The sequence below is a fragment of the Lytechinus pictus genome, chromosome 1 (genome assembly GCF_037042905.1).
Source record: "Lytechinus pictus isolate F3 Inbred chromosome 1, Lp3.0, whole genome shotgun sequence".
Taxonomy (NCBI): domain Eukaryota; kingdom Metazoa; phylum Echinodermata; class Echinoidea; order Temnopleuroida; family Toxopneustidae; genus Lytechinus; species Lytechinus pictus.
This window is the reverse complement of record NC_087245.1, coordinates 6,122,127-6,230,951: the sequence shown is the minus strand read 5'-3', so window position 1 is coordinate 6,230,951 and position 108,825 is coordinate 6,122,127. Positions and strand designations below refer to the sequence as shown.

General features: G+C 36.1%; 4 protein-coding genes and 1 long non-coding RNA gene across 6 annotated transcripts; 3 read left to right on the top strand and 2 right to left on the bottom strand.

The window, feature by feature from the left end:
• Nucleotides 1-1,059: 1,059 nt before the first annotated feature.
• Nucleotides 1,060-40,558, top strand: LOC129256438 (NACHT domain- and WD repeat-containing protein 1-like). Its single transcript, XM_064112752.1, has 14 exons — nt 1,060-1,166; nt 17,370-17,542; nt 18,517-18,719; nt 19,290-19,650; nt 21,839-21,986; nt 22,560-22,877; nt 24,167-24,401; nt 24,926-27,119; nt 27,456-27,718; nt 28,627-29,023; nt 30,427-30,600; nt 31,128-31,338; nt 32,833-33,102; nt 34,028-40,558. Exons 2-14 carry the CDS (start codon nt 17,377-17,379, stop codon nt 34,212-34,214), a joined length of 5,127 nt encoding a protein of 1,708 aa, XP_063968822.1. The 5' UTR covers nt 1,060-1,166; nt 17,370-17,376; the 3' UTR covers nt 34,215-40,558.
• Nucleotides 38,131-56,007, bottom strand: LOC129256450 (NACHT domain- and WD repeat-containing protein 1-like). 2 transcript variants are annotated; one of them, XM_054894651.2, is made up of 13 exons: nt 55,917-56,007; nt 54,062-54,207; nt 52,070-52,272; nt 51,188-51,548; nt 50,031-50,178; nt 49,400-49,717; nt 48,773-49,010; nt 46,176-48,369; nt 45,677-45,939; nt 45,186-45,579; nt 44,436-44,609; nt 42,751-42,973; nt 38,131-42,407 (listed from the first exon to the last, which is right to left on the bottom strand). In XM_054894651.2, the coding sequence occupies exons 2-13, from the start codon at nt 54,186-54,188 to the stop codon at nt 42,116-42,118; spliced, it is 4,935 nt and encodes a 1,644-aa protein (XP_054750626.2). In that variant the 5' UTR covers nt 54,189-54,207; nt 55,917-56,007; the 3' UTR covers nt 38,131-42,115. The 2 variants fall into 2 exon arrangements, with proteins under 2 accessions (XP_054750626.2, XP_063968998.1); XM_064112928.1 differs by having other exon boundaries at nt 38,131-42,336.
• Nucleotides 56,008-62,566: 6,559 nt separating this feature from the next.
• Nucleotides 62,567-64,421, top strand: LOC129254829 (histamine H3 receptor-like). The gene is made up of 2 exons (XM_064095022.1): nt 62,567-63,562; nt 64,341-64,421. Exons 1-2 carry the CDS (start codon nt 62,567-62,569, stop codon nt 64,419-64,421), a joined length of 1,077 nt encoding a protein of 358 aa, XP_063951092.1.
• A 9,104-nt stretch (nt 64,422-73,525) lies between these two features.
• Nucleotides 73,526-75,183, top strand: LOC129254635 (uncharacterized). The gene is made up of 2 exons (XM_054893173.2): nt 73,526-73,610; nt 73,979-75,183. Exon 2 carries the CDS (start codon nt 74,094-74,096, stop codon nt 75,120-75,122), a length of 1,029 nt encoding a protein of 342 aa, XP_054749148.2. The 5' UTR covers nt 73,526-73,610; nt 73,979-74,093; the 3' UTR covers nt 75,123-75,183.
• A 2,748-nt stretch (nt 75,184-77,931) lies between these two features.
• Nucleotides 77,932-94,201, bottom strand: LOC129265813 (uncharacterized). The gene is made up of 4 exons (XR_010296359.1): nt 93,903-94,201; nt 85,714-85,880; nt 84,842-84,959; nt 77,932-83,892 (listed from the first exon to the last, which is right to left on the bottom strand). It is a non-coding gene; the product is annotated as an uncharacterized LOC129265813 (long non-coding RNA).
• Nucleotides 94,202-108,825: the final 14,624 nt, after the last annotated feature.

Below are 108,825 nucleotides of genomic sequence, written 5' to 3'. Positions count from 1 at the left end.
CAGATTGGACCTTGTTGTTTGGAAGTGCCTTTTCCCAAAGCTAACATAGAGGGCACATGTCTCCCAATCTCTAATCAGCGCCAATCCACTCATCTTCCTGGACCTTGTTGTTTGGAAGTGCCTTTTCCCAAAGCTAACATAGAGGGCACATGTCTCCCAATCTCTAATCAGCGCCAATCCACTCATCTTCCCTCCCCACCAAGGTCCAGTACAAGTACAAGTGGGGAGGGAAGATGAGTGGATTGGCGCTGATTAGAGATTGGGAGACATGTGCCCTCTATGTTAGCTTTGGGAAAAGGCACTTCCAAACAACAAGGTCCAATCTGGACTAATTGACGAGTGGATACCATGCGCGAACATGGGGTCTCGAAAGGCACACTAAACACGTATTTTCCATATGCACCCCTTAATAATTAGTATTGGAAAAAAAACGATATACTCTTTGAAAGTATTCCTGAAATGAACCCCTAAACATGCAAGTACAGCGATATTTTATTATGTCGTCGCGGTCGTCGACGGTTTTACCTCACACAACATTTGGTTTATTAGTACGGCCCCGGCCTTCAACACCTCGCGCAACAGACTCTAAACACGTTAGTGTTGGGGCAAATATCCTTTAATTTATAAAACATTTGAATCTTGTTTTATCATCCCCGCAAATTTGACCCTAAACACGTAACTAGCTTTCCTGTAAACAGATCGATAGGGCCCTTTTTTCATTATTGTTGTGTTTTTGTACGTAACGTGCCCTATCTTGAAAATGACATCATTTTTACGTGTTTTTTTTTTGGTCGCACAATTGGTATCCACTCGTCAATGTAAGTGCCCCCCCCCCCCCGGGGAGGGGGCAGGCGCCCAAATCCTTTGTTTCTAGGGGCCGTAGTTAAAAAGCCACGAGGGAGCGAAACGAGAATGCAAAATATTTTTACCCTCATTTAGTCTTTGGAAAATAATGACATTCAATATTTTCACCCCTTTTCCTTTCCTTATTTCTTTCTTTTCCCCCGACGACAGCTAGCTGGGAAATAACAGTACCGTACCGGGAGTACGGGTACGGTACCATATCATACCGCCCCAGCTAAATTGCTATGGATACAGTTGGAAGAAGTGACGCTTGTCATGAATGTAATGACGCATATTTGATTTCCAATACCCTAACATGAGATGTAAGTATTATAATCTGGATGATGTACTGATTATTTAGCTGTCGATGGAAAGCTCAAAGTGTTTTAATTCATTTTTTAAATTAGAATTGAGATCTTTCTCAGTCAATAAACAAGTGTCAGTGATCACCCTCGTTCGTAAATCGTAGACGTAGGAACTAGGATGAGTGCTCGCCACTAACCCAGGGAGCGCCGTAGACCAAAAGCTTCGGTCTCTGTTATGTTGGTTGTTCAGCTGAACTCCGTTGGCTTCACTCACCAAATACAGAGACCGAAGTTCTAGCGCGATCTGTACAGGGGACTCAATGGCCATATGTTTATGTACTTAAGATCGGATAAAACGGGGAAGTGAATTTGCGCGACAGCCGAGGTAAGTCACTGTTTTTGTTCCTTTTAACTCGATTTTTCGCCGTTTCTTGGCAATTAATGCCAAGAGGGAATATCAATTTGCATTTTGGTCGCATTAATTTTCAAAATGTTTATTGATTAAAGACAAAAATTGAAGAGCCCCGACGGGGGGATTTTGCATTGCAAGTCCCCTAATGGTGGCTGCACGCTAGCGAGCCGTCTGTGTATGAGGAGAACTTAAAAAAAAAATGTTAAAAAACTCCTCAAAACAGACGGCTGCCAGCTGTCTAGGAGCGCCGGTGTCATAGGAAATTAGGACCGGCCCGTCGATCGGGGCCGGAGGTATGGTAGTGGATCGTATTACCGAACACTTTTCATGAATTCAATCATATCAAACACATTATTCTCATAAAATTCACCAAACTTTCACCATAAATACACAATTACCTACAAAATATAAATATGTAAAAATTTTGCCGAAATCTTTTTTATTTTTTACGATATTAGCTTCCAATCGGACCCCTCTTCGCATGTGAAATATTTTGGTCACTTAAAAAGATATCGTATTACCGAACGTGTGTTTTCTATGGGAAAAGTTGAGAAAACAGCAAAATCACTTATGAGCTATTTTGACCATATTTAATTATTTTTAGAATATTAAGACTTTGAAAATGTGTTTTTTACAATTTTCATCATCTTTCTATTCATGTTCTCTTTGGAAGGATGTTGCAAAATTTTGAGCGTATAAAATTATTTTCTGATGCATATGATGCGCGCGTTCGGTAATACAAGGCCGGTCGGTAATACAATCACTCACTATACTAATCGACGGCTCTATTACCCGTTGGTTGGTTGGTTGAGTTTAGTGTGAAGTGGCGCTATCCATCGATATCCGATGATTTCCGCCAGGCTAAGCGAGAGGGATTCCACCCTCCCCTGTACAGCTCTAGTCATTCGATTTTGCTATTAATTGCACTGTGTGTGAGATATAGATTCACCGAGGAAAGGCGTTTTGTTAGTATTCAAATCTTATGAGTTTTTTGTTTAACACCGTTTGTTAGATTTAACAGTTAGTACTCGTGCTTGTGTTTCCTTTCATGGATGTGGGTGTTAGTTTATAAGTTTTAATAATGTGTCTTTCAAAAGCATTTATAAGCGCTCCTTACTCAATATCTTTGGTTCATTAAAAATGTAGAAACAGAAGTAGAAAGAAAATTGTATCTATATGGAATTTCCAATAGAATCTCAAGATATAAATGTTTTGTTGTCTTTTTTAAATTCTCTTTTTTTCCTCCCTATTTATATATATACAGTATAATGTGACATACTACTACAAAATCGGCCTAAAAATAAGCCTGAATATATACACACAACAACAAATTAGTAACCAGCCTCATATATAGGTATTCACATGTATTAGTACATGCACATATATGTATGTTCATATATTCTCTACAGTTGGTTATATTTTCCGCTGCCTTTTATAAAGGCTAAAATGGCCGGAAAATTTTCTTCTTTGGCTAATAATGTCTTTAGGTTCGGGTTCGTAACTTTCAATTTGCGATAAAGTCGATCCCTTTGTCTGGCATATAAAGGACAAAATAACATGAAATGCTCAATGGTTTCATGTGTTTGACAATTATTACAAAGTCCTGTATCGTGTTTTTTCATTATATAATTATAATAATTTAATCTGCATTTACCATGACGGAATTGATGCAATATTCGTTCATCTTTCCTGCAAAAACCTTTTATAATACATTTATATTTCACCTCTGGTTGTATGTTAAAAAGGTGGCTACCTTTTTCCGTGTTTTCCCATGAACTCTGCCATTCATTTTTATAAAAATCTGACCTTTCACTCAAGTATTCTTGTTTATTTTTGTTAATGTAAACATCAATGTTATTTTTTGAAGCCGCATGTTTTGCTAAAGCGTCTGCTTCCTCATTGCCTGCTAGGCCACAGTGTGCTGGTACCCATTCGAAATTCACTTCTATTCCAAATCTGTTTATTATCATTAATTTTTCATATATTTCAACTATCATACTACTTTCCTGGAAATTTTTTATGGCTTCTAAAGCAGAACATGAGTCAGATAAAATTACTACTGCTATTGGAAGATATTCCTCTACCCATTCTAAGTCCATAATAATCGCTGACAGTTCAGCTCTCATAATGTTGACTTTACATAATCTGAACTTTTTTCTTACTTGTAACTTCGGTATGTAAAAAGCTGAACCTGTTCGTCCGTCTTGTAACCTGGAAGCATCTGTATAGATTCTGAGGACATGGGACCATTTCTTCGTAATTATTTCATTAGCATATGATTTAGACTCTAACGGTGATGTAAATTTCTTATTAATATGTTCTTTGATAATCGTAGAAACATTTGGTGTTTTGTAGTGCCAAAAAGGTCTTCTTGGAGCACAGTCTACCTGTTTTTGAATATCATCCTTTATTTGATTTCTTATCCTTTTGACAAACGGACCTTCTCCTGTTTTTCCTGTAATTATTTCGTACTGCCAACATGGCAATAATATTCTTTTTGTGGGATGCGTTTCTTTTGCCGCCTTTAGGTAATATTTATCTACAAACATACTTCTTCGTGCCTGTAGTGAAATTTCGTTGCATTCCACTTGTAAAGCATTTAAAGATGTTTGGTGTGCTGCTCCCGTGATGATTTTTAAGGCTTGATATTGAATAGAGTCTAATTTCTTTTTCAGATTACCACAAGCTCCGTCATAGGCCTCGCAACCGTAGTCCAATACTGATCTAATTAAACCTTTATACACCAAAAATAAGATGTCAGATTTTTGGCCCCAATCGGTGCCAGCTATACAATTTAAGAGATTGAGTCTTTTTTTACATTTTACTACTACTTCGTTTATGTGTTTTGACCAAGTCAGTTTCGAGTCAAACCATACTCCTAAGAACTTGTCTTCTTTATTTATTGGAATTTTTTCATTTTTGATTCTTAGGTCAAATTTGAAGTCTTTTTTCCTACCAAAAGAAACTGCTACAGATTTGGAGGAGGAAATATGCATCCCCCATGTTTTACACCATTCCTGGATTAAAACAATTGCTGTCTCCAGTTTCTTTATAATGAAAGAGGGGTTCCTGTGGGAAAACCATAAACATATATCGTCTGCAAAAACTGAAATCTCTACTACGTCTTGTATTTTATGCAGATCATTAATCATAAAGTTGAATAATAAAGGACTTATTACACTCCCTTGCATTATTCCCATCTCAACGTTTTGCTGTACCGAAAGGTGGTCATGGATCTTTACTTGACACATTCTTTTAGATAAAAAAGCATTTATCCAACGCAAAATTCTTCCATCAAAGCCCAATTCATATATTTTGCTTACTATACCCTGTCTCCGTACTAAATCATAGGCCTTCTGTAGGTCTAAGAAAATAACGACTGTATATTCTCTATTAACCATTGCCTTGTTAATATCCGTTTCCAACCTTATGATATGATCTGTAGTACTTCTTTCTTTCCTGAATCCAGATTGGATAAGGGTGATGATATTGTTTTTCTCTATATACCAATTCATTCTGTTTTTTATTAATCTTTCCATCAATTTACATAATAATGGTGTAAGGGAAATTGGACGAGAAGATGCTGGATTGGAAGCATCCTTTCCTTTTTTAAGGATTGGAATTTGTATAGCTTCTGACCATTGATATGGCAATAAGCTCTTATCCCATATTTCATTAAATAAATCTAACATAATGTCAATTATCTTACCTGGAAGGTTCCATATCATTTTTGCTTGGACATCATCCTTACCTGGCGCAGTGTCCTTGATTTCATTAATAGCACCTTGTAATTCACTCATGTTAAAATTGTCATTTAGTACATTTTCTCGATTAGTACTTACCTTTTCAATATTGTTCATGATTATGTTCTCAATCTTTTTTCTCCTGTTTACTTCTGACTTGTCTAGGTTTGAATCAATACGGTTAAAACATTGAAGAAAAATGAGTGCTTTTTCTTCTGCCGATTTAGCAATAGTTTTTCCGTTATTTAGGATCAAATCCGGTATCTTAGATTTACAACCTTCTTTTATACCTTTTATCCTTTTCCAAACAGAACCTATACTTACCATTCTATTAAGTTTGGCACAGTAATTTTTCCAATATTCTCTTTTTGCTTTTCTGAAAACTGCCTGTGCCTCCCTTTTTTTAATCAAGTATTTTTCAAAATCCTCAAAAAGAAATGTTTTATACATGAATCTGTTTTTAGCTTTATTTCTTTCTTTTGATGCTCTAAAACATTCTCTGTTCCACCAAGGTACCGGTGATTTATCGAAATGTTTTTTTATAGTCTTTTTTCTTTGTTTATCAAAAGAGGCAAGCATTAAGTCTACAAGTAAATCATATTTACCTTGTATATCTAACTCCGAGTATTTGTCTTTTATATTCTCAAATCTGGATTCCATTTCCATCTTATACCACTTCCAATTTATTTTTGCCTGTTTTCTACTCTGGGAAACACTGTATGTATACTTTATTTCAAACATGTCCTTAATACCTCTATTGATACTAAAATTGATGACAAAGTGGTCACTTCCAAAGTTATGTCCAGAGACCGCCCAGTGAGTATAACCGCTGGTTTCCTTGGATATAAAAGTAAGATCCAAAGAGGATTTTCCCCCACTTCTTGGGTCCAACCTGGTTGGGGAACCATCATTAAGAAGGACAAGATCATATTTATTCATGAAGTCTTCGACAGTCTTACCATTAACGTCCAAAGTGGTGCTCCCCCACAGTGGATTATGGGAGTTAAAATCTCCACACACTATAACCTGTTCTTTACAATTTTTCATTATTTCATCAAGCAGAGTGTGACTGATTTTTTTACAAGGGTTGTAAAAATTTACGAGAGAAAACGTATTGTTTTGTAAATATATATCCACAATAATATATTCACTGATCTCTGGGGTATTTATAACCCGGAATGCTATAGATTCGTGCAGATATATAGCAAGACCTCCACGTTTGTCGTGTCTATTCTTCTTTACTAAATGATAATGAGGAAAATGTAACATATTATATTCATCGTACCATGTTTCCTGAATACATACTATCCCAGGTTTCTCTTGGATAGAGACATTCTGTATTATACTTTCATAAAAATTAAAGCCATGAGCATTCATGGATTGGGCGTTCCATTGAAATATATTAACCATAAATAATAAAATGACGATCACTGCTGTAGATGAAAAAAGTCGAAGAAATGTGGAAAAGAATTTGGAAAGGAGAATGAGAAAACTGAAGAATGGGGAAAAGTAATAAGAGGAAAAGAGTGGAAAGCTGAGAGAGAGAGAGAAATGAGGGAGTGAAGGAATTCCACCTGTCATAGCCATCATTCATTGGAAGTTGCTAGTCTTTCGTGGATCATTTGGGGAAGGATATTTGTGATTCCCAGGCAAGATTTGGCAGCTTCTACAACAAGGCGTATTCTGTTAGAATGGGTGTGTTCGTGCTCCAAATTATTGATTATAAAAACAATAAATGCTAGAAAGTCTAAACTTTTCATGGCAAAGGTTGTTTTCAGACTATTATACTTGACGTGGCTATTTCTAGATTCCTCCCCGGACTGTACCGGTGAAACTGTAGAATACATCTCATCCCTAGATGCCATTGGAGTACTAGTTTGGTCTTTACCAAAAATAAAAGGAGAAGCATTTCCATTTTTTTGTTTATGGCTTATCCTTTGGGGTTTTGGTTTGTCTGCTCTACGTTGAGAGGGAATATTTCCTTCCTCTTTTTGCGAGGGTGCTTGAACGGTCGCTTGCGCAGAAATGGGTTCTGCTTTAGTGTGGAATTTCTTGGTAGCTTCAGCATAGGAAATTTTTTCGTTCTGCTTGATTGAGTTTATTTTAACAGCCTCTTTGTATGAGGTACATCCAAGATATGCTGCCGAGTGGTTTTGTTTGCACCTACAACATTTACGAGTCTCTTTGTTTGGACAATCATCGTAACTATGACCCTCTCCACATCGCACACAACGTACTTTGTTTTTGCAACTGTCTGCCACGTGTCCAAACATTTGGCATTTGAAACATCGAGGTGGCGGAGGAACATAGTCAAACACTTCATAACGTTCATATGCAAAATAAAGTTCTTTGGGCACTTCTCTTCTCTCAAAGGTCAAAAGAACCGATGGGGTGTTTTGCAACTCCCCTTCGATTCTTTTCTTGAACCTTTTGACCCCAATGACCTTGTCCTTCTTCAATACTTCTAATAATTCTTCATCTGCAATATCAGTACTTACCTTTATTTATAACTCCTTTTCTTTTCTTCTTATCTGGGTCGTACCAATCTGCCTTTATTGCAATTCCTACAAATTCTGTCATTGACCTCAATTTTTCTGCTTGTTGTTGGTTTTTGCACATTATCTTTAAATTATTTCTTCCTCTTTCAATCTTCTGCACTTGCCCTACATTTTCATTTAGAAATTTTGCCCTTTTGATCGGGTTAATTTTAACTACGTTTGATTCTATACCTTCTATGATAATGGTCAGCCCTTGCTGTTTTACAGGCGAGTCATTAATGGTGCTGATCCTTGCTCTTTTTGGCTTTCTTTGACTACTTCTAACCTTCTTTGGTATAGTATACCATTCTCCTTCTTCTTCTGTTGTATTTTCTCGAGCTTCGGTAATAGTGTGATCACTAAATACCTCACGGTCAGCCACCATAGGCGATGGTGGGCGTATTCTCTCTTGCGATTGATAATAAATCGCGCTAGCATAATCTTCATACGCCTCCTCGCCTGAGGAGGCAGAAGTAGCCATTTTGATAAATCACAGACACATTTGTTATTTGATTTGTTATGGTGGTTAGTGTTATCTATAGGTGCTAATGAGTAAATGAATATAAACGCCAAATAGGTAAAATCTTATCTTATAATGTGCAAAATATTAACAAATCAGAAAACTTTAGAGCTCACAGTTTGTGTTTGAGTAATGCTGAGTCAGATTTCCAATAAAATTTGAAGCTTAAGATGGCTGTTAAGAAGACTTGTCCAGTTGGTCCTGGCGTCCACGTGGGTTGTATAGCCCTTTCGAATTTCCCGCCACTTCCCACCGGGTTAGCTTCGGCGTGTGCACTCTCGTACGCTCGCTCTAATTTTCTCGCTACTGCTACAATCCCTTTGTCATTGAATTGCTGCGTGTTTGTCAGAGGAGATCCGAACCGTGCGCTGTCCAAGCCAAGCGCTTTACTTATCCCGTCGATTAGTACCGGGTTTTGTTGTGTGATGCGATCGTCATAGTCGATTTTTTCCGACCAGGCGATTTGTTCCGATACGCTGTTCATGCACCATTATCACCCCTACAGCAAGAATGTGATATTCCAGTCGTCCTTTTCAACCAATTGTCTCATCCAAGTCAAACACACCCACAGAACAGATACAGTTGCCGATTTGAGAATCTCAAGTTATTTAAAGAGTCGTATGCATTTATAGTACTCTTCCAATTACATGTAATTAAACATCCGGGGACGGCTGCTTTGTGCGCCATGACGCCCTAAATTAACATTGCGTGCTCCCTTTGTGCGCCTGGGCTATTCGGGGTGTGAACTTATATCCACCAATATGGCTGGTTTGTCTATAACCAAGCAAGAAATAGGATGAGATTGGCGACTATGGTGATGGGGGGGGGGGGGGGGGTAAACGCTGATGCATACTCTTCGAACCCCCAAAGTAATCAAGTAGAAATCAAAATGAATGTATCAATACAAGAAAACTAAGTCCAACAATATATGAGGCTGCCAAAAACACAGGGAACTCTCAGTGACACCTCAATGAGACACACACTATGCGCATATATATATATATATTTTTTTTTTTTTTTGAGGGGGGTTGGGGCACGGGACCCGGGTAGTAAAAAAAGGAGGAAATATATGAAAATAAAAGGGGGAGAAAAAAACGTAGGAAGAAGAGATCGCAAAAAATGGCCGAAACGTAGCCTGTATGAGAAAAGGAAAGAAGGAAGAGGGAATAAGGGGGGAGGAAAATGAAGGGGGGAAAGAGGGGGAGATGAAATAATAATAAAAGAGCGTGCATGGGCGCGCCACCAAACTGACCTTAAGCTCGAGGGAGGGGGTGCTTTGGCGCGGATCCAGGGGGGAGGGCACACCCGGCTCATGCCTCCCCCTTTTGAGAGCCAAAAAAAGTCGAAAGTACCGTATATGTGCAAGTGCTAACCCTTTTTAAAATTTTTGCCTGTCAATTTTTTTCTGGACTAAAATGCCCCCAGGAAATTCCTGGATCCGCACCTGGCTGGCATTTAATAACACACATGTAGGCCCTATATATATATATATATATTATTTAGAAGTGAATGAATGACTCAAAATTGGTCGTATAGCTTCTCATTGGCGGCGGAAGCCAAAAAAAAATTAGGGGGGGGTCTACCTGGAAGCAAAAAAAAAGGTGAACAAAATTTTAGGGGGACCATAACGATTTTAAACAATTTTAGGGCGGTCCACCTGAATTTAGGGGGGACGCAGGAACGAAATTGACAAGCAAAAAAAAAAAAAAAACACTCAAATTTAGGGGGACAGGACCCTCGCTCCCCCATCCCCCCCCCCCATCCCCGCTTCCGTCGCCTATGTAGCTTCTTAATATCACTTTAATTGCACTAAGCTTTCGATCAAAGCTTGGCACAAGAAAGAAGCTACAAGATTTGTATTGTCATTTCACTGATCATTGAAGTATAAAACACCAGCGACGTTCTGTCCGCAAGTCATTTCTCACGCTATATATTTTACCAAAAATATAGAAATATGAAGACAGAGGAAAAAATCAGGAGCGGCGGGGCAAATCTTAAAGTGGGAGAGGGACACAGGGGAAAAAGGCAAAAAGCGCACTTAAAATATGAAGAACAATTTTAAAAAAATAGTATACTATCTACCCCAGTGGCGCAATGAGGCAAAAGTTTGGGCCAGACATGGCGTACAACGCATTTTTTTTAAGCTGCGAGCAAAATTTTGACTGTTCAATTAAAAAATATATAATTGTGATGTATAGATTTTGACGTAATACTCAGACCAGGGATGTGTTAGGAGGATAGGAATCTCTTCGCTTTAGTACCAGCCTGCTTTAACCCCATCTGACGAGCCGACGACTGGATATTGTCTTTTAAACATGTGAATGTCTTTTCAGGTGTTTCAACAATACAGGCATTTTCATTTGCCGACAGTTTCTCTTAGCAACAAGAGAGATTCGGATTTTTATTTGGCTGGTGCAGTTTTTGATAATGCATTAGTACGTATAATTGGTATCAGCGAACAGAAATCACCATAATTTGAGTAATATTTAAAGCTAATTATCTCGGAAACACACATGACTACGGATAAATTGTAATACAAAATATGTTCATAATCATATATTTTTCACAATGAGTGAGCTCTAAAATAGCACAAATTGTCGGAAAATGCTGAAATTTGTCAATTTTGGAAGTAGTTATAAAATTAAATTTGTCTTTTTTTTTCACGATTCTTTTATATCATGTTGGCATGAAAACATCACAAGGGCTTTTTATTTGCTGTCTTCAACTAATTTGAAATTTTCAAAAGAGATTGATGAAAAACGATGCTTTTAGAGAAAAAAAGCGTAAATGATATTTCGCTCCGTCATAATCCATTCTGATCCGAAAGGTTAATATCGGCACGCCACATTGAATATCAAACACCCGTGAGTTTCATATCCTTCCTATTCCTAACACATCCCTGTTCAGACTAATATATGAAGAATTTTATTGCAAAAGGAGCTATATCTATATAAAGCGATCTTCAGTAAATCAAGGGTTTTTATTTACTTTTAATATTTAATTTAATTTTAATATTCCCTTGTCCCCTGCTACTTAATATCTGATTTTGATATATACTATTTTGATATATATGATGATGCTATCACAATACTAGATAAATTAAATCATGTTTATAAAATCTAGCGACTAATTTCAATTTTTCAGGAATTTTGATGGTTTAAATTTTCATGGATTTAGCTCCTTTTGGAATAAAATTTTAGTCGAATGTGCCTTTTTGCACATTTAAACATGTCTAGCAATTTTTCAGATTTTTATTCATTGAAAATTGGGGGAAATTTTTTGAAATCTCCGAAGACGGTGATATTTCGATGTTTTATTCCAAAAGGAGCTAAATCCAAAAATATTCATAAAAATAGTAAAATTCTGTTATGTATATCAAAATTTGCAGACGATGTAGACTCATATGTACAACAGGTACATAACAAACATTTAAACCATAACTTTAGCTAATGTTGTTAAATCAAGAAATCCTCAGTGAACATAGTGGATTTAGCTCCTTTTGGAATAAAACTGTTTTGGATTTAGCTCCTTCTGTTAAAAAAACCTCAATTTGTGTTCAATTTTTGCCAAACTTCCAAAAATTTTGGAATGCGATATGGTGCACTTGATTCCCGTGTCAAAGATAAACAAATTTATATTTTAAAATATATTTGGTCAAAAGTGGATTTAGCCTTTTTTTTTAAATTAAGCTCTTCAATTGTCAAAAGGGGTTGGGTGAAAACAGATTATTTTCAACACCTTGCCTACCCCAGGGCACCCTAAGGTAAAAAGTCTAATGCTCCTTGACACAAAGGGGGGGGGGGGGTGCCCCCTTTTCCCAGTTCAGGTGCCCCTGCATAAGAGTGCGCTAATAGCAAATACTTTACATTAACAAACTGCACATTTTGAACAATCTAGAAAAGAAAAGAGGCATTTATTAGAATAACGACATATTCAAATGGGGCGCTTGATCAAAGGTAAAAAGGGGCACTCTGCAGATGAAAAAGGGCAAGTGATGGGGGCATAACATTTTGAAATTATTTTTAAGAAATAAAAGTTCTCAGAACAGTAAGAGGAAATCGGGCACTGGTCGGGCATTTAAGAAGGGCAACTTAAGGGATAGGCACTCGTTAACACAGTACAGCGCGGTACCGGGCTGCGTCGTATCGTGTCAATCAACTGTCCAAGCAGTGCAGCGCTGCGCGTGCGCAAAAATGTTACCGGTACCTAACGTACGAGGCTGAAATACCTCTTATCTAGATGTACCAATATTTTTAATTAAAGACCGAATTATGTAAATAATTGGGATGAAATTACATTAAAAATCACATCAATATATATATTGAAACATTTCACCAAAGCAGATATTTATAGAATATATTTACTACATTTGCTACATTCTGACGAATACGGAACCAAACGGCGGCTCTCCTGTCGTTTCGGCAAAAATTTCAACCAGTCATTTGGATCCGGGGGGCCCGATCGACTAGTCGTTTTGTACTGGCGGCCCTAATCAACTAGTCGTTTTGGACCGCCGGTACCCGGGCCAAAAAACCTAGGACACCGGCCCGCTTGGGCCGTCGCCTAGGAGCTCACCTGCTCACCGTCTATTTACCCATACTCACGGGACTAGGGTAGATTATGGTCAAAATATCTAGCAAAATAAATTGTGAAAACAGAAATTATGCACTTACCACGATTATATGGATGAAGCCATGAAGGTCTATCGTGTGGCAGTATCCTGACATCGAGGCACAGAATTGATTGAACCTAAAAGTAAAATAAAAAACAAAAAGTTCTCTCCTACCCCAGTCTCGATCTAACGTTACTTAGTCAGTCTTGAGGACTCCATGATGATGTCTTTTAGAAAAATTTGACATTATGCTTCTTCATCATGGAGTCTTGAATCCCCTCCCATATATAAGAGATACTTGTATTTGTAAACTAGGAAATCCATCTTTTTTATTAAAAATCACAAAAATGATCATGATTTTATTATTCTCTAACTTTCCTACGCCTAAAGCATAAGAAGGTTTAAAAAAATATTGAATCAAAATATGTAAAAATAAAGGTTTCTTACCAGACCGATGTCATGTAGATCCCTCGATCCAAATGTACACAACGCAAATACAATGCCTTGAATCGCTTATGTATGACGTACATCCGGTTAGCGATGCCATTTTGAAGAACAATTTAGATACAAATTCTTATTTTACAAATAATGAAATTTATTATGTGATTATAAATAATTAGTATGATAGCAGGAAGGACAGAAGGATGAAGAAAGAAGGATAAAAAGCAAAGAAAATGAAAGAAAGAAAAAACTTTTAACCCCAAAAATCTTTATATTTTTGGTTTTTTAAATATAATCAAAAAATTGTTGGAAAACTAAATTTTTTTAGAAATGAATAAAAATTCAAGGTGAAACATGGTCAAACTTAAAAATTAGATCAAACATCGCGGCATCACACACAGGCTTCTCTCATCCCATTACAAGATCACAAGACTCAAAAACGAATTTCTGGACATTTATGGTTTATTATCTTGTGCGAGTTATAGTAGTTTTCAAAATCAGCACTGCTGCTATATTGAATCGCGTGATGCAGGTGAGACGGCCAGAGGCATTCCACTTGTTCTGTGTACAAACCTATGGAATCACGACGCTTCTTACACAACATGACGTCACGGTCTCGAGGCAGGTGAAAAGCACAATAAAGCCTATTTTCTAAGCCGGGTTCGAAGCCTGATAATTGGAATATTCTTAAGCAAAATACTCAGCTGGGAAGTGGTGAAAATGCATAAAGCATACATTGCTCTATTTAGTAACTTATAAGCTTTCGATTGGTATATAATTTAGAGAGTCAAAAGGGGCCTAAGCTTTCGATCCTAGCAGAATCTTCGTCGGAGGCAAAATGACCTATATAATTTGTCAATTTCATTTTTGGGTCCGGTCTGGGTCTTTAAATTGATAGTTACCCTAGATATTACTTTGAATGGCTGAAAAGGACCAAGTAAAAGCCAAGATAATTTATTCAGTCTCCTTTTCTTGACGAGCTCTTTTCTCATGTCCTTACGAACAAACGCATATTGACTCATTGGGTTCCAAATTTCGCCTCAAACTTGGATCTCAATGTTTCACGGAGTTGCATACTTCTACAGTATAGTATAGTATAGTCTAATTCCTAGACCACTATTAGAGCATCGTTAATGTTTGGTTTGTCTTTATGTTTTTATTTTGACAGAGTAAGAGGGAGGAGAGAGAGAGAGAGGAAGAGATAAATGATATGTGTGTGTGTGAGAGAGAGAGAGAGAGATGACAAAGAGACGGAGAGGGGGAGCGAGCGAAAAAGATGAACAATTCACTCCTTCAAAATGTCTACAAGAGTTGTTGATGTGGTTTCTGTTCGTAGGAGGATTAGTGCCCTGAGGGACTTGTTTACTTTCTTTGATAGGGCTGGAATTTTTCTTGTTCCCATCTCAATGTTTCAATTTTTAAACAGGATATCCTCATGAAAAGGAACGAGATTGTGTCACTTTATTGAATTGAACTTGCACCAAAAGGACCTTTTTTGTATACATATTTCAGTTTTTCTGATTTTTGTCTCACCTGCATAGCAGAGTGAGACTATAGGCGCCGCTTTTCCGACGACGGCGGCGGCGTCAACACCAAATCTTAACCTAAGGTTAAGTTTTTTAAATGACAGCATAACTTAGAAAGTATATGGACCTAGTTCATGAAACTTGGCCATAAGGTAAATCTAGTATTACTAGATTTCATCCTGCCTGAGTTTCATGTCACATGACCAATGTCAAAGGTCATTTATGGTCAATGAACTTAGACCATGTTGGGAGAATCATGGACCTATTACGAATGGACATTCAACGAGAGTATTTTATGACCACCACCTGTTTCCAGCTGTCAAAATCGCTGTTTAACCCTTAACTTTCTCTTTACGCGGTTTTTACGACCACCGCCCGGGGCGATTGTTTACACAAGCTCCTTTCGCCCATTGATCGTCACCGATCGATCACTGGCCCTCTTTCGACCAAAGGCGGTCATGTTTTAGCCCCGATTGCCAAAAGGGAAAGTCCCTACATTACCTAGAATGCAATGCGCAATTCATATCCGGTTTTTCAGTACATTATTTTAGGCTGTCTATAATGTGCGATTGTCGTCTGTCCATCAAAAGAAATCCTGTTAAATTTCATCAATCCTGTGGAATTTTATGCCCAAATGAAAATCAACTTCTGACCGAAGGTAAGCGCTACTATCGACATCAATACTGTCCGAAAAAGATGAAATTTTAACGTTTTTTCGTCGAATTTCAAGTGCTTTTTTGCCATAGATATACGGATCTGCAAGGTGATGTCAATGCATTTCATTTTCGGTTGTGAGCGATGTACGTAAAAAATATGTTTATGCACGCCTGTTTTCTTGTTTCTGCTATCATTTTCATAGCGCTAACGTTCGCTGCTGTGCGTTGCTGTTGATAAAGTGAACGAACAACATCGCAATGGGTAGGAGCAGCGTACAATTGATTTCCGCTGTCCATCAGTGAGAGCATGGTGAGAGCGTTTATTACGACCGGCTTGATGGGTGTCAGCTGCCAGCGCTCTGTTTATAAAAGGATTAGCGGCGACGGTCTTTGTGCCAAAGGAGGGGATTCGTTGAATGTCCATTCCTAATGGGTCCATGGGAGAATCAACATCAAAATCTTAACCTAAGGTTGAAATGTCATCATAACTTAAAAAATATATGGACCTAGTTCATGAAACCTGGACATAAGGTTAATCAAGTATCACTGAACATCCTGCATGAGTTTCACGTCACATGGCCAAGGTCAAAGGTCATTTAGGGTCAATGAACTTTAGCCAAATTGGGGGTATTTTTTGAATTACCATCATAACTTTGAAAGTATATTGGTCTAGTTCATAAAACTTGGATATAAGAGTAATCAAGTATCACTGAACATCCTGTGCGCATTTTAGTTCACATGACCAAGGTCAAAGGTCAATGAACTTTGGCCATAATGGGGGTATCTGTTGAATTACCATCATAACTTTGAAAGTTTATGGATCTGACTCGTGAAACTTGGACATTAGAGTAATCAAGTATCACTGAACATCCTGTGCGTGTTTCAGGTCACATGATCAAGGTCAAAGGTAATTTAGGGTCAATGAACTTTCACCAAATTGGGGGTATTTGTTGAATTATCATCATAACTTTGAAAGTATGTTGGTCTAGTTCATAAAACTTGGATATAAGAGTAATCAAGTGTCACTGAACATCCTGTGCGCATTTTAGTTCACATGACCAAGGTCAAAGGTCAATGAACTTTGGCCATAATGGGGGTATCTGTTGAATTACCATCATAACTTTGAAAGTTTATGGATCTGACTCGTGAAACTTGGACATTAGAGTAATCAAGTATCACTGAACATCGTGTGCGTGTTTTAGGTCACATGATCAATGTCAAAGGTCATTTAGGGTCAATGAACTTTGGCCAAATTGGGGGTATTTGTTGAATTACCATCATAACTTTGAAAATATGTTGGTCTAGTTCATAAAACTTGGATATAAGAGTAATCAAGTATCACTGAACATCCTGTGCGCATTTTAGTTCACATGACCAAGGTCAAACGTCAATGAACTTTGGCCATAATGGGGGTATCTGTTGAATTACCATCATAACTTTGAAAGTTTATGGATCTGACTCGTGAAACTTGGACATAAGAGTAATCAAGTATCACTGAACATCCTGTGCGTGTTTCAGGTCACATGATCAAGGTCAAAGGTCATGTAAGGTCAATGAACTTTGGCCACATTGGGGGTATTTGTTGAATTACCATCATATCTCTGTAAGTGTATTGGTCTAGTTCATAAAACGTGGAAATAAGTGTAACCAAGTATCACTGAACATCTTGTGTGAGTTATAGTAGTTTTCAAAGTCAGCACTGCTGCTATATTGAATCGCGTGATGCAGGTGAGACCGCCAGAGGCATTCCACTTGTTTTTCTTTCATCCATTAGAGCAAAGATGGATTCTAAGCTGAACTGCGATCCCCTTGGTTTCAGGGACAAGATGGAATCTAAGCAGGACTGTGATCCAGTTGGTTTTAGGGACCTAGTGTTAGGTGAGACTGAGTCCCTTCCAGATCAAGAATCAAACACAGTGAGGATATTCCTTAGTTCAACTTTCACAGGTAAGATAAATAATCTGAAAAAGAATGTAGAATGCACAAGAATTTTAATTGCCATTTGTATGTAAGTAACTTACAAATTAATGATGTGATGGTTTTAGTAATTTTGAGTCACCAAGTCTGAATTTTAATGGCTTTGCTGAAAGGTTATGATGTAAATGCTAAGAAAGACATACATTTAGTATGGCAGTAAGGACTAAGGTAGGAATGAAATGCAGTTGTAAGTGACACTATAATGAGATTATTTCAAACCTGTTTTTGTAATCATTAAAGTCTAATTTTTTTTTTTTTTTTTTTTTTTTTTTTTATATTTTTTTTTTTATTATTTTTTTATTTTTATTTTTTTATTTAAACAAGTGCACACCTAGTTACCAATAATGCATATAGCATTTCCATTTATTTGAAAGCAGGATAAAATAGCATTGTAGATTAAATGCCTTGCTCACGGGCATAGGTGTCGCGGCCGAGGATCGAACCCCGGACTTTCCATGTATAGCCAGGCGCCTTAGACCACTCGGCCACGGCACCTCCACGGCACCTCTAATGTTAACCATTTATCGATATGTTACATTTACTGGCTATCAGTATTCGTGTACTGGAGATATTTTGACCCTTTGGGATAGGTTTATACTGTACATATAGGTGGTTTTCATGATCAAAGTCAAATCATGAGACCAGGTCTCTGTTGCTTTAGTAACTTTACTGTCCAATGGTATAATTCATGAATTCCTTGATTTTGATTGGCTGTTGAGCCTTCTTACTTTGTTAGTTACGTTTTAGTATTACTTTAATGCAACAGGGCCCAGCCCCAGAAGCACATAAAATCAAGTAAAATAATGAAGTACATGAATGTAAATAAAACTTAGTAAGTAAAATTACAATTTGAAACATGTAGGCCAATATGTAAGACCAGAGTCTGAAACGTGTGTGCAGACTGTTCATGGCATCACTTTGTGCAATGATCTTTCTCCCTTTAGACATGAAGGAGGAAAGGAATAAGTTAATCAGGGAGGTGTTTCCAGAGCTTGGTAGATACTGCCATGAAAAGATGCTTGAGTTTGAAGTGGTTGATATGAGATGGGGTGTACGAGATAGTGCCACAGCAGATCACCTGACATCATTCCTGTGCCTTAATGAAATTGACAGGTGTAAACGTATGTCTCAGGGACCTTACTTCGTGGTAAGAAGTTTCATTTGATATAATTCAAATACATGTACATGTACATGTGTTTTCTAAATATTTTACGTTGTTTATTGATGAAAAGATGAAAATCTTTATTTTATTGTTTGAAATAGACATGAAATGAAATACTCTGAAAATTTCCTTTGCCCAATTGATTGTGGGCCCAGCAGCCACTCTTCAGCACCAGACAGACAAGGCTCTACCGTATCCCTTTAATCATTGAACGCCAGACAGGGTAGCAGCAACTCCCATCTTTTAACGTATTTTGGTCTGACGCGGCCGGGGTTTGAACTCCTAACCTCCCGGTTGTGAGACGGACGCTCTACCAACTGAGCTAACACACCGGTTATGCTATGATGTTGATCTTTTTTAGTATTCCCATTTTTTGTGAATAATTCTGCATCCTTCTTTCATTATTATAATTGAAGTCTTTGTAGGATATTGCAATATTTTCATCCACACCCAAAGAAGTACTATGATAATAATGATTTAAATTATTTACTTGAATCTTCAATCCCTGTTGAAAGAGTAATTGTTCTGATCTGAGATATATGTCTTTATTTGTAGGGTATCTTGGGTGATAAGTATGGCTACCGGCCACTCAATGCCACCATTTCGTCAGGCATGTTTGAAAAGCTCATGGATACTGTCTCAAAAGATGACAGCATCTCGGCAGAAGATGTAGATCTCATACGGAAGTGGTATGTAGAAGACACCAATGCTATTCCACCTGTCTACGTACTGCAGCCTATCACTGTCCACCTTCCTGACTACTATGATTCTAGTGATTCACAGAAGCAGAGTGAGACAAGACAGAAGTGGTGGGTGGTCTTTGATAAGATGAGGAAGGTGTTTGATTTGGCTGCCACCTTGGCTAGACAAGAAGGTGTCTTCACTGAGGAGGAAATGCATGAACTTGTTATGTCTGGTGAGTCATGGTTATCATTCTGTCTATCAACTGAATAGTTGTAGAGGTATGTAAAATAGAAACACTTATATCATAGAGCATTGTGGCCTAGTGGATAAGTCTCCTGACTTTGAAATAGAGGGTCATGGTTTCAGATCCCGCCAATTTTCTTCAGCAAGAAATTGATCTCCATTGTGCTGCACTCTACCCAGGTGAGTACATGGCATGAATGTATTCCTTGAAATGCTTCCGTGTTATTAGAGACTGTGTTCTAAAACCAGTGTAATAATATATGTATTTTGGAAGCGCATATGGATGTTGATATGATATGCATTATACATGAATGGTGTTATCATAATTATAAATATATGAATTTCTTGTAAGCTTTTATTTTTATTTAAATAAAGATCATCATGTTTGAATGACATCTCAAGATTAATGAGAAAGCTAGATAGTTTTGAACTTTCAAATCACTTGAAAATTGTCTATGTTCTGTAACATGAACCAAATGTCAGAGTTTGACTTGTACGTAGATTTTAATTTCTAATTTAATTCATACAACTGAGAGGGGAGAAAAATAACCTGAAATGAAAGAAAAACTTTTTTTTATTTTTAGAAACATAAAGTTGTCCCAATCAACTGTCAATATTGGAAAGACCACTGAATCTCAGGGACCTCATTGTTCGTGCTGAATTGCCCTCCCTCACTAACCATTCTTCTCCCATACAGCATGGCACCTTCAAATGCACCAGCAACAGGTGTATTATATGTGAAATACACATTCACGAGGGCGACACTCACCAGCAACTCTACCAGCCTTTCTCACCAAACCAAGGGCAACATCACATGCACTACCACTAATGTTGTATATCTCATCACTTGCAGAGTTTGTAGGGTACAATACGTAGGGGAAACCAAGACCACACTCAAGAAACGATTCTACGGGCACAGATCCACCGTCAACACAGCAAAGCTGGACACTCCAGTTGGCCGCCATTTTAACCTTCCCAACCACTCCATCACTGACATGATGCTACAGGGCATCGAATCTTTAGGTACCCGTCCCGACTCAGTCCGTACCAGCAGAGAGAAGTTCTGGATGAGACGACTTCGCACCATCCAACCTCATGGCCTGAACATTCAAGAGGGAAACGACTGATTTATCCACTTTCCATTTGTGTACACATATAATTTTTCCCCTCAGCTCTTTTAGATTAGTTACATTATACTTTCTGCCTCCACTTTCCTCCCATATCTCATACTAGCTCAGCTCCAATTTTCCTTCCCTTATTCAGACGTTATTATAATTATTATTATTATATATATATTTTTTTTCTCTCTCCACTCACTTACCTCTTATTTATTTTGCTTATTTTCATGTTTACTATGTTTTTTTTTCCTTAATACACCCCCTCTCTCATACAGCATCAGCTTCTTAATTTGCTTTTACCCTTTTAGGCAATTTGCTTCCCTTCCATTTTTTTTAATTATTTTTTTATATATATATAGTCTTCTGTTTTTTTCCCCTCACACCCAGCGGGTTACTATATCAGTTACACCCTTTGTATATATATTTATATATATTTTCTTTTCATATACATTCCTTTTTGGAAATATTTACATACTTTTACTCTTACAGGTTTATTTTTACACTCACTTACTTCTCTTAGTTTATTACTCCATCATACATACTTATGTATTTTGCACCATATCAGTTGTTCCCCATTCTTTCCCTTTTCCCCACTCTTATGCACCAGTTTATTATGCCTTTCTTTGTTACCTGTTTGACCCACCTCTCACTAATTCTCTTGTTATTCATCTCTTCCTCATACCCTCTATCACTGTTTTGTTCCAGATCCTGTTTGATGTTGCCTGCCTCACATTTTAATCCCTCTTGGCTTGATGTCTTTCTTTGGCCTACACCCACTTCTCTTTGTGTCTGCCCACTCCTTTTCTTTCATCCCCTTCATTAACCTGATTGGTCATCTCTTCTCACTAATGCCCCTTTTGTCTCCTCGTTTCTAGTGTTGCTGTTGAATGTTTGTGGTCTATATTATGGTTGTTCCACTTTATATGTTTGTCATTTTGCCTCCGACGAAGATTCTGCTAGGATCGAAAGCTTAGGCCCCTTTTGACTCTCTAATATTGGAAAGAATGTACATGTAGCTGAAGTACTGTTCAAAAGTCTTCTGTTTAATAATTTTTACAGTGACTGAAGAGGAAATTCGTCATGGATTGAAAGACAATACCAATGTTGAAGATACTTGTATCTTCTTCACCAGAGACTTCAAAGATATGGAACCATCTTATAAGCAGAAAGATGCTTTGTCTAAGTTTACTGACATTCAAACTGATGAGTAAGTAAGGCCCTAGCCTGGGGTTTATAGTGGGTCTTATGTTTGTCCCTCACTCATGTATTTACTGTAAAAAAATTGTCTTACATATTTAGTATCTCCTTCTTAATGGAGTTAATTTTGATGAATTTTCTATTTTTATATTAAGTTCATCCTGCCCTGGGATAGATATACATAGAAAAAAAATGAATATATTAAATATTATCTAACATGCCTTTAAAATGGAAGCCTGGCAACCTATGTTCACTTTTTCATGTGTAAATGAGACTTTGAACTACAGAGGTATATCAAGTAGAGTTTGTTTGTTGTGATATATATTCAGTAAATATTCATGGTACTGTATTGGGTGATATTAATGAAGAGATATGACTACCAAAGAGCTGTATTTTGGGATCACTGCAAACAAATCTCTTTTTATAAATTATTTAAAAAAACAGACAATGTTTTCATGTGTTGCAATGAAATAGTGTAAAAGTGGAAATTTTAGTGATGTTGTAGTTTTCAAGTAAGTGAAAATTAGACAATCACTATTATAACTTTAGCTTATACAGTATTATGTACACTTCCATTTTGCAGTGACAATCAAACTCTAGAGTTTGTTGAGCAGTCGCAGACGTTACTCACAAGGCTGAAGAAAGAATACATTCCCGGTGTGGTACCATCCCAAGCACTTCATACCTTCACTGTACCATGGTGTGATAAAGGAATTGACCCAATTGGTTGCCCAGGGCATGCAGAATACCTTGAGCAGATGTGTGAGATCTTTGAACACAGAATGAAGGCCATGATAGACAAGAAGTGGGAAGCTCAAAGGTCAAAGGTTGTGAATCCAGTCAAAAGTCAGCTCCAGAGAGAACTGCTACATCATGCATTCTTTTGTAAAACAAAATGCAGGTATGGATATTCATGCAATATAAATTGGAAGGAAAAATAAAATAAAATTGCATTTCTTATGACAAAGGAAAATAGAAAAAAAATGTGTATGTTAATAAATACTTGCCCACTTCTTCTGGGAATATACATGAAAGTGAAGTTATTTTGTTAAGGGTAAGGACAAGGTGACACTTTGTCCTTATTAAAAAAAATACATTTATGATCTGTGTTATCATGTCTGAATGTAGTTTAGTTTTATGGTTGTGTGACATGTCATCAGGTCTGAAATTTGTATCTTTTAAAGGCAAGGTCATTCTTCTCCTATTCTTCTTCTATTTAGCAAGAATGGGGGAAAACATAAAAAACACAAAACATCATTGTCAGTGAGTGGGTCATGGAGGGGGAATCAGAAGACCTTTGACTAATTGAAGCGGTGCATCAACCCCTTCCCCCATGCTCTCTACATATTATTTGATAGGAACAAGCTTTTGCTCATGCTGGACCGACCCTGATTTTTTTTCATCCATATGTGTGAGAGATTTCTCTTGATCATTTTGTCTTCCTCTCTTGCTTCTTAAAGTCCCTTGAGCATTTACCCAAGTGGAAATAATGCTATAAAAATACCATGGATTATTAAAAATTTGATAAATAGGGGGATGTATCACAAAGAATAAAGTTTGACTAAAACACTTAAATTCGTAGTTGTGCGTGGTATATAATGATTTAGCAAATTGCTCAGATAACGCCCACGGGATACACAGTACCAGATAGAATTTTTATCATTTAGCTTGAAATATATATGTGCAAGTGAAGCAAATGAAGCATGAATTCTTAACAAACTGAACTCTTTATAAGCCCCCCCCCCCAAGTCTGTACTTGTGATTTAATATATAGTAGTACCTTCCTTTATCATGTATGCTGTTTGCCTTGTGCTCTTATACATAATTTGATAGATCAAGGGCCCGTTTCATAAAGGACTTGCAACTGTTTTAACTTTGCCATTACGGCAACTACCATGGTAACAGGACTCAGCAGCCAATCATAATCAGGGTTTCCATGGTAGTTGCCGTAATGGCAAAGTAACAACAGTTGCAAGTCCTTATGAAACGGAGCCCCTGATGTACATTTCATGAGTTACAACTATGGCAACTTTGTTATTTTGACAACTTCCATGGTAACAAGGCTCAGCAGCCATGGTAATGGCAATGTTGACATAGTTAGTTTTTTTTAATGAAATGGGCCCCTTACCTTTACAAGTGATATGATTTAGTGCTTTCCTTTGCCCCTTATGCTTTTTATGTATTATACAGTGCCTTTCAAGGAAGGGAAGATATCCTATCATCCATCAGGTCCTACCTCTCTTCAAACATGTCCAAGCCCCTAGTTGTCCATGGTATATCGGGATCTGGGAAGACATCGGTCATGGCTATGGTTGCAAGGCACTCAAGAGAATGGATTGAAGGATGTGTGACTGTACTCAGGTTTCTAGGGACATCAGCCAACAGCTCTACCATCCATGCCACATTGCAGAGCATGTGTAAACAGGTATACATTATATTAAAGGCAGGTTCAACAATAATATAATCAGCAAAAGACTAAAATACAATTCCAATGCTTTGGAATTAAGTTGACCATCTGAATATGTATTTTGATAATCGAATCTGCACTTTGGAAGCATGTGACAAACAATGAACAGTTAGGTAATCAATTATTTTGCCATCTCAAGATTGACATTAATAATGCGCAATATTATAAAAAATTATCCTCAAGAAGCGCAAAGATTTCTGCACTTTCGTAAACTGAGAGGGTCTAATAATGTCCCCTGCTAATGAGAAATTTCATCTTACCAGGTACCTATAGCAATCATGGGATGATTGCATAACATGACACCTATGGATTGGAAGGAGACAGGCATTATACTTATTATAATAATGGAGATCCAAGTTTGATATTCATTTAATCAGTTTTGTAACTTCTCCAGATTTAGGACATGATATGGAAAGTTTCAGAAAGTAAGTAAGCCTGCAAGTGAATGTGACTGACTTTGATACAATTTTTGTTTTCAACAGATTTGCTATGCTTATGGTGCACCACCGCTCCTATCCAACCACTCAAGAGATTTCTCAGAACTGGTTCAGCTCTTCAATAAGTTGATTGAAATGCTTCCAACCAAAGATAAACCACTCCTGCTGCTGTTTGACAGTATTGACCAGCTCAGTTCCAATAACAACGCCCATAAGATGAACTGGCTTCTAAAAACACTCCCAGAACATGTCCATGTTGTTGTGTCTATGCTGCCTCATGAACACAACATTCTGGACAACATCAAGAAGACCCTGACAGATCCTAGGTGCTATATTTGCATGGAAGTTGTTGGTGAAGAGAATGGAATTGCCATCATGAATGGCTGGTTGAAAGAAAGAAAACGGAGGTTAAATGATCAACAAGTAAAAGTGGTAACTGATGCTTTCAGTAAGAGCCCTCAGCCACTCTTTCTTAAGCTACTGTTTGAGGAGTTCGTAACATGGCCATCGTACAAGTCAGTAGAAGATGTTAAACTTCCTACCACTGTAGTGGATGCTATCAATGTGATGTTTCAGGATCTTGAAGATCGTCATGGGCTTATCTTTGTAGCTCATGCACTGGGTTACCTCACTGCAGGAAAGAGTGGTCTAACTGAAGCAGAGATAGAGGATGTCCTATCTTGTGATGATAAAGTTCTCAATGATGTCTATCAGTACTGGGATCCTCCAGTGGAAGGGGTTGTTCGTATTCCGCCTTCAGTCTGGAAGAGGTTGCATCAAGACATCGGGGAATTCATTACAGAACGACAGGCTGGTGGAAAAACAGTGATTGCTTGGTATCATAGACAGTTCATTGAAACTGCAGAAAGGCGTTACCTTGGTGACCCACAGTCCAAAATGGACAGACACAAAGTTCTTGCAGATATGTTTCTTGGAGAATACAGCAGAGGGAAAATCAGGCCAATTCGACTTGAGAGGCGCAAAAAGGATTTCCCAAATGCAGACCGTCTTGTCTCACCTCAACCCCTTATGTTTGGGGAGAATGTCTTCAATCTCAGAAAACTGCATGAGCTACCTTTCCATCTGATGCAGTGTGAAATGGTGAATGGGATCCCTGAGGGTATGGTGCAGCATATCATGTACAACTTTGAGTGGATTCTGACCAAGATAAGAGCGTTTAGCTTTCTAGAACTTGTGAATGATTTCTCCACATTCGATGAAGAAAGTGGCATTCTTCTTGAGGCCTTGTACTTGTCTGGTAGTAATCTGAAAGAAGACCCTTTCTGTTTAGCAGGCCAGCTTCTTGGGAGGATGTATGACCTGATGGACAAGTACCCCAATATAAAAAAATTACTTGAAGGAGCTAAGTCCTGGGTAAGGACTACCCAGCATCCTTTAATCATTCCTAGAGGAGCATGTCTGATCCCTCCTGGAGGACAGTTGAAGACATCTTTGGCAGGTCACCCATCAAGAGTAGAGGCTATTGCTTGCACTGGCAAAGGAGATGTAATAGTAACAGCGTGCAAAGATGCCAATGACTATCCCATGGCTAATGTTTGGGATGAAGAAAATGCAGAGCTCATACATACTCTGCAAATCAGGGCAGGAAGCAAGGCATCTGGAGCATTATCCCTTACCATCAGTCGTGATGATAGATTTGTTATCTTTGGTTGTCAGCTGTTGGGAATGTTTGAACTCACAAGCGGTGAGTGCATGTGGAAACTTGAGACTGGTGATAACCATGCTGTCAGTTCTCTTCAGATCAATGAAACTGGTTCACTGGCCATTGGTGGATCAGACAAAGGGTCAAATGTCTATATCTGGGACCTCAATAATGGACAGCTCTTGACTAAGCTTGAACACCCTAAAACTGCCAACTTTTCCTTCTTTGAAAGTGATGATGAAGTACTGACCGGTTGCCAGGATGGTTTCTTCAGACATTGGTCCATCACCTCTAAAGAGTGTCTTCATTCATTCCAAGCTCATAAGAACAATGACATGAAAGTGGTTGCCCATGCAAGGTCTGTGCAGACTCTTGCTTCTGGTGATAGCAATGGATCCATCAAGCTCTCTAGATATGCATGCAAACCAAGTGGCCCTGATATGGTCCTGGAAGGTCACAGGAAAGCTGTTACTTGTCTCTTAGTGTTATCAGATGATTTACTTGCTTCTGGGTCAGCTGATTTTACTGTTCGTGTCTGGAATATGACTGAGGGCTCAGCTTTGTTGAAATGTCAAGGTAGGGGTTTAATATTCAGATTATTATTTGGTATGTTAATAATATTTTAGCTACATTTACTTCATTGTAGATTTCTCAGAGTAAAATTAAATCTTATGGGACACTTGCTATCAAAACTCAAACACATTCATTATGACATGACAGAACTAAATTTTAACCAACAAATGCATAAATGTGTAGAAAATGGAATGGGAATAAATTATACACCAAAGTTGTATGAACAATGCACACTTATATGAACCGTTCGTATTTACACATGTATGTTCTGTCTTCAACAAAACAATTCTGTTTGGCATTTGATTTTGATCTTGTGTGAATCATTTTGTATGTTTACAGGTCATGATGGTATGGTTACTTGCCTTTGGCACTGGCCAGCAGACCCCAAGGAAACAGGGTCCAAGTCTATCTTAGTATCATGTTCTAAAGATGACTTTCTGAAGGTTTGGGACCTGGCGCCAAAGGATGATAAGTGTCCTCTCATCACTACACTGGAAGGACATTCTTCATGGATCTCAGATGTTACTGGAACAAAGATGAGAGTGCTTTACTCTGCATCGAATGATAAAAGCGCTAAGATGTGGGTCTATACCAAGGAAACGGTAATAGTCTTAATGAACTTCAATGAACAAAGTACAGAAACTGAAAATAGATGAAGTGAAGAGCTTCTGCAATGATGTGCAACATATAAAGTTAGCTGATCAAAAAGAAGATATGTCCCAAATTTACATAGAAAATAAAATTAATTTTGTTCCATTTTTTAGCCCTTTGGTTTGTTGTTTGGAAAAAAAGTGCATGCAGACTAGGAATGTAATCCAATTACACATATTGTTTAAATCCATCATGGGCAATTAATATACAAATAATGAATGTTTATGAGTGCAATGGACAGAATCCTTCATTAGGTAAAAGATGAAATGATTCATTCAACAAGGCGTAGCTGAGTTGAATGGATCATTTCATTTCATCTTTCTCCGAATGAAGTATTCTGTCCATTGCACGAATGAAGGAACATTTTTTTGGTTTATATGACACTTAAAACTAGATTATTTTTCATAGGAAATTTATTAGTTTCGATGCAAAATGTGATCATGCATTGCGAGCTTGGTCTGTTGATTGTTGCGTGTGCAATGGACAAAATCATATGGATCCAAAATTGCATGATGAATGGATCCTAAATTGCACGGCCGATGACGTCATTGTAAAATGGTCCGAATGATCGATATCAAACAACCAATCAAATGCCAAGGATCTATCTAGGTGTCATATAAGCTCACCTTTCACTGATGGTTAACAGTCCAGTTTATGCATCAGGCCAGTAATAATAGAGATTGTGTCAAAATCTTCTTGTAGATATATATTGAAAAGCTGCAATCACAGTTGGTTGATTGATTGATAGATTGATTAAATAGTTTGTTAAACTTTTCAGAACACATTTTTTCCAGTCTTTAGTTTCGGAAATTTTTCAAAAGTTTGATCATCTCGTAATTCATTGTCTACCTTCTTGCAGATGATTAAGAGGGAGAGACACAGTGGACATGCAGTTGTTGTCAAGTTTACTCCGGATGACTCCACAGTTATAACCAGTGGACAAGAGGGATCCGTTAAGTTCTCTAGTTTCTATGACTGCCATGTGACCCGTCGTGAAGCAGGATTTACCTCCAAGCTGATCTTCAGCAGAGACGGCAAGAATTTGATTGGTGGATTTAAAGAGGAGGGCAGGCTTCGTGTTTGGAAATTAGACCAATCAACAGAGGAAGGTGGAGATGTGTTTGATCTTGAAGGTCATGAGAAAGGCATCCTATGGTTGGCAGTTGGACAAGATAATGAGGTTGTCTCTGCATCGCAGGATAAGATGATAAAGGTCTGGGATTTGGATACCAAGTCATGCAGACTTACTTTGAAAGGTACGACCTTTGGTTGAATGATTTTGTTATAAATGTTATCTGCTATTAATCACCCTGCATGTAAGCCACTTTATTAATCATTGAGACCTATAATAAAGAGTAAAGACACTTTAGATTTAAAGACCAGCAGCTATGACTATTACAGATGTCATCATTTAGGTTCCTCTAATCCTCCAGTGGTTTAAATAGGCAATACTGACTTTCTTCAAATGTCAAATAGTACTATCCTTAGCCTCAACAATCTGATTAAAATTATTGGCAAAGTTGACTCTTACAATAGTTGTATTCACTGATGGGTTCCACCCAAAGTGTTACTGGAAATTTGAATTTGGGTAGAAAATATTTATATTTTTTTTATCTTTGAACCACTTTTGTCTGCCATTTTTGTCTCGCCTGCATAGCAGAGCGAGACTATAGGCGCCGCTTTTTCAACGTCGTCGTCGTCAACATTGAAATCTTAACCAAAGTTACGATTTTGAAATGTCATCATAACTTAGAAGAAAGTATATGGACCTAGTTCATGAAACTTGGACATAATGGTAATCAAGTATTACTGAATATCCTGCCTGAGTTTCAGGTCACATGGCCAAGGTCAAAGGTCATTTAGGGTCAATGAACTTAGACCATGTTTGGGAAATCAATATCAAAATCTTAACCAAGGTCAAGTTTTTGAAATGTTGTCATAACTTAGAAAGTATATGGACCTAGTTCATAAAACCTAGACATAAAGGTAATGGTATATCACTGAAGATTCTGCCTGAGTTTCAGGTCACATGATGACCAAGGTCAAAGGTCACTTGGGGTCAACAAACTTTGGCTATGTTGGGGGTATTTGTGGAATTGTCATCGTAACTTTAAAAGTTTATGGATCTAGTTCATGAAACTTGAACACAAGAGCAACCATGTATCCCTGAATATCCTGTGCACATTTCAGGGACATGACCAAGATCAAAGGTCATTTAAGGTCAATGAACTCTGGCCGTGTAGGGGGTATTTGCTGAATTGGCATCATAATTTATAAAGTTTATGGATCTAGTTCATGTAACATAGACATAAGAGTAATTAAGTCAGAATGATTGTTTTGCACACGTCTTAGGTCACATGATCATGGTCGAAGGTCATTTTGGGTCAATGGACATATTTTATTATCATATGAATGTTTTCTTGTGTGAATAATTATTCAATAGCTGTTCTCAAAGTCAGTACTGCTGCTATATCGAATCGCATAATGCAGGCGAGACTGCCAGAGGTGCTCCACTTGTTTTATGTTCATATTTGTCTCATTTTGAGATTCAACTCCTGATGACCAATGTTGTCATGAACATCATAATTATTGTGTAACAAATGCTTGGGTTGACTCATATCAATTTTGTATTCATTTATATTTTGATGTGTGTGCACAGAACATGAAGCTCCAGTAGGACATGTAAAGACAGTGACACGAGAGAAAGATAGTTTCATAATATCAACAGATGCCAAAGGAGTCCTCAAGTTCTGGAAATATGACACAGGAGAATGTCTTCTATCTGCCAAAGAGCACAATGCATCTATACGATGTCTTGCTGTCTCTAGTGATGGTATGCTTACGTGTTATATAAACACTTCTTTTCTATGTGATCTCAACAGCAGTACCAATTTGTTTTCCTCTTTCATTGATGATATTGTTACATTGTTCTGAGTTTCTTAAAAATAGAATTTAGGAAGTCCAGGGTCCCGTAACACAAAGGTTAACAATTAATTGTACACTTGATTTTCACGATTGATTGTACATTGTAGTCAATGCAATCAATCATAAAAAATGTTCTACGATCATCGCTAACCTTTGTGTTATGGGCCCCTGATTTCTAATGATTAAGTTGTTATATTGGGCATTTGGTGTTCTTCTTTATTGTATTCTACTGTATGCTTTGTCATGTTCATTCATTTGTTCATAGTTCAATTTTCAAAATTGTTTCATTCTTGATACATTTTTTTTTGAGGGAGAGGGGCGGGTCAGGACCAGGTCTTTCTTAATTCATGAATCCCTGAAAATATGAATAAGAGCATTCTACCTCTTTACCTCCTGTTGAAAACTTGTCTTTGTTTTCTTTCTTGGCTGCTGTAGGTCGGTATGCAGTGACGGGTGCCAATGACAAGCAGATGATCCTTTGGTCATTGTCTCCAAACTCCTTTGGTCAAGTGGTCAAGCGTATGGCAGTTCATGTGTCAGAGGTGATCTGTTGTGCATTTACTCACGACAGTTCTAAGATTGTCTGGGGAACCCATGCTGGTGTGGAGCAGCTTCATGTCTGGGATTTTTTGGCTGATGATGACCAGTAAGTAAACAACTGTTATTTATTCAAATTAAGCTCTATTTTGTATTCCTTCCAAAAGTTGTCTACTCCAAAAGCATCATATCTGTGATAAATAATATTGAGTGCTTCTGTTCTTTAGAAAGGGATAGCAATAATAACAGGTTATAAATATATGATTGATGTTTCAATCCAGTTGAGTGTTTGATAAAGCTGTTCGTTAGTTAAAGGGATGGTCCGGGCTGAAAATATTTGTATCTTAATACATAGAGTAGAATTCACTGAGCAAAATGCCGAAAATTTCATCAAAATCAGATAACAAATAATAAAGTTATTGAAGTTTAAAGTTAAGCAATATTTTGTGAAAACAGTCATCATGAATATTCATTAGGCGGGCTGATGATGTCACTTCTCCACTTTCCGTTTTCTTATGTTATTACATAAATTTTTTTTTTTTCATTATTTCATACGTGTGTGAATAATATGTCTCCCTTATAATGAAATAAGTTGCAGCAATAAATATGTAATGCACTAAATCAGTTGTCAATCCAATTTTTCTAGTTCTTGGAGGAAAAAAATTGAATAAACCTAATTTCATATAATAAAATACAAAAGAACAAGTGGGGATGTGACATCATCAGTCCACCTAATGAATATTCATGACGACTGTTTTTACAAAATATTGCTAAATTCTAAGATTCAATAACTTTGTTATTTGTTATCCGATTTTAATGAAATTTTTGCCATTTTGCTCAGTGGATTCTACTCTATTTATTAAGCTATAAATACTTTCAGCCCAGACCATCCCTTTAAAAGCGAATTTAAGAATGACTGATGAACCTTTCTTACATGCTAGATAATCACCAATAAACATTATTTACCTCAAGAAAGGATCACCAGTTGTTCTTAAAGTCACTCTTAACTTACGAACAGCTTTATGAAATGGCCCCCAGATAAGTAAACATAAATTTGATATTATCATTCACAGCATAAGCTGCCTCCTTTAAATTATTGCTTTAATTCAAATCATTTATTGGCGTTGATTGCCTGACAGTGGAGCTCTTATTTATTTGATTTGAATATAGTATTTGTATGAGACAAAGATGGTTAAGTTTATCCTTGAGATTGACTGCAAAGCGCTATGGAGATTATTACAGGAGATGAAGTTCTCTTAGTGAATTTGATTAGAATTCAGTTGATTACTTATCTTAGAAGAGTGGTATTGAAAATCTAGTGATTGCTTTGGTGGCCTTCCATGACAATACGAAAGAGACATGATTGGATGTTTAATGCACATTAAGGAGTTTGCATAGTGCAGGGTAAAAATGTTTGTAAAAGTCAATGTAGCTTGCCCACCAGGGTAACGGCCGTGCACAGTTCCTGTGAGGAAACATTTGTTAGAGTAGAGAATATGAATACATCATGGATCTAGTGATCTGCAAAAATCAATAACGAGCATTGTTGATGTTTGAAATTTTGTATGAAAGTCAATATTCTTTATGATTTGTGCACTTTTAGACTGCTGGTTGGTCACAACCATGCCATCATGGATATGTGTATATCATCAGATGACCAGTATTTGGTGACTGCATCCCGTGATTGTACCTTGAAAGCTTGGCATCTTCCTACCATGGAGATGTTGGCATCGTTTGATTGCAAATCTCAGATCAAGAATATAGACCTTGTCTATGGCAGTGAGGACCGTTATCGATTGGCAGCAGAGAATAAATCTGGAACGGTTCTCATTCTTGATATGCTACTAGAGAAAGCAGATAGATCTGACATCAGGTTTGTTTGTTTTATTCATTAGTTGACAGACAATACAACCCCAAGAAAAAGTTGATTTGAATAACGAGAAAAATCCAACAAGCATAACACTTTGATTTCATCAAACATCAAAATCAGATGTAAAATAAGAAAGTTATGACATTTTGAAGTTTCACTTAATTTCACAGACTAGTTATATACACATCCTGGTCTGTATGCAAATTAGGGGACCGATGAAATCATTCACTCACTATTTCTTTTGGATTTTATTACAGGTATCTGAAATATGAAATTTGTAATTTTCTCCTTATTGTCCTGTGAAACAAAGTCCCCCCCACATGTGGATTTGCCATTGTTTAGACAATTTATGGTTCAGTCAAGTTGGTCCTTATTGTCAAATCTGTAAAAATTGAAATATCATCGACCCTCTCATTTGCATGTCAATGTATTGTGCATATAACGGTTTTGTGAAAAATAAGCAAAACTTTAAAATGTCATAACTTTCTTATTTACAATTTGATGAAGTTTTCAACAATATGCTTGTTTCATTTATCTCTATTGATTTATCCATTGAAAGTTATTTTGCCTTGAAAATTCCTCTCATTTATCTAAGCCATCTTCATGCCCTTAAAACACAAATCCTGCACCAACCTTGATTCTTCGGAAATAAAGTCCACTCTCACTAAATGTAGGTGAATATTAAGTGATAAATAAATCTTCAAGACTGTCAAGGAATTATTTTTACGTGATCTTGAGTAATCATTGGTGTATAAAAAATACCACCCTATTTTATGGCAGGAGGGTACATAGATTTGATTCATCTCTAAAAATTCAAGCATCAAACATGATGTTCTTGTTCATTCATTAAACTCATCTTAGCATCTTGAATATTTTTCTTTTTTACTCTTATAAAAATAATTTTTTGACTCCCTCTCTCTTTTAATAGCTTTGATCACCATACCCAGCTCAATGAGACACACCACATACTAACCTCAAGTGACCAGAACAATGGAAAGCACCAGTCATCACATACAAACCAGCAAGACAGTGGATCAGATAGTGCATCTTCTAAGAAGTCCAGCAGTAACTCAGGAGGGAAGAAGAGTAGATCAGCCATTTGTATGCTCTACTGAAAACATTTGATCCAGTTATTACATCAATGCTCTGAGTCTGACAGTACAGCTTAAGCAAAGTTTAGCAGTTACTTGGAAGAGAAGAAGACTAGATCGGCTATCTGTATGCTCTACTGAGAACATTTGATCCAGTTATTATATCAATGCTGTGAGTCTAAAAGTACAGCTTGAGCGAATTCTAGCAGTTACTCGAAAGAGAAGAAGACTAGATCGGCTATCTGTATGCTCTACTGAGAACATTTGATCGAATTATTAAATCAGTGCTCTGAGTCTTGACAGTACAGCTTAAGCGAAGTTTAGCAGTTACTCGGAAGAGAAGAAGACTAGATCGGCTATCTGTATGCTCTACTGAGAACATTTGATCCAGTTATTACATCAATGCTCTGAGTCTGACAGTACAGCTTAAGCAAAGTTTAGCAGTTACTTGGAAGAGAAGAAGACTAGATCGGCTATCTGTATGCTCTACTGAGAACATTTGATCCAGTTATTATATCAATGCTGTGAGTCTAAAAGTACAGCTTGAGCGAATTCTAGCAGTTACTCGAAAGAGAAGAAGACTAGATCGGCTATCTGTATGCTCTACTGAGAACATTTGATCGAATTATTAAATCAGTGCTCTGAGTCTTGACAGTACAGCTTAAGCGAAGTTTAGCAGTTACTCGGAAGAGAAGAAGACTAGATCGGCTATCTGTATGCTCTACTGAGAACATTTGATCCAGTTATTACATCAATGCTCTGAGTCTGACAGTACAGCTTAAGCAAAGTTTAGCAGTTACTTGGAAGAGAAGAAGACTAGATCGGCTATCTGTATGCTCTACTGAGAACATTTGATCCAGTTATTATATCAATGCTGTGAGTCTAAAAGTACAGCTTGAGCGAATTCTAGCAGTTACTCGAAAGAGAAGAAGACTAGATCGGCTATCTGTATGCTCTACTGAGAACATTTGATCGAATTATTAAATCAGTGCTCTGAGTCTTGACAGTACAGCTTAAGCGAAGTTTAGCAGTTACTCAGAAGAGAAGAAGACTAGATCGGCTATCTGTATGCTCTACTGAGAACATTTGATCCAGTTATTACATCAGTGCTCTGAGTCTGACAGTACAGCTTAAGCAAAGTTTAGCAGTTACTTGGAAGAGAAGAAGACTAGATCAGCTATCTGTATGCTCTACTGAGAACATTTGATCGAATTATTAAATCAGTGCTCTGAGTCTTGACAGTACAGCTTAAGCGAAGTTTAGCAGTTACTCAGAAGAGAAGAAGACTAGATCGGCTATCTGTATGCTCTACTGAGAACATTTGATCCAGTTATTACATCAGTGCTCTGAGTCTGACAGTACAGCTTAAGCAAAGTTTAGCAGTTACTTGGAAGAGAAGAAGACTAGATCAGCTATCTGTATGCTCTACTGAGAACATTTGATCGAATTATTAAATCAGTGCTCTGAGTCTTGACAGTACAGCTTAAGCGAAGTTTAGCAGTTACTCGGAAGAGAAGAAGACTAGATCGGCTATCTGTATGCTCTACTGAGAACATTTGATCCAGTTATTACATCAATGCTCTGAGTCTGACAGTACAGCTTAAGCAAAGTTTAGCAGTTACTTGGAAGAGAAGAAGACTAGATCAGCTATCTGAATGCTCTATTGAGAACATTTGATCCAGTTATTACATCAGTGCTCTGAGTCTAAAAGTACAGCTTAAGCATAGTCTAGCAGTTACTCGGAAGAGAAGAAGACTAGGTTGGCTATCTGTATGCTCTATTGAGAACATTTGATCCAGTTATTACATCAGTGCTCTGAGTCTGACAGTACAGCTTAACCCTCAATCTCCTGGGGTATTCTGATTCTTGTCATTCCCGGGGGGGGGGGGGGGGGGGCCATTATGGCCCCCCCTTAAGATCTCAGCCGTGGATAGCGCGATCACAACGAAAATTTGCATGATGGTAGAGAATGACGTAATCTACGCAGTTGCATTGGTAAATTTCACTGAATTCATATATTTTTATTTTATATGAATTAATTATGCTAATTTATTCATGAAATCATACTTTTTGCTCTGATTCACTAAATAAAGCTCCTAGAATGCTATTTTTTTGTGAAAATATTCTTTATAGCATTCCTAACAATTGTGAATGAAAAAAATTCTGGTACCAAGACCGATTTCTTATGTATTTTATTGTTTTTTAAATTTCTTATGTATTTCTTTGTTTTTTAAATTTTTGTTTTTTATTGTTTTTTCAATGGAAATCGTTCCAGACTTAATTCTAATCATAAACTAGGCAAAATTAATTAAGTTTGATCATTAAAAGTAGAAATAATGATACATTTATGAGTTTTGGCCAAATACACAATTTGCATTGGATTTGTACATGAAATCACATTTATGAGCAATTTTGGGTCTGACATGCACTTACATAATGTTGCGTAATGTCGTAACCGCGTACCCGGGCGTCACAAATTTGGTCTCAAAATTTGCGCAAGACTTGAAAGTAAAAAGTCAGTGAGCGGCGAGGTCAAAAAATTTTGCGCAGCAGATATATCACAAAAATTGTAGAGGGGGGGCCATAATGGCCCCCCCCCCCCCCGGAGAATTAGGGTTAAGCAAAGTTTAGCAGTTACTCGGAAGAGAAGAAGACTAGGTCGGTTATCTGTATGCTCTATTGAGAACATTTGATCCAGTCACTACGTCAATGCTATTGTCCTGACAATATAACTTCGAAGTCTAAAAGTAATTCAGAGGGGGAGAAGAGTAGGTCAGCCATAATCATGCTCTACTAAAAACATTTAATCCAGTCATTCTGTTGGACGCAGCAAGAGAAAGGGTCTAACAGCCTAGCATCAAAGAAATCCAACAGGAGCTGAAATGAGAAGAAATGAAGATATGTCATGTAGCCTTCTCCATGAAGGTTTTGTGCGAGAATTCAATGGTATTTATGAATATGAATTCGTCTTCGTCATTTCTTCATTCATTTTGCTGCAGGTCAAACAATTTAGCAAAGAAAGGTAAGTCATTTGTGGTGGGCCTTATGCCATATTCCTTTATCATTGAAAAGAAAGGGATCAAAGAATTGTACTTTTGGGGTTGTATTTTGTACCAATATGCATGATTCATTGGATGTGTGCAATGAACTATGCATTTAAATCATTTCATTTGAACCGTATGAGGAATCTTCTTGAATGTAAATCATACTTGTACGAGATAGGGATATATATGAAGAGATTGCTGCAATAATATTCTAGTAGTGTTCCATTATATTGTGAGTGAAATATGCTTGAGATCCGTCCAAAACTTCTTGAATATCTTAATGCATGTGTTTGAAAGAATGCCAAAACGATGCTTCATGTTTCGATGTGCTTAGTACTGCAATTTTCATTTTTATTATCAATTTCACTGTCTTTCACATCTAAAGTTTTGTGCATTTGTTATGAAAATGTTTCTCTTTCTCTTTGTCACATTCTATGATTGCATAATGTATTCAAATGATTTTATGATAAAGTTTCCATTTATACAGGGTGAACATTCGTACCAGTTCAGTCTTGTACTGCAGGAAGTATGATTACATGTATAGTGGTTGTGTGTGTAATATAAATGAACAGTGTATTCTTAGAAATGAACCAGAGATACATGTATAATATGTTGTAATGTCATTGATGCATGTTTTATTTATTTTTAATCCATACATGGTCATGTATAAATGATGCCAGACACACATAAAGAATAATAATAATATCATTATTATTATTATCATTATTAAAAATTTAAAAACACAATAATATCAAGATACATTTACATGTGTTTGTACATTTGTAAATAAACAAATCAAAAAGAAAATGTCAATTTCTTTGATTTTGAGAAATGTTGTAAAATAACAGACGTCTACATTGACATATTTAGAAATGTATTGTTTTTGGAATACTACCTTAGCAATTAAATAATCCAGTGAAGAATTACTTTTGAATATGAACATATCAAATCATTCTATCTTCTCAAAATAGAAGATTGGTATGAATATGTAGGTGGAGTGCCACCCTTGAGTTTTCCACATCTCTTGTACAACGAATAGTTTCGTTATTCTCCTGTACTTGGGACTTGTATCTGATATCATGTTCAAGGACCTATGTTATCTCTGTGATATTTCCTACTTACATGTAACATGCACCCCTATAACAACAAAAACATAGCAAGTGACAAGTGACATTTTTTCTAAAAGTTCAGAATGTGTCTTTTGTCTATACTGATATCATTTAAATACCTCATCTTGACCAGCATATCTCTTCTCTGGAAGAGTATCAGTGGATTAATTTTTGCCCAGAAGAAAAGCACATTAAGTAGAATATCAAAAATATGGATACTTGTACATAGTTTAATTGACTTAAGCTTGTCACTTGTTTCCTTTTGTACTTAAAGGGCATTATGAAACAAGACAAATACAATGTACGCAGTTTCAGTTGTCTTTCTGGTAATGATGAGTCATACATACAGAGCATTTCATTGTACAAAAATGTATCACTGTATATAATAATTGCAGTGTAAAGAGCTCTGAAAACAAAGTATTAAGTGCTATATATTTGTAAATAGAGTTTGATTGACGTGACACTTGTTTCCTTTTATCGTTAAAGGGCATTATGAAAAAGGGAAAGCACAATGTAGGCAGTATCAGTTGTCTTCCTGGTAATGATGAGTCATATGTACAGTGCATGTCATTGTACATACTAATGTTTATTCACAGTATGTATGAATGTATTGTAGATTTATAGAAATTGAACAAGTGCACTCATAAATATCTCTATAATCACAAGTTGGATTTCATCACTTGCATTCTATAATGGATTTTATTGTGATATAATGTGATCTTTAAAAACCTTGCAATCATTTACCTACCTTGCTTTCAAGTACATGTAGTTTTCTACTTAAATATTTCATAGATTTTTTATTCTCTTATATATTTTGAACATTTCCTTTCATGAACTTAATGGAAAATATTTCTTGTGCAATAGTAGTGATAATATCAAGCTCTGTCAAAATTAGATAAGATTAAGTCTTTTCTTGTAAATTTTTGCCTTGTATCTTGGAAAATATATAATTTAACAGGGAATATGTATATTTTTATACATATGTCAGAATGAACAAACAACTACAAATTTGGCTTTACAATGAGTCAAAGGCTAAAATCTTCTTGAAATTGTAAATTCTTGTAAATCTCATGTATTATAATAATACATGTACATGTAATTATGAAAATGAAAAGGACAGGGGTGCAGTACAAAGCAGCCACAAATGCAGTAAAAGATAATTTCTGTAATGCAGTTGTGTTTTAATGTTGAAAAATTACAAAGATGCAAAGGAAAGGGTCACACTCAAACATGACACTTTGTACATAATCAGTTCTAAAGCTAATTATTTTACATGTACAAGATATTTTATTTTGTCTTCATAAACATGATTACAAAGATTTTTTTTCCCACTGGTATAATTATAGTAATATAACATGCATGAACAAAACAAAACAAAGAAACAAATTACTCAGGTATGAATATATCATGCAGATATAACAAATCATCTAAACAAAATTGAGTCCAGAATACTTAATTATTATTCAAATCATTATTGAAGACACATCTTTGTTGGGAAGCAATTAAGTACATCATCATTTTAAGTGTTTAGTGTAAGCAAAGTGCAGTAGAAATATACAGTGGCTTTGCTATACAAATTCATCATCATCTTTGTCACAACACATTTTTATTGATGCTTAGAATTAATCAATCAGGATTATAATCTGTATATATGTAGACATAGATAACAGACAAATTGATATTTGTAGTTATTTATCATGTATTTTCTTATTTCAATATACTATGATATTGTGTGAACAATTGTATTTGTATTCAAAATATTCATTTGTGGTTTTGACTGAATAAAAAACAATGATTGGTGTAGGTGTTTGATGTCATATTACATTCCATTCTTTTATTTATAAATCATCAATTTAATCCTAGTGTTATCACATCATCATATTGAATATCAATTGAGAATAATAAATTGACTAGATGATTAATGACTTTCATGGTTTCATTGTGGGTTCTGTGACATTTGCTTTTATGACAATACCTCCCATTGATAATTCACACATTAAGCCAAACATTAACCTACTTGACCTTAACCTTAATCCCAATCCTCACATAATTCTAAACTGCAAACCCTATAACAACCCTCACCTAATATCTCCAGAGATATTAGAGGAGGAGCAAGAGTCAGAAGATCAAATGATGTGTTACCTTCATTGTGATATTGTAAACCAAATCTATTCTAATATTTTGTGAAATGAATTAAATTCAGAAGTGAAATTGATATCTGTTGTATTTCTTTTATTTTCTAGACTTGACCCATATATGAGTGACATCAAGAAAGGTATACTACAAGTATATTAATAATTCATGTTTACAACGAACAATAATATTTGTATGACTAAATATTACCTTGCTACAACTGAATTTTATTCAGGCTAATACTTTTTGTCATATGCAAGGTTTTTGAAAAAAAAAATCTTTTTGTTTCTAACTACCTATGTATATTGTACTCATATCCTTATATCATAGATAAAAAAAGCTAAGATGTAATTGCTTTTCATAAATATGTAATTAAAGCTGCTTTTCAGCTGAAAAGAGCTGGTTTCATAAGACCTCCACTTTGAATCCTATTCAGTTATGTAATATGTAGAAAACCCTGGATGTAATGGCACTTTTTTTCATTCAAATTTTGCCACCATTTTGGTATCAGAGCGGGTGTAAGTTTTAATTAAGCTTCATGTTTGAACACATTGATTCTGGATTTTTTTAAAAAGTGGTGCATTAAAGCTTCTAACATTCATACTCTGACTTCTGACTGAAGAGAAAGATGAAATTATCATGCACCATTTTATCTTAGGACGACCCATGAACAAGATTGTCATCAGTTCACTATCCATTTTATCAACCATCTCTCTTTTCAATCCTGGAGTGTTTACATGCATAAGAGTCCTGTTTCACAACTTCTCTGTTCACTTCCTCTACTAAAGCCACATCATTTGATTATTTTTGACACAGACTTCTTGCGATTGTTGTTGATAACATGTTTTCTAAATTTGGATCCAGTAACCCTTTATTGTTTGCATTTAATTTACAGGAATACAGTATATGAATAGATGATCAAGATGTTCTTGTTCCATCAATCATTAAAGGGGTGGTCCGGGCTGAAAATATTTTTATCTTAATACATAGAGTAGAATTCACTGAGCAAAATGCCGAAAATTTCATCAAAATCGGCTAACAAATAATAAAGTTATTGAAGTTTAAAGTTTAGCAATATTTTGTGAAAACAGTCGTCATGAATATTCATTAGGTGGGCTGATGACGTCACATCTCCACTTTCCGTTTTCTTATGTTATTACATAAAATCATAATTTTTTCATTATTTCATACTTGTGTGAATAATATGTCTCCCTTATAATGAAATAAGTTGCAGCAATAAATGTCTAATGCACTAAATCAGTTGTCAATCCAATTTTTCTAGTTCTTGGAGGAAAAAATTTGAATATACCTAATTTCATATAATAAAATACAAAAGAACAAGTGGAGATGTGACATCATCAGTCCACCTACTGAATATTCATGACGACTGTTTTCACAAAATATTGTTAAACTTTAAAATTCAATAACTTTGTTATTTGTTATCCAATTTCGATGAAATTTTCAGCATTTTGCTCAGTGAATTCTACTCTATTTATTAAGCTATAAATACTTTCAGCCCGGACCATCCCTTTAATTAAATTTGTTGTAATGTATCACAGAAATCTAAAAGCATAATATGCTTTTAGATATTATATATGTATACAAATATTAATATAAGGTGGTCTATGAACATATTTCATTACATTACTTGTGATTGATAGTAGGCTTCAGACCTGTCTGCTTTTGGGAGAAACAGATCCAGTAGGAGAATAGTTCCAGTTTTGTTTTCTCCTGCTATACGGTAGTGATCTTCATTGATGTAAACCACATCTATGTGCTTTATCGCTGATTTGCAGTCAAAGGACGCCATCAACTGTCGGGATGGAAGATGCCAAGCCTTGACGGTGCAGTCACGGGATGCTGTAACCAAGTAACAATCGTTTGCTGATATATGCATATCTAGGATTGCGTGGGAATGTCCATAGATGAAACTAACAAGATCGAGAGTAAAACAAAGATCTGTCATTGTTAACTGAAAGTTGAGACCACTTGGCATTGTAATTGACTTTAATGTCACTGAAGTTGAGCTCTATAATTATAGCTAATCACTAGGCACCAATTTAAAGTGGCCAACTCCCACTCTGTACACACGACACCATGAATATCTTTTTTTTCATTTCCCCTCTAGATTAAGAAACGCCCATATTTGACATTGATATATATTTGTTTGGGGAATTTGATTAAATGAAAAAAGTGAATGTAGGGTTGGACACTCGAAGGAAGAAGAATAAAGGATGAAGTTTGTAGTTTAAGAAAGAAAGACAGATTACTTACTGTTGGTCTGTTTCATCTCCTGATATATTCCACATATAGAGCTGTTTACTTCCTGAATGTGAAGCTGTGATAATCCTTCTACCATCGTGCATGAAGATAGCACACGTTACCTCTGATGTATGTACTGCCAAACGTTGTAGCACCTTACCAAAAGAACCGTCAGACGAATCCAATGACCAGAGTAGGGCCTTCTTGTCATTTCCTCCTGTGACCGCATATTTACCTGCGGAGATGATATCCAAGTATACTCTTTAAAATACATATACAACTCATTATAAAGCTATAAAGCTCTGACTTTTCTCCACTCTTGTGAAATTGAATATGGGGCTTAGCTAGGAAGACAATCGTACATGCAGATATATTTAAAGTTTTATTAAAGGGAAATTATATTGTAACATGTAGTTTGTTTCTTTAGAGGTAGCATATATCATAAAATGTTGATAAATATCCTGATAATTGGTTGATTTTTAACCATGTGACCAGTCATATATTTCAGCTGACATGAAAATTTGCCTATGACTGGTACCAATGACCTTTGTTTCACAAATATTTAAGTATGACTTAAATCGCACTTAAATGCCGACACATATCTGAAATGCAACGCGCAATCTTCTTGATCAATACGCAGTAGTGTGTGTCCTCTTCGCATGATCTGACCAATGCGGTAATGCCTTTGAAGCACGCAATTATGCATTTAAGTGCGACTCTAAGTCATACTTAAATCTTTGTGAAACACTCCCAGGTCTATTGACTATTCATGGTTTGAGATAAGGATGATTTGTCAGATAATAGGGATCCAAACCACTTTATTTTTAAACATATAATAAACATCACTTTTCTCAAGCATTAGAAAATTACAAATACTTGTTAAATTTCAAGCAGTACTAATTTCCTCAGCTATGTTAGAACAATGAGTATAAAATTATAATGTTCCATATTTCATAAAGTTATTATGAAATATAAAGAAAAAAAAAGTTAGTGATGTCATAAGTCCCCTCATTTGCATACCGTCCAAAGCCCCATTGCATAATAAATACCATTATGATAACTTCGCCGTCTAGTGGTAACTTTCATAAAATCCTTGATTCTGATTGGCTGTTGGGGCATGTTACCATGTTAGTTACCATTGGATCGCAAAGTTACTATAGTAGTAACTTTTATGCAACAGGTCCCAGGATGTACAACTGTTTTGTGAAATTAAACAAAACTTCAAATGTTATTACTTTCTTATTTTACATCCAATTTTGATGAAATGCTCAGTGTTATGCTTGTTGGATTTTTTCTTTTTATTCAAATCAACTTGTAGTTGGGGTGGACTTGTCCTTTAAGGACTTGGAGTCCGGATACCTCTACTGAATGTTAGCTTTGGGAAAGAGAGCCTTTACACATCAAATTCCAATCTGGACTACTTAGAAATATTCTAAAGGTACCTTGCACATGTAAATATGTATAATGCTCTCAATATGTATTATTTGCATAATATTTGTTGTGTCATTTTTTTCTTTCTAGGGTACTGCTAATAATGTTTTGTCACAATACAAACAAGTATTAAATGTACCTCAGAAGTAAATTTAGTAACACCCCCCAAACCCCTAAACAAACAGAGCAATGTTAGAGACTGCTCTAATGACATGAAAGGAAAAATATATAATACCAGAGTATGAACAAATAGAAACACTTCTTACCATCATCGGATACAGAAAGACATCGTATTGATGTCCTGTGCTCTTTAGCTGATAGCAGACATTCTCCTGTCTTATATTCCCAGATATTCAGCATACCCTTACTATCTGCTGATAGGATCAGAGTGTCTGCTTCTTGCTTCGTCACTTTCACAATTTCAACAGAACCTTTGTGCCCTTAATTAAGAAATGAAACATAAATCATATTTAGGAAATTTTGGAAATTGTCAAGAAATAAAAGTAATTAAATCCTTAATTAAACTCATTAAACTACAACATTAATCTTCTGTTCGATTTATATCCAGGGAAGCAGGTTTATGTCAGTAAAATAGATGCCTCAAATTGACTTCTGATTAATTTTTAAAATCGTCCATTTTAACAAAACTCAAAATTCGTTTCAATAAAAATTTCAAATGGTCATATTTTTCAAAGTTATGGTATTAATATTTTTTCTTTTATAAGGGAATATAACAAGAATCTGTTTATGTTGTACAACCGCCCCGGTGGAAAGGTGCTTAGGAGAAAACCACATATTGCTGATGAATTAGGACACGACAAATGGGGGAGTTGTCCCAACCACATGACACAATCTGCACCCAAATTTAGACTTACAAAGCCTTTGTGCCCTCAGTTTTCAAATAGGCATACCTTTAAAAAATCCTTTCACTGATATGCTTTCACATATCTTCTTTCATGCAGATTATTTGTAACTAAGGTTGGATTTCCCTTACATTTTTAGACACACATACTTACCTTCGAGTGTTTTCAGACATGACTTTGATTCCAGTGACCACAGTTTAACCGTTGTATCCAGTGACCCTGTGATGATCTCGTCATCATGACCTTGGATAATACACAGAACATCCTTGTCATGACCCTCAAGATCGAATGAACTATTCCTGTCCTCTGATTGAACAACATCCCATACACGGACCACGCCTTCATCGACCATTCCACCTATGAGCTTCTTGCCATCACTGCTTATCAAGAGAGTGTATGCAAACCCAGATTCTTGGCGGATCACCTGGCAGTCGGAGAATCTTGAGAACTTGACAGTACCTTCTTGTCCACTCGTAATGACTGTTGATTTGTCAGGTCCAAAGACAAGTCCAAATGCATGCTCTTTGTGCCTCTCCCTTTTTATCACCTGTGATGTGAAAGAGAAATGATCGACAATGCCTGAGATTAGATGTGATATTTTCTTTTTTTAGTGTAAAGCTAATCAACTTCCAGGCCATGCTCACCGTATTTCGTTTGTAGTCCCATACTTTAGCACTTTTATCATTAGATGCAGAGTATATTTTCTGACTGCTTGATCCTGTTACATCTGTAATCCATGATGAATGTCCTTCTAAGGAGGTGATGAGAGAATTCTCAGTGTGGTCAGTGTTCAGACTCCACACATTCAGGCAATCATCCTTTGATCCAGTTACCAGAATCTCTCGTGAGTCAGCAACACTCTGGTCAGCTTCACCAAACCATAGAGATGTGATCATCCCAACATGACCTACATGTATAAAATAAAGAGGATATATCTCCAGTCTTGAGGAAAACCTCTAAACGTACTCCTTAATAATAATTTAATTTCCATATAACATTTTGCATGTTATAAAGTAGATGCACCTACTTTAACATAATATTTATTTCAATGTACCTACTGTAACAGAAGATTTATCTCAAAACGCAGAAATCTAAAGGTTTACAGCTTTCTGAGAGACCATTGACTACAAAATTACGACTAACCTTTGAAGGACAATATCGCCATTCCTGTCACCATATCCCAGATGTAAACAACAGAGTCTCCAGAACCAGAAGCAAGTCGGTTTTCTGACAAAATCAAGAGGCATGATATGGCTTTCTTGTGTGCTTTGAGTGTTATGCTTGAATTGTGTTCTTCATGGAGATAGCTTGATATCTTGATAGTTCCATCGTAACTTCCCGTGATCATGGTCTTATTCATTGCTGAGCGAGTTGCTTCCCTGATATCACCAGCCCTATGGACCTCAAAACAGTGAATGCAGTCCTTGGTATCGATTGACCATCGTCTGATACGGCCATCTTGACAGACGGACAGAATCTCAGAATTGCCTTCGAAAAAGGTAAAATGAACAGCTGCAGGATGATTCAAGCTCATCAGGAGTTGCCCATTTCTCAAATCCCACAAGTACACATTTGTGCCCTTTTCTGCACCAGCTACAGCATGACACCCATCTTCTTGTATCGTGCATGAGCTGATAGCATGGTTCTTTCCAGTTTCCAACTTGCAAACCAGTGACCCACTAGAAAGTGCGAACACACCAAGCACTTGACAACCAAAGACAACATGTTTCTCATCAGGGCTCAGAACGAGTGTCAATTTACCTGAAGCTTTTTGCTTAGCTTTTATCTCGAGGGTGTGAATGAGTTCTATCTTTGGTTCATCCCATACATTTGCCATTGGTTGTCCATCATTATCGTTACAGATGGTTACAAGCATGCCTACAGAACATGCATATCGAATGGCCTCGACTCTATTTGGATGACCTGCAAGAGATGCTTTTAACTGCCCTCCAGGAGGGATAAGACATGCACCTCTGGGAATTATGAGAGACAGAGTAGTTGTTTGCATCCAGGACTTGGCTTCTTGAAGAAGTCTTCCAATATTTGGATATACATCCACGAAGTCAGTCAATCGACCAATTAACTGGCCTGCCAATGCAAACGGGTCCTCCTTGATATTGCTCCCCGAGAGGTAAAGTGCATCTATCAGAAGAGCGCTCTCGTCATCATACTGCATGAAGTCATCTACAAGCTCTATGAAACTTAAAGCTCTCAACTTGGCTAAAATCCATTCATAGTTGTACATCACGTACTTAATCAAACCATTTGGAAAGCAATCTACAGGTGTACATTGCATGAGGTGATATGGAAGTTCTTGCAACTTGCGCAAATTGAAAACATCGTCTCCGAACATTAGTGGTTGAGCTGCTGCTTGGCGATCAGCCTTTCTGAATTCCTTCTTACGACCATGTAGTGTAATTGGTTTGATAGCACCATCACTATACTCTCCCCTAAACATGTCAGCAAGTAGCTGGTGCCTAACTACATTGGTATAAGGGTCGCCAAGATACATTTTCTGAGCAGTTTCAATGAACTGTCGGTGATACCAAGCAAGCACAGTCTTTCCACCTGCTTGACGTTCAGTAATGAATTCGTCGATGTCCAGACGTAACCTCTTCCACAGAGATGGAGGAATTCGAACAATGTCTTCATCAGGAGGATCCCAGTACTGATAGACATCATTGAGGACTTTGTCATCACACGAAAGGACGTCTTCTATCTCTGCTTCTGTCAGACCACTCTTTCCTGCTGTCAGATAACCAAGAGCATGGGCTACAAAGAGTCTTCCATGTCGATCTTCTAGATCTTTGAACAAGGACAAGATAGCTTCAGAAATATTACCAGGAAGATTTATCTCTTCTATCTTCTTGAAAGATGGCCAGCTCACAAATTCTTCAAACAACAGTTTCAAGAACAAGGGCTGAGGACATTTTATGAAGGCATCTGTCACAATGTCGACTTGCTCACGCGTCAGTGTTCTGTCTCTGCTCTTTAGCAAACTCTTCATGATTGCAAGACCATTATCTTTTTCCAAAGGGTCCATTTTAATGTAGCATCTGTTATCCTTCAAAGCCACTTTGATATTTTTAAGGCATTGGTGCTCTTCTTCAAGCATGGAGACAACAATATGGGTGTTTTCATGGAGGTGTTTGGGTAACCAGTTCATCATATGAGCATTATTATTGGAAGCCAGTTGGTCAATGCTATCTAGGAGTAATAGAAGAGACCTTTCTTTGGATGGAACTGTTCTGATCAAGTTGTTGAATGTCTGAACTGTTTCTGAGAAATCATCCAGGTGATCATCTGCAGGTTGCTCCACTCCATATGCAATGCAGATCTAGATAAAATAAATAAGAAGAATCCATGAAATATCCACTGGGTATATTAATCAACTATCACACTAATTACAGTTGCTCTGGATGGATTCGAATATTTTATTCTTTGTATAAGATTGTGTGAGTTATACACTGGATCTTTCCCATGCTATTTATGAAAAGACTTTGTTCTGGTGGTTCAGAGAGGTTTTCAGTGCGATTGAAGTAAATGAAAAATAATTATATGGTTATGAAATCCATGCCCTTAAGAATACAAGAAATACTTCGGACATAATTATCAATATTATAGAAGCAAATGTGAATACTTCGTGGGTTGAATGACTCCAATGCTTTAAGTAGCTTTCAATGAGTAACGGAAATGAAAAAAAAGCTTGTTAAACGTTTAATTTCAGATGAGTCAGCTACCTGTCTACATATGCTTTGAAGGGTCATGTGTATTGAAGATGTCTGTACTGACGTTCCAAGGAATCGTAGAACTGTCACGCAATTTCTTCCAAAGAATTCTTTGCTGTGTTTGGCTACCATTGCCATGATAGAGGTCTTTCCTGATCCGGACACACCATGAATAACCAATGGCCTTCCAAGATTAGCTGTAAGGCAAGCCTGGATTGAACCCATCAAATCCTCTCGTCCTTGAAATGTGCTGCAGTATATAAAAGGTAATGAAAATCAGCCCATCATTTGCATGTCATTCTCCAGACACGAGCTAGCTACGCGTGGAAGTTGCAAACTTGTTGAGAGGTCTGAAGTTCGAGCCCCGATTCATGTTTCATTTTTTTCGGACCCTGTCTGGTCGGTCAAGCTAGGCCTGTCCCAGATATTAATATATAAATGTTGAATTTGTGTAAATACCCAATTACTTTTACCCATACCAACATGTACCCTTACATAATATGTTGCAACATTTCTGAACACAGTCTTAATTCAATACCAAATACTTTCTGATTGAATTATTATATGCACTCAGAATTTCTATGTTTAATTAGTTACATATGCTTTCAGCTAAAGAGCAAGGGCCGGGGCTATACCAACCTGTATTTGATTTTACAGAAGGATGAATGGTGTAGAAGTTCTTTGTACATGTTTATCTGGAGTAAATCTCTAGTAAACATCTTTCGATCCTGCAGGCTCTTCTCTATCATATCCTTCATCCGCTTTTCAAAGACTTTGCACATGTCGTTCAGATACTCTATATGCTCCTTACAATCTGTTGGGTTTAAACCCTTCTCGGTCCAGGGTATATTGTACTTCATGACTGAATCAGATGGGACTACACTTGGAATGTATTTTGCCTTCAATGTGGAGAGTTTATCTTGAGGAAACCTGTTGAATTGGACATCACCTCCATCCCTTGAAGACGAAAAAAAAAAATTGAATGAATTTTATCCAGGACAAAACTTTCCCTACGTTCTCGAGAAAGGATTGAAGTTTTAGACCAGAAAGCCATCCCAAATAAAGGAGAAACTTATATTCAAACTCTAGCAGATTTAAGCAAGTATTCAAATACACATGGAAAAAGTAATCACTTATTCATGTTGTTTAGAATTATTCCGTTGATTTAAATTTGTCCTTGGACTCCCCCTCTAAACCAGAATATGTTGTACACATTGGTACTTTAGAAGAATGAATGACTTAATACAAAATGTAGATGAGCGATACTCACTTTATCATTTCCACGTCAGCATAGTCTGCAACTAAACCTCTATTTTCTCTAGAAGGAACAAGATTCTGAAAATCTCGTATAAAGAACAAACATGTATCTTGAATGTTTGTGTTGTCTTTCAGGGCATGTCTTATTTCCTCTTCCGTAACTGAACATAATCACAAATGGAAAAATGAAGTAGACATTTTAATTCAAAGAGGGATTACGGGCATTAACACGAAAGGAGTAGACCAGAATAGAATAATTTTTTATGCTTCAGAAGAAGGTAATTTGTACTCATATTGAATGATGGTTTCATAATCAATGAGATAAACATCAAATTGAATTTTTGGTTATTCTTTTAAATTTTGTTTTATTAGATCCACTGGAAAGCAATGCATTAAATAGTGACTGCTGTTTAACTTATGAAATCATAATCATTTGATATATTCATACATGTGTATATGATATGTCTCCCTTATATTAAAGTAAGTTACAGCAATGAATATGCATTGGAGGAAATAAATTGAATAAACATCTTTTCATATAATAAAATAAAAAATAGCAAGTGGGATATGACATCATCGATTTGCTCATTTAATTTTTTTTAGACATACATAGAACTGCTTCACCAAAATAATACAAAGTTTTATATTGTCACACTTTGTTATTCCTTGTCCGATTTTTATAAAATTGTCAGTGTTTTATTTGTCTCATTGTTATTTATCTCTTCAAACCATAGAATTTTCAGCCTATCGATATGGCGCTACACAGCTAGTGACTGCCGGTCCCACTATCAAATGGGCAAAACGAGTATTTGGAGTATTTCTATTTTATATTTCTTTTTAGAACTATAAAATATAGATTTTAATTTTCAAAGTAAAAATGCAACAAATACCCCCTTAAATGATGTTCGTTTATGTGCTACTTTAGTCACCTGGTCTATGTAATTTCTGCATCCTGCTATGTCATACTTGTTTACGTAATATCTTGAGAAAACTTGTTCATGACATTCTAAACTGGTCTATAAAGGTATGCTTAGGAGATGGATCATGAGGTCTTCATAGACATATCAAGTAGGACATGGTAACTAAAGGTATGTGAATTGTTTCAAAGTACATATACCACATTTCAAAACCCCAACATCAATACGTGTATTTTTTAGAACCTGAAATTACCTGACATGACGAAGGAATGGATTTCCTGTTCGCTGTAAACTTCCCTCGCTGCTGACGATCTGGCAAATTCGTCAAAGACATTCCTCATCTTGGTATACATTTCCCACCAGGTTCTCCTTGCCTGCCCCTCTTTGTCTGGTTCACTCTTGTTGTGGAAATGTGGAAGAAGTGCTGTGATAGGTCGAAGTGCGTATACAGGAGGAATGGCGTTTGCATCCTCTGCATACCACATCTTCAGAAGATTGATGTCGTCTTGGGTTATGCGATCGTTTTGTGATATGATTGTCATGAGCTTCTTAAAGATCCGTGATTGAATGGTTGATTTCAATGGTCGGTAGCCATACTTGTTTCCAAGAAAACCCTGTGCAAATTCGACAAGTTTTTGAGAATTAACGATATTTCTCCAGAACTTTCATGAATATGCTCAATTTTAAGGAAATGGTTATGGTTATATCAAGGTAAACCTTCGAGAAGAGAGAAATGGAGAAAGGGGATTTGAAGCGGTAGCGCTTTGCCTCCTTGTTTTGTCAATGTAATCGGTTATCATAGGTCCTATACCACCTTCGTTGCATAGTGGATGTATGATGAGTTAAGTTTATCAAAGTGAATAATTGATTACCAAAGACAAAGTAATTCCGCGCTTTTTAAAGCTGAATTGATTAACTTAGACCAAGAACATAATATTTGCCTTATTTTGCGTGATTTGATATATAGTATTGAATATTTCATTGACTTCTATGAATTATGTTCGAAAATCAGTTGTATTAAAACCTTGAAATTTTCTCAAGTGATTGTATCATTGTGTGAAATTAAAAACTGCAATAGATCTGTTTGTCCATAGTCCTGGGTTAGCCTAGCACATGAGCCAATAACCAATCTTACCACGAAGTAAGGTCCCTGAGACATACGTTTACACCTGTCAATTTCATTAAGGCATAGGAACGATGTCAGGTGATCTGCTGTGGCACTATCTCGTACACCCCATCTCATATCAACCACTTCAAACTCAAGCTGCCTCTGTTGACAATACCGTCGAAGCTCTGGAAATACTTCCTGCATCAATTTGTTTCTTTCTTCTTTCATATCTGCAAGACAAACGGTAATAACATCCTATCTTATGAAGTCTCGGCAGTACTTAAAATGGAATGCGTTACCGGAATATAACGCATTCCGAGAAAGATTTTATGTCGATGAAAAATATTTCAATGTTGTAGTTTTTCCTCTTATATCTACCTTATTCTGTTAAAATTGATCCATCCATCCATCCATCCATCCATCTATCTATCTATCTATCTATCTATCTATCTATCTATCTATCTATCTATCTAACTAACTATCTATCTTTCCATCTGTATATATACAAATATGTCTGTCTATTTATCTTTCTATCGATGAACATGGCCCTGGCAAGCTACGTGACATTTTTCATAGGCAGCACCCTCTGGAGTTCTGGTAAGCGTTGCAAAATGGAGAAATGTAACCAGAAAGACCTATATTTCTTTAGTGAAACCATTTTTTACTTACATTTTGTGGTGAACCCTCCTTTTTCATTTGTTTTAATTGCTTGTCGAATTTCTGGGGACCCAAATAACCTTTATTTAGTAGTGACACCTCCTTTTTTCTTGCTTGTCTAACTATCTTCTCCAGTTTTGCATGCTGATTGCAACATCTCTTCATTTAAAAACATCTTTCTCTACTCTGGTACATTCCTGTAATTTTAGTGCAATAATGATGATGTAAAAACTTACAGTGAATACTATACAGAAAATGTGTAACGGTTCTAAATCAAGTAAATTTTTAGCTGTGGTTCAGGGAGAGGATTTTCCTCTTGATTATAGAGATACCATTTGCTCCGGTCTTGATATCTTAAAGGGAATAGGGTAAGAGTTAGGAGTGTAATATACTTTTTAGTTCAGAATTAAGTAAAGATTTAGGATTAGGGTTTATTTATTTTCGGAGGTTAGGTTTTATGTTTGGCTTAACATGCTTAACGTGGAGATTTCACATCGGAACAATTGTTGCCGGAGCAAATGTCATGGAACCAGGGTTTTTTTTAAATAGCTTTATATCTATTTCCGCAATCGATGAGTTGTGTGAGTCTATATAGAGCCCCTAAGTACTCTTTGCCTGTTGTCACAAAAGCTTTTAATTATAGGTCTATCAATAAAGACATGCATGGGATAGTGTACCTGTTGGGTCTATCACGAGTGATCTTTCAAGCTTTAGAGTTCTTTCAGCGACATGTGTATGACGATATACCAGTAAAATAATAATCTCTTTTACTTGACCTTTACTTGAATTTTGACCCAGACTTTATCCATGTTTAACATAATATTTGAAATGAATAATTATTCGGAAATGATGATCGGAATTATAGTAAAAGCCTGAAAAGAAATGAGACCGAAAACTGAGCTACAATCAGGCCTATTGAATTGGAGTTATTAAAAAAAGAGAGTAATCATATATAGCACCAAGAGGGGAATGCTTACAAACACGCACGCACACACCCACACACACACACACGCATATATATATATATATATATATATATATATATATATGGAGAGAGAGAGAAGGGAGTGGGTTATTGTATTATCAAAGGAATTCAAAGGAATGTGTCATTGTACATGGGAGCACAATGAAGGTATAGAGGGGTTATTGCACAACTTGGACTTTGAATACCCGGAAATTGGTTCACTGTAAATTTTACCTACTAGTAGGTCCATGATTTACACACAAAAAACATCTGACCTTAATTACTCTGACTCAATATAACATTTGGTGAGGTGTTAAGACACTAAAAGTGTTATTCTTTTTAAAGAAATATGATATAAGACATAGATATGTCAAGTCTTTTGATTTATATTGCAGTACCTGTAAAAGTAGAACTCAGGAAGATCCTCACGGTGTTCGATTCTTGATCGGGTAGGTTTTCAGTCTCACCGTTCACCAGAGACTGGAAGAACGCTGATCTAGCTGACATTGTAGGCTCGTCCGCCATGTCTGTACCTGATGGTACCCTGTTACAAATATACATGATCATATCCGTCATAATAATAATCTAGACAGATGATTGGTCTAAACCCCGTCATGTGACCAAAGATAGTTCCAACCAATGTCACGAAATTGGCAAAAATGCCATGAATCCCGACATCTGACATCACAACAGTGAATAGTACCCCGAGCCGTGACGTCAGACGTAAATATTTCAAATACTATTTACGGGTGGGCGGGGCTTAACCCAAACTCATGCGCACGTACAAAGCGCGTATGTGATAGCCATGCAGGGGCCACATGAAAGCTAATAAAAGTATTAATTAGTCGTCTCTTCAAGATTGCTATTCATTCTACATTACTATCTGATGTATTTAATTCCGATGACGGATATAAATCAAATATATACGGTCTTCGATCGGAGGTTTGGTGAAACTATGATCCCATATATATATATATATATATATATATATATATATATATATATATATATATATATATATATATATATATTGTGTGAAAGAAATGGATGAAGAGAACAATGGTAGGCGTAGCTTAAATCAAGGTTCCCCAGAGCTATCTACCCTTTTTGGAAAAATTGGTGATGCCGAAAAAATGTATCTGCCGGGAATCGAACCCGGGCCCCCAGCTTTGAACGCCGGTGCCTTAACCACTAGACCACAGAGACGGGTTAGTGGCTAGGGCGACCCCGATCCAATTGACCGTCAGATAGACAGATTTTCGACACCATACCAATTATAATTTCCTTTGTCGGGTGAAGGTGGGTTTTGAACAATGACAAGCCGCCATGCCTCAGCTGGATCAAAGCTATTGCTTTGATACAGTACACGTATGGGAGAAAGTATACAAATGTGTGAAGTTATACATGTACTACAGCTTTGGCAACTCTTTTATATTTAAATATTGTGTGAAAGAAATGGATGAAGAGAACAATGGTAGGCGTAGCTTAAATCAAGGTTCCCCAGAGCTATCTACCCTTTTTGGAAAAATTGGTGATGCCGAAAAAATGTCTCTGCCGGGAATCGAACCCGGGCCCCCAGCTTTGAACGCCGGTGCCTTAACCACTAGACCACAGAGACGGGTTAGTGGCTAGGGCGACCCCGATCCAATTGACCGTCAGATAGACAGATTTTCGACACCATACCAATTATAATTTCCTTTGTCGGGTGAAGGTGGGTTTTGAACAATGACAAGCCGCCATGCCTCAGCTGGATCAAAGCTATTGCTTTGATACAGTACACGTATGGGAGAAAGTATACAAATGTGTGAAGTTATACATGTACTACAGCTTTGGCAACTCTTTTATATTTAAATATTGTGTGAAAGAAATGGATGAAGAGAACAATGGTAGGCGTAGCTTAAATCAAGGTTCCCCAGAGCTATATATATATATATATATATATATATATATGCACACGTTGGTTGAAATCAACTATTAAACTTTTTAGTTTGCAGCATCATCACCATGAGGTTCGATCTTTGGTGAGTTGCTGAGTTTTAGAAAGTGATTTCCGCTGGTGACAGTATTCGACGGGACATACCTACAAATTATCCCGTTCATCGGGCCTACCTGCTACTGTATTTTGTGAATGAATTGCGGATAATAAAAAAACATCATTCGATTGTTTTAGGTCCGAATTCACCGGGTATTAAATGAAATCTGTGAAACCAACATTCTTTCAAACGTTAGAGTCTTTTGTTGCAAAGGACTTACCCCTTTCTCGTATTCCTATGGCATAGAGAAATTCCAACAGAGAATAAAAGGAGTTACTTCGTTACTTAATGCACTGTAATGATGTAAGTTAGTGAAAATGAACTGGCACGTCACCCTATAAGCATTTAGACTAGCTCCCGGATGTCACAGCATAGGGCTAAGGCTGAGTGCATGTGCATGAGGAAGCGGGAGTTAACTAGTCTTCCGTTCCTTAAATCAATCTAGAACTATTGACCTAGTATGCAGTGCTCTCCAGATAAATGGATGGAAGGGGGTGCACACTTTTCTTACCTGTAACGGGTAATCCAGCTGCATCAAAAAGTAGGGAGTTCAGTAGGCTTTATGTCAAACTTTTACAACTCCCCAATTACTGTTATACTGTACATGTTTCACCTAAGTTGTCATTTTTGTCAATTAAGTCTATCTATAGATCAGATATATATTTTAATGGGATGAATATAACATATAAGATACATCATGGAAAAGAGTTTTTTAATATCATTAGAATGAGCAATAATATATGTTTTGGGGTATATTTTCAATGTACAAAAGGGAGAGTTGACCTGTGACATCACAAATCTTGGTCGCGTTGCCAATTGGAGGATCTCCATAGCGTTACCGTTTTCGACATTCAAATGCGCATAACTTTCTTATTGTTTGTCCAATTGTTCTCATTGATCTTATCCTCCGATTTTCTGTTTAATACAACCTAACTTGTTCCGAGGGTTTCATTCTCCTTTAATTTCTTATTGCGAGTATGACAAACATGAAAAAGGCAAAAATTGCTGAAGCAGATATAAGGGGAAAAAAGAGGTAGGCCTATATAAAGGGGAAGGGATTACCCATCTATACACAACCAGGGGGAGTGAGAGAGAAATGTGAGAAAGTAGACGGGGAGAGAGAGGGAGGCTTGTGCCACTGCTGATATCTGTATTCGGGGTGAATGTTGAATGTTCAATGAGTGTGTGACTCAGGCGCGTAGCCAGGGGGGGGGGGGCGGTGGGGGCGGTCGCCCCCCCCCCCAAAACGTCCCCAAAAAGAAAAAAAAGAAGGGAAAAAAGAGAGGAAAAAAAGGAAAGGGAAGGGAGGAAAGGGAAGAAAGGTAGCTTTGTCGGGTTTTTTTTCTTTTTATTCTTTATTTTTTTTCTCAAAAGAAAAACTCCTTCACTCTTGCTCATAATTTATATATGAATTTTGCTTCCGCGCTGCGCGCGGTTAAATGACAGTATTGAAGTTCTCCATTGTTTCCCCCACCCTTTCTCTAACCCTGCTTTCCACCTCAGCTATATGTTTTTCTTGCCAGTTAAAGTTCAAATGTATACATTAGGGCATGGAATTAGAGTAAGGTTAGGCCGAAGTATAATGAAGTTGTCTTTTCTTTTTTGGATCGCGCAACTTCTGGTCGGGTCGGCTCCGGGCGGGTAAAATCTTTATATCAATTTCTGCCGTCACCTCCATAAAGTCAACTTCTCCCGCTTTTCAGCTCATTACTAAACAACCATAATTTGGGGCAAACAGGTTCCTGATTTAAAAACAGTAATGTATAAAATTCGTGTCGTATTGAATAAAAAAGTACAATATTTTTTTTCAAATTCTATTAATCTTCATGTTATTTCCCTGCACATTCATCTCCTGTCCTGTTTTTCGCCCTCAGTTTGAAATTTTGAATGACACTTAGGTTTCTTCATAATTCAAAATGAAGCGCTTCAGGATAAGTCAAAGAAATTAGGCATCCTTTTTTTTTCTATAATTTCAATAAATCACTGAAGTTTCAACTTTTTGCGCACTATTTTCCTTGTAATGAAGTTCAATAATCTTAGGAAATCAATTGAATTAGAGCCGATGGGGTATTAGAGATATCTGCATTTGATGAAACGTCCGCCCTTTGAAATTTCAGAGTTTTATTGCTCTGCGCGGGGAGGAATTTCTTCCTCCCGGCATATACACTTCTTCTTCTCTGTTTTGCGAGTTAAAGATGTATGCACTGTCGCTAAATTGTTTGTATTCAAATATGATCTTTCCAAGGGAAGTATTCAATATATCTTTGAGAATACCCTTTTCTCGGGACCCTTTTCATGGCAAAAAAATTGATAAAACGCTTTAGCTTCCGCGCTTCGCGCGGGGTTATGATTTTAATTTCCTCCATTGTATTCCTTTTTGTGCGTTCACAATCACTTTTGAAAACAAGGTTCAAAATCACAATATAGTCAACTGAATTGGAGCTGATATAGGAACTATAGTCAAGAGAGACGGCTCCTTTTCATTTTAATATATGAAACACCAAAAGCTTCGCGCTTCGCAAGGGAGGGGGAAACTCCCCCTCCCTGCACCCACCCCCTATGGAGCACGCTTCGCGCGCTCTGTAAGTGTTGGCACGCTTCGCGTGCATTTACCGCCCCCTCCAAAATGAAATCCTGGCTACGCGGTTGGTGTGTGTATGTGTGTGTGTGTGTGGGGGGGGGGGGGGGAGCTGCGTAGCCAAGATAATGAAATCGAGTTTGCGGTTTACCACTCCATTGCGAGTAATGCATATATGAATTTGGTATCAAATTGCATCAATCATGATACGTAATTGCTCAGTTCAGATCCACTGAATAATAAACTCACCGACCACGATCAATTTTGCTCCACTTACATGTAAAGTTTTTATTTGTAACCACTCAATCGAATTTGGTCTACTTTTATTATCAAGTTCTTTTTTGACCACTTATTATTTTAATCTTTTTATCATTTTAACTTGTCATTTCAGTCAATGATAGCTATTTCTATGTTTCTTTAGACAAAACCATTTTGGAAAAATTGCAGATCCACCCTACTCCAAATAAACTGATAAAATCATTTTAGCCACTTAGTGCTTTTGATCACGTCGTCAGCAATCTTATCACAGTTGTCTTATTTTCGTTCTCCACAAATGCAATTGAACACAATTTGAGGAGGAAAAGAAATTTATGAAACCATCAGAAATTGGTATGTCTTCATTGGTTTTAGATTATTTTAGAATGGAGCTCTACTTCCTCAAAATGCTTTTCAAATGTCATAATAAAAAACCGACTTGGTTGTTCATATACGGTTATTTTTCGAATCAGTTCTATAAATCGTACTGACAACTATTTATCAGTTGTCGTTATGAAAGATGAATGCATACGATGGGCCTATTCGCCTAATATTTTGATCAAACTATTATATAAAGCCATATTGCACATATGTAGATCAAGGTCTTGTAATCGGATGTCTACAATGGAACAACAAAACGAAATTGAATGTATATATTGACAGCTCTTTTACCAGAGAGTATTCAGTTTTGTATCTTTGTTTGGTAAAGCGAACATAGAGGTTTGATGCTGTCAATTACAAAGCTCTGGAACTCTCTAAAAATGAAATGTTAAATCAACATTTGAAAGGTTGGAGAGGAAACCTTTTCCTAATGTCATATCAAACCTTATGTAAAGCTGAAATCTAATATGATCGAACTATTTAAAGTGGTAAATGCAACATTTCGAAAATGTCACTCCTCCAACCTTTCAAATGTTTTATTGACATATCATTTTTTTAAAGTTAGGGAGACATCTCTCTAGAGATTTGCTCCAATTTGAAATTCAGGTAAGCTACAATGTTTGCCCTGATTTGTTTAAATTCCGAATATTAAGCAACCTTCATCCCCATGCTCTTTACATTTTGATCCATGTTTTTTCCTATGTAGCTGCTCTGATAACATACTAACACAACAAAATTGTTTTATGTAATTTTTGCAATATTTGCATTTCCATCCTAACCTTCGATATGTATTCATCTTTAATTATACATGTATAGAGAACGAAAAGAAAATGAAAATGATGTTTCAAATAATATACATAAACATTTACTAGTAACGAAACACATATTTGATCACAAGATGTTCTCACAAATACCAACCCACTCAAGCACACCATCCATCTTTCCCTCCCTCTCTCAAACACACACGCACATTTTTCAATATCAAATATAGCTGAAAACGCCACCCCGAATGAAGTAAAACTAATCACTAAAATAAAAGTAATATAATGTATAACATTCCTGACGTATACGCTCCTTCCTGCCGCCCTGCCTGAGCCCCACAATAAGAATAATACCTTGACATTGCTTTTCTTCCCCCTTTCCTTTTCAACTCCCGCAATAAACTTCATCTAAATGAAACGAGAGGGTAAATAAAGAATGCACCCTTAAATTACAATTTAATCAAAATTTAATGTATTTTTCGCGTTATTTCCATCTCAACAATAAGTGAAGGTATCTTGCTTGAGCTCTAGAATAAAAAATGCATGTTTGACAGAAATCATATACCGGTAGAATTCACGTTTTTTTTAATTTGAATTTGCACATACAGACACTCCCACACGCTGCCTTTCTCACACAAATATACACACCCACCCACGTTCCACAAACATCCTCATCCACACATAACCGACATCCACATCCTCAAATATTCTTATTCGAATAAGTAAATAATATATACATCAAACATTCCAATTAAAATGAGACTACTTTAATCAAATTTCTCGGGAGTCGGGATCATAGAAATATGTTCTAATTTTAACTAAACGATTAAACACATTTCGAAAGGTCGCCTTCTGCATCTCATCTGGGTATAATTAATTCCCGTTCAATTCGACTTTGCTTATTTTGACTCCATATGAAATTAGTAAAATCAAATATAGGGCAATTCCATAAAATATGTACGTCCGACCCCCTATATGTGGGACCTTCATGAAATTTTCTGTCTCTGATTTCTTGTTCTTTTTACAGTCTGTAAAGCTCTCAAATGATCATGACTTGATCAGTTTATGAAGTGAAGTAAAACTTGAGAAAAATGGTGGTCGGACGTACAAAAAGGTTGATTGTTTTATGGAATTGCCCTATAAATAAAATATTCAAATAAATATTAAATGATTTAGATAAGAAATTTTGCTGCCTTATAAAACTCTTTGAGGATTTGTCTGGACAGCCACCGCAAAATTTAACAAAGTGATATAAAGAAGTAAATGAAGGGACTAGTTGAGAAGAGATCATAAATCATGATCATGATGATTGTTCGATTTTACGATAACAGATAGCAAAATAGACAAAGCATATGAATAATGACAAAATCCTAGACAAATGAACGAAAACGCTGTGATATATCAATTGCAATGTTTATAATCTTTAATCAATGAAAATAGGCTAAAATTTAAGTTTTCGTTTAACTTGATTGATTTGAATGGGTGGTACATCTCGTGGGAGGGAACTAGGAATTTAAATTTAGAATGTATTAGTCAACAGTGAAGAAGTAATAAATCCAACAGTTTCACATATCAACATTCGTTTAAGGGTTGCTGACATGGGTGGCGGAGCACAGGATTATATTTTGTGTTTAGGGGGGGGGGGCACAACATTAGATGTCCCCACCCCCCATGAACAACGGATAATCCTCTGCTCCGAAGCCTATGATATCTAGCAAAATAAAACAAAACTATGCATTCATACCAATTGGTCCAGTAGTGTACACTTCCAGATATGAAAGATAAAGTCAACATTTTGAATGTCGGATTGAAAAATCGATACATGGCTCCTATGAATATCATCTATTAATCCCATATCACAAGTATATTACGAATGAGAAGCTGTTTTTCGACAATGGAAATCAAGGATTCATGGCATATACTGATAATAACACCATCTAAATTTCCCTATTAACATCATGTAAATTATTATCAACAAATCAAATATAGCTGTCCTGTCATGAGATATATCCATTTCTTCTGACTTTCGATCAATAATACCACTCACCTTTATCTAAATCTGGGTTTTAACTGGCTTTTCTTGTCATCAAAGTAAATATGACTGCTTGCACGCAGTATTATGATGAGTTAACGATCTGTCACTAAACAAGTTTTCATCCTTTGAAATATATTTACCTAATTGACTTATTGTCATATGTCATTTATCATTACATGTCATCAAAGTATTTATTTTCAGCGACTTTCAATAATGCTATGGAGGCTCATCCCCGGGCTTATCCGCATCCCTACTCCCACAAGCTCCCTCACACGCATACACACGACGACATTGGTGAACGAACAGTAATTGACACATAAGGCTTTCCCCTCCCCCTAAAATTCAAGTTATGAGTATTCCTTTACCATGGCGCAACCTAACTCTGTGTCCACACTATTGATTTTTTGTTATGTTTGTTGGTATCAAGAAATGTGCAAATCATATCTCGGTACCAGTCAAGGCTATTTAAGTTTATGTAACCCTGCACGTACCAATTAGCAATATTGGTATTAGACGGCTACACCCTTGTTGTGATAAGGAATGGAATTGGGTGCGCGATATACGATTGAACTTGTGCAGCTTGTTCTGTCAGAGCGGGTGTGGCAATTGGTGGTAAAAGTGGTCATCATTAATATTTCATTTCCTCTCACCTAGCAATGGTATTCGTTCATACTTCATGTCTTTGTGACTGTCAACGACTCTGTCTGAATATTTCGTGTGGACTTTCTTCTGCCAACGTCAAGTCGTCAACGAAACTTTGTACAAGCATAATTTATGAAGACATATCTTTAACAACTGCATAAGACATATATTTTCTTCTGCATCTGGGTTTGGGGATTACTTCCATCATGGCACGAAATATGAATGATTATTCATCCGAGAGCACTTCTTATTCTTATGAATACAGCTATGAAAAACCTAACTCAAATGTTTGGTTGGCAACAGTTCCTTTGATTATTTCTATCATAGCATGCGTGACAGTATTGGGGAATACCATGGTGATTGCTGCTTATATCCGAAGTAATCGTATCCGTGCTAATGTGGCTAATATCTTCATTTTAAATCTATCCGTAACTGATTTTATCGTAGGAGCTTTCATGTGGCCAATTAATCTTACATGGCTCATCAAAGGTTACTGGTCATTTGGTGAAGTCCTTTGCAAGGTTTGGTTGATTACGGACTATACGGTGAGTGTGGTGTCTGTTTTGACCATGGTACTCATTAGTTGGGACCGGTACTGTCTATTGACAATGGGGGTCCAGTATCAGACGTATCAGACCAATAAAAGGGTGACACTAATTGTACTTGGCATCTGGATAGTTGTTTTTACATGGTATACTGTACTTGCATTTGCGTGGAGTCCAGTAACTGGGATGTCTTCTGTAAATTATGCTTATAACTGTGAAATGGAATTTACATACAGCCTTGGTGGAACAGTTCTCGTGAATGTTCTAGAGTTCTTCATCCCGCTTACAGCCTTGCTAATCATGAACATAGCCGTATATGTCAATATCAAACGGCGATCGAAGGGTATTGTGGGACCGAGCCCCCTTACAAACCAACTGACTCTATCCATTTCTAGAAATCAGGAACAATCCACCCATTTTTCAGAGAACAGAAATGTCGTTCAATCTGGAAATGTTTTGAATAATCAAAACGAGGAAGATCGGATCGCCACCTCATCTAATCTAGTCGCTGACACTATCGAAGGAAGGGCAAATGAACGGACATCAGGTAACAATGCAATAGGCAACATTTCGGAAACAAAGGAAAGAACATTGGCAAGACATCGTAAAGCCGCTGTTGTCCTTGCCATTCTTGTAGGAGGTTTCCTGATCTGTTGGTTGCCTATCCAAGTAACCACCATCATGTATGCCATTTGTGGTGACAGCTGTGTGTCTACGCTCAGTTGGGAGATCACAAATTCTCTCGTGTGGTGCATTTCATTTATTAACCCGTTCATATATGCCGCCACTAATGTGCACTTTCGGCGAAAATTTCGACATTTTCTGCTTTTTGATCGTTGGGCTTGTAATATGAAGTGTTGTAAACTATGAAGGGTACCGAGATTATATGAAGAAATCAGATCCTGAAATTCACATTGTATTGAATGAGTTTTTTTTCATTGTATGCATTACAAGATTACATTACATAAATAGACTAACTTCTGCCAAACTAAAAAAAAAACCGAACCCGACATTTTGCTCGTTCTGAATACCGTATACATCGCTTATAGTCAGGCAGCATAATCTGTTATCTACTTCGACAAATTGGCTAAGACCGATTTTTCACTTTTATGTGATTGGTGACATCACAAGGAACAACTTTCAACTTGGTGACAAATATCTCATGGTCATCTTGACCATGTGAGGGGTCAAAATGGGGTCAATTTTTGGAATTGCCCCGAATGTGTCCAGTCATACATCAAATTGTTTGTATGGTTATATTGAACAAAAAAAGTGTACATAACCCTATACTCTTGACCTCCCGTTAAAGAAGTTATGACCGGAAATGTCAAAAGGTCAGCGAACTTTCGTTATATGGCAAATTACACTAAAGGTGTTAAGAAAACTAATATTTTTTTTTCTTTTCTTTTTTGCATGAGTGTACTTTGTTATTTTCGATTTTAATAAGTTCATCTTCAGAGGTCCTTATCCAGAAGATATTAAGGGTCAAGACAAGGTCAGAGAAAGGTCAACAAACTTTCATTGGTAGCCAAAATACACTAAAAGCGGTTAGAATCTTAGAAGTAGGTTCTTTATTCTGAAAAGTCTCTAAGAAGACATTATCCATTAGATAAAAAGGGTGTCAAATGTGCTCATTTAGGAACAAAATAGATAACCAGAGATAGACGTCGAATACATTCACTGGACCAACCTCCAGGGCCGAGTGGAGCATGTCAGGCCAGAAGAGATGATGGGGGCTCGAGTCAACTATTTATTGTTGAGTTAAGTTATATTTTGTTATCAATATTCATATATATTTCCATGTACAATTATTGTAAAACAAATAAAAAGAAAGCAAAACAATGATTGAAGTGATTTGATTAAATCTTTTAATAACGGTATTTATCAGTTTTACGTATTCCTTATTTGTTGTTAATTAGTAGCAGTAGGTAAATAATAAAAAAAAAAAAAATAAAAGCTAAATCGATCCGATCTAAGTCGCGACGGATTAAGGTCCTCTACGAGGGACCTGGTAATGAAGATGCAATCCTCACATAAGGGCACTAGCACACCAAGTGGGAATCGAACCCAGGTCACCAGCTCTACCGACTGAGCTATCTCGCCTCTTATTTTTAGATCCTAACATATGATATAATTCGTCAACTCTTTGATCAGATTTATGGTTTACAATTCATGTATATTTCGGCGAAGATTCAGAACAATTTTCGAATAAATTTGAAGGTGTTAAGTGGAGGTCGGGGTTAGTTGGAACATTTTTGACAAAAATGGCTGTAAAATCCAAATAGATTTTAATTGAGAAACAATACATCAGCTTGAAGCATATATAAGGGGGTCAAATGTACCCCATAAATTTGTTAACTCTATGAATGATGGTTCCTGAAAAAAATCCATCTCAAACAAGACCATCGCAAGCGTTCCAACTTACCCCATATACGGGGTAAGTTGGAACATGGTATGGGGTAAGTTGGAACACTGCATGTTCAATTAAGAATTATACTGAAACTACTTACAATTGTATATTATTACATGGTTTTAGCCTATTTGCTTTATTTTTTCAAATTCAAAATATTAAAAGTGGATTTGTTGAACTTTATGTTTTCTATTATACAGGCACTCACGCAAGCTGACTGTGTAGTATAATTCTGCGTATTTGTGTGCGTTTGATTTTATGCAATTAAGTATACTATCAGCAATTTCATGTACTTCTGCATCAAATCTACATGACACAAATTACTTGTTTATATTTTTTAATTATGCAAATAAGCATATGAAATGTGCCCTAAATGTGTTTTGTTTTGTATGTTTTTGCCTTTATCTCTATTTATTAAACTAGTAGAATGCTAATTTTTGGTGAGAATATCAATCATTTATAACAAATACCCACAAAAAATTTCAAAAAATATAATTTCTTATATATTTTTTGTTTTTAAATTTGTATTTCTTTGTTTTTTTGTCAAACCTTTTGTTGGAACATGTTCCAACTAACCCCTTCAATTTTGTTCTAACTAACCCCAGATGCCCATTTGACATTTATAAGCTTACAGCACAAAAAGGGACTTCACCATGGTATATTAATAACCTTATTTTGTAGCTTGGTACAAGTGTCTATTATACCCCAAACTGGCCAATTTTGATCTATAAACTTCTCTGAGATAATAAAACATTTCTGAAAGAGAAAAAAATTACTCAAAAGGTGAAAATATAAAAATACCTTTCTATCTTCACCAGGTTTGTTGCACATGTGTTGTCTGTAATATGGTGGATTGCTGTTGATAATGGCAATAAATTGAGGTCAGTATTGCATAAATTTATTTAAAGGTGTTAAAGAAAATTACAATGTTTCAACTTATCCCGCGTTCCAACTAACCCCAATCTCCCCTATCTATCTATTCAACTGCTGCTAACTATTTAAGTACTCAATGGGCAAGACATTTTTGTCTAGCTTCATTTTTATGGAATTACATTACTTTGCAAAATTAAGGATGCTATAGTTTTGAGAATGACCATTTAGGAATATAAATATCTGCCAGTGTTATATTTCCAATATTCGTCTGCGTTTCTGGCCGTATTTATTCATTATTGGGTTTATGTGCTATCAATTTTTGATAATCCCGTGATAAACTTTGGCATTGTAGACCAACTCCATTGTTTCCACTTGTAAACGAAAGAAAAAGATTATTCTCATAAATTTAATTGCTTTTCCCTTTTTCATTAAATGACATACCATATCAATATCCTTTAGTTTGTCACCCTCACACACATCCAAACTCTCATTTACACATTGGTAAATTGCCACTTGTTCTAGTATACTAACACTTGGTCTACTTTCCGTTTGGTCTCATCCCACGTGATCAATGTCAAATTATAATATTTTTAATAGTCCATATGTCATCTTGTCCAATATCCAGCATGTCAAGTTAGGGTATGCCAATTTCGTCTCAAATCCCATTGGTCTAAACGCCACTTCGTCTTTATGATTAGATAAACTGTTTTTGTGCAACTTTCCCTAGACGAAATGCAAAGGCAGACGAAATAGAAATAAAATCATCGGGGCATTAGACAAAACGGCAATTAGACTTGGTGGTTATTAGATGAGGTTTAGTGAAACCAAACGGAAATTAGATCAAATAGGTGTAGCCCACGTGGTATATGACTATCATAGAAGAAGACCAGCTGCTTGCAGACCAAATGAATACCCCCCCCCTAAATTCCCCACAAATGTACAATTCACTTTCTTATGACAAATTATTTCTATGATTACTAAAAAGCATGACCCATTGCAAAGTGTTTTCGAAACCCCCGGATCGTCCCCGAATATTATAGAAATAAATTTAGTTTAATATTTCAATGTTTAAAAACACAGAACTTCTTCCTTAAATTGATAGAGAGGATCAGCTGAATGGAAAGAGATTGACATCATCAATATCTTACTCAATTAATTCAGACATAATCATCCACAATCCATTTATACCCGTATCCATATATCTATTAACCATTACTACATTTTGCCTGCCCCATGATGAGGATGCCAGGTTACGCCATCGATCATCGATAGTGTCTAGTTGTGCACATCCGTATATCATGTATATGGTTATTGAGTATAGTATCGATATTGGATCTCAGCCACCAGCAATAATCATTACTTTGACACAACGAAGTCTTCTAAATCGAGTTTATAAATGAATGGCTCTGCATGGGAAACATGGCATCGAGAAAATACTTGGGTATAATAATCTTTGGAATCTTGCAATTGCCATGGGAAAATTCAAATGGTATGTAACAATTGTTGTATATAAAAATTGTAAGAGAAATTTCAATCATTCATCCATTCCTTTTTTCTCTCTCTAAGGATATTCATTGCATGTGATTAAAGAATATTCCAAGAAGTCTCAGTTAAGCTTTGGTATGTAGGCATGAGACAGAATGATGATAAGTATTTTTGTAACGCAAAAAGATTCATATGATTAGCTATATTTTGTTAAAAATTTTGTTCATTTCACTGAGGTCATTCAAGAGTCTTCTAGAACTGGACTATTCAGGAAAGAAGGAGAATTTCTTTTTTTTAAAGACAATACTAGAATACTAGGAGTTATTTTGAAAGAGGAATTATCAGTTCTCATCTGGATCATAAACCTGTTCTGAAAATCATTTGTCAACTCATAGATTGCTGAAACCGATTGTTTATCATCATCATCATCATCAATTTCGTCTTCACGGACATTTCAACTTGTTACAGTGACTCTACTAATTATCCATCGCGTTTCAACATCAATTTCATCATCGCCAGCATTTTGGACTTTAGGAACACCTTGTCAGCCAATTCGGATTATTTGGATTTTCATAATTTTGGATTTTTCCGAACTGACTCTTCAAAATATGTTATTTTTTGCCTTGTTTAGTGTATGATCTATTTACCTCTAAATAGAAAAGGCAAACAATTTCTCTATTACTTATTTGTCCAATATCGCAACACAATGAAAATTCATTTGATTCCGAAAAATGATTGTGACTAATTTTTTTTTTTAAGGAAGTGTTTCCAATTCATTTCAAATGGAATATGCTATCGTCACGGAAGTGTCGATGTTTACTGATTGAATGTATGTTATATAATTGTGCTATTAAATTACATTGTATGATTTCTGTATCGTTAACAGGAGAAATGATGAGGTTAACTTGTAATGACTCTTCAGCTTCAAATCTGACATCTCCTGGATATCCCAATAATTATGGCTACAACCTAAACATCATGTGGAATATCACGGCACCGTCAAATAAAGAGATCGCAATTCTCTTTCAGGATTTCAATACTGAAAAACTTGATGACGTGTTGGGCATACATGACCCTGAAAGGGCCTTCAATAGCCGCAACTATTCTGGAACAGGCCTAAATGTTCCTCCCTTTCTATCAACAGGGTCGTCTCTTCGCGTCACTTTTCAATCAGACCGTAATGAAGGCTGTTCAGGATTCCATCTAGCACTTCATTGTTTTGATAAATCAGGTTTGTGCTTTACCAAATTGTTCAGTTTGTGGTCGTTTGTTAAAAAAGAGAAAACTAGAAATGAAAATCCATGATATACGGTAGAAAAGCCTCATTCGTGAAATGTTTCGCATGCTCAAGAAGAACATATAGGAGAAACCGATAGGTCTATTAAAAACTATACTTTAGATGATTTTTTTTTATCAGAGCTGGATATGATTTATTGGTTATGACTGATTATTGTCATGATTGTAGAAGATAAGCATGAACTGATCCTTCTTCCTTTACGTTTTGGGCTTTCCTCGTAATATTTTAGAATCAGAATTAATTACACCGTTTCGAATCCGGGGGATTTAACCATCATAAGTAAAACAAATAGACCAACTTTAGAAAGTTCTCTGCCACCGTACTGCCCTTTGTGGGTAAAGTCTGTTTTTAACAGTTAAACACGATTAAAATGAATTCTGGACGGAATAAATTAATATCTTATACCTATCAGGCTGATGGTAATCATGTTGGCCTACTCCACGAAGGTGTACTCACTGCCATCGTTTGCATGGTATCAAGATACTGTATGTTTGGCAATTAAACAATATCAGCAATAACACTGGAAACTACGTTAGACACATACATGATTGCATCGAGCGCAGCTTTTCGGAAACGAACACTCATGCAAGTTTTGACAAATGGGCTTGTTACGTATGTTGATAGTGAAAATGATAAATAAGTATGATAATTTTGTTCCCTCCCTATTTAAACAGATGTGTTCGAAAGAAGAATTGGACAATATTGATGATGCCAAAATAGGGTCAAAATCAAAATTTTGACATGCAAACCCTTTCCCCATGTTCTCCTTTGCACTGTTCAATCGATTTTGTTTTCTCGTTAAGCACCCAGAAGCCCACTTACAGTAGGTATCATTGTATAGTTTGTAAAAGGAAAGATTTTTCTTCTCAAAATTTGGTTAGGAAGTTTAAAGGTTAAATATCTGTCTCATCATTCAGAAAGAACAAAAAACGTAAGACTCAATAGCAGTATGAAGGCTAATGAGGGAATCTTGGAGGTCTTTAGACATGTTAGAGGTCCTCGTCTTCAGGGCCAATGGATTCCAGTTTGCACAGAAAGCTTAAACTCGTATCCTGCTGAGCTCACCTGCAGACAGCTAGGCTTCCCTGGGGTCTATCAATTTACAAATGAAACAAACATTCAATACAACGACTCTACTTGTGCCAGCATCGTATGTGATAAATGTAAGTAAAAGTGTTATAACTGGCACCTGGTCCTTTGTTATAGAGCTTTAACACGTTTTAATCTTGATCAGTAAAGAGTTGCTTGCCAAAAAAAAAAATCGTTATTTATTTACATTATAGTGGTAGACTTACGATCAGTATAATGCATCATATATCTACTGTGTTTGATCAATGAAGGTTCGTAAAAATTATTAAAATCAGTTATCAAATTTCCGACTGTTCTTCTTTCTTTTGTATTATGTTCATTCTTTGTCATGTTTATATTTTGCTTTCTTCATTCTTACACGTTTTGATATATACGTATAATTTTAGCGATATATACACTCAGACTCCCTCAACCCCCCCCCCCACACACAATGTGTGTGTTTGTGTCAGGTAAAATGGTTGACATTATTAGGAATTTGACTTAAAATGCAAATACTGTAGGATTGTCCTGACGTTGTTATGAATGACAATTAAAATTTTACTTGACAGTAGCAGTTGAAAAGGCTTCATTATGATGTTAAATTCTTGCAACTTTCTTCGGATAATCCGATTATCAGCATGCAGAGAATCTAAGCTGAATATTGATATTTGGTGACAGCTTGTTTGTCCTATCAGATTTTTTTTTCCACTACGGTTTTTTTTTCAGCAAACTTTTTACTTCAACAGTGTGTTTGGAATATGACACAACAAGAGCCATCCAAAGCTAGCAGGTTACAATGTTTCAGTAAGTATTTTTTGCTAATTTAGATACTTCGTCATTAGCCTTACTTTTCACTCTGGAATCATTCAAATTACGATATTTTTTACCGTGTGAAAGGGCGGATAGATACTTTCGCATCGCAAACATCATTCGTGTTTTTATGGTTATTTTCATATTGTTTTATGAAATTATCAATTGTTTTTGTGAACCACTCAAATAGTATATTAATATTTCTTACGATCCGCAGATTTTGCATATCGTGGGTGCTATTCACTTGCTACTAACTACAAACTCTACCTGAGATCCAATGACACTGACGTAGATGAATGCATACACACGTGCTCTATGACATCCTCAGAACTAGCAGCGATCACGGGAGACGGATGCTACTGTTTCGATGTTTCTCAATCCTCGATCCACACTGAATATCCAGACGATAGCATGTGTGCTCGAACAGGATACAACATTCATGTAGGAGACGGCATTAAGATATGGGCCTTTCATTACAATGGTATGAATTATTACAGGTTAAGTCTAAAGATAGAGACGGTCTAGCTGTCTTCTTTCAAATTAGGCCTCGTCTGCGCTTGAATAAAAATAAAGTGTAGTCATGATTACCTCAGATTTATCATGTTTTTTTTCTACATAGCGGGATTAAAATGAGTGTTTTGATGACAAATCAGGGGTCTGTTTTTTAAACATGATGTAATAATAATTGTGCAATGATACTTTAAAGCTACCACTCAATTTGAATGACTAATAGTTATTGAAATGGTACATTTGTTACATGCCTGAAACGGAACCCTAATTAATAATTGTTTCGGAATATATGATAATCCAAACTAAGTCTAACTTGCTCTAGAACTTGTATGCGGGATTTTTTTATGAAAAAAGAAAGAATTGCAATTATTTGACATTACAAGTGCAGAAACCTGGTTATAACTCTCAGACTAGTTTTATTGTGATGATTAGATCACTGGCTGATCAATTAAAGTCTGAAAGTAAATGACATGAATCACATTGATTTCTTTTCTGTTAAAATGTTAAGATCAGAACAAATAAATACAAATTGATAAATTTGTAAAGTGTTGTGAATTCTCGTGTTAATTTTCTAATTTTTTCTATTTTCCACGTTCAGCTACTATCGGGTTCTGTGAACACCCTGGTGATGTTGATCATGGATGGTGGTCATCAAACTACACACATCTAGGCTCTACACTCAAATTATCATGTGAAACTGGTTACGTCATTAATGGAAGTGAATTCATCGAATGCAAACCAAATGTAGTCTCCACGAAGATGGGCCAAGATTGGGACAAGACGATTCCAGATTGTCAGAGGGCAACAGAACCCCAAGAACCAACACAAAGTGCGTGATATATTCAGTTGAGATCATTTGATTATAGTACCATTTAAAATAAAAATCGATACATGCAGCGCAGGCGCAACATTTAACCAATTGATAAACGGGCCCCGATACAGTATAAACATGATCACCATAAAGAACATACGATATACATAAGACAAAAAACTATTTCAGTGTATAAAAAACTTTCAGGTATATTACATGTTCATTTGTTCTAAATAGCGATGGAACAAAATAGCTTGGTTTAGATGATTTTGAAAATATAAAGCCCCCCTTTTTTAGTTATACGAATTATTGTTACAACTTACCAATACTGTATTCCCGGCACAGTCCCGGGATAGATTTCATGTATCCATTCACACTGCAGCAGGTGATTTTTACCCTCCGTAACAAAACACGTGTAGGCTGGTGACCCCGTAAGTGACCGACTCTAATAAACCAAAAATACTTGAGGCGGGGAATCGAACCCATGTCATTCAAATTTAAAGACGAGAGTCATAACCACTAGACCACGACACCCCCACATTTATAGTAAACATATCACAGGTACATTCTCGGGACAGTTCCGGTACTGTAGCGGTGTTTGTGGCCAGTACGTGTGAAGACGGTATTTCACTTTTCACATTAGGTCAAAATCGCATACAACGGAAAGTGGTAAGGAGGCGGTGTTTTAATCCCCTTTTCAAACAAATCAACAGCACTAGTTACTATACTAGTAACATGAGTAATAGAAGGTAAACCGGACAGTCTCATTCGGTAGTTTCACAGTACGTCCAACTCAAGATTACATAAATAAATGAAGAGGAGTTATAACAATACAATACATTTATGAAATCTACAAAGAATAAACCATAAATATGAGTTTATCATGACGTAATATAAATGATAACGACACCGATGATTAAGCATCGTTTTACTTGTGAAGAAACATTTCAATTAATTTTTCCCCTGCAAATTACAATAACTACTATGCTGCAACCCTTGGTGTATTTTCATATTAAAAGATCGTTTGTTTTATTAGTCGATTGTGTAATAGGGGACCATATACTTCTCGACAATACCGTTCATTCAGTCATGTCAGTAGAAAGTAACTTTTCTATTCTTACTCCAGCTTTCAAACTAAAATGATATCATATTTTTTTATGAGCATTTGTTTCAAAAGTGAAACATAAAGCGTTTTGGTTTCAGGTATATAGAATGAACATGTATATATAGCTACATGTAGATCACAATCAAATTGATTGGTCCTATCATTTCCATCGATATTAATAGTTTTCTTACTCTATGAATTATATCGAGATTAGGCAATAGTAAATTTGATCTGATATTTACTTTATTCCTTCTTAGAACCCAACAGGGAAGGTCCTCTTCAGCTACGGTTACGGATTACTATCAGTGTTTCTCTTTCATTAATCGTTGCTGTGATTTTGTATCTAAGGTATGAAATTATTTATTGTGTCTGCTACAACTGAACCAGTTCAGTCTATATTATGACATCTGCCTGTTTCTTAACTGCAAACTAAGATTTCTCTATTGCACAATAATTATTTCTGCATGGGAATACCGTTGGGGGAGAAAAGGCTTTACACAGTTTTGGAATCATATCTTGCGTTTTCAATTATACCATCATACTTGATCACTATTTTAACCTAATGTTTTCTTAAAAACATAATTGCTCAATTCCAATCAATTCTCAAAATCTTAAACTTTTTATATAAATATATAATGATGCAAGTTGTAACTTTTGAAGGATAAACAGGACGAAAAGGAAAATATGATAATCATTCTTTTAAAACTATTATGCAGATACAGATGCCGCAAGTCAAAGAATTGTCGAAAAATATGTTTGGGATTTACCAAGACATTTCCAAGAAAAAGACAAGCGACTCGTCATGGCGATGATATATCACTCAGCTCCAACATGTCTACTTCTGAAAAACATCTACATGTCAACTCATCACAGGTAAGCCTAATTCCACCTGAACCCAACAGACAAGACGAACAACAGAGTAGGGTTAAAGGAGAAGATACTTCTGTAGCAATGCTCTCAGCGGTTGAATGCGCTACGGTCAACAAGGATAATCACGACACTCGAGATTCGTCTACAGACCTCATCAGATGCGGATCACGGACAGATTATTTTTACACTGACATACCCACCAAGTTGACTCAGATCCCACCGTGTGTTAAATCACACACCATGAAGAACCGACCACTCCCGGACTGTCCAAAGGGTGGATTAATCAAACCTCCTGTACCTCCACGCAAGGCTCATACCTTAACACGCACTGATCAGCTGAGAAATTCTGACACGTACCACAAGCCTTGTACGCCAAATAATATTCACTATTCGCCTACCTCTATTCGGGGGAAGACACAGACAACCAAGAAGGCACCCGGTGGGTCTACGCCTTACGTGAAGCCCAAAAAAAGCAAGCGTTATCAGAATAATGGCTTCCCGAAAAACAAAGATGAAAATAACCTTGAAGAAGGTACCAGTACTGAATCATGGCAACACCCGGGTGGCAACCAACTACCTCGAAGTTCTTCAGATGTGTCACCATCAGAAAATATCTCTGACGTAACCAGAAGTCAAACCAACCTAGACCAAGATAAACCTAGGTTTTGTGGAGAAGGTATGAATTTTGAATCTGATTCTTCTCCTCAAATCGCCCCTATTGTTCAAGACGTAGTATACTGTGATATTGAGGAAAGATGTCGGCCGAATACAGACCAGGTGTCCAAGGGAATCCTTGAAACTGAAGGATTCAATGAAAATGAGAAATCATCTAACATTCATCAATCTTGCAACATGTATCACACATTGGAGTCGACAAACTCCAATGAGAGTCCAGTTGCTTGTCCAGAATATGAATGTATTGATAACATGGGTAGAACCGATAAATCTGATCTTGCGTATGATCATTTTAACTTTTTTAACGTCAAATAATTAGCAATGTAACTTCACGCTTCAAAAGCATACGCAATGAAGGTTAACCTCTCACTGCATAAATATGGTTGTTTAATAATAATAATAATAATAATTGTACATTTATATTGCGCAACTTCTGTTCTCAACTGCGCATTGCAATAATCTTTGATAATGGATACAATACAAATTTATCATAACATTAATATTTGTTATATATGATATGGACTTTTGATAGAAATGCGTATATTTGAATGCGTGACATTGATTTTTTATCTTGCAATAAGTATCATCATCATTCCATTATGTGCAAATGTCGTGACTCGTGCCAAAATGCATCAATAAAACAAACAACAATCCATTATGATTAATAATAATATATCACATGTCCACGTTGATATTGCTTGCTCTTTATCGTTATCTACGTGCATAGTTTATCACACAGCATATATAGCGATAAAGAAACTCAGCTTGCTAGCGGATGTAGCGTTTCAGTGGGTCTAAATAGATCATCTAATTTATGTTGTAGAGTTGATCTTAACTGTAAAGTAATTGTCCCCAGATTATCACCATCATCATCACCATCATCATCATCATCATCTACACGGGATTGTAGGTAGTCCTGTAATAACATGAATAGGCCTAATAACGAGAAATGTTATATAGTCACTGTATAGAATCGCGAATAGCGTACAGTTATATTTATAATACAAAAATGCTAATATTGCCCTAAATCTTGTATAATTTGTGATTAATAAAACCATTCCTGAACGTAAAAATCGTTCATAATCTGCAAATGTTCTGATAAGAAAATGAAAAGGTATCTATTCACAAAGAAATGTATACATTCACACAAACTGCACATTCAAGCTGTAAGAGATAAATATTTTTTTTTTTTGAAGAGAGAAAAAGAGACGTCCTCAAATGACGTAAATACGTTTGTTGAAGAGAAAACGAAATAATATTCTTTCCACTGTATCGTTTCTGTATTTATGTGAAAAAAGTACATTTTCTTATCATTAGTTATTTTAATGTGTCTGATTATGTCACAAGTGTTTGTCTGGAAATAAAAATAACCAGCAATCTTCTGGATTAAATAAAAAATGCGTATAGACGAATGCGAATAACGATTGGCGGAAGTTTATATGACAATGAATGTATTGATAATTCTTGAAATACCTGATAGTTATCGATCGTTAAATGGGTCGGTCTACCAAGCATGGTGCTGAGGTAAGGATGGTTTCAGGGGAGTGTTACATGAAGCTAATGCTTAGCGCTTTTCACTGACTTTTCATCTTGAGGCAATCAGAGTTCAGTAACTTATAACAGTTGTCAATGAAAATCACCGGGCTTTATCGTTTTCCTATAACAGTATGTACTGAAAAATCACCGCAAACACCTAGTAGTATAGTACTTGGGCTGACTTATATATTTGTGTGTATATAGATTTCATGTTCTAATTGTTATATTCTTCTTACCCTCGATCACAAGCCTTTGCTTTGACATGGTGCCTGAATTATGTTTCTGTTGATGTATATAGTTGAATGAATTGAAATTGAACTTGAAATACTGTGATGATGAATATTTAATAGATTGATGTATTGAAAAATGAATGTTGGTTACTTTCTTTTGGTCATTTCAACTTTGATCACTGAATACTTTTCACTTTGATGGAATAAAATACTGATCTTTCCAAAATTAAAGTCTGTGATGGATTCGACATGATATCAAAAAAATGGTATCGTATTTCACATTTTCCCTTTACTTGTTTGACTTGGTTGTGGAACCTTGTATTTTTCCTTTTTTTTCTTATCTCTATCTCTTATTTATGTTTTGTTGTAAGGGGCATCCTCCAAATTTTTGTCTAGATATGTCAGTGTGCTTTATGTCTGTTTGTGTGTGTCAATATTACGTAAAACACCAAGTACATAAATAATTTATATAGAAGTTTGATTATACATTTATACATTTATTTCTATTTTACGTATTTCTATGTCGGCACCAGCCAATGTGGAGAACCTCTCGACAGAATTTTCAATTCTTATAGGTGATCCCAAGGCATTGGCTAGTGCTCAACTTTATATTTCTCTTGTTATGTTTATATTGTATGTGCATGTAATTCGACATTGTATTGTTACATTTCGATCACTCTATCTATTTTGTATTGTTAATTTGATATGTATGATTTTAAATTTCATTTCTTTTACATAGCATGTAGTTTTTCGTTTTGATTAATTCTGTTTTATTACTTTTATTGTTCATCACTGTATCATGATTGTTATATGTATTTTTACGTGTGCAGGGCTCTCTCGAAAAGCAGTTTTTATACTGAAGAGACCACACTCTCTAAAGAAAACAGATATAAATAAATAAATAAATAAATAAATTGTATATTTCATGTTTGTTTCTATCTTGCCTAGAAGTGAAATATATAACTGAATAAATAAATAAATGCACACACATATATATACATATGTGAGTGTATACGTGCACATATAAGATTAGATATATATTCGTTTTCCTTTCTGCTTATACATTTTGTCTTACAAGTGTGATTTCACACTCTACAAATGCAAATCAATTAATCATAAACCATTGTTACCATGGTTACAGTAGAAAAAGGAACACAGAAAATAACTAATTATGTATTGAACGAAAGACAAGGAGAACCCCTGAAATAGCAGGGCTTGTAAGGCTAGGGTCTCCTTTGTGTCAAGTACATGACTGAATAGTATTCAGTGTATACATGTAATATCTTTTTAAAAAAAAATACAAAAACTAAAACTAAACAATGACAAAAAATACAATACATTGCTTGAATGTACAATCATTAAGTCTTGTAAACTAACAATAATATAATTAAGTGAAATATTATGGAAGAAGAAATAAGTTTGGATTACATGACATTATAAAGGGAAGAACGTTAGAATCAATAAATTAAAAATAAGACATGACAAAGGTAAAAGAAACACCAGAATAGAATACAAAAGGGGGAAAATGGGCTGACCCTCTGCAAAAGAATCCAGTTAGACAAGATACAAGATAAATAGATATTGATATATCATAACATTATTCAGTTTCTATATACTTTTTATAGGCTCCAAAAGTAAAATAAAATAGTATATAAAAGCATATCTTAACCTAGAGCAACTCACAAATAAGAATTACGAAGATAAGTAAACGCTGAAAAGTATAAATGCTTACCGATTTTTTTTAATATTTGAATTGAGAGAGTTCCAGAACCTAGGTCCAGTACTTACAACTGTCCTAAAAGCAAAGCTTGTACGTGTAATGCAGAAGCATTTCGTGTATAATGGTTGTGTATGTCACTATTTTTCATGAACATTGTAACCAGAGCTGGTGGCATGATGCCTTCATTGTATGCATGCACTAGAGTACCAAAGTGAAATACGTAGATATCTTGTAATTTTAGAATTCTATGCTCATAAAAACGTGGGGTAGTATGCAAACGATAGTAAACGTTACAAACAATTCTTAAAACCCTTTTCTGAATCAATACACCCTTTCAACATTGGTTTTAAGAGAATTACCCCATGCAAGAACGGGAGAATTAATGTTGAATACATCATACAAAGAATATCAGTAGAGAAAAAAAAATCAATTTGTATATTACATCACCATTTTTTGATAATGTTTTACAGAAATTATTTATATGGGTTTTCCCAATCAGTTTTTCATCCATGTGCAACCCCAGAAACCCTGTCGTCTTTACTCTATCTATTAACACATCATCAAATATAACATCAACTGTAACTTCTCTAATCGTGTTGCTAAAGAGCATATAATTTGTTTTCTGCAAATTTAGAGATAATTTATTTGCTTGAATCCACAAAATGACTATCCTCATTTCACTATTAACCGTTTTAAAAAGGGTCTCAGGATTTCTGTGTGAATAATACAAACTTGAATCATCAGCAAATAAAGTGAACGATAAAATATCAGACGAATGATACAAATCATTAATATACACAATAAATAATAACGAACCAAGGAGAGAACCCTGGGGAATACCACAAGTGACTAGTGACTCTCCCCCTTTATCGAGACAAATTGTTTCCTGTCAGCTAAGTAACTCTTGAACCAGTCAAATGTTGTACCCCTGATACCATAATTTGATAACTTGCCAATCAAAATATGATCTACTGTGTCGAACTCTTTCGAATAATCAAGAAATATACCAATTATATGCATCTTTTTGTAAATGGATTGTGATATTTTATGTAGCAAGGCATGGGTGGTGGTATGTTTCTCGCGAAAGCCAAACTTAAATATAGAAAATATATTACTCTTGTTGAAAAATTCAAAGTTCTAACATAAATCACTTTCTCAAGAATATTTGATAATGCAGTCAATAGAGAAATAGGTCTGTAATTAGTAAGGCATTAATTGGGGGTCTCCTTTCTTAAAAATGGGTACGACCTTAGCAATTTTCATGTCAGCAGGAACTTCCCCAAGTGATATTGATAGATTGACCACATGAAGTAGGGGTTGAATAATTTCTAAGAAAATTTCTTTAATTAAGTTGTTAGTAACCCCATCATAACCAGGACTTTTCCCGGTTTTTAAGAGATTTCACAATGGTAAGCAATTCTTCCCGAACTACTGGTAAGAAAAATAAACTTTTACCATTTTGCTCTTTCATAAAATCTCTGTAAGTCTTGAAGTAAGCGTATTTTTATAATTTACATATCGTTTACGTGAAGATTCAGTACCACGCACTTTATACGAATAATACAACTTGTTTTTCTTGTTAATGCATCTTAACAAAGAAGCACTTACCCAAGGCATAAGAGGAACGTTTTTACGATTTCTTCTACTACGCTTTACAACTGGTACATTTTTATTATACAGAGACATGAATTTTTGTGAGAAGTTGTTGAACGATATGTTCACATCATTTTCTTCAAGAACTTCACTCCAGTCAGTTTCTATTAACTGATTAAGGCTTCCCGTAGCTCTGCAATATTATCGGAAGTGTTTTTCCGAATTGATTTGGATTCTTGTTTACAGACTCTATCCAAGTTAAGAAGAGCGAAGATCGGGAAATGATCTGAAATATCTGATACAATAATCCCTGAGGATGGAAAAGGTTGTCTATTAAAAAAAATGTTATCTATGAGCGTAGATGAAGCTTCTATTACCATGGTTACCCTTGTTGGTTTAATAATTAATAGCATTCAGGAAAAAGACAGCATCATATTAAGAAACTCATCATAATGATCATTTTCATCACACTGACGGAGGTTTATATTACAATCACCCATTATGAAAATTGTTTTGTTTACGAAAAGTGGGTTTAAAAGAATACTATGCATTTCGTCCACAAAACTATTTAGGTTTCTTTGATACACAACTCCAAATATAAAATTTCTTTTACCCGGAATGAAGCACTTCACGAAGATTGATTCCATGTGCTCAGTCATCATATCGAACTCATACCTTAATTGAAAGTCCAATGAATCTGGGATATGTAAAGCGAACCCACCTCCCTTTTTAGCATATCTATGATTAGACACAAGACTATGACCAGGAATATGATAAAGATTTAAGTCGTTTACACTCGAGAACCAGGTCTCATGCAGTGACTCCAATCACAGTATAACTATCTTTACATTTTTCAATTAGTGTACTAAAAGCATCATAGTTCCTAGGCATACTACTCATATTTAAATGCAAGACAGTAGCAGTTTCAATTTTGTCTTGAAAACTATTAATAAACTGGTTTTCTGAACAGTATTGACAGTTAATTGCATAAGTATTCTTGAATTATTTTCTAATAAGCTACAAATGGCTTCTATATACTAATCATTTGGATGTTGAGTATACAATTCAAGTGAAATCTAACTTTTTGCACCATAAAGAACATGTCAGCATGAAAAGGAAGATTGTCAAGATGCACACACAATATAAAAGAGAAAAACGTGCAACAATGTATGTAAAATAAGATGAACATATTATATAACTTACAGAAGCAAATAAAAAAAAGATTATAAGGGATTGTAATAGAAATAATAATGAAACAAACGGAAATTAATAGGGAAAGATGAATGAAAAAAAAGAAGAAGCAACTTTAGGTTATCAATCATGGGATTTGACCTGCAAGGAAATGACCCTTTCTTTTCAAAGTGGGCATATAGGTCAGTATGATATCCTACAATAGACATTGATTACGATTCAAGGCTTCAAAATATCATCATCACATGTGATGAGTTTTTCGTAAGTCCGATTTCCCGTGTTCTTAAGTCCAGCGAAGATTTTTCCATCGTTGCTCCAAGATCGCTCAACTTTCGGTGAGTGGCGAACATTGAAAAGTAGCTTTTGCCTTGTGGGAGTCAGATCATCGTTTACAAAGATTTAGCTCTTCAACTTTGATCTGGCTCCCATACGCGAGCTCGGGTGCGGAGGCAGGACAACTCTACTAAAGAGCTTTGGACGAGGTAAATTTCTTCTTGCTCCTTTGTCTACTAAAGGACCCAGTCGATGACATCGTACAATGTCGGTTGAAGTCACGTTGACCCCATCCTCCTACAAATGTCAATCACAGGCTCCTCTGGATCTTCAGCTTTCAATTCAGGCACTCCTTGGATCCGGATGTTGCGCGATCTAGATTTTTGCTCCAGGTCATCTATTTTTTTTTGCTCCAAGACTGCCATCTTTTCAACGGATTTCTTTTCCTCGCCTCCTTACGTAGTTGTATCTCCGACTCTTGGGCCTTTATCTCCCCCTCCAGCTCCATGATCCGGCCCCCTGCATCTCTCGCCGGATGACAATTGAAGACATTGCCTCCGTAACTGCATATTGCACAAGCTTTTTTAATTGACAATTTTTTTCTAGCTCGTCAATGACAAGCTGGCCGATGTCATCCGATTCCCTTTTTGTTGGCATTGTTACATTTAAATATGAGTTTATGAGAAAAAAGTGGGAATAATCCAAAACAAATTGTTGAAATTAATGTGAGTGAAGGCTGCAGAGAAGGAAAAGACCCAAATGAGAGGACAGGTTTATGTGAACAAGAGCATTGATAGAGTAGTACTCTGTTTTGAAGAGAAGACTATGTTTACAGGCATGGGATGTTAATTAGGACATTTCCCCACGTTGATCCACTTTCACTTTCACTAACATTTTTAGCTCCAAGTATCACAAAAAGTCCAAGGTGTGGGACTGTAGTAAAAAGTTCCTTGCAAGTCCCATGAAGTATCCGACCAAAAAATAGGTGGTGCTGCACCATCCCGAGTTTGCTCAATCTCGAGATTTTAGCCCGATCGGCCCACTTCGCGATTAATCTCGAGATTCAAGAAACCCCGTCTCCACCATCGCAAGAAGAGCGATTCCTGCTCGAGCGAGGCAACAAGCCCGATGTTACGAGCATGCGCACTTTCGGATCTTGGAGTTTCAACGGCCCGCGCTTTTGAATAACTTCCCGCGATATATATGCAAGCAATGTACTCCTTTCACTAGCACTTTCGCCGAATTCGACCGGTGTTATGCAACAATCCTCTCAGCTCAGCGAGTGAAGAAGTGATGTATTCTTCGTTAAATATGATGGCGGAGTAGGAGGCAACGACAGAGAGAGAGAGAGAGGGAGAGAAGGGGGAAAGAAATGCTATTTGCTCACATTTTGCGAAGGAATAAGACAACACTGCATTGAATATGACCATCGTCGATGAGCGCCTCCCCCTTCGGTCTGGTCTCTCCCAAAATCCATTCACTGGTGGGACACCATCGTTGCTTATTAGGCAATTGATGAACGCTATTCGCATGTATAAAGTTGACTTTCGCACGTGTTTATGTTTTGACCGAGGCGGAAGTGGAACGCGAATTGCATTATGGACTGACGTCATGAATAAATTACCCCGAGTCCAATCTCGAGTGCGTCTGCACCGACGAATTAGCGGGATAATTCGTAAAATAGCGCGCTATTTTGCAAATAAACCCGAGTTGACTTGGGATTGCAATCTCGAGATTAATCCTACGAACTAGCGCGATAATTGCGTCTCCACCGCCAACTATCTCGAGATTTTTCAGATCGGGGGGGCGTTTCATCAAACAATTAGTCGGTGGTTTTCTCCGACTAATTGTGATTTTCACCGACTAATTTCATTTTCACCGACAATTTTGCCATCACCGACTAAATTCCATTTCATGAAAATTTGTCGGTGATTTTCTCCGACAAATTATTGGAAACCACCGACTAATTTTGTCGGTGGCCTTCACCTACCGACAAAACTTATTTTCACCGACTAATCAGCCTTTTATGGACTTTAGCAGCTAAAATCGATAAATTTCAGTTGATTTTGAGTATAACATTTTAATAAATTGCTTATTTTTCATTTCATTAAGAAAATTCAAAGAAAATGTATTTATTCTTAGTCAATGACAAATAAAAAGTAGACATTTCAAGCATCATATTTTTATCTTTAAAACTATATTTTCATAAATTAATCAATACAATTTGATAGGAAACACCTTCAAATGTACACACTTTTTCAAACATTCATGTTATTTTCTTCAACCCGAATAAATCATTGTGCATTTTTTAATCAATAATGTCTGAAAACTGTGACCTCATTGACTTTTGTACAAGTTTTTCAATATTCATTAGTGTTGTTGGTGTTGCTGCTGCTGTTGTCATCGTGGTTGCTGGAATTTCTGTTGTTTTTGCTGCTGCTCTTGTTGTTGTGGGTGTGGTTGTTGCATCTCTTACTGCAGTTGTGGTTTCGGCTGCTGATGATGTTGTTGCTCCTGCTGCTGTTCATGTTTATTGAAGTAACTGAAATGGAATTGATTTAAAGAGCATGTGATATTTTACTAATAAACATATTAATTTACATCATTATTTATATCAAAGTAATTAATTCCTAATTTAATTGTCATTGTTAAAACTTACATTTTTTTAAATGTTTCAAATAATAACTTTAAATTCTAAATGGTTAAAGTATCGTCACCAAAGCCTTATTAAACAACGAAAACAAAAAAGTTAAACAAAGAGATGCATAAGAAAATGATTAAAATGTACATGTATACACAATTGATTTTAATTAATGACTTGGGTTTTTCTCATTGGTTTACCAAAGAAAGGGAGTCAAAATCCAAAATTATCACATTTGGTCTTTATTTCTTGATTTAGAGCAAAATGCTGATTTCATGCAAGAGTCATGTTATCATAAATAAAAAACCAACATCAGGAGCAGCAGCATACCTGCTGATTTCTGAAGTGAGTGCACAATCAACAGGCAAGATCCTGAGGCACGCCCCCCCCCCTACCAAGATCATTTGAATTAGTGAGGTTTAATGACTGCTTCTGTAGTCATTACATTTATCTGATTTACACAGGCCTACAAGAGATATTAAAAAAAATTGTGTTCTTTTTGGGGTAATCTTCTGGTGTTCCTCCCTGACAAAGCAGATGGTGATGGTGTGTGAGTGTGGGGGGGGGGGTCTAATAGGAATGCAGAACAATGGAACATTCATTTACTACTTTGGCAATAGAAAGCAAGTCACACCATCTAGCATTGATTGATATTGGCTGTTTTACAACTGTCCAAGAAATATCACCATTAATAATTTAAGCATCTAAGCACTTATAGATGTCATTGTTTTCAAATATTGACTGGTAGAAGACCAAATAAAGAAGAGAACAGTACCGGTAATTAAATATTTTTTTAATGTGACTTTACTTTCTTTGCCAAAATGAGGCAGTAATAATTAGGAGTGTTTACCTTACAAGTGACATCACATTTCCTGCCTTCTTGTCTGGCTCTCCTAAACCTTCAACCATTTATACTTGGGTAACTTTGTATCTCATGTCTGTCTGAAAAGTTTGGGTAAAGCCTCCACCTGAAGGAAAAATAGCATTGAAATAACTAATTAAAATATTTGCCATAATCTTGTATTTCTTCTCACATGTATATGTACATGTCTAAAACAGGAAATAAAACATCTTTTGATAACCATACAGAAGGGGGCAAATAAAGGGTTCAAGTTTTTATTATGTTAATCAAAAATAAAAACAATAATAAATGACATGCTCTGGCTGAGAAACTTAAATAGAGAAATTATTCCTCACAATGTAGCTTGTATGTACATACACATGAGAAAGTAGTGATAAATAGATTGAGGGGTGAGAGCAGGGGCTGCGGAAACAGGGGGGGGGGGTTGCATGTTAGCTGCAGGGTCAGCGGAACATTTTCTAAAGTGAGCGAGCTGACCATGCAAAATATAACCAGATGGTCATTTTCCATTTTTCACCCCCCGCATTGTTTTCCAAAACCATGTACAAAAAATTCAAAATTGACCATCTGCTAATGATTTTTTGCATGGTCAGTCCCCCCCCCCACTTTCGGCTAAGCCCCCTCACTTTCAAAACCGTTCCGCTGACCCTGCAGCTAACATGCAAAACATATCGATTCTTTTATATGTCTTTCATGTTTATGTAATGTTTGCATTACAAACTGACTTTAAATAGAAAATCTGATCAAAGTCTGATTTCATTGTCATTGATGTGGGTTTTAATGATTTAACATTCTGCAACCCAAAAAATGTCCTTCATTATTTTGTAATCATTATCGCATTTTACTAGTCTACATGTTACCTGTGGTTGCATTTCAATCTCAGTATTTCTTCACCCACTGCCAAATCTTCTGCCACATGTTCATCAGATTGGCCGCTGGCACATTCCTTGCTGTAATAGACCAGTCAGAGCCTAGCTTTCTAGTTCCAGACCCGTCTCCTTCTGCATATTGTTAAAATGTCCATAGTCTGAAATTAAAATATTAATAATATCACATTGATATACATGTAGCAAAGAAATTATGTAGATTTACACAGTGATCATTGAAAAATACTGCACTTTCAATGAATATTGTTGACATTTCATAAAGGGGAATGATCAAATATACCAATCATTTTTCTTATTTTATTATCCTGAAATTTATAGAATATACCAAAAAACGGTCAACAATTTATCCTTTTTAATTCATATAATTTTCAATTGATTATAAACAAGACGGTCATTAACACATTAACCATACAAATAGTAAAACATTTTTTTCAATATGGATGCTAAATAGTAATTTGTTTTTAAAAATGACTAAGATAAATAAAAGCAAAACAAACTTCATAATCGCACACAAATGAGGAGCATTATATCATCTCCCCCAATTTGGACAATCAATCTTTTTTAAAAGGGAGCTATGCAATGGCTCATTTCACGTGGGTGTGCAAAGTCAAAGAAAATTTAAGATAGATCTAGGTCTATAGGCTATACCAGTATGGCCACGGGCTGGGTGCACCATTTAAAACTTGGATCTAATTTTTTTTAATAAGTCCTAGATTTCAATTCTTATTGGGTGTGAACGCACCTCTGCCACAATCGCATCACCCCCCCCCCCTGAATCCTTGCCAGCTGTCGAGAGCCTTCACTTCATTCGACTTGTGACTTGCTAAGCCTATGCTATATGATAAATAAGTTGAGAACATCCAATTTACCAAATTACCACTCAAGCTATTACCATGTGATTTAGCTCCTGTTCAATTCCAATATCTGTAACACAGAATTAGGATGGCCCCATTGGATATGTGTACATTAACAATTACACACGCTGGTTTGCCTGGTGATAGGCACGGCCGTAGTCACTAGATGGCGCTGTCGCGGAAGTGCTCAAAATTTGTACGCAAGCTTCGTTCGCATGTCAATCATTGCAATCGCATAGCGATGCGATATCGTCAAAATTAAGCCCCTGTTAGCGCGGATGATTATGATATTTTCTCTTTGTGATTGTCCTCCCGTGCGATGAAAAATATGTCATTGCATTGCACAGGACTTTCGCGAGCTACTGATGCCATTTTCGTGCCCCAAATTCCATGAAATCTTCCGAAAATAACGATGAAAGTGTCGGTAAGTCGAAAATGTCTTGAGTTGCTCTCAATTCTTACCTTATTTAGTTGTATTTCTTGTAAAATGGGTCTCGAAGGGTTCCGGATTTTCCGTTGATTGTGAAACTTGAGTTGATTTCCTTTCTGTGTATTGCAGTGAAATTGCAGCGCGGGGAATCGCAAGGGCTGGGGAAGCCCTTCTCAGTGAGGTTTGCAAGCTGAGCTGCCCTTGAATTTGGTCGAATTTCGAGCCATTTTAATCGCGCGCGGGATGATTAATTTACATCATAATAGAGATTAAGATTACGTCACGTACGTGCGTACCTGTGATACACACAGAAATGAAATTGAACTTGAATCACACGGAATCACAGTCAAGAAATGCTTTGTTTTCTTCGTTTGCTGAATGATTTCCTGAATTTAAAATCATGAATAAACACCAGAGTAATGACATGAATAAGATAATCATGGTCATATTTGAGAAATAACTAAATATTTTCTGAAAACGAGTGATGTGCATGCACTGGAAAATGAACATTCACTGTCAGTGTCAGTGCCGTGGTGTCAGTGTTTTACTGCCAATACTGGCTTTACTTTTGCACTGGTTTTTCTTTTGCCAACTAGATTAAAAACTCATTTATTGATATGTTTATTGCAATTTTTGAATAAATGGTAATACAAAGTGGGAAAAAAAAGATAAATGAAGATAAAAATAATTTTGACTAAAAACTTGTCATGCCATCACCCCCCCCCCCTAAAAAAATACCCACTATCTTGAATGACTCGGGTAATTTAATTTGTATTGAAAAAAATAAACAATTGTATTTATGCATTTTATATTTCTGATTCTTTCTGCCAGAATACCAGATGCCACCATGAATAACCTCACCACCAGGTTGAACTCCTAAACATCTTGATGATGACTATCTCCCGAGATATATCTTGCCTTCTTGAGATTGGAAGTTTTAAGTTCAAGTCAGAGCGACCTAAGGCCCTACTACCAAGAAGAATCCAGATTTACATAAAAACAAATCCCACGAAAGATACAAACTGATTTTATTATTAATGTGTAGTGTGTGTGTGAGACACTGTGTTTGTGTTTATTTTGATGAGGATCTCCTGTCTCTTTTTATTATTTCATTGACTGAATGAATGATCAATACCTAAAAGTGAGAACTGATTTTTGAGGAGAGTAGATAAGTGTATGGTTTTGAGTGAATTTGAGTAACTTGTTTTTATTACCGGTATTTTTTTCATCATTATTATTATTTTGCCTTTTATTACATATTTTCAGTTTATCTAACATTAAGTTTAAGTAACCAAACTTGATCAAAGTGTTCAATTTTTGGGATAGAATTTTGTAATTTCATTTATCAGGTAATAAAACTGAGTTTGGTAAATCTAAAAAAGGACACTAAAAATATGAACACTTGGAGATGCTCACTAAGATGAGGAAAAAACATGAAAGGAACTGGAACTTAAGTGGATGTTATAGCATGCCTTTCGAAGATCTCCAAGCACCTGGAATCATAGGCGGTGGAAGTGGGGGGGGGGGACGTATCCCCCTAAATTTTAGGTGGGGAGGGGACGACCCCCCCCCTAAATTTTTTGTTGATAACCTTTTTTTTTTTTTTTTTTTTTTGGCTTGTCAATTTTCACTTTTGTTTCCTGTGTCCCCCCCCCCCCTAAGATTTTTGGTCACTATTTTTTTTTTTTTTTTGTCAAAAAGTTTTGGCGGTTCCCCCCTAAAATTTTTGGCTTCCGTCGCCAATGCCAGGAATGATGATGTTCAACTGAGAGTCGCTGAAGTGGAACTTGTTGCAGAGAATGATTATTCCAGGACAAGTTAGATGATATTACCCAGCCCATACATCACAACAATGGAAGGGAGACAATATACCCCTGTACTACGTGAAGTATCATATTATCTTCAGGTTGGTTTGGAAAGTAATAATAGTCCTCTAGTCAATATTAACGTCTGTCCAACATAATGGTACTATCGAGCAATTTGGGGGTTCAATCACAAACAGCAAAAGTTTAGTAAATTGACACTAGTAAGATAATTAAACAAATATAATACAGCCAAACTGTCTGACCCCTTACTTGACTACTGACTTAACTACTTATTAAAAAATGACAAGTGATGCTTAGGCCCTTTGTAACCATTGTATTGGGCAGACTTTGAAGCAGATGACTAGAATTCATACTTTCATGACTTCAGATGAAGGAAGATCAAAAGAATTATTACAATTTAGCAAATATGAAATTAGAACACTGTCATGGTTATAAAAAATAATGAATTTCTATCAAGTAAAATGACAATACAATGTAAGAAATAATTGCAATCAAGTAATTTCATTTGCAAAAGATATTTTCCATAATTTAATAACCAAATTTCTCAAGATAATATTCTTCTGCACAGAAGTGTATGACACGCTCAGTGTAAATCATGCTGTTTATAAATCTCTAGGAAACCTTTTTTTTCAAAATGAAAATACATGTAAACTTAATAAAAACCAGGGGTGGATCCAGGATTTATCCTGGGGGGGGGGCACATTTTCATGATGAAAATTTGTCAAGCAAAAAAAGGGCCTTGCTTTCCGGGGGGGGGGGGGGGCATACTTTGGTGAAAATGGCATATTTTCATTACAAATCTCGACTGAGGCTCTCTAAGGGGGGGGGGTGAGCCAGATGTGCCCTCCCCCAGATCCACCAGTGATAAAAATCAACATTTGTGAAAGATGGCATACGTACCTTGTACTGAATTGGTAAATTCAATGCATATGTCTACAAAATGAAACTGACATGTTTGAATAAATTGCTTATTTTTGTTTCTAGAAAGAATTCATTAATAACAGCTTAGAGTTATTGAGAAAACATCAGGCAAACATAACATTCTGATATGCAATAACTAAATCTGTTTTTAATATGCTTTGTTTATGTCAAAGGCTTTATCGAAATAAGATTATGCTATAATTTATAAATTACTGCATTTTGGAGCCCATTAAAATTCAAAATGAATCATATAGGGCAGTGCCACACCTTATTCACTAAAATAAAGGAGGGGTGCAGCTGAAATTTTTTTCATCATTATTATTATTTTGCCTTTTATTACATATTTTCAGTTTATCTAACATTAAGTTTAAGTAACCAAACTTGATCAAAGTGTTCAATTTTTGGGATAGAATTTTGTAATTTCATTTATCAGGTAATAAAACTGAGTTTGGTAAATCTAAAAAAGGACACTAAAAATATGAACACTTGGAGATGCTCACTAAGATGAGGAAAAAACATGAAAGGAACTGGAACTTAAGTGGATGTTATAGCATGCCTTTCGAAGATCTCCAAGCACCTGGAATCATAGGCGGTGGAAGTGGGGGGGGGGGACGTATCCCCCTAAATTTTAGGTGGGGAGGGGACGACCCCCCCCCCTAAATTTTTTGTTGATAACCTTTTTTTTTTTTTTTTTTTTTTGGCTTGTCAATTTTCACTTTTGTTTCCTGTGTCCCCCCCCCCCTAAGATTTTTGGTCACTATTTTTTTTTTTTTTTTGTCAAAAAGTTTTGGCGGTTCCCCCCTAAAATTTTTGGCTTCCGCCGCCAATGCCAGGAATGATGATGTTCAACTGAGAGTCGCTGAAGTGGAACTTGTTGCAGAGAATGATTATTCCAGGACAAGTTAGATGATATTACCCAGCCCATACATCACAACAATGGAAGGGAGACAATATACCCCTGTACTACGTGAAGTATCATATTATCTTCAGGTTGGTTTGGAAAGTAATAATAGTCCTCTAGTCAATATTAACGTCTGTCCAACATAATGGTACTATCGAGCAATTTGGGGGTTCAATCACAAACAGCAAAAGTTTAGTAAATTGACACTAGTAAGATAATTAAACAAATATAATACAGCCAAACTGTCTGACCCCTTACTTGACTACTGACTTAACTACTTATTAAAAAATGACAAGTGATGCTTAGGCCCTTTGTAACCATTGTATTGGGCAGACTTTGAAGCAGATGACTAGAATTCATACTTTCATGACTTCAGATGAAGGAAGATCAAAAGAATTATTACAATTTAGCAAATATGAAATTAGAACACTGTCATGGTTATAAAAAATAATGAATTTCTATCAAGTAAAATGACAATACAATGTAAGAAATAATTGCAATCAAGTAATTTCATTTGCAAAAGATATTTTCCATAATTTAATAACCAAATTTCTCAAGATAATATTCTTCTGCACAGAAGTGTATGACACGCTCAGTGTAAATCATGCTGTTTATAAATCTCTAGGAAACCTTTTTTTTCAAAATGAAAATACATGTAAACTTAATAAAAACCAGGGGTGGATCCAGGATTTATCCTGGGGGGGGGGGCACATTTTCATGATGAAAATTTGTCAAGCAAAAAAAGGGCCTTGCTTTCCGGGGGGGGGGGCATACTTTGGTGAAAATGGCATATTTTCATTACAAATCTCGACTGAGGCTCTCTAAGGGGGGGGGGGGGGGGTGAGCCAGATGTGCCCTCCCCCAGATCCACCAGTGATAAAAATCAACATTTGTGAAAGATGGCATACGTACCTTGTACTGAATTGGTAAATTCAATGCATATGTCTACAAAATGAAACTGACATGTTTGAATAAATTGCTTATTTTTGTTTCTAGAAAGAATTCATTAATAACAGCTTAGAGTTATTGAGAAAACATCAGGCAAACATAACATTCTGATATGCAATAACTAAATCTGTTTTAAATATGCTTTGTTTATGTCAAAGGCTTTATCGAAATAAGATTATGCTATAATTTATAAATTACTGCATTTTGGAGCCCATTAAAATTCAAAATGAATCATATAGGGCAGTGCCACACCTTATTCACTAAAATAAAGGAGGGGTGCAGCTGAAAAATCTCATCAGCAGGGGCAATAATTTTCACCGCCATTTCAATAGTACTATTAGATATCCTGAAAACACATAATTAAAATAAAATTAACTTTCTCTCAGGAAGTGCCCCTGTATACTATTACAGCCCTTGACCAGTATATTCTCTCAAGAGGTTCAATAATTCCTTCTCTTCCCTTAATTGTAGAGTCGGTTCGGGTGCGAATGTGTCTGAAAAAAATGATAAGCCCAAAAAAAAAGATCATTAGTAAAAATTGTAGAGTGAACAGAACATATCATTAAAAAAAAATGACAAGCAAAAACAAAGATTGATCTGGCATTGGAAAATAAAAGGAAATTAATGAACACCGCCCCCCCCCCCCCCGCTTCAACATTTTTTGTTGTTTGCTTCTCCTGCTTACAACTTTATAACTTTACCTGATACACCATATATGGACCTTTCAAAACTTTTGGCTCCATTATCATGACTTTGCCACTGTTCAAGTATTATTTATTTGAAACCAATGCTAAGACTATAAGGTGAAATGAAATTATATCAAGAAAAAAAAAATTCACAAAGTATAAAATCATAATGATGTAGGTCATGTTGAAATTAGACCCTGGACTGGACTCAAAATTAGATCAAGTGTAGTGTAGACCAAATGTAAATTACACAAAGTGTAGACCAAATGGCAATTAAAAAAAATTTATAGACCAAATGGTCAAGCCCATTTGGTATAAAGACTAAAAAAATATATATAAGTAAAAAAAATATAATTAAGTAGGTCATGCTGAAATTAGACCAACTGGACATTTCGCAAAATGAGGATTAGACCAAGTGTAGACCAAATGGGTTTAGCCCATTTGGCATTAGACTAAATGAGAAGTGGGCAAACTGCATGTAGACCAAACGAATACATACATATTTCACACTGTGGAACTGCATGATATAAAGCCAATTCTATGTACCGGTATTTGACAAAGTAAAAAAATTGTAATTATGTAGGCCTAGGTTATGCTGAAATTAGACCAACTGGACATTTCGCTAAATGAGAATTAGACCAAATGTAGTGTAGACCAAATGGCAATTCAGTAGACCAAATGGGTTTAGCCCATTTGGCATTAGACTAAATGACAAGTGGGCAAACTGCATGTAGACCAAATGAACATACACCATGTACACATATTTCACACTTGGGACTGATAAAGAGAGCCGTAGCAGACGACGGAGATGCGTACATGATCTGCGTCCGCAAATAACGTGCACGCATGTATGTACTAACATGAAAAACAGCATATGGGACGATCTTACAAAAAATTGCACATGCGGGGCTATTGGAGAGTCACAGCAGATGACGGCTAGCAGACGCCGATGGGCGCGCGCATTTAGCGAGCACATCGTGATCGTTTTAACTATCGATAGTACGTACAGTGTATTAAAAAGGTACCGCGATGTCTATGGCTTTTTCGGACCATGTTGGTGCTATGAATTTGCTTTTTTTTACAGTTTAAATGAATTTTACGTAAGTTTTAAGTGGTTTCACATGATAAATTAGATATTAAGGAATATTTTGATATCATTCTCTCGACAACAAACACATTTTGAAATTCTTGTTGTCCTGCCTACTGGTGATCAAGGATATCTCCGACCACACCGAGCAACAAAATCAATACAAAACCAAAGGAAATGAAAAATTATGATATGTAACATAGAATGACATAACCTAGAACAATATAAAGTATTCTCTTTGCAAAATTTATAAAATTGCAGCCATGTGCGGATCATAAAAACGTGTATGGACAGCCGTGTCGTTAGTTTGGTCCTGAGATAGTTCTACAGACACAGAAACACGGGTATGGGACTAGACTGGATTATGTGCTGTCAAGTTTATCGATCGTATCGACAGGGGTCCTGCCAGAAGATTCTCTTTTCTTGTAATTCATTTGATAATTACGCACAACGAATAATTCAATAACCTTACATACAATATGAACGACATTTTGAAGGGTTTTACTTACGGTAAAATCCTCATTCACCTCTTCGGGGACCTTCGCTTCTACTTATTTCTTCGTTTCACTTCGAATCGTCGCGGCGAAAACATCAACCAATTTTACATCTTCTTCACAACTTTGGGAGTGGGCGTGGCCTAATTAGTCAGCGAACCTCGTTCAAGACGATTTGTAAAATAAAAATTCACTGACAATAGTCAGAGAAGCTCCGAGAGTTTGATGAAACGAATTTTTGTCAGCGCTGACTAAATTGTCAGCGCTGACAATTTTAGTCAGCGCTGACAGTTGTCGGACGAAAATATTGATGAAACACCCCCCGGGATAATTTGCCGGATCAGAAATAGCGCGCTAATTTGAAAACTCGGGATGGTGCAGACGGCCCTCTTATAAATTTAAAAATACGCCATGACGCGACCCTAATATAAGTGACTGCTACAGTAAGTGGCCGTGGAAATCCTGCGGCGACCGTAGAATTGCTAATCACCGAGGAAATTTTAGAATCTACAGGCGGTGCTGCACCATCCCGAGTTTGCTCAATCTCGAGATTTTAGCCCGATCAGCCCTCTTCGCGATTAATCTCGAGATTCAAGAAACCCCGTCTGCACCATCCCACGAAGAGCGATTCCTGCTCGAGCGAGGCAACAAGCCCGATATTACGAGCATGCGCACTTTCGGATCTTGGAGTTTCAACGGCCCGCGCTTTTGAATAACTTCCCGCGATATGCAAGCAATGTACTCCTTTCACTAGCACTTTCGCCGAATTCAACCGGTGTTATGCAACAATCCCCCAATCCTCTCAGCTCAGCGAGTGAAGAAGTGATGTATTCTTCGTTAAATATGATGGCGGAGTAGGAGGCAACGACACAGAGAGAGAGAGGGAGAGAAGGAGGAAAGAAATGCTATTTGCTCACATTTTTCGAAGGAATAAGACAACACTGCTGTCAGTGTTGTTATTGAATATGACCATCGTCGATGAGCGCCTCCCCCTACGGTCTGGTCTCTCCCAAAATCCATTCACTGGTACTGGTGGGACACCATCGTTGCTTATATGAACGCTATTCGCATGTATAAAGTTGACTTTCGCACGTGTTTATGTTTTGACCAAGGCGGAAGTGGAACGCGAATTGCATTATGGACTGACGTCATGAATAAATTACCCCGAGTCCAATCTCGAGTGCGTCTGCACCGACGAATTAGCGGGATAATTCGTAAAATAGCGCGCTATTTTGCAAATAAACCCGAGTTGACTTGGGATTGCAATCTCGAGATTAATCCTACGAACTAGCGCGATAATTGCGTCTGCACCGCCAACTATCTCGAGATTTTTCAGATCGGGATAATTTGCCGGATCAGAAATAGCGCGCTAATTTGAAAACTCGGGATGGTGCAGACGGCCCTTACGACGGCCGCAGCAAATGTAACTGAGGTCTTACACTTATAATAAACTTGGTAATACCTCAGTCACATTTCCTCTACGGCCGCCGAGTCGAAAACAGCCATTTTATCTAATTTTATTCAAACCACCCGTATGTAGCTGGTTTACAAAAAATGTTAAAGCGGGTGTTTTTGACTCACCGTTCGGCGGCCGTAGGGGAAATGTGACCGAGGTATTATCTCCATCATTCAGTTAAAACTCGCTTTCCGCTGTAAACTGATACTGAATAAAGAAGGGGGTGGCTTTAAAAGAGTAGATATTTCGAAATGATTTGTGGTCTGTTGCAGAAAGAGTTGCCTAGAATGCAACCGAAATCATATTATGCAAGTCCAAAATCCATGCGTTGCTTTTTGTTCAGATCCAGTTGCGTTTGATTTACAATTCTTTCGACAATGGGCATACGATGATAAACGTATTGTACACTAAGGAATGTTCACATTTTTTTCAAGTAATGATACCGTCTAATAATACTGTAGTTTTCTTTGATTTGCTAAGTGCATTATTGGATGAATCAGAAGCTTGTTTTAATTGTTTGGCGAAGAGCTGATTTACAACTACCATTTTGATCAAGAAATCCCCAAACAACAAATAAAATATACGAAGTTTGTAGGTTCCATATATCCTTAAAAAAATACTGCATTTGTCGAACTGCGCATGAAAAAGTGAACTTGGTGATTATCTAAATTCATATACGATTGCAGTAAGTGTCCTTTTGCGTTGACTTTTCTGGTATGACTTAATTTGCTTATTTCATCATTAAATCATACAGCTACTATCGGGTTCTGTGAACACCCCGGTGATGTTGATCATAGATGGTGGTTATCAAACAACACACATCTAGGCTCTACACTCAAATTATCATGTGAAACTGGTTACGTCATCAATAGAAGTGAATTCATCGAATGCCAACCAAATGTAGTCTCCAAGAAGATGGGCCAAGATTGGGACAAGACGATTCCATATTGTTAGAGGGAAACAGCACCCCATCATGCACCAACATCAGGTGTGATTTATACCGTTCAATTTGTTTTATTACACCCCCCCCAAAAAAAAAAAAAATTATGCTGATCATGCACTGTAAAAAAAAGAAATCATAAACAAGACTATCGATACTTCAAAAATGAACTTCACTTATATACAATTCAAACATAAAAATCACTATCACTTTGTATGACTATTCAATCAATATGATAATTTAAAAGAATTATTTATTATTTTTTACCATTGGTGAGTAGGTAATAAATTTCTCTTTTTCATTTGTCTAAAATAAGTATCACTACGGAGTGGAAGCTCGAACAGAGTTATTGTCCATTCTTACTTTTTATCAGCTTTCTTATCCCCTCTTTTGAATACAATATCATGCAAGATTAAAAAAATCATGTTATGTGCTCGTTCAGACGTTTAGTGCAGTGAAATCAATTTTGCATGAGACCAATTCTCGTTTTGAAAATGATGCTAAATCATCATTTTTGTAATACAATAATATTAAAATAGCATCAATATATTGATATTTCGTTATTTTTTCCGTGAATGTTCAATTGCAGGGTTAGATAAAAATACAAGATTAAGACTGTTTACAGTCGTGATCGGTTGTATAGCGACAGTGATCTCTTTGGCCGTCATCATGGTCATCTCACTGGCCCTTGTCATTCATTGTCGTAGAAGCCACCTTGAAGAGGTAACTCTATTTATACCGCAAATGTTATCACCTTTGGATATGCTTAACTATTTTGAAAATCTAGGCTGCTTGATTGTGACGTTTCAACCAAACCATGAGATAAGTTTAATTTCAATGAATTCATTCAGGTTTCGAATATAATATATATACACATTTTTAAAGAAGTATATTGATTTATGTTTTACGAATTGTGCGCTAATAGTTGAATATATTTACAGGTTCATGACTATATCGATATGGGTAACATTCCAGCAAGGGGAAGTAATGGTCTGAACTCAAAGAGGGAACCAGACTGTTTAAACTTTGGAAACGACACTAGCTCCTCTGATCAACGAATAGGCATACCAGTCAACACGACACCAACATCTGTTGCGGTCGCTGGTACCGACGTTGATGATTTTGGGTACTTGCTATCCTCCTCCTCAGCATCGATGAGTACGATGGAACGATCTCGAGTTGATAATCGTGATGAGTATGGTTATCAAACTCTATCTAAACGCGAAGAAAGTGCCTACACAGATTTGATTTAATTGAGTATCATAACCGGTGAATCATATTGTGAGTATAAAAGCGAAATGAGCTTTAGAACTCTTACAAGTTGCTGCCTTCGAAATGTAGGCCTACCTTTAATTGTAATGTTTGTGGAAGAATGAAATGGGTTGCATCTTTGTGATCTTCCATATTTTTTAAGAGGAAAATATGATTGATCATCATAATATATACCTCCAAGCTAGTGTTACACTCTCATGACGATGCACGATTAGTGAATCTCCGGAACCGTATATGAGTACAATTTATTATCAGTTCCTTGCTGTGCCTTCCAATAGTTTTTGAAGAGAAAAATCAGTTTCAGAAGCTATTAAATTTTCCAACAAACACTCAAAACGAGATTTATTATTCTCAAAGTATTTGAGAATATGAATAAATTACTCCACAGCGTATAATTATGTTAGATTCTATCATTCTACTACAATGTGTATATTTGTTGAAGCCTTTTGGTGATGGCTATGTGTACAGTCACTTCTATATCTTATTTGAGAGCTAGATATATATGTTGTCTTATTCCCAACTTCCTAGATAGAAATACTAACGGACATTTCTCTATGTAGGATTATTTTTGCAACTTACAAATGAGAAACTCAGAAATGAAAATGAGTGATAAACACAATCAAACCAAAGCACTGAACTTTACGGTTGCAAATGGGCGACGCAAACAAAATTCAATAAACTGGCCTATTTTCACAAAATAAAGGGTTAAACTTTTGAATGTGTGATCAACTGAATGTATGCTTTAACATGGTTAAAAAAGTATATCATACGTATAACTAATCAGAATTCAAATTTAATCAATTGAAACCAGGTATTTTCATGAGATCTTGACCAACACGTTCTCACTATATTGGCTCCTGTCAAAATGGCACTTTAATTATTCACATATATTAACAGATAACGGGCAGATAACGATCTTTTTTTTTCGTCGTGACCACAGTTATTATTAAATTTCAAGAGAATACAGACTGTAAAAATATAATGTGAAAATTCTAAACAGGTTTGATTTTACTGGAATTCATGTCGAGGGATTTCTTCTTTTATTATCAAATCTGTATGCTCTTGAATCTGTAGTAATTTTATAATTTTTCGTCTTTAAGTGATGTTGAGTTAAGAATTTACAATGTCAAATTTATAGTTCGATTGGTTAATTTGCAATAGATGTTAAAACAAATCACCCACACACACACCCTCACACAAATTAACCATCAATGTTTCAATAACAAATTAAATGCTTCATATTGAAAAAGAAACAAAGGCTTCTGCGTGTAAATTGTCTCCTAATGAAATAAAACAAGGCATTTATTCTTTTTGTTGAGATACATGTGCATTAACTCGAGTAATATGAAAATGATCGTCGTGAGTAAACCGTGTTTACACAGTGACTTTGCTCGGGGTTCGACACGCGAGCCGTGCTCAACACGGCAGTTTTATGTTGTGTAAATGCGACCAGTGTGATCCGCGAGCCGTGTCGAACACGGATTTTTTGATCCGCCAAAATGGTTGGTTTCAACCCGCGAGCCGAGTCAGACTCGACGTCGAACCCGCATGACCTAGGTCAAACACGGCATATTTGTGACGTCTTCTACTTCCGTTCGTGATCCGCGGACCGTGTCGAACTCGCCTTTTTTGTTTCAGTATGAACGCGATCACAGTTGCCCTTTTCGCAGCGTTCACGGTATGACCGAACATTTTCTTGTAAGGGTTTTTCCCCTATAATGATCAAGATCAAGTTCAGTCGTTTTCTTGTGGTATTCTATGATTGTAATATGAAGTGACACCAAAACCAAAAGTGAAATATGAACCAACACGACTGCTTAATGCTGCTATACAATCCCGTATGATAAACGCACTACACTGTATTTTGAATTTATACTTCCGTGTTTTAATGGAATTCGCTCCGGCTAATATCCGCAATGTTCGGGTATATGAAATATATGTTTAGAAAGAAAAATCACTCAAATAATCCTTAAAGTGTATTACAATACAGTTTTAAATTTAATATGAAGTAATATATGAATGAAAGTATTATTTGTGCGACAAAGAATATGGTTAGCAGATAACATGCCACTCAACAATTACCCCTATCACGATGTTGCTAATAATAATTAACACTGTCGTAAATCCGGTCCGAGCAGTTGGGGAAGGGGGTCAAAACAATAAAGTGAGCTAAAAAAATAAAATTTTGGGGGCACCTCCACATTAAGGCTATGTATACGGGATACAATAACAACTATTAACTAGCAATTTTAGTGATGGCTGTTTTAATGGTTTGAATTGTGGCATGAATTAAAGTTGGACAGACCTGTGGTCGCGGCAAGCAAACTTTACAGTAAAAAATCGTTTTACATTAAACGAGAAATTGAGAATACAGCGGTCGAAATATATTTAATGAATACTTATTTACTCACTGTAACAGGAATAAAGGTGACCTATTCCTGACAATTACGATCATATAAATATAGCCAAATTCAAAGGTACATGTGAGATTGGGCGCGAAAGTATATGGTTGGCCATCGTTGTCATAATTGTAATTACGATCTCTCACAATTGTTTTGGTTTTGCCCTAATTTGCTGTTATTTACCATTATGTTTGTTATGTGTTTCTAATTCTGTAATTTGCTTTATTTGTTTTATTTAGCAAATAAGAACTCAAGAAGGCCAGGGCGAAGGCTTTGCAACACAGTGTATTACTCTGCTTCATTCTTGACCATCATCTTCTCTTCACATTAATAAAAATATGTCAGAGCGATTGGTACAAATATTCACGCAACTCTCGATATGTATATATCCCTTACCCTGGGGTTACACCAGTGGTATGATTTTGACGGTACGTTTCCTACCTGTTTGGGCAGATGAAAGCCAAACATGATATATAAATATAGGAATGTGATGGCGTGCTCTACGAACGTTAAAACAGCCTCAAATGACTTCCTGCCTCAGTCACACACCAACGCATACTGAATCCAAACTAACCAATAATATACCATTTGAAATAGCTTTGATCGGTCTGGAGTCAGTTCCAGTGGTGTGACTATAGCATTTTTTTATGATTCTTCAAGCTATAAAAAAATACAATGCGTGCCTTTAAGAATTTGTTGCCTATGCATAATCATAGCTATCTTCCCCTTTGTTGAGAATACGATTTCCGAGATCTGTCACATGGATAAAAATACCCCGTCTTCTCACGATGTTTATCGTGTTTATATGGATAAATGTGTGTTGATAAAAATTACCTGAAGGTTTTACAAAATGACTGATAGAAATTTTCATTTAGCAACCAGAATATCAACCCCGAGTGAAGGTTTTTGTCTCTGATTAGTTTCAATGGACATCTAATATTCAGCATCAATAATTATTTGGGTACATAAGATATGAAATCATCAAGACATTCCCAAAAATGATTAAGTAAAAATTTATGCAATGATTTACACCAACCCCCCAAAAAATCCCTGCGTTTACCTGAGTGACTTTTTTGAAGTTTTAAACGATCTTGTAACTCGGCTGGTCGAATGGGACTCCGATTTCTTTAAAACAAACCATTGTGATGTAAAGGTACTAATTTGTTGAATATGAAGCACGCCATCTTCCCTATTATATCACAGCTGGTTGTAAGAGCGCACAAACCGTCCGAAGACGCTCATGGCGCCAGCCCAGCAACAGTTCTTTAATATATGAACACAGAAAAACACGTAAACAAAATGCTATAAATATATCTTGAATAAAAAAAAAAACACATTGTATATATTAGATATAATTTATATTGCTTTATGCAGAAAAATTCGAGGCAGTCCTCAAAGTTTGACTTTAAGATTTGATTTATATGGATATACCATGCTGAGAATGTCAGAGTAAATTTACTCTCCCCGTAGAGCTAGATGGGATAGTAATATTAGTCCCCTCAGTGGTATAACTCATGGACCACAGCTTGATATTTTTCAAAAATGTGGGTTTGCTCCCTAAGTATGATAGAAAAGTGCATACAGATGAATAGACACATCGGAGAAAGAATAATGTATATACGACTATTATTACCCCAAAATGCAAACGAATGTTCCAAACCCGTACAAATTATTCGGGCCTATACAGTCTGATTTGTTGTCCTTACTAATAGTTATTCTTGACTCGTTTAGAAAATTGTTTAACAATGTCGAACTTTTAAACAAAATAGATTTGAAACTAAACATGGTTGTTTTAATTTAAAATAAAATGCTTAAAATGTCCTTATCACTTTGCAATATATCAAAGATACTAAGGGGAAGATCGGACAGTACAGAGAGCGCGCAATGAAACAATGAATGTGTGTGTATTTGAGTTTTGTCAGACGTGTATCAATCAGATATGATTATTTACGTCTGGGACCGAAAGACGTGACCGGGGCTCGAACCTCTGCATCAATTTGTAACTTCCCCACATAGCTTGGATTACATGCGCACTCCACAACGCTTACAAGGCCCTATATATTGGGCCTTGAACGCTTAGAAAGAGCGCCCAAGTACAGCGATGAGTATCGACCTTTTTTTTTTACCTTTGCGTATCGCGATATGGTTGTGTACAAAACATATAAAATGGTGAGGGTCACAATAGACGATTTTTACATTCATTTTTCCCTTAAATTAAAGATGAATATATTTCAGAGGTTTATGGGTAATAAAAGGTGGAGTTATTCCCATGCGCCGCCCTTGAGCCCTCTCCAGAATCCCCTCTCTCATTCCTCCATATGTTTTATGCACAGCCGATGTGCCGATATGCGATGGTTACTTAACTCAACGCTAATGGGCGCCCTTCCCATGAGCATTTATCGAGCGTTTCAAAACATCGCCTTTTAGAAGTGTCCGATCTGCCCCTTGTAATATCTTTGAATATGTATATCGTGTTTGCTTGTCAATTACCAGTATGCCTTTCGGTAAAAAATGTGTGCCATTTGGCGCACAATCAGGGTATCGAGAACTATCAGGGTTAGACTGAAGAGTGGGTGGTAAAGTAGTACATTTCCGTATTAGAAAAAATAATGACAATGCATGATATATCCATAATATTAGGGATTGGCTGTTGATCATCGTTACCGTGATAGTTAACATTGGATGGCAAAGTTACCATAACGGTGACTTTTATGCAACGGGGCGCTGGAGAGACAAGTGTTTTGTTTTCTTCAATTCCAGTTGTCATATGCACATCCAACGTTAGGGTGTGTTGCTAACTACATAGACGACATACTTTGTTGACGATAAAGATATTCAAACAATAAAGAGTGGAATATTGAATTCCTCTGAATCAATGGCGGAAATCGGTCTGAAACCCACTCAAAATAGTTGTTTGTCTATTTAGGCACAGAGTGAACAAATTAAGTTTTAGACAAGAGCGACGGGGGTCGGGGGGGGGGGGGGATCGGGGTATATCCCCAAACATTTTGGTAAGGGGTATTTTCAAAATCTACAAGGTAGTATAATTCACTATTTAACTAATTTCCGAAATAAGAAAACGCAGTTCTAAAAAGGTAATGGATCTCATTTTAAGGGTATTCCGGGCTGAAGAAAGTGATTATATCTGAAAAAGGTGTAAAGTTCACACAGCAAATGCCGTAAATTCCATCAAAATCTGATAACACATAACAAAGATATCAAATTATAAACTTAAGCAATATTTTATGAAAAAGATGAATATATATATATATTATATATTATATATATATATTATATATATTATATATTATATATATTATATATTATATATATATATATAATGTATACATATGTGTAAAGTTATACATGTACAACAGCTTTGGCAACTCTTTTATTTAAATATTGTAAAGAAATGGATGAAGAGATCAATGATCTCTTCATCCATTTCTTTACAATATATATAATGTATATATATATATATATATATATATATGAAATGTCTCACATTTGTATAATTTGTCCCATACATGTACTGTATCTATAAGCAATAGCTTTGATCCAGCTGAGGCATGGCGGCTTGTCATTGTTCAATACTCACCTACACCCGACATAGGAAAGTTAATTGGTGGCGTCGAAAATCTGTTTATCTGACGGTCAATCGGGTCGGGGTCGCCCGAGCCACTAACCCGTCTATGTGGTCTAGTGGTTAAGGCACCGGCGTTCAAAGCTGGGGTCCGGGTTCGATTCCCGGCGGAGACATTTTTTCGGCATCACCTCTGGGAAAACCATTGTTCTCTTCATTCATTTATTTCACAATATATGTATATATATTTGCACATTGTCATGATTATTAATTAGGTGGGCTAATGATGTCACATCCCCACTTTCCTATTTGTTATGTTGTTACATATTAAAAAGCGTAATCATTTCATATTTTCATACATGTTTGTATGACATGTCTCCCTATCAAAATTATATAATAAGTTGCTGCAGTGAATATCTAATGCACTTAACAGTGGCGTAACTACGGGGGGGCATGGGGCACGTGTCCCCCCAAAAAAAACGGGGAAAGGAGAAAAGGGAGAAAGAAAGAGAAACGAAGTGGGAAAGAAGAAATTATTGTTCATTTTAATGTTATATTATAATTATGTAATGTTTTATTACATAAGAAACATATTTTTCATAACTTTATGAAACATAATTTGCTCAGGGCCTATGTATTCATTGTTCCTGGTGCTCGCATAGTCTGTTTAACGAGATATATGATCCTGTTGTACTAAAACCTCCCGTTTTCAAGTCAATATACACCAAACACATTTCCTTGCACTTCGAGTTATTGTTTTATTAGTGACATGTGCTTCTTTTTAATCACTACTTAAAGCGATTGCCCCATTTTAAGGTCTTAATGTAAAACATTTCCTTTCTGTGCTTACGTTTGCATTAGTGGATTGGTGAGATATGTCTGCTCATCATAAATGCCTAAAATCAGTTCTTAAAATGTCCCCTTTTCTGATCTGAATATCAAAATTTTCAGCTCGCGCTTCGCGCTCGCATAATTTGTTTAGTGATATACGTATGGTCTAAGTGTATTCCTACAAACAAGCCTTAGAATGCCCCTCTTCAGGTCTGAATGTCCAAAGTTTTCAGCTCGCGCTTCGCGCTCGCAATGTTTGATTAGTGAATATGATAATCATGATTACAATGACTACAAAAAGTGCTTCATGTGTTTAGATGTAATTCTAACAAAATCAGCAAGCGCTTGGCACCCGTATTAGATGACTATGGTGAGATATATATACTCTTAATTGATTCCTTAAAAATAGTCCTTAAAATGTCCATGTTTGTGGTCAATATATACAAAAATTTTAGCTCGTGCTTCGCGCTCGCATCATTTGGTTAGTGAAATACGTATGGCCTTCGTGAGTTCCTACAAACAAGCCTTTAAATGGCTCTTTTCAGGTCTGAATTTCCAAAATTTTCAGCTCGCGCTTCGCGCTTGCATTATTTAATCAGTGAGATACATAACAGTTTAATAGCACTGTCCTTAAAATGTCTCTGTTAGATCATTAGGTCAGTAGGCCTATACCTGGCAGCTGAGCACGCGAAAAGCGCGCTCACTAAGTGACACAAAATATTTGCTGGTACCCCCCAAAGCCGTGACCCACGGTACGCCACTGGCACTTAATCAGTTGACATTCCAAATATTTAGTTCTTGGAGGACAAAAATTGAATCACCTCTAACAAGGATATTGGATATCGTATTGCCAAGAAAAATACACATACAAGCCATTTTCGGAAATTGAGATTTGAGTTGTAAAATATTCTATCATTGTTATTTTTTGTAACTGAAGAATATCTTAATATGCCTTAATTCTGAGGATGGAATTTTGTAGATCTCTAAAAATAGGTGAATCACCTGATTTTTATCTCTCTGTTATTACATTCTTGCCTTATACTATAAGGGATGAGGAATACTTAGAAGAGACAAAGTGACTGCTTTTACTACATGTATATCACTTATTATCTGTTGATAAACTGTACTTTTTGTATGCTGTTTTTTTATCTTTTCGTATTTCTTTTTATATTATTTGTATAGTTTATATGTGTTTTGTTTCACAAAATCATGAAAACCCAAGAAAAACTAAAAAGAATTGAATCAAAATAATTTCATGCAATAAAAAAAGAACAAGTCGAGATATGACATTATCAGTTTGCTCATTGAATATTCATGAAATGTTATTTATTTATTTATTTATTCACACATATTTAAACAGGTTCACAAGATCAGAGATAAAATTACTGTTTTGCATCTTGGTCCTGGTGTATAAAAAAACATGATAAAATGGTAATGACAATAATAGGCATATATCAAAAAACAGGGTAAGACATAAAAATATCAGCGTAATACAAAAACATCGAAATACTATTGATCACCTTATTATTAATGGTAAAAAAAATAGATAGGCTTACATGAAAGAAGGGTTGGTATACGTATAACCTTATCAACTACAGTATATAAACAATTGCAAAAAAGTAGGGGCTGAAAGTTGTGAATAATGATAGACAGAATAAAATTGTAATGTAAATTACTGAAAATATATAAGTTCAGGGATGGGATTATTATGACATATTAGATTTAGATTTTTTGTTTAGAGACTTAAATACATCTAAGGGTTGAGCATTTTGGAAATTTGTGGGTAATTTATTCCATACTTTGGCACCGGCATATTTAAAAGATTGAGAAAAGAGTTGAATGTTATGTTTTGGTGGTTAAGGGAGCTAGCATTACGAGTGTTCAATCCATGCCTGTCGAAGTACATTTCATTGTATAATCCATGTAATCGGGCAAGACCGTGAACACATTGGTACATTAGGGTTGATAGAAAGTAATCACGGCGATCATCAATCGTTTGCCAGGAAAGTTTGTTCATTAAGTGAAGACCTAAATTTGTATTGTAATCATAGTTAAAGGTTACATGACGGGCCGCTCTTTTTTGGAGTCTCAATAAGGGTAATTTCAGTTTGTTAAGCAGTTAATTTGCATAAGTGTTTTAAATAGTCATTCCACTTTAAATTTTCATGTATAATAATGCCCAAATACCTGATAGAATGAACTTGCTCTATGAGTTCATTATCAATATAGATATTAAGACATTCTGTTGACTTTGTAGAAATTAACATTGTCTTCGTTTTACTAACATTTATCTTAAGACGATTTTTCTTATACCAGTTGTCTAGTGTGTTTACCGTATTTTGTAAATTTAGAGTAACATTATGTTTATGGTTATAAATAGAACATACAGCATTATTAAAGCCTTCTGATATATCGTTAATAAATAATAAAAATAGAACAGGAGCAAGTACACTGCCCTGTGGTACCCCTAATGGTAATTCCTTTATAGAGGGGTTTTTACCTTTTGAAGAAACAAGTTGTTTTCTTTCAGTAATATAGTTAGAAAACCATTTTAATTCTTTGTCATAAATACCATATTTCTCTAGTTTAAGCAAGAGTAATTCATGATTAACACAGTCGAAACATTTAGAAATGTCAAGAAAGCATGAGCCAATTAATTCTTTATTGTTAAGAGCCTCGTGAAAATCATCAATTACCCTGTGAAGGCAGGTGATAGTAGAATGGTTAGGGAGAAATGCATATTGATCGACATTGATCATATCGTTCTCTTTAAGATATTTTAATAATATATATGGATATAGGGCGATAGTTTGTAATGTCATCTTTGTTCCCCTTGCCCTTGTATACATGGGTAGTGCGGGCAATCTTCCAATCACAGGGTATGCCACCTGTGATCAGACTAGCATTAAAAATAGAACATAGAGATTCATATATATAGGGAGCAGCAAGTCTTAGTAACTTAGTATCGAAATCCAGTATGTCGAGATGACTGCTATTATCAAGACAACTCAAATAGTTTAGTATTTTTTTAGATTTAATTGGTTCAATTTTAAAAGTTCGAATACATTTGGGGTGTTTCCAATCTAGAATGTATGAATTATCAAAACTCTTAGATATTTCTTTGCCTATATTAGTGAAATAATCATTTATAACATTGCAGTCAATATTACGACTTTCTGAGTTAACATTTTTATTTGTAACTTTTTGCAATTCTTTCCAAAGTGTTTTTGAGTCTGACTTATATTTATGAGTGATATCATTAAAATGCTTCTGTTTATTTTTTCTAATGAGATCAGTAATACGATTTCTCATTATACGATATCCTTTATTAATTTCATTAGAATATTGTAAATTAGAGGTGAGGTGTGATCCAAGGATATGTTTTATTCTTTACGCGAATTGTCTTGATAGGAGCATACTCATTACAAATATTGATAAATTCAACCTTCCATTCGTGCCATGCATCAGTTACAGATTGACTCTGATATTCCTTTTTACTAAGAACATCCGAATTTTGAATGGCTGAAATAAATTTGTCTTCATCGAAGTGTTTATAATTAAGAGAACGTTTGGTTTTGTGTTCATTAATGGTAGACTTAAAACTAATACAAGTAAATACAAGATAATGATCACTTACACTTATTTTGGCAACATCACTAATGACATGTTTTTCAGGCATGGAGGATAAGATGTGATCGATACATTTGGATGATGAAGACGTCACCCGAGTAGGTTTGTCTATCATTTGAGTAAGAGCAAACATATCTTCAATGAGATTAATAGGGTTAACACTGTCATTGATGTGTGGTAGGATAGTCAATATTTAGATCTCCAAGTATTAAAATTTCTTTCGATTCAGATGAAGCCTTTTCAAATGTATCGATCATTCTTTCAAAATAATCGTTATTTGCATCTGGAGGTCTGTATAAACAACATATAAGTATGTTTTCAGATGATGGTGCTTTTAAGTTTACCCAAACACTTTCAACAGTACTATCATTTAAATAATTTCGTTCGTCGATTGACAATGCGTTTTTGGCGAAAAGGTAATGATCATTTTCAGTGATCAGTAAATTTTTGAGAGAAACAAGTGTTAGGTTCATAGAGGAATATAATGTGTAAAAGTCCAAATTGATACAGATTGTGCATGTGATCACTAACCGGATAACATGTGATCTAATCACAGCGGGAAACATGTGCGGTGTGGAATATACTAGTAACGTGTGCACGTAATAAAGCCATTGCAGTCTGAAATTCCTTCGAGGCAACAAATTTTTCCCCTCCACTCCCACCCAGGTACATTGGTAATATATTATCGGGATGGGAGGACCCGGCGTCAATACAGAATTTAGTCACGGGATCGTTAAGGGGGTTGCATATTTCTGAGGCAATGCAGTGTAGCGGTGACTTTAGCACATATGTTACCATACAAGCTGATATCTTAGTCCATGCGT

What these genes read in the sequence shown, in the direction of transcription:
- LOC129254635 (XM_054893173.2), top strand. Translation starts at nt 74,094, where the DNA reads ATGTCTACTTCTGAAAAACATCTACATGTCAACTCATCACAGGTAAGC.
- LOC129256450 (XM_054894651.2), bottom strand. Translation starts at nt 54,188, where the DNA reads ATGGCGGACGAGCCTACAATGTCAGCTAGATCAGCGTTCTTCCAGTCT. An exon ending in GCTGACGTGGAAATGATAAA is followed by an intron (nt 49,718 to 50,030) that starts GTGAGTATCGCT and finishes TTCGTCTTCAAG; the next exon opens with GGATGGAGGTGATGTCCAAT. An exon ending in GGAGATGAAACAGACCAACA is followed by an intron (nt 42,408 to 42,750) that starts GTAAGTAATCTG and finishes CGATCTTGTTAG; the next exon opens with TTTCATCTATGGACATTCCC.
- LOC129256438 (XM_064112752.1), top strand. Translation starts at nt 17,377, where the DNA reads ATGGATTCTAAGCTGAACTGCGATCCCCTTGGTTTCAGGGACAAGATG. An exon ending in TGCAGAGCATGTGTAAACAG is followed by an intron (nt 24,402 to 24,925) that starts GTATACATTATA and finishes TGTTTTCAACAG; the next exon opens with ATTTGCTATGCTTATGGTGC. An exon ending in GCAGATAGATCTGACATCAG is followed by an intron (nt 33,103 to 34,027) that starts GTTTGTTTGTTT and finishes CTCTTTTAATAG; the next exon opens with CTTTGATCACCATACCCAGC.
- LOC129254829 (XM_064095022.1), top strand. Translation starts at nt 62,567, where the DNA reads ATGAATGATTATTCATCCGAGAGCACTTCTTATTCTTATGAATACAGC. An exon ending in TCTGTTGGTTGCCTATCCAA is followed by an intron (nt 63,563 to 64,340) that starts GTAACCACCATC and finishes GATTTTAATAAG; the next exon opens with TTCATCTTCAGAGGTCCTTA.